Source organism: Strix uralensis, chromosome 21, assembly GCF_047716275.1.
Source record: "Strix uralensis isolate ZFMK-TIS-50842 chromosome 21, bStrUra1, whole genome shotgun sequence".
Taxonomy (NCBI): Eukaryota; Metazoa; Chordata; class Aves; order Strigiformes; family Strigidae; genus Strix; species Strix uralensis.
Genome location: NC_133992.1, coordinates 10,336,075 through 10,470,086, shown reverse-complemented (window position 1 = coordinate 10,470,086; position 134,012 = coordinate 10,336,075). Strand labels below are relative to the sequence as shown.

The 134,012-nt window shown below is 48.9% G+C and overlaps 2 protein-coding genes across 13 annotated transcripts; both read right to left on the bottom strand.

The window, feature by feature from the left end:
* Positions 1-13,142: 13,142 nt before the first annotated feature.
* UBAC1 (UBA domain containing 1) lies at positions 13,143-37,992 on the bottom strand. Of its 8 annotated transcripts, none has more exons than XM_074891648.1 (12): positions 37,591-37,660; positions 36,963-37,072; positions 31,482-31,602; positions 30,870-31,011; positions 28,731-28,804; positions 27,366-27,473; positions 26,234-26,351; positions 25,422-25,530; positions 23,737-23,968; positions 22,550-22,636; positions 21,546-21,684; positions 13,143-19,000 (listed from the first exon to the last, which is right to left on the bottom strand). In XM_074891648.1, the coding sequence occupies exons 3-12, from the start codon at positions 31,518-31,520 to the stop codon at positions 18,885-18,887; spliced, it is 1,164 nt and encodes a 387-aa protein (XP_074747749.1). In that variant the 5' UTR covers positions 31,521-31,602; positions 36,963-37,072; positions 37,591-37,660; the 3' UTR covers positions 13,143-18,884. The 8 variants fall into 8 exon arrangements, with proteins under 8 accessions (XP_074747749.1, XP_074747750.1, XP_074747745.1 ...); XM_074891649.1 differs by lacking the exon at positions 36,963-37,072 and adding an exon at positions 32,039-32,123 and having other exon boundaries at positions 37,591-37,650; XM_074891644.1 differs by lacking the exon at positions 36,963-37,072 and having other exon boundaries at positions 21,633-21,684; positions 28,731-28,821; positions 37,591-37,992.
* A 17,132-nt stretch (positions 37,993-55,124) lies between these two features.
* On the bottom strand, positions 55,125-118,168 carry NACC2 (NACC family member 2). Of its 5 annotated transcripts, none has more exons than XM_074890967.1 (6): positions 117,250-118,168; positions 75,954-76,880; positions 66,595-66,762; positions 63,651-63,756; positions 63,277-63,374; positions 55,125-60,806 (listed from the first exon to the last, which is right to left on the bottom strand). In XM_074890967.1, the coding sequence occupies exons 2-6, from the start codon at positions 76,816-76,818 to the stop codon at positions 60,307-60,309; spliced, it is 1,737 nt and encodes a 578-aa protein (XP_074747068.1). In that variant the 5' UTR covers positions 76,819-76,880; positions 117,250-118,168; the 3' UTR covers positions 55,125-60,306. The 5 variants fall into 5 exon arrangements, with proteins under 5 accessions (XP_074747068.1, XP_074747072.1, XP_074747071.1 ...); XM_074890971.1 differs by lacking the exon at positions 117,250-118,168 and adding an exon at positions 88,667-88,684; XM_074890970.1 differs by lacking the exon at positions 117,250-118,168 and adding an exon at positions 83,932-84,556.
* Between the last annotated feature and the right edge of the window lie 15,844 nt (positions 118,169-134,012).

Below are 134,012 nucleotides of genomic sequence, written 5' to 3'. Positions count from 1 at the left end.
TGGAAAACTTCAGGTACAATAAAGTCCACTGTAGTAAAACCAGATGTTTGCTTAATCACATGAAGGGTTGAGATCTCTGCTGCCAGCCACACTTGACAAAACATTGGTTGATAATCAGCGATACTTTTCTTGAGGTTTTTAGAAGTGATTTCCCCCAAGACTCGATGTGTTAATATCTTCTCACAATCAAAGGATGTCAGTTTTCACGCAGAAGCCTGGTTTATGCATCTTGGGTGTTTCTTAGCAAATAGAGAACAACTTCACCCGGTTTTTGTCACGACCCATAGGTAACAGCAAGAATGTCTGACGGGTATCACGTGTTGACTGTTCTTTGCTGGGTGCAGCTGGACTGTCACAATCACCCCAAGGCCGTTGTGCTGGCTGCAGTCAGACACTGTTGTCCACCAGCCGTTGGCCAGAGGCCAGTGTTCTGCTGCCCTCCCAGAGAGCCTCTCGGGCTCATCCCGCCCCGTGCTGCACTGCCTTTGTGACCAGAACCACATCCTGCAGATTCACTCGCTTGACAAGTGAGTTTTGGGGCTCATCTGAAAAGTGAAGCTACATGATTAAGTGAAGGGAGCTTCGAGCCTTTAATGCCTGTGCTGGATAGATGAATTATCTTAATATCCAGCTACTGAAAACGTGATGATAAGTTTAGCTGCGCAACAGTGATAGCAGACTGACCTTATTCTACCTAATTTTCTTTGTTATGATTCTCATAAATTATCTTTTGCTGCATGTAACTGGTAGATTACATAAATGTTTCAAAATCATTAAAGATTAATTTGGGTCTATCTTAAGATTCAACATTTATTTCCCTATATCTTTTCAAAGTGCAAGCGGAGGGCATTCTGCTTCATGTCATCAGGAAATACGATCTGGCGTTCAAAGGTTATTCCAGCCTCTATCCTTCTTCCATATCGCAAGCTTGTAGGCAATTAAAGTAGATGTCCTTTGCAAACAACTTGCTAATTGTTTTATAATCTCTGTTGGAAGAGTTTGGCTTTCAATACAGTTTTGCCAGGCTGTCGTTTTGTGACGTTATCATTATAACAAGCTGCTCTTGTTTTTAGATTAAACATTAAGGCCCAATCCAAATCCCTTTAAATTCAAGAAGAATGTTTTAATTTATGTGGCAGATCAGGCATTAAATGGACTGCAGAAACAGAATGGCCCTTTGACTCCTAGAGCAGGTGACCTGTATACGAGGATGAAGGTGCAACCGGGAGAAAACTGACCTACTTCTTCCTCTGACACATTTTTGCTAGAGGTAAAGAATCGATGCAGTTGTTAAACTTATCAGAATCATTTAGGAATAAAATATGTTTTAAGAGAGTGGCAGACTACTCTTGCAAACCCAAGCCAGTATTACCTGGACCCCTGAAACTCTCAGACTAAAAAAGTGGAAAAGTTTGGCTCACAAAAATGAGCATTGTGGAGAAAAAGCATAAGGGGAAGTCTCGTGGTCAGGAGACTGTTCTCTTTTTACAGGCTTCTGCCGCACATAGGATCCCAGCCTTAGAATTACCTCGTGTTCTACCCCTTTCCCTCACACAGCGCTGTCCTCCAGAGCTGCGTTTATGCATCACACCCAGTCTGATGTGAACTTCTTCCCTGAAACTCTGCTACCTAGGGCATTTGCGTGTCCTTAAGTGGAAGCTGAAATGGATGTTTGGGGAAACTTTGTAGAGGATGATGAAGTGGTTTGTCAAGAACTCAGCACCATCCCACAGCAGCGTCCTCAAAATTGTCCTGGAGATAAAAAGCTTGCATTTAAAATGGGAGGGTCATCAGTGGATTGCTAAACATGTTTGCTTTTTCCATGAGGAAGCAAATGACTCTCCCATATCCAGTAGCAGCAAATTCATCTTTAATTTGCATACCACTTGTTTCTTTCCTGTACTCCACTGCTAAACAAGCTTCAAGGCTTTTCTTCTGGAAAATGTTAATACATTGCTTTTCATATGTGAAATAATTTTCCTATTAGTCTCCTGGATTCCTTAACCATTCCGAGTGGGTGTACATGTGAACTGACAAACACTGCGCAACTTGTCTTCCAGCAGAACTCTGAGATTAATTACTAGGAGGCAATACCTTTGAGAAATTACCATATTCAAACACGACACCTGTTACATATAACAGAGCTAAACCCACGTGCTTGTTTTCTGCCGCACTGGAAGAATGCCTGGGATTTTGTTTTTTCCCACCATGTTTCGTTGATCAATATGGGAGACTTCACGTAGAATAAGAGTATCAGTCCCTTGTCATTCCAAGGACATCAGATCTAATTTTATATTGTAAGAAAATATATAGCCTGTAGAAATATAAACATGCTGTGCACTGGGATCGTATGGGGTGGAGATACCTCCTGGATATGCAGAGAAAGTGAGAGCTGACCTGTCGGTGGCACCTTCCAGCTGGAAAGGCCAGCAGGGAGTCGGGATTCTCCCTCAGCGTTACAAAAAGCACTGTTAGATGAAGGAAAACATGCCTCTGCCAAAGAAAGCCCATGCTTCACTGTCTCCCTGCAGCAGTTCATGGAGACGGAGGACTCCGTGCGATGTCTCTACCCATCACATAATGCTCTTAGTGTGAAAATCAGCAAAAAAAAGCAGGGCGAGGGTCCTCCGACTTGGGAATTTTGGCGCGCTGGGCAGCCTGATTTCTGCTTCATTTACTTCGCTCCATTAGGACTCACCACACTTTCCAGAGTGGTGATTTCCCGTCTTTCACCTCCTTTCTTCCTCTCCCCAGGAAAAGAACAGCTATTAGCAGGAGAGCGAGCCTTTCCCTCCACCAGCTCCTCAACCACTGCCCACGATCAGGCACGTGTGACCGTACCCCGGTCCCGCAGCATAAACACTGTGACGGTGGGGTTGCGCCAGGTGGCACCACCACGGAGCAAACAAGAAGAAACCACTCTGGTCCGGTGCATACAGCCTTCCTCTTCCCTTTGGCTGGTTTCTAACCCAAATCACAGAATCCGCTCAGTTGGAAAAGCCCTTGAAGATCCTCCAGTCCAACCATGAACCTCACACTGACCGTTCTCAACTCCACCAGATCCCTCAGCGCTGGGTCAACCCGACTCTTCAACCCCTCCAGGGATGGGGACTCCCCCCCTGCCCTGGGCAGCCCATTCCAACGCCCAACAACCCCTTCTGCAAAGAAATACTTCCTAAGAGCCAGTCTAAAATGGGTCGGGGCTGAGCTGCCCCTCATTAGCATTTCTGGGGGAGAGCTTGCTGATCCACCCCTCCTCTTCAGCAGCATATGAAGGTGGGTGGCTCTACCTGAGAAAAGGCTCTTTGCCTTCAGTCTTGCTCAACAGCTCCTGCCTGTGCTTGCGGGAGCAGCAGGAGATGACAGTCAAATGAATCAACAGGAATTTTTTCCTCTTATCCTTGCAAAATTTCTGTGATGGTCAAAAGTGCTGAGGACGGCCCCGGCAGAGCGGCGAGGAGCAGCTTGTGCGCACTCGCAGCCCAGGCTGCCTGCAGCCCTCTCCTTATGGCTCTATTTTCAGCCCTGGACTAATTTTGAATATTGTTGTATCTGCTTCCCTGTGCTTGTAAGTTCTGCAGGGCCTCGTTTGCCCCGGTCTGAGCACTTGATATCCCCAGCTGGTACCGCCGCTGCAGGCTGGCTGTGGTGAGAGCTCTATCTCCTCCATGCCAGCAGGCTTTGGCGTACCCCAGCACATACTACAAAGTTCAAAAGAAGTTGCATCTCACTAGAAATTTACTAAGGAGAAAGAGATGTGGTCAAAAAGACATTTAAAATATCGCCTGAGCAAATGGAGCTGGGGTACCACAACGCGAGGGTGAGGGGGGGGGGCTGGCAGACTCCTCATTCAGTTGAGGCTCTGACAGCTCAAAATGTCTTTTTCTCCCTTGTACAAAATAGTTTCCTATGACAGTTCATCATGCAGCCAGCCTTGAGGAGGAGAGAGCAGGATATTATTCTTAGTAATAGAACAGTCACTTCAGCGCGATTACCAACACCACGGGAACGGTTTCTACGGCATAATGCCGTTGTCAGTAATTACTTATACCCAGTTCTGGAACTCATGAGGAATATGCAGTGGCATGGCCTTGTGCACTGGGGAACCACCTGCAACAGGCAATATTTTTCATGTAAATAAAGAAAACAAATTAAGTCCTACAGATAGGAGGACTATTTCATTCAGGCATTCGTGTTATTTTAAAGGCAACGTGCATGCAATTTGGCTATTATGCTGATGAGTGCAACAAGTTATTCAGATTTCTTTCTCTTCCCCTTGCTTAAAATATTTGATGTGTATCAAGTGATGCCGGGGGAAGTACCGCTTCACACCTCCGCCTGCCTGGGCCTTGCCTGGGCTTCGCCGGCAGCTCATGGGGCTGCTCTGAGGCTGCTCTTGCCCCTCGGAGCCCCGGGATTGCTCCTGCCCCTCCGAGCCCCGGGACCGTGCTGCTGCGGGGGGCAAAGGAGCCGGGGAAGGGACCACTGGCCGCTCTGCTCCTGGCAGAGAGGGGCTTCTCCCCAGCTGGGGCGCACGGTGTGAGGACGATCCCCATCGCATTTGAAATAATACTTCTATTCAGCACTTATCTTCAAAGGGCTGTGCAAACATTAATGAATGACTCGGTTATTGCCAGGGGGAAGAGCTGGCAGAGGGAGGGGTGGCAGCTCGCCCTGCCTGGCTGGTGACTCGCTGGAAGCCAGAGCTTCCCTTGCTGGCTGCGAGGAGCGGGATGGTCCCTCGCTGGGCTTGCGGGTAGCTGCAGCAATTACGGCGCTGGTGGTGGGTTTTAAGTGCCTGCATTAATTATAGGAGGGGTTTTAGTGAGATATTTTTATCTATAAGATTATTTATTTTTAAAATCTCTGGACTATATTTAGGAGGATGACGGGTCAATAGCATTTACAGCCCTCCAGGTTTATCCAGAGAGACTTCCATAAGAAGAGGTTTGGTCCCAGCGTGCCTTCCCTATCCCTCATCCTTCCTTGAGCAACCTCAACCAGGGAGACCCCAGGGACTGGCTGGGCGAGCGCTGAAAGGTTTTTGAGTGTTGCCATGATCTAATTAATTTCTATATTTCCGTGTATCTTTATATTCATTAAACCCTTTTTAGCAGCCATATTTGCGTAGTGTTCAGGCAGAAATCAATTTCATTGGGAACTGCTGATTTGCTTTACCCAGATGATTTCTTTTTAAAATGCACTTTTTTCCTAAGGACACTTTGGAAAGTAAAACTGTATTTACCACAAACGTATAACTATGCAAAGAGAATGTCTTATCTCCAGCTTTTTCACCACTATTTAAACACGATTGGAAAACAATGAATAATTGAAAGGCAGAAGAAATGAAGACGAAAAAGAATCTAATCAAATTCCAAAATGCAACATCTGCCCCTGCTCCTGGCTGCGCTTTGCGAGTTGCAATAGCCGAGAGCAAGGTTGAACATACTCAGCATCTTCATCCCAATAAATGCCGTTGGGTTTGTGGCCGGAGCAGTACAAAGCCCTGGCACTCCGATAACCTGACTTCCAGCAAAACATCACATAACCCTCCTCTCTACCCATGCGCCGAGGTGGGGTTGCGGTGGGTGCCGGGGTCCCCCCAAAGCCGCTCTGTCGCTCCCCACCTCAGCTGGATGGGGGAGAGAAAATGTAACCAAAGGCTTGTGGGTTGAGATAAGGACAGGGAGAGATCACTCAGCAATTACTGTCACGGGCAAAACAGACTTGGCTTGGGGAAAAATTAATTTAATTTGTTACCAATCAAATCAGAGTAGGATAATGAGAAATAAAACTGAATCTTTAAACACCTTCCCTTCACCCTTTCCTTATTCCTGGGCTTGACTTTACTCCTGATTTCTCTCCCTCACAGGCGGCGCAGGGGAATGGGGGTTGTGGTCAGTTCATCACACGCTGTCTCTGCTGCTCCTTCCTCCTCACTCTGTTCCCCAGCTCCAGTGCGGGGTCCCTCCCACGGGAGACAGTTCTGAACGAACTGCTCCAGCGTGGGGCCTTCCCACGAACTGCAGCTCTTCCTGGACTGCTCCAGTGTGGCTCCCCCGCAGGGTCACAGCTCCTGCCAGCAAACCTGCTCCAGCGGGGGCTTCCCACGGGGTCACAGCCTCCCTCGGGCATCCCCCTGCTCCAGTGTGGGGTCCCCCACGGGCTGCAGCTGGGTCTCTGCTCCCCCGTGGACCCCCACGGGCTGCAGGGCACAGCTGCCTCACCATGATCTTCATCACGGGCTGCAGAGGAACCTCTGCTCCAGTGCCTGGAGCACCTCCTCCCCCTCCTTCTTCACCAACCTTGGTAGCTGCAGAGTTGTTCCTCTCACATATTCTCACTCCTCTCTCCAGCTGCAGCTTCTATTGTGGAGCTTGTTTTTCCCTCTTCTTAACAACACTGTCCCAGAGGCACTACCACCATCGCTGATGGCCTTGGCCTTGGCCAGTGGCGGATCCATCTCGGAGCCAGCTGGCATCAGCTGCGTCGGACAGAGGGGAAACTTCTAGCAGCTTCTCACAGAAGCCACCCCAGTAGCCCTGCCGCTACCAAAACTTGGCCACGCAAGCCCAGTACAGGAGTTATGCTCAAAACCAACACCCTGAACCACTTCTCAGCGTTACCTTTGGGAATTAAGAGCAGACTCCAGCCAACCTTCTCCAAAAAACGTGTTACAACATCGCTATATCACGGAAACGTTTTACATTCGTTGCACCGAGGGAGGCGATCGTGTGGGAACAAAACCGGGGCCGCCTTGTTCCAGATCCCCCGGGGGATGCACAAAGGCAAAAGCTGCCTGCCGGGTCCTGGAAAATCACCTCTTCCACCCAGACACAGGAGGGATGTACCTGACCCAGGCGTTTCCCTTTCCCTGTGGCAGGTTTGCGTTATGGTCTCAAGATACAGGGGGTATTTTGAGGAAAGGCCTGTCATTTCTGGATTTTAAGGCTTCCCCCTCCGTAAATATAAACCTCACGGCCCTGGGCTGAGGAAACAGCACCGCAACGCACCCCAGGTGACTCTGATGTGCGAGGCTTCAACCCAGAGAGCTTCTAAAGAGCAGAAACTGCCTCAAAACCAAATTAAAGCTCCTCTAATTCCACCACAGCGGGGTCTGGTGAGAGGCGGGCAGTGGCTTCCCACTGCATTTCGACTCATCCCCAGTCAGTATTTTTAGTTCCCGCTATTCTGGTGGGATGCAGCTCCCGCTTCACCTCGCTGCCGGCTCCGTGCCGCGGCAGAGCCCTTCACCTGGCAGCCCTGTCCCCTCTCGCCCTGCCTCTCGAGAGGTGCCAAAGCAAACACTCCCTTTGGGTCCCTGCCAGTTTGCACATGCTGCGCTCGAACACTCTTAAATCTGTAGCCAAAGAAACATGTTAATGTACAAATTAGAGTAATTGAAACACCTCAGTCCTGCTCGTCCAGGTCCTATTTACAGCAAGAACTTGACGACTGTAAAACTCAGAGCAGAAAACCCAGCCACGCCAGCACCTCCGAGCCACCGGCAGCAAACTCTGGCTGTGAGCAGATGCCTCGGGCGGGCGGGAGCAGGCAGGGGGACGGGCGGGGGCCCAACCTGGTCCCCACGCTCCCTAGCAGGGATGCTAAAGCCCTGGGGTGCTCATCCTGTCCCTCGCTGCTGCAGAGCTTGGCACGCAGGGGCTTCCCAGCGCAGGGTATCACCCGAAATCCCCTCCCAAGGCTTTGGCCCCCAAGGAGGTTGGCAGGGGCAGCGTGTGGTTCTGCACGGGGGGGATGCAGCCCTGCGCCAGGACGGGTCCGAGCCAGGAGATTCGAGCAGCACCTGGGGCTGAAATGCAGCCATGAGGGCCCCATCCTGCTGTGACAGGGGTCACCCCGCTGTCCCGGTCAAGGCGAGCGTGGTGCCAGTGACTCGGGCCATAAGGGTGGAGGATGAGCGGATGCCCCCCACGCGTGTGGGGCTGTATGGCCCCAGTCCCCCACGTGGGGTGCCGGACCACCCTGGTCCCCACGTGTGCCAAGGCTGGTGCCTGCCCCAGGCTCCCCTTGCCCCCCGGGGTTCAGAGCTGGCTGAGAGCAGCCCATAGCCCCCGGCTGGTCCTGGGAATTGGGGTGATGAGAACCCCCCGGCCTCCAGGAGCACAGAGAGAAGGGGACGCTGCAAAGGATGCCCCGTATCGCTGGGGCTGGGGCACTGGGTGCTGCTGCCTGTCCTGCTGGGCGAGACACACGGACACTCGAAGACCCCTGGCTGAAGCCCCCCCCCAGCCGGGTAAATCCCCGACGGCACTGACTTACCGGTGGCAGCCGTCGACATCCTCGCAGCCTCGGGGGTCGCAGGGGGCTGTGGGCAGCAGCTTGTGACATGGGAGCCCATGGCACGTCCCGGGGGCTCAGCGTCGGGGGGCTCGGTCCCCTCCGCTCCCCAGGAAGGGTTGGGGGGAGCGGGGCAGCGCTGCGCTCCCCAGCATCGCTGGCGTCGCCACGGCAACTGCTGAATGACTCACGCTCGTTTCTGAGTGACATCAGAGATGCGGAGGAGGGGGCCGGGGGGGGGGGGACTGAGGACAATGCTGGGAGCAGCTATTCCCAGTTGGGTTCTGCTGGTGAAAGCTGGAAGGCTTTATGCAGGGAAAAACATCCAGATCCAGCCGCCCCAGACAGCGTCTCGCCGGGGTCCTGACTGATTTTACAGAGACCCATGGAGTCAGGAGGGGAGGAGAAGCCAGAGCCCCTCCATGGGTCAGCTCTGAATGCTGCGGGGTGCTGGCAGCTGGGCATGGAGGGGGCTGGGGCAGAGCAGGAGGGACACCGAGGCAGACAAGGTTCCACTCCCCCTTGGGCTTCGATTGTGTCCACAACACAACCAGATTAAGGAAACAGGTTTAGAAATCACTTGCCTTGACTGGCTTCACCCCTGTGCTGGGCGCATGGGCAGAAGGAGGTCGCCTTCAAGGGGCACATCGAGCTCCTTGTCTTTGGTGACGCTGTGCTCGTGCATCATCCCTGGGGGACCCTGCCCACACCCGGGGGCATCGCAGCTCCCCGGCGGCCCTGCACGGTCACACCATGGGAGCTGAGAAGTGGCCTCGCTCGGAAACTAGTCAGGAAAAGGGAGAAGCATGAGCTGGGCACATGCACGGGGCGGGTTTAGGCACCTCCACATGCAAATGCTCCGCATCCGGATGGTTTTCAGAGCATTTTGGTAGCTCCTTTGCTTGTAGCTGTGCAGGGCTCCGTAACGCACCACCCGCTCTGCACAGCCAGCAGCGCTGACGCTCCCTCACAGGCTCCGTTAGCTCCAGCCCGATGAGACAGAATGAAATATTTTTAGTAGGATGAGAGTCCTGCACAAGGCTCTGTACTTAGCAAGAGCAGTGCCAGGTCAGGCAGTGATGCAGCAGCTACACAATCTGCAAGAAATAAACTTTTCTCAGCCCTCCACGGGAGCAGCCCAGGGGCATCACTCACCCCCACACACACCAGACACCTTCTTGGGGGGCTTCTTGGGTGTCCTTCCTTACGTGAAGCGGGGATCAGGGAACCCAACACTTGGGGCTTTTATTTTTAGCACAGCAAGCTATAAATACAGCCCACGGTAACGCATGGAAATCTGAGTGACTTCTTGGCCTGGGAAGTGATGGCACCGGGGAAGCCCGCGGCAGCCAGAGCTGCCAGGCCAGTGCCACACTGCAGGGTCTCCAGCGGGAAAGGACCATCCCACAGCCAGACACCGGGGCTGGATGAAAATCCGAGGCACTTCAAACCGCTTATGGGCTCGGCCCGATGCTCCTGCAAGGAAGGCGGGGGGTTGGCAGGAGCAGCAGGCTGCTGCCATGTCCTGCCTGCGCTGGCACCAGTGGGGAGAGGAGGGATGGGGAAGGATCACTCCGGGCCAGAGCACAAGTTTCAGGGACGATTGTGTATTTTTTCTTTCCTTGGTGAGCATTCACATGTGGGAGCAGGGGAGGAAGGCACCCGTCCGGGAGGAAGCCAGGCGTACGGGGGTAACTGCGGAGAGCACCCCGTGATTCATCGCACGCAGCCTGGCAACGAGCTCCTGTGTAGGGGAAAACACAGATGGAAGAGGGCTGCTGCAACACCGAGCCAGCAGCAGGGAAATAGGCAGCTGGTGTCCTTTTAAGGGTGATTGAGAAGGGTCCCAGCTATTTTCCTTTCCCTGCACACTTCACGGAGGAGCTGTGCGGGGTGTGGGGGTCCAGCAGCCCACACCGCCTGGCTCACCCCAGCTGGGGCTGTGCTGCTGCCCAGGACCACATGGGAACAGAGCAAAAAATCTAATCCCGTGCACCAAAAAAATCCAGAGAGGTGTCCTAAACCCACCACGGCCCTCGCACAACGGGAAGGGATCGAGGCGGCTGCATGGCCAGAGGCCCCAGGGCCACACTGTTCCAAGGGCTGCCCTGCACGAGGAGCAGCTCAATAATTCAACCAAATTCCAGGTGTGTGGGAGCTGCTGCGGGTACAGGACTCCCAGGCACAAATTCCCTGTGGAGCAGCACTTCCTCAGAGGACAAATAGAGGTTCACTTAAACATAAATGTGGTTTATGCCCAAGCTACAGCTCATATAAGCCACGTAACCACATCATGCATAAGCACCACAACTCTTCCATGAATAAATTTTTTTCAGGGTGCACCAGCAGCCGCTCACACCTGCACAGCGCCGAGGCGCTCCAACAGCCCTCGCCAAGAATTAAGCGCAAAGCCTCCGCAGCCGTGGCTTGTGCCGCGCACGCAGAGCGCTGGCGAGGAACCAGCTCCACCAGCTCACAGCTCCACGCACGCCGCTTCCCGGAGTGGGAGAGCTCGTTATGCAACTGCTGATGGCATCGTTAATGAAACCGGTTTGAGAGCTGCAGCTCTTCCCTGTGCCAGCACACAGGGAAGCGCCGGTACCGCATCCTGGGGTGCAGGAGCTGTGCAGGACCCCGAGGCGGGGGGTTTGTGTCCTACCAGCTGCTGCGTTAACCACCCGCAGCCAAACACCCTGCTCGGGGGCAGCGACCGTGCTGCTGGAGCCCAGCGCCACCAGCGACTCCTCTGAGGAGCCCCGGGCACTGGCAGGGTCTGAACTTGGGCCTTTTATTTGGGCTTCTTGGCCAGCCGTTGGATTTACACCCTTGGCTTTGAGAAAGCTGGTCACCTCTCCAGGTTTATTTTGGTCCGGCGTGGTCTGGTCCAGCACATCTCAAGTTACTGATGTCCCTCCCCCAGTGACCGGATTCCTGGTGACACTGGATACAGGGGGCTCGGGCACTGCCGCCCCTTCTCAGGTCACGCTCATGGGCAGTTGTACCACCACTGGCCACACACGTACGCTACAGCCCTGCCCGCTTCCAAGCCATTTTCCAGGACCAAAGCACTGGAGCGACAGTCCAGCTCACAAGTGCGAGTCTCACGTTTGAAGTGAAGGATTTTGAGTAGCAAGAGAAAAGAATTTGCCCCATTAAATCTGCCCCAAACCCACCTCCCCTATAGCAAAGCAGCGCCAGCAGCTTCCAGAGCTGCTGCTTCCTTTGGCCAATTCCTCTCTTATAGTGAAATCACCCTTAAAAATAAAATAACACGATCAAGTATGAAGCAAACGATTGGCTCGTCACAGAGGGGACTGCAGCCTTGCTCCGAGGGCATCGGGCTGCCAGGGCCTTGGAGCTCCCAGGGGCAGCATCTGCTGCTTCCCTCTGTTTCCACCGGACCTCAAACTCCAGGCACACAAGTTGGGTAATTGTACAATATTTGACTCTTTTTTTACTGATGAGCAAAACTAGTGACTGCCGATCCATGGGAGAAGAGCGAGCGCGTCGAAGGAGGAAGCGCGGCCGCGGCGCAGCTGGGAGAGGCCACGGTGAACCACCCATCGAGGGAATGGGAGCGCCTCTTGCCACACCGTTTGTGGCGTTGGGAATGTCTCACCTTGCCAACACCAAGCAGCGTTTTCACAGCCAAGTGCAACCTGTACTTACCTTCCCCACCCTTGGGAGCGTGGACCTCGGGCCGAAGCAGCAGCGAGTCTCTGCTTATTGTCGCCGGAGAACGCCAGCAGCACCTCTCCGCGCTCCTCAGCTCGGGAGCCAACAAACACTACAACAATTACAACCCATTTTGTCACTCAGATAGCAGCACTTTTTAATTTTTAAGGTGTGGATTTCTGCCCAGACCTGCTGTACCAGTTCAGGTTCAGAAGTCCCATTATCTAATGATACACCACAAGCTGCTTTAAGGGTTTATTTTTGGTTTTCATTTTAAATTAGTGGAAAGCTGCACCTTTGAACTGTCCTGCAGCCTCCTGCTAATCTGTGCATTAGAGTTAGGGGCAACCTGGCACCAAGAGAATCCCTGCATTGAACACCACCACATTTCCCAACCCGCACTGAACAACAAACCCTTCAATGTCTCATACACTAATCCTCCATCTTGCACAGGATGCAATGAAAATTACTCAGAACACCTCACCAGTTGCTCTAACGTGCTAAATAAACAGGCTGCTGGCAGGTGCCTCCTCCTTGCCCTGAACATTGTGTGAAAATGCTAATAACCCCACCTCTTCGTTAGAGAAATAACCTCACATATTGACACTGCTCATCAGTTGCCTCCACGGCAACCACACACACACACAGAGCACCGTGGGCCAGGAGGCACTTCCAGCTCCTTGCCAAGGAGCCGGCGGCAGCGCTGGCACCACAGAAGCAAGAAGGGCATTTCGGTTTCATGATGGGCAAGTTGCTGCATCCCACCACAGTGCCGGGGGCTCTTTACTCAAGGTGTTTTCCTTAAGGAGGGTTCCCTTGTTGCAGAGGAAAAGGCTTCCAATTTATCAGTCAACAACCATCAAGAGAAATCCCTCTTCAATGGCATCCGGCCATCCCAGGGGATCACCCAATTTTGGTTCATACAGCCTTTGCAATGGATCTTGCTAACACAACTTTTCCTGGAAAAAAAAAAAAAAAAGAGAAATAACTTCCAGGTGCAAAACCAGCTACTGAACCAGGATTTTCTGCACAAATTTTGTTACAGGTTTCTCAACCAGCTAACAAAACATCTTCTGAGAAAGCATTCCAGCAGCCTGCAGATAGAACACTGAACCATGTGGCCTCATAAACCTTTGCTGCTCCTGGAAATGATGCTTCAGCACACCTTGTAATAAATCAAAAAACTTTATTTTTAAGATATATTATAAATTTACAACACACCACATCAGTGTCTTCAGTGTGTACGTGTGAGCAGGTTTAAAGACTCAGCATTCATTCTTGTCTCGTTCGTGGGTACAACTTCTCCACACGCTAGAGGTACGCAACCGTTTCGGTCTGAAAAGGCCCGACTTTGCCAACAGCCTCGAGAACTTCCAGGAATATATTTCTCAGAGCAGCAAGTGCTGAAAAGGATAACAAATTAGTAGCATTTCTTGCTTTTTGCCTGGAGGGCTCCTGTACGGCAGCAAAGCCTGCCGGCGTTCTCACCAGGGAGAGGTCAGCGACCCACGCGAGCACGTCCAGAATGAACCCTGAATTCCACAGGCTCAGTGGCCTCTGCCCGAGTGAAGCTTCATAAAAGTAATGTTACATCTTAGAAACAGCTGTGCATGCCACACATCAGTGTCAGTGCCGTAGAAAAATTATCATAACGCTGTACCTAATTATTTTATACACAGGTGAAATGAAAAATGTTAAGTCAGTACCTTGCAATATAATTGTACTGGTGCTGCCTTGTGGTTAAGTGCTGGATAGCAAAGCACATTCTTGTACAGTTCATTAAACTATGATAAAAATACGCAAATTAAAAATCTCTACAGGCCTCTGTTACCTGCTGCAACAAAGACACTTTGTTTTGTGGGGCTTAGTTTAAAACATGATCCAATTTCTTCCCTTTCCCCAGAGCATGATATAAAACTATACCCAAATTCAGTAAGAATTTAATACATTTACATTTATTGAAGTTCATGCTGCAAACAGGATCTGCATTGAAGACCTTCAAATCTAGGGCAAGAGGTCCTTAAAAAAACCCCTTTTTGTTATACCCAGATGTCAGGATGCAGGTGAGAACCACCACCATGAGCACACATTCCCACCGCCAGGACAGACACCGCTTGCTGTTTCCTCTGCAGAGCCACCCCGGCCGCGCTCACCCACAGCCAACACCAAACCTTCCGACAAATAATCGGCCCAGAGAGGAAGATCCAGTCGGTGGTTTGATTATGCCTCAAAGCACAAGGACTTCTGATCGGATGGAAATACCCAGCTGCAAGTGCCGCTATTCTGCTAGGTTGATAAAAATGTTATTTATTAAAAGTAGAAAACGGGGCATTTACTTTGGATGAGACACTCGCTATCCTGTGCGCACGACTTTCGGCAAATTGCCACTGAAGTAGAGATCCCTGGTAACCTCCGTATCTCCTCCACAGGCAACATCTGCTGACAGCGTTACTGTACATTCGTTTGGTGCTTATTTAAACAACTTTCAAAAATACATTAAAAGATCCTCAGCCCATGCATCGCAACGCCTAAAAAAAATAATCATAACAGTCCTAACTAAAAATTTCAGTGAGTGTTTCTGGGATATGAAGATCAATCTCCAAAAGACAAGTTTCCAGGAGAATGAGGAAAGAAATGGGGGTCAGGGTTCCACGACACGTCTGCGGGCAGCCAAAAAGCAGCAACTAGCTGGAGGTTTCAGAGCTCTCACAGGAGTGAACCGTGCACCTCCCCAGAAGAGCACTGGTGACTGCTTTAGAAACTGTGCAAGTTAATTTTCCAGCTGCGTGGAGAACAGAAGTGCCCTTGAAATGGGGTAAAGAGCAGCGAACTGTGAAGTGGCTGGGTCATCCTGTGTGACCACTGCCAGAGGGACGCTGCAGTCAAAGGAAGACTCGTGTTACTGCTCACAGGGAGAGACAGAACGGCAGATTCTTTGGACTGGACCAGACACTAGAGGTTTGTTAGGAGAGTTATGCTAGCTCAGGCTCACGGGTCAAGACAATCAAGGTCCAAGTTGTAAAGTAGCCACCGGTATTTTTTTTCCAAATACATCCCTTTAAATGCAGCCCCCTATAAAGAGAGTATAAATATGAAGCCCTGAGAACAAACTTCCATATAGTACATTTCTATTAAAAATATCAGTGTTTTGATGACAAAATTATAAGTTATATATCTTTAAATAAATAGCTAGCTTTCAAGAGTCATGTAATATCAAAAGGCAGAAGATTGTCTGTATCAAATGATGGGGCAAAAAACTGTAAGAAACAGACATTGTATCAGCCACCTGCCACCCCATTTCCCTACTACTTGATTTCACAGGCTTCCAGATATTCCCCTCGACCACGGTACGAGACACCTGAATAGGACATGTCCCTGCTAGTTACAACGTGAACACCAGAGAGACAAGCACAGGACCTGTCCCTGTAAATCCTTACTCCTGTGAGTAGTTCTTCCTCACAAAAAACTTTTTTTTTTTTTTAAAAAAAGCATCTATTCTTATGCTTAAGCTCCTCTCACTGGTGTACAGCCCAGATCCACCACTCCTCGACCCTTCAGCCCTGGAACGGGACAGTTTATCACCAGGCAAAGCTCCTACCACACACACTCCTTGCGCCTGGACATTCTGACTCAATAGCAGTGATCCTTCAGTTTTTTGGAGGTTTTGTAAAAAACTGGGGTAATCAATGCTTTTACAAGCACAGTGGACTTCACTCCCTCCTCATTTACTGTGACAAGCAGCAACACCCCCAGGTGTGATGGGGCCACACAGCTTCCCAGTCTGCTGCTAATTCATACCCCAACACCTCCTCTGATGTCCTGAGATCAATTCTTCCAGTGTTTGTTTAACCTCAAGGGTAGTTTCTGTTTGTTTTAAATCAACTCCTATGCCTTGCTGCAAACATCACACCTCCTAAGTTCTGGCCTCTTTCAGCTACTGGGCACTGGGAACTTCTCAAAAGACGAGCAGGACGATGTTAAAGCCACACTGTTTGCAGATCAGGGAGAACACACTCTCCAAGACTTCAGCTGTGTAAGAGTTGAGCGCTGGAATAACAAAACCCAGAAACAACCACATATTCTCAAGCCTTCAAGCATTCTAGAGGTGCAGTATTTCTTTATCCCTAAAGTCTCAAAATGCTGCTGCAACATCACGTTGTTGAGCCTGGGCATTCTTACCTTCTTCTATTACATAGGCATGATTTGTTTTACTGATTTTTCCTCACTTTATAAAAGGTTTGGTGGCACTGATTCTGTTCTGGCATACCACAGGAGGCAGCTCTGATAACTTTTATCACCCTGATCAGACTGACACCGAGGAACACGCACAGTTCATCAGCAGGCCCTGGCGGCATCACACTCTGATCCTGTTGCTGTGGGGCTGATGCAGAGATACACAAGCAGCAGAACCTTCACCCTTCAAAACGAGCCACTCCGCTCCTCCAAAGCAGGTCAGACACTGCGTTTCAGGAATGCGCCCAGCTTCCACCCCCTGAAAGCTGGGGAGCTGGTTCAAGTTCATCATCCACGTTGCCCTGGCAGCAGGGACAGACAGTCCTGGGGGCAGCTCCTCCCACACCAGTACAGGCAGGACGAGTGGCTCGCTCTTGCCGTACGGCCAGTCCCCTAGGTTCTGCCAGCAAACCAGATGCTAAAGTTGACAGATGATCCTTGCCTGGCCTGTCTGGAAGCTCTACAGTCACTCCAGAGTCTGATCATGTCTTACTGAAATCAAAAGAAGCATTTCAACAAGCCTTTACATTCTATGAAGACCAAGACTGCTACCAAAGTATCTGTTCATTAAGTCTGAACCTGTACTTACTCATTCAGAAGCCAAAACCCCCCAAACTACAGGGTAGTTTTTCCCAGCTTTGTCTTTTAAAAATACTAATTAAAAGGAATATTTACAAGAATCCTGATTGGCAGAGAAGGACATGCGCCTCTAACATTAAGAGCTTCAAGAAATAGTGTCTTCTGGTAGTATTACAGGCAAAAAAGCTTCAGGGAGTAAGAAAAAAAAATGGGCAAAAGAATCAAAACCTTTCATAACACTACACAGTCACAACTGCTCACGAGTAGTTGTGCTGAACTCACTGGGTTGCAGGATCAGGTTCCTAGCTTTTACGACAAGGTTACAATTTAATATCATGCTGTCAGATCTGCTCTCAGCAAGAATCCAGGAAATGGTTTTACTGTCCAATTTGAACAGAAGCAGCATCTCTATAAAGCTTGGAATTTCTAAATGTAGAAGTAAATATTTCAGCAGTCATGAACTGTAAAGCTTAATATGAAATTACAAATAAAAAAATATCCTGGGATAGTAACTCGAGATAAAATCTCATGCCGTTTTGATTTCCCCACCCTTCGTATTAATTATGTGAAATTGGCAAGTTCAGTGCCTTGACTGCATAACAGCATAGATTAGATGCCAAGTTCAGGCCAAAACTTGTTGTAGGGTTTCGAGTTGCACCTTGTTGCATTTTTGTTTAAAAAAAACCCAACTGCACAAAAAAACTCCCCTTAAAAAGATGACTTGCAGAACTGTTCAGGATCTCCCTATCTGGCAGCTCACCTCTCTGCTATTTAAGGACAGGGTCCCCATCTGCATTCTGGAGAGGCAGGTCTTGCCTAGCCTGCCTTTCCAGAAAAAAGGGCTGTGAAGCACAAGATGTGGCAGGGATCGTGACAGATGTCAATCACTAATTTGAAAATAAAAACCACTTTTGTTCAGACTGTTAAAAATTAACACCTGCAGAGCCCAGTCATAAAAACTAGCTGGATATTCACAGTGAGTTCTACTCTTAAAAGTTCACAACTCCCATCTGAAATCTTACATCAGTCTTCTGACAAAATAGGAAAGACACAGCCTGACATTCTCGGTATTTCCAAGGCAAAATAAGTGTCAAGAAAAACCACTTCTATCTCAAAGACAGTGATTTCAAGCGTGCTTTTAGATACATTAAACATAAAAACCTAAGTGGTTCTGCTTCTTTACAGATCACCAGTGAAAAACCCATGCAAATTAGTTGCTTTTTTGTAAACAGTTTGAAACAAAAGTCAAAAACCACAAGTCTCCCTTTCCAAAACCGTGCACATAAAAATGGAAAAACCCCCACTACGTGAATATATCCCTCCTTGCACTAAGATATGGCAGAGTATGGATGTAGGAACCGCAGCCTACTTGAGAATCCAGGCTTTGGTGTAGTGAGTTCTGTCATGAAAGAGATACTGCATCTTTAACACAGCTGACAGAGAATCTCCTATAACCACTGGGGGACTGCAACAACACTAACGCAGAAAATAAATAGGAAAAAGTAATGCTATTTATTAAAAGAATTCCATCTCTGAATTATTCTGTTTAAATTATAATGTAAGATAAACAAGTTTGGATAGAAATGTGCTTGCTCTCCCAATATTTGGACTTTTAAAAAATGTTTCCTAAGAATCAATTTAAAAAAGCATTTTGTAATTTGATATAGCCATAAATTAATACTGCATGGAGATGATTAATATCCTATGCTAGTGGTCAGTGACCTTTTGTAAACACTAGCCAGATGCTAGCGAAACTGGCTAGAAAACTACTGTCACAGGCCTTTTTAACAAGCAATATCATATTTCTTTCCAACAATCAGATTCTTGTTTTCACAAAACCTTTTCCTATTTTTATTTTAAACCTAATAGCTGAAAACATAAACAAGTCTTCAAACCTCTTCCACTAACACTAAATCCACAAGGCAATTAACTTCAGTTGGCCGTAACTACAGCAGCTCTCGTGTGAGAGACCCAGACGGGATCCTCCCGCCTCCCCTTCCATCCGCCCCCCTCCCCGAACAATCCGTGCACCCCGCCGTTGAGCGAAGGTGAGGCGAGGGGCAGTAGGAAGTGGCACAGTGGACTGGCATTCCCCTCTACGTGCGGTTCAGCGTCTGGAAGATTCGAGAGATCTGTAGCATGACGGGCCCAGTTTCTGGATCGTTCATCCACTGAGTGCTGTTCAAGGGGTTTTCAAGCATATCCTCGAAGGCTGCCAAGAAATGGAAATTGCAACACTCGATTAGTCCTTTCGTCAGCAAAGGCTTCAACGTTTGGGATGCCTCAGCAACAGGATGGTTACAAATAGCTACAACCCCAAGGCAGTGGGCAAGCATCACCCAAACCCGGTGGGAACACACATCCTGCATTTGCCATTTGCACTCCTCAGTCTCCACAGCCCGGGACGTTACAGGCTGTTACACTTTACCCATTCCTCAGCATTAAATTCACTGCAGATGGAGGCTGATTAAATACTCAGCCTGGATTACAGTCCATCTCACAAAACCTCAAGGACATGAGCTAAAGCCTCAGGAAATGGCTACACGCAGTAGCAGGGAACACACTGTGCGGTTCATACGTTTATGGAAGCCCATCTCAGCACGGGGTCATTCCTGCCAATATGGCTACAGGGAGACTCCTCAAATCAGAGATTTCCTATATCCTAGCCCACATTCCTTATGGCTAGTTCCTGTGCCAGTACCTTTTTCGTCCCTGGTACTTAACCAGGACAGTTCGTAGGAAGCACTGTCACCCCCTTGCCTCTGTCACCTTTCCTGTGCTGCACTTCGGATGTCCTATGGCTACGCTCTCCTAACATCTCTGAAGAGAAAACTAAGCCAGCGAAATAAGAAGCCGGTATGACAGAGACTACCCAAGAACTTGCAGCAGAGCCAGCAGAAGTGTGGCCTCTTGAGCTCCCAAACCTCGGAGCTGTGTTTTCAGAGAGGCCCCTGGAGCCAGAAGGGGAGCAGCACGGGCTTCCTCCGTCCTGGGGTGTGGAGAGCAGAGGATGTCAGGGGGGCAGCCGGTTCCACCTGCCTGGACACAGGCAGAAGGGGAACAGCTATCCCTGCAGACAGTTACCTCCATTTCTGAACAGTGACAGCAATCCAAATATTTAAGAGCAGTTTCATGTTTCTATCCACAGCTATCTTTACAATAGGCTTTGTTGTTTTGTTTTTTAAAAATGTGCTAGCTTTCACCCTTCTACTTATGCTGAAGGAACCAGACAGCTACTGCAAGAGCTAAGCTGCAAATCTGGCAGAAGAACCATCCAGACAATAATTTATAAGCCTTATGACAGACACTGAGCTGGACTACTGGACATTTGGAGCAGTCATTATGGAATGGGACAAAAAAAGCAGTTGCACATCTGACCTATTCAGAAGTCACCAAAATGTCAGTGTTGTAAGAGTCTGGCAGACCGGCCCAAGGTCAATGTCTTAATTCTCCCAGGAGTGTTAGTGTACAAAGCTCCAACTGACATTAGTGGGAGCTGTAAGTACCCAGCACCTCTGAAAGGTTCATCATTAATACCTTGCTCAAGGTCAGGCAGCATGCCTACAGAAAAGCCCAGAATAAAGCACAGCTCTCACCTTTCACCACTTTCCTATTCTTTTACACACTCAAAAGCTTAAAACTAAAGATTTAACAACATTCTGTAAGTATCCAATTAAATGCAAGCATTCATTATTAAAATCTGTGACATAAGCAACTTGCAGATGTATCATTAGGAATATATTCTCTGATGTTCATCCAAGCTTTACAAGTGCATATAATGGCATTTCATTTTCTATTTATATTCTGAGCTGCAGTGTGGAACCCTCATTGAAATGAGGAGACCATTTGTTCAGAAGTCAGAGTGGGAAGGTTCTGCTCTTGAATTATTTAAAGGCTTGCAAACTCTCCTAATTACATTTAAAGTTGTATTTTTAAAAGCACTCTCGAAAGAGCTGCGTGTGCTCCCTTTATTTAAAAGCACTGCTTCAAATAAATTTTGAAGCCAAAGACTAAAGGCAAAACTTTTTATATACATCACAGAGCCACTGTCATTCTTCTGTATCGTCCTCCAGCAGCAGAGAGACCAATTCATCAGAGATTTGTGTTTCAGTGTCAGGCTCATCAGCTGGGTACTCGCTGTGCTCGCAGCTTTTCTGACCATGAGCACACAGACTTTACCACGGAGCTGAAACCCAAGCAAGGGGAAGTGTATTTTCACATACGTTATCTCAACTTTGCTAGGCAAGGCCTTAGTTCAGACTTCTTGTTTGGATACTCGTTCCACAAGTTATCTTCTGTCTCAGTGATCAGGCCTCAACACACAGTAAACTGGAGACAGCCTTGTTTTTTCTGTGAAATAATCAGAGTTCTAGACAGACATTCCTGATTTTTCCCCTCATGGCCAAAGGGAGCACACAAAAGGTCTCCTAAATCCACAAAAGCATTGCGGCCAACAGCTATTAAAGTTCTGAGTTCAGCAAGTGTAATCCAGTAGCCTGGGGAATTAGTATCATTTCTGGGACGGCCCCAAGTTCTGTTCTGGGTTTAGCTGAGTTGCAGTATGAAGCAAACAAACAATACAGCTGCTGAAAGTGAGGAAAAGGGTACAGAGCTGCACCTAGCCCACAAAGTGTGCTGGCATCATCCAGTCCCTACTCTTATTCGCTAGCAACTATAGAGACAGTGTATATTTATATATATCTATATATCTCTCTCTATATATACCTATATATCTCAGGAACGCAAGCAGGACTTACCTAGCAGAGTTTTAGGGTTGGTTAGCCCTAACTGTACCACTGGGTTTTCTAAGATGGCTTGGAAGAGAGGGCTGTTGGTGTCAATACCTTTATCTAAGTCCTCTGGAGAAGGCTTTCTGTCTCCCAGCAGCCATTCACACTGAAAGAAATCACCAGGCACAACAGATTTCATGATTTGATACACTTTCATTCTGATGGAACCAAAGTTTTGACAATGTGGCATGTTAAAAATAATTTTCCTCTCACAGTTAAAGACTGAGCGATACATTTCTTTCCCCATGAAATTACTATTTGTTTGTGTGTTGCTCCCACAGAAGTCAACTTTTATTTCAGTTATACCAACTTTGGATGTTTCAAAGCTCAGGGAAGATGTGTATTATCCGACAGATGCACTGCCTCAAAGGAACCCCATCAACATAGTTATGATGCAGCAGCCTGAAGTACCACCCAGCCCAACATTCCCCCGCTAACAGTAGCCAGCACTGGATGCTTAAGAAGAGAAGATTCCTTGGCTGTCAGCTGTGTCCACACCATTTTCCTTACGGTATCATCCACTAGCAGGGGACTAATCAATCTTGGAAAACTGTGGAATGCATTGCTGCAGAATGGTAACTCACACACTGCACGGCTTGAATCTCTTGCTTGATCATTTATTCCTGGCCTTTAATCAGTTATTGGGAATACCTCTTCCTTCCTCATGACAGCATAATCTCCTTTGCAGCCTCTGGTGAGGGAGTTTCTCTAAAGCTTTTTGAAAATCCACATATGTTACCCCAACCAGACCAGCCTCAACCTCACCCATGCCGAGTTCCTCTAAGAAGTCTAAAATTAGATACACAACTAAAATAAAGGTTTTAAAGAGGCACAGAATATATATTGCTCATTTGATCTCCAGTAACAGTTGGGCCTTATGATAGATCAAAACATCAACCAATTTAACAATGAAAAGAATCAGCTGAACAGACTATTACAGCAATAAGGAACAGAAATGACATTGTACTCACGGCCGCATTTTGCTGGTTGTTGTTTACTCTGAGTGCATCTACCACTTCTTTTTCATCAAATCCCATCTCCATCAGGGCAATGACAGCCTATATCAGATTTGCACAGCTTAATAAATGTAACATTTAAAACAGAAATGAGAACAATTGTATCCTTTCACCTTCTGTGCAGGAGCTTTTTGTGGGGTAAAAAAACAGTTTCCATTTCTAGACCACTAAGTAATCTTATCTACAAAGTTTCCAAATACCCTGTATCAAAAGTGTCTTTGTTATGGAAAAAGAATAAATCTTAAGAGTGAAGGTGGTTCCTTTCCTCAACACTGAAAGCTGAGTGCAAGGCAATGAGCAAGCATACCTGGGGTAGAAAGGAGAAGGGCAGGACAGAAACATCTTATTTTAGAACTTCTCCCATGTCACAAAGCTTTTGTTCACATCTCGCTGACAGATCAAGCTTCACGTGCACTTGTAGTTCTATGCACTCAATTTAATTTCACTTCCCGGATTTATTATGCTGCTAGTGAGTGTTATGTATTTAGACAAGCGTACCTAGATATTGTTATGAGAATGTTTAATCATTCAGAAACTGTAGCCAGGTCAAATACCTTTGCAGCTTTTAACTGAAATCTCAAGGAACAGCTAGTTGTAAAAACAAAGTGTTAGATTCTAAAGAGCACCTCCTGGTGAGTTTACAGTGTGATAACACCACATTTCCACTTCAGCTAATACCATGTTGTGAAAAAACAGCTAACTTCTGCAGTTGCTGCAAGACTTAAATCTGCTGGTGATACTCTTCCTTGCCCCCTAAATACAATAATGCTCTTCTGTCCTTTTCTACAGCAGAAGGACCTGCTCCTTTCCTACAGCCTTTCCTTCCTAGACAGCAGTCATAAAAAGCAATGCCAGAAGTCTGGCAGTTCATTTCAGTCCCATCAGTTAATTTTCAGGTGCAGAAGTAACAGAAATTTAGATACATCTGAGACAGCAATGCATTAATTAGGTAATAGCCCTTTCAGCAACCTGAATTTAAACAGTCCCTAAAGACTTCCACTAAAATACTGCCAAGCCAGCATAATGTACATCTACCCAGATGTCCCACTTCATTTATTAACTAAACATTTATTTGGATTCCGTGGTGCCCATGCAGTCCCTTCCAACCCTAACAGTTACATAGGGCGATAAACAGCACGTACTCGTGGGTCTGGACGAAACTCTCTTTTCCTCCGGATCTTCTTGAATATTTCCGTCAGCTCATCCTTGGCCTCTTCCCCACCCGCTTCTGAACTAGGACCCGCAGTCGCTTCAGTGGAGGATGCACCAGCTTCAGCTGTGGCTTCTGATGGAGTCTGACCGGGGAGCGGAGCATCCACTGCAGGGTCATCTGCGTGTTCTATCAACCACTCCATGGCCTGTGTCACCGACATGCTGAAAAGCAAATTAAAACACAGGGATGAGAAACACTCCAGATGTCTGTGGAGCAGTACTGTACATCTGCCTTTGCATTTAGTCCTGTGGTATATGGACTTGCAGGTTAATTAGTATCTGAAAAGCCATAAATAATAAAGTTTGAGCAAATCTCAGAGCACCTTCATTCTCTGTGCATTCAGGGCACGGCAATCTTCTCTGAAGCCAGGAAGAGGAATAAAGTCCAACTTGGACAGCTGCAACCCAGATTTTAAGAGGCATTTCTGAGGGAGTCACCGTATTCTCCACATCATCTGCTTTCTTTCACAACAGAGAAACACTGACTGCTTGCAACTGTTGACAAAACTGCAAACAAAGCATGTTCCAAATTTACATGGAACCACATCTCAGAAGCAAGCTGCTTTGTTGCTTCTTAAGGAGATCTCTCAGACATCCACTCAGTGATCAAGGAATGCCATTAACACAAGAAAGAAAGAGTGAAAAACATTATCTGTGTACAATATGCCTTGAGAAATAGCAAAATTCAACACAGGCGATTGCACTTGCACGTGCACCACTCTGTTCTTCCTCCACTCTCACTTCTGAAGAAATCTCTGATCCCTCAAAGGAGAGGCCAGCCCAAAGGAACAGAACATCACGATCATAACATGGTCACTTGCTGCGCAGCGTAAGCGCTCAGGCGAAGGGATCTTGAGAGCGCCCCAACACATCTCTTTCCAATGAATCCAGAGGGAGAAGCAAAGATAACAATAGGGGCACTGAACATGTAATTTCATTTGACACATGGGAATTACTACATGTTCGTAGAAAGGAAAGCCTTTGCCTATTTGGCTTTTCAGTTACAACATGAAAGATGGAGGAAATCAGGGGCAAAAGTCTTTGAGCCACAAGGGAGATACTGGAAGAGAGTGACTGGAATATGTTGTGGATTCTCCATCATTAGAAATTTTCAAGAATGGCCTAACAAACCCCTCTCAGGAGTGAGGCAGTCCAGCTGATTCTTCTTAGGGCATGAGAAGAACTACACTACCTCTTATTTTCCTACAGCTGCTATCTGGACTTCATAATATTCTTGGAATGTTTTTAAAAAGATCAACATGAAGTATTTTTCTACAGTGGACAGACCAATGTGGATGGGCTAGGTTTGCTTTTTTCTCCGCAAAAATCTGAGTTCTAAAGCAGAAGAAAATGTGAGTTTAATGCTTGGAAACAGTGCCAGCCTGGCAGCCTCATGAACCGCAGACCAGCTCTTTCCAGAGCAGGTACAGCACTGATCCCCCTTCTCTGTGCATTCCGCACCTGCGTGCTGCCTGAGGCAGCACTGTTCTTTCAGTTAATGCTTTTTCCAACCTAGTTTTAGGTGACCCACATAAGGAGACTTTAGAAAAAAATGCAGATTTTTTTTTTTTAACCATATCAAGTAATTTACAGGCAGTGTGCTGAGTACACTTACTGATTTAATCGAAGGGCTTTGACAGCTCTGCTTTCTGGAAACCCCATTTCTGTAAGCTGTCGCAGAGCTATCTCATCCACTCTGTCTTCCTCATCCTCATCCAGCATGGCTACACATACACAAACAAAACAATGTTCAGATTGACTTCGAGCTAAAATAAAACCCTTTCTCAATGGAATGGCATGTGTTAAGTTCAAACCCCATTCTTCTCTTCCATCCCTTCTTTTGTTTCTGCCCCGAATTTGCTATCTCATCATTTAATTTGCTGTACTCAGCTTGGTCTGGCTCAGATAGATTCTTCCAGGACAAAGACTTTGTCCAGATGTGTTCAAGATCTCAAAAGACAGCTAACTTTCACACAACCATGGTATTTCCACATAAGTGAATATATAGGAGATTCCCTGAAGGTCTATTTATCATTTATCTAGAAAGTCAGTTGGATCTGGTCATAGCAGATCTCAAGGGCATTTCCCACAAACTGAACCAACAGCTACACTTTCTCCTCATTTTCCTATCTCCTTGTGCATTTTCAACTATTCTTTACCATCCCTAAAGCACAACTCAAAGTTTTCCAATTTTCCACTACTAATGATATTATTTTTAAATGGAACTTCTCATTCATCCCTCAGGGACTTTATAAATTCACAAGTTTTATACAATTTACATCCACAAAATGAAATCTTTGCCACAAAGTTTGTAGTTGCTTTGTTATTACACCAAGATCTGGACTTTACTCTGCAAGTCCACTCTTCTGCTATGGAAGCAAACAAGTTCCCAGGATTGAACTAGTAACTATGAAGATGTGCTCATACCATTTGCCTTCTTAAATAGTTCAACTGCATCTGGGTTCAGTGCTAGCAATTTCTGTGCAACTTCAATGAGAGACACTAAGATCTTCCGGAGCTCTGTCTGGAACTGCAAGAAAGGAAACTGTCAAAACATTTAGACAGGAAGTTACCAGACATCATTGAATCTTAATATATCTATTGTTAGTATCTCAGCAGCAGTCTGGCCCCCTGTGCGGAAGGTTGCTTTATTAGGGCTTTATTTTCATGGCTTAGTCTCTCAAGAAGCACTGGGCCTTTCCTGTGAAGTGCTGCACTTAAGTAAAAGCTACTTGGCTTTTATTTCTACCTCAGCCTGCTGCCCAGTACCACCATAAGATGTGCAATCCTCAAGAAAACTCATCGCTTCACAGAAACACTTTAATTCCCACCTTGTAGAAGTGTTTTAAGACAACAGCCACAGTAGCTCCATATAAGCACTACTTGTAGCCTTCCTGGTTTACTATTTGCCTTCTAGTAATCTAAATTTGAACAACATGGATCAAAGCTACTTTCTAAACTGAAGCATCACAAATTCCTTTCAGTTGGACATTTGTTTTTAAATAGGCTGTGCTCAGTAGGTCATGGTGGCCATTAAAGAGCTTAAACGCCAGCAGTTGTCCCCTCCAGGTCACCAGGGCACACTAACAGCACGCAGTATGTAGGCAGATTCGCTGCTTCATGCCCCTACTAGTACAGAGGGGTGAAGGTCCCCACACTGCTGAAGACACTCAGAAGCATTACAGACTATCAGCATTCAATTACTGAAATCAAAATTTATGCTTAATTTCTCATTTCAAAACCATGGAAGAGAAAAAAAACACCACACTGCAAACACTGAAGAAATAAACCCCCTTAATTTCACATTTGCCAGATCTTGCACATGTTTACTGAGGCTTTCCCATGGACAAATTTAAAATCGTGATTTAGAACAGTGTTTTATTATCACTAAATAGTATGACCTGTGTCTAAATCTTAAGCTATCTACTTTAATATACATCACATACATCTGAATTTCTCTTGTAAAGAGAATCACATTCGTATGTAAGCAAAAAGGTTATACAAGATAAAAGCCTATTTGCATGTTAGTGTGCGAGTTAAAGTCAAGTCTAATACTTACATCCCTCATGTTGTGATGGGCCACAGTGCGATCTACATTGCGAGAGGGCAGATTTGCAGTTGCTTTGAGAATAGCATCCTTATCAGGAGCTTTCTGCTCTTGTTTCCTCTGAAGGATAGGAAACATGATCAGGTTTCATAACCCATTATCCACAGAACAGAGAACACAGCACAGCGGAGAGCAGTTTCACATTCTTCACCAAGGCATCAAGCAGTGCTCTGTAACTTGCAACTAAGAGAAATAGCAGTCTAGCAGTGGATTAATAGCACCAGTATCATTTTGCAATTATAGAGCAAAACCAAACCTGTCGGGTTGTCCCACTTCCATTCCTTATACCTATTTGTTATCTAAACATGCAGGGAAATTCCAGCATAAAGAAGGAAAGTGATTTATCAAACATGGAGAGAACTCTGAGGCCTCAGTGCCTGGGACCATACTCTGCTCACAGCACGCTCTCTTCAAACCCCTGGTTTGGCGAGAGATGCACCAATACTGTGCACAGACTAACACTTAACTGCTTCACGCTGGAAGTGCCTCGCTGCCTGCAAGTATCATGCAGGGATATGGTGCCTTGGCTTTTCAGTACATGCTTATAGTCCAGGAAAAAACATAGCAGGGTACAAACTATAAATATTTCCCAGTCTTATAATTTATGCTCTTAAAGTGACATTCTGCACAGCAAGACCCTGCTGAAGAGAGAGACATACACCAGTGCCTACAGGAAGGGATACAGAGACATACACCAATGCCTACAGGAAGCAAGAAGAAACAAAGCTGTGCAAGGATGAAGTAGAGACCTAAAAATTCACAATGTCAAGCACAAGCATCGCTCAAAGTGTTCATGTGATAACGTCAACTGCTGTACCACTCGTGCATAAGCATCACCCTGGGCATCGCTGACCCTCAGTAACAATTACATTCCAATAAAATAAAAAAGAGTAGTAGAGGGCCAATGTTTCAGCTCTAAAAGACCTGGTTAGAGGGTGACAAGCCACACACAGATAAAGACAGAAGACAGTCTGGCAGCAAATCAACACATTTCTATTGGGTTTTCAAACACAAAGCAAGGCACTTGCTCAACTATGCTTATACAGTTATTAGACGTTTGCTCAAAGATCAAATCTATACCACTTCCACAGGGTGTATCTGCATGCCTTATTTTAAGGCAAATGTTCTCACAATCAAAGTTAAAAATGGAAAATCAGCCTCCTCAAAGTTTGGAAGAAATATGAAATAATTTCCCTAGAATTTAACTGGCAGTATTTGACTCTACAAACAAAAAGAGTACACCACAGTAATCCTTCTGCAGCTCCTCAGTAAAGCAGTTAATCAAAACGGCCAAGTAGAGAAGTCTTTCAAACTCACTTTCTCCTCTGCTGACACGTCTGCCATTTTGGGGAGTGGAGGTGGTGCACGCTTCTTTATTAAAAGCAAGACATCTAGAAAGAGAACAATACTGAAATACATTAGAAAGCAATGTGAGAACAGCTCTTGTAAGATACTTCACAAATCCAATTTTTCCTGGAGATGAATTTTGTATTAATTCCACTGTAGCATCAGATCTTTTTCACACTTTAAAACCTGTATGGCTCTACACACTCCCTTTCAGTGTTTGCAATTCCTTAGCACACAGTGAATTCAAAACATGGACTGTTATTAGTTATGCTCTGACTGTTACTGGCTGCTTCTCCTCACACACCACCATTAAAGAAAGGGTATTACAGGCTCCAGATGTCTTGTACATTAACAGTACATCAATTGGCTCACCGTAGTAAAAAAGCATCAGCACTTTCAGTGCTTTTGCTGAGAAGGAAGCAGTAGAGACAGGCCATGGATGGTTTTTGGTTTAAGCTGAGGCCTTCCAACTGCAGCAAGGCAAGGGCCAAGCTTCAAGAAGAACTTTCAGTGACAGGCTGCAGCTCACCTTTGGGTGTGACTGGCAGCAGAGCGACTGATGGTCTACAGCAGGGCTGCATCACTGGTAGCAAGTCTCGAGGGCAAACAAGTCTTCAGTCTCTGATATCCCATATGACCTGGCACCAGCTTGATTTGGACATTTAAGACTAATACTTTCCCCTTAAAAGGCATCCTTTTTCTAGAGATCACGTGATGTTTTACAAGTTTCTAGCACCTCAGCTACTACCTCATACCTTCTAAGGGTGGAAAGACACAGACACACCGCTCAGCACCCGGAAGGGGCCCGTGCAGCATCTGCAATCCTCCAGCCAGGTACGGCCCAACACGCAGTTTTAAGTCCATTGTATGAAGCAGGTAAAAAACAAACACAGCACGCTTCGCCCAACAAGTTTCTCTGGTCTGGCTCAGCACATAACAGCCAAGAGCAACAGCTGGGGAAGGCTGTTAACCCTCATTTGTCCAGCTGATCAGCGAAAGGACCCACATGCTGACTCTTGGCTGCCCTGTGCAGTCAGCCGGTGGCAATCAGCTGTTGGCTGCGATCTTGTCTGCCCTGACAAGCGAGGCACACGGATGAGAGCACGCTGCAGAGGGAAAAGGAGCGAAGAGGCATTCGCATGACAGCTCGCTATGACTACAGAGTTAATACTGCTTAGCTGCTGCAAGCTGCAATTCAAAACTCTGCAGGAGCCAGCACCTCGCCTCGAAATAATACACCACCAATCAGCAAAAATGCTGTCCCTTGCCTTTGCCTAAGATAGCACTTCTCAGCTCTCCTGTTCAGCTCTAAAGGTGATAGGTGACACTGCCTTGGAAGAGACACCAAAGCGCTTGTGTTCACAGCAGCAGTTCTCCAGCCTGCATGAACTCAGTCAAAAACCCAGGAACTCTACTCCTGCTGAGTTTCTGGTTCAGACGCTATTTCAGTCTACAGCGGTCCTGCTTCTCTCACTTTCTGCACCGGTGCCCTTTTTCTCCAGAAGGGGCCATTAGCTTAAGCTATCTAGTAAAAACCGACTCCAACTCCCAACTTTAGATCTTTTGTTTCACAGTAATCCTTTACACCTTTAAACTTCAGAAGCAAATACATACCTGTCCTGGTTTCGGCTGGGATAGAGCTAATCTTTCTTCTTAGCAGCTAGAACAGTGCTGTGTTTTGGATTCAGTGTGGGATTTGATATGAGAATAATGTTGGTAATACACTGATATTTTTAGTCGATGCTAAGAAATCAAGGACTTTTCAACCTCCCATGTGTGCAGGTACACAAGAAGCTGGGAGACAGCACAGCCAAAGCAACGAACCCAAATCGGCCAATGAGATATTCCATATCATGTAACGTCACGCCCAGTGTATGGAGGAGGGTTGGGTGGGAAGCCCTTGCTCTTCCAGGATTGTGGTTTTAGGATTTTCCCTCCTCCAGGATTGCCAGCTAGGAATGGGCTGGGCATCAGTCAGCAGGTGATGAGCAAGCGCATTGTGCATCACTTGTTTGTGTATTCTATTATTACTATTATAATTATTATTTCCATTTTTATTTCCATTACTAAATTATTTTTATCTCAACCTACGAGTCTCCTTGCCTTTACCTCTCCACTTCTGTCCTCCACCCCCGGGGCAGGGGAGGATGAGCGAGTGGCTGCGTGGTGCCTGGCTGCCGGCCGGGTTTAAACCCCAATACCTCACACACCCCAGCACAGTCGGTGATACTGGAGCCTGATGGATTCTGACCTGCGTTTGCAGAGGACAGAACGAGACCTAAACTATAGATACTCGGATACACTTCAGCAAGCATCCTTCTGCTTGACCTGGAAACCTCAAGAAATCCCCCAAAAGCACTGGAATACTCAGCCATGATAACTATTTTTTGAATCATTTTGAAGGATAAATGATGCCCTGGAGGTTGAAAAAAATTCCTTTAAAGGGAGACAAAAATAATCTGTTTAATTTATTGACTTAATGAACACTCCTGATTCCTTTTCAACTCTTAAAAGGAAGAGGGAAGAAAAGCAAACCGCTCAAAGTGCTTTCTCTAAGGGGGAAAAAAAAGTCTTTTTCCTCTTCCTCTTCTGCCACCTTATTAGCTTCCTATGTCAAAGCAGAGAGTAGATATTAAAAAGATCACTGTTTGGAACTTGCCAAATAGTTAAACACAATCTTAAGTTTCCAGGCTGATAGGATTAAAACCCAGACAATCTTACCTCTATCTTGAATGTTTTCCTCCAACACTGTTTTTGCATCTGTCAGCACCTTCTCAGAAGTAGCATGTATCAACTTATGATGTGTCACGGTTTTTGGATCCTCCAAGCTCCCAGGTACACACTGCAGAACATAATAAATATTGAAGATCAGACAACAGAAATAAGCCTACTGCATGAATCACTGCATTTTGCACTTAAGGTTCTCCACACACAAACTGTGCCATCATTTACTATCTGCTTAATAGCTTAAGTAACAGCACAATATGCTAGAGGCCAGTGCACAGAACGTGTTTTATTAAAAAACTGAGGCTTGATTTGTGCTGTAACAGTGCTGACTGTGGTAGGTTTCTACCTGCATATCCAAGCTCCTGGCTGGGAAGAATAATCAACAAAAGGAAGGATTCTACCCTCCCTTCCTCAATATCTAAAACACTTCTTTAAACATCCATTTTCAAAGACCTAACGTTACAGCCCAACCACCCCAAACGAGCCCTTCAAGGGCACCAGCCTATGCGAGTGGATTTATACTTTTGCAGTACAGTACATCTCTATCATACTTAATTCTGAGTGCTTGGTCCTATACTCAGGCCTGGAGGTCTGGAGCAAAGCAAGGACGCTCTAGGAGCCACAGCGACGTCAATCCTGCAACAGATCACTAAGGTCACTCAGTGAGAAGTCTGGGGGCAGCAATTAGTATCATGAATTAAGAACGCAAATCTACAAAGAGCATCCAGTGTTTTTGCAGAAGGAAAGGCTATAATAATGCAGTATGTTTCTCATTTGTAACTGGTGTCAAAGTAGAGGTGAAACTCTCTGCTTCATCTATTAATTATTATTTACACACACTGTTAGACTAAACAAGAAACTGCCAGCAGTGATTTTGGTATGCTTGACCTTAAACTGGGAAGAAAACTGCAGTTTCTGCACCTTGTTTCAAGCTGAAATCAACAGATTTGGCTGCCGAAGCTCTAACCTGCGTTCCTGCTGAAAGTGCTGAACAAGAGTTACATTCACAACTCTTCTTCGCAGCCAGCATACAGTAAATTTGTTCCTACATAAATATTGGGCTCAATTCCTTATTACAATTTTAAATTCTGTGTCAATTAATTCACTAGGAAATCAAGTTCAAATCCTGAAAAAAATCCCAGTGTGAGCACACACGGGCCGTGGACTGACTCATCTTCACACCAGAGTGGCTCCCAGATGCCCTGTGATAGATTTCAAGAACATTACATCAGTGCATCTAGAGACTTCTAATTTGCTTGAGTGGAAAAAGAAAGCATAGTGGTTGCAATTCCAGAAAGGCAAAATTAAAAATAACAACCTACCAAAACCATGAAATTGATGCTGCTGTTCTCGCCACAAAATAGGACGCTTAATACTGACCTCACCTGCTCTGCTCAGAAGCAGCTTTTAATGACACTTCTTTCAGTACGTTTCTGCCAAGCCGCTGTTACTGTGCCTGCAGAGGAGTGCGTTCACCCTTCACCTAACAGAGCCATTTCCAGAACCCTCACTGTAATCAGTGCTTCACTTTGATGTAGCACTTAGTCCTGTTCATCATACCTATCTCCAGCCCCTTCAAAGGAATCCTTTTAGCCCCTCATCACCTTTTCTGTTGTGACTGCAACTCAGCTACCTGCTCTTTTTCCAAACACAGTGCACTTGTTTTCAACCCAGATCTTCAGCTCCTCATCTGAACTTCTGCACAGCTGTGACGCCTCAGTAAAACTGAGGCTAGAATGTTTGAGTCCTGCTTTGTATAACAGTAGCTTCTTACTAATCCTTCAGCATATTAACTACTGAACAGAAGCCAAAGAACGCATTACAGCCTAGAAGCAGCTGGGAGTACCTCCTGTAATTGATCTGAGAAGTTACCCAAAATGCATGAGAGTACATCAGTGGAACACCTCTTCTCCACACAAGTTCAAAATGTTCCTGTTACAGATCCAGAGAGTCAGACCCCAGAAGGAAGAACTTGAAAATGAGAGATGGGAGGTGCATGTTTGGGGTGGGATGGGACTTATCCATTTTTTTTCCCTTAGCCATATAAAGGGGGGTGTGGGTGTGCAACCATAATACTGGTAAGTGTACTAGCAAGGTGAAAGGTATACTAGTACTATACTACTAAGGTGAAAGTGAAAAAATGAAAGTTGCTGTTTTAAAAGAAAATTCCTATGGACACCTGTTCTTATTTCCTGTTCCTCTAACCACTTTATTAACAACTGCGTAGAATAATAAGGCATATATGGACAGTGCCTGTATCAAAGACACTACTTAGTGAAATACTAATCTTTAACATTTTAACATGCCCTGGAAGTAAGAAGGCCATAACAGGCAATGTCTCTACTAGCTCTCAACAGCCCCCCAGGAACTACCATCACTAATCATCAGATCTCACTGTGGAATCTTGCTTCAGGAGAACCATATCTGCCAAAATACAGTAGTTTTTGGATTAAACACTATGCTTTAAAGCGTAACTGAAAACATTTTCCTGCCCACAGAGAGAACAGCATTGCTAATCCACAGGAAGAGCAGTGAAGAGGAGAGGAATTCCCTGCACAGTGCAGAGGAAGCATCTGTCACACAAGTGAAAGGAAGTCAAGAAATCAGGGTGCACCTTGAAGCAGAGAAATTTGGGTGCGTCTTGCTGCCCCAGGGCCTGGCTGGGGTTAACGAGCACTGTTCCCCCAGCAATGCTGGGGAGGATGAGCCCTCTCATCTTTTTGTACAAAAGGATTGCAAGGAGAGGATCTGCTGGTTCATCGCTCTGCTTCCAGTGTAAATATTTGCATTTCTTTTTAATGCTGGAGTTTACAGCAGGCTGCTTTGCCAGGCAGGTGAGAAATCTTTTTTCACGTGTGCCTGAGCAACTGCTGAAACTGTAAGCCCTGGTGATGCCAAATGCTATTTGCAAAGCTTGGAATCCTGATAAACCACAAGGCTTTGTTTGTTTTTAAAATGAGAAAAAGCATTTTTTGTTTGCTTTTATTAACATTTGAAAATAGTACTGACACTCCCTACTACTAAGCTTGGGTGGTTTAAACCATTTGCATCCCTCACAAAGTATCCCAAACATGCCCAGGGGCATGAACCTACCTTATCTTTGAGAACTAGCACCTTGCATCTCTGCTCTCTTACCACGCTTTAAAATCCAGGCGAGTATCACTGAGGCAGCTTAAGAAAAAGGGGAACAGAAGCACAGAAGCATTAAAAGCTCACCCCGCGCTGCCAGGAAAGTTACAGGTAGAGCTTACGCACACATACAGCCCACAGTTGTGCATCCCGAGTGCGTGACCACAATTTACAGAGGTATTGCAGAAATACTGCTGAGTCTCAGCAAGAAGCAATGGTCTCTTGTGATTCGAGTACCAGAACCAGGACTGTCTACAGCACTGCTGACCACCACTGATGCAGTGCTGTACTTGGGACTGTCAATGCTAGGCACAAGAATTATGGATCATAAAAAAATATTTAAGTTAAGCTTGAGTTTCTGTGGTTAAGCTGACCCTTTTCAATTCTGCTTCCGAAATGAAGAGTTGCTTTTTAAGGAAACCCCAGGAGAGCTCCGGGCCTGCTGCCACTGAGGTGGTGGGGACTTGCGCAGGGACAAGTGACTGTTCCAAGAGAACACTTTGATGGTGGAACTTGAGTTAAAAAATAACTAGGAAGGGAAATGACTTATTATTAGGTATTTGTTCACAGACTACATGGACAGCATTACTAAAGGCAGCAGTTTAACAACAATCATCACTAAACTGTTAGAGGTCAAGAGATAAAACTAGTGGGAGGGGGTTTTTGCCCTTTTTTTTTTTTTCTCCAGAGAATAACAAAAAACACCCCAAAACATAAAATTCGGGGGGGGGGGGGGGGGGGGCGGGGGAGACAGACATCAAGAGTGACACTTCTGAGATCAGTAAGCATTTGAATGTTATGGAGGGAAACTGGTCACCTTCCTAGTCCAAATCTCTTACAAATATCTTCCTCTGCTTCCTGAAAGAATGATTTGAAAGACTTTAGGGAACATAGTAATCAGCATCTTACAAGAGATGGCTGCATAAATTATCTCAAGGTGCTATCAAGATTCATTGCAACATATCCCTGCTCAGGAATCATGATTTTTCCATTTCTATTTTTCCCCCTCCATAAAACTATATATTATCCATAATGGTTATGCAAATTCACACCATTAGCACAAAGCAGCAGAGAGAAAGAAATCAAACATCATGCCAAGTTATCAATTGTCTTCTGCCCTGACTCCCACTGCAATGCAAGCATCTATTCAGTTAAGCTTCCTGATAATTAAAGGCCTTTCAGCTCTGCACATATGCATGTAATCATTACCCCACCCTGTTTTGGCAGTCTTTGCACCACTCTTCTGCTTAATCACTCAGCTGCACTGAAGGGGGACAAGAGGGGAGCACTAAGCTTCTTCCAGGAACTTAACAGTGTGGGGGGCCCTGAACCCCACAGCTTCCAGCAAGGCACCCCTGTTTTCCCTCATGAAGGTTCCCACCTACCTCAGGCAAAGCAAAGCCCAAAGTAGCCCTTCTCATCCCTAAATCAAAAAGCACTTACTAAGACAACAAGACAAGAAAAACAGCATGTGCTGTGACCTGTACTTTCCAGGGGTTCTGGTTGAAAGCAAACAAGTAGCAGGCCCGAGGCAGAGGGCACTTGGGCTGCTGGCCACCTTCACAGCATGCTCATTCACAAAATAAAACCCTTCACCCTTCAAATGGGGGTTAAGGAATTACATATTACAGGTATGTTCTCCTACTGCAAGTGTGTTTTATGAAAAAAAAAAAAGAAGTCTTTGCAAGACTTTGAAGACAAAAAACACTATTAAATGTGGTTTAGTAAATTGTGCTCCCAGAGATGGGAGTAGAGGCTCTTGCTTTTGCCACTCGGAAGTTACACATCTCTCTCAGCAAAGCCCTCAGCAAGAAATTCAGCAGGTTATGACTCAAGCTGCCAGACTACATTGTGTTGGTTCCAGAATGACAGATTTTAGGACAGCCCTAGTCATGGGTCACAACCTTACATGCTGTTGTTGTCAATCATGTTTTTGCTTTAAAGTAAGACACTGTCATGGCAGATGTTCAAAATTCTGTCCAATAGTTTTGTAACCACTGGTTTTAACATATAACACCCATGAACATATCAGTGGTAACTGAACATGTGAGTACAAAGAGCCTGTGTTTTCCAGCCCAACTTCTACAGACAATGTCTGTGTATTTTTACACGTTTTCTCTCACAGACAGTGATTAGTAATTTACCCTTTGGACACACCCATTAAGACCTTACTGCTTAGAGCACAGGGAGAGCATTAGAAGAGCCCATTATCGCCCTATGAAAATCCAACTAGCTACTGTGCCAACACAGGGTAAGGCTGTACGAAGACTTTTTCAGAAAAGGGAAGTTGTCCTCCATAAGTTACTACTTTCCTTATTTGTTCTTAAGTAGAAAAAAGAAACAAACCAGGCTGTAATTTCTGAGGAGAAATCATCAGAAGCCAGTTCACCAGACTCTTGCAACGCATGGCCACTGGTTCATAAAGCACACACAGGAGCTGGTGATCTCTAGCACTACTGCAAAACACACGCCAAATTCTGTAACTAAAGGTTGCAAAGTAACTTCCCCCCAAATCCTCCTCTCCAACACACAAAACTCTTGAAATAGACATTTTATTTCTATATGGCACAGTTTCGCATAATGTCGGGGGGGTGGTATACACGGTAAAGCAGGAAACCAGAACACAAACACCTGTTTACTTGAGCTACTTTTTGGGGTTTTTTTGTTTTGTTTTTTTTTAAAAAAAAAACCGTTTACACAGCGTTGGTAAAATCTGTTTTCTTCACACGGGGACTTGCCTGCCCTTCTCCTCGACCATGATTTTCAGTCCCAGCGCGGACCACGGCGCGTACCAGAGAAAACGCCGAGATTTTGGCGCTATCTCCGCCTCGCACCCGCTCCGGGCTCACCGCTCCCTCCCAGCGCCCTGCACGACCCACCACACCCGAGGGTTTCCCAGGGACACAGGGCAGCCCCGGGAGCTCGCCGGGGGAGCCACCAGCCCCGGGGGACGGGACCGGACACCCCTCCTTACGTGCTTCAGGCACCGCTCCTTCAGCTTCTCCACCGTGGTGTCCTCGGGGACTTCCTCCAGCCACTCGGCGCCCTCCATGGTGCACACATGGAGCCTCAGCACCTTCCCCGCGAAGATCTTCTCCTCCTGCACGAACATCGCCCCGGGCCCCGCCGCCTCCGGCCCCCGACCTGTCCCGGCGACGCCTCACCAGGCCCCGGGCACCGCCGTGCGCCGGGCCCCGCGCTACCGCCCGCCCATGAAGGTGACCCCGCCAGGCCCGAGGGGAGCGGCGAGCCCGGCCGGGCCGTGCTAGGAGAGGGGGAAGCTCGGTGGAGCCCCCGGCGGCGCTGCCCCGCCCGCCGCGCTGCCCCGGCCCCGCCGCCGCTGCCGGCACCGCCTGGGCCCGGCCGTCCCTCCGAGGGGACGGGGGCGCTCCCGCGGCGGCCGGAACCGGAAGGGCGCGGCGGCCGCGGTGCATATTGGGAGATGTGGTTTTCTACAGCGGCGCCATGGCTGCGCCGGAAGTGAAGGCCGCGACGGCTGCGGGCGGGGCGGGGGCACCCCCGGCTGCGCAGGGGAGTTTTTTAAATGTTTATTAGCGGCTCCGCGGCGGGCGGGGCGGCTTTGTCTAACAACAATAACAATATTTTGAAAAAAAAAGTGTTTTCCCAGAGCATTGTGGGAATGGCAGCCTCTCCCTTCGCCCCGGGGCACTGTGGGAAGTGTAGTCTCCCCCGGTGCATGCTGGGAGCTGTAGTCCAGGGCGCTGAGGCCTGGGCCAGGCCGCTGCCGCCGGGCCGGGCCAGCGCTGGGGGAGCGGCTGCCCCGCAGGCCACCCGCCCGGGGGGGCACCGGGAGCCCCGGCCGGAGCCTGCCCTCCGCGCTCGAGCGGCACGGGACGGCCGGGGGACGCGGCGTTCTCCCGTCCGCCGTTAGAGGGGGACCGCGAGCTGCCGGCGGGGCCCGGCTGCCGAGTCGGGGATGCGGCCGGGGCCCGGGGGCGGGCGGGTGGCGGTGCCTGGGGACAGCAAGAGGGTGAAGGGCCCTCGGGATCGTTCCGAGCGGGGAGCGGCAGAGCGGCCGCTGCCAGCCGATGGGTCTGGCCTGTCTGTCCGCAGCCTGTCTGTCTGTCCGGACCTGCCCGGCTGGGCCTGGCCCAGGCTGCCCGCGGGTGCTGCAGGGGGCGGCGGTTCATTTCCCGGGGAACGGGATATTTGAGACTAATCCGCAGTAAAACGCTGGTCGCACGCTTTGTACACTGCTTTGGCAGATTGTCACCTGAAGCCTGACAGGCTATGGGGGATTTTGGTGTTAAACACACTGTTAAAGAGAGCTTGAAGTAAAAAAAGGGCACTGCAGCTATAGCTGCTGGATTTTTATGTATGTATTAAATGGAGCTGTACTTGTCTAGAAAATAGGAGGAATATTTCATCGTTTCATCTCGGAGAGTGAACGCTCTAATATTCATGTTACACACTCGCTCTGGAGTTGGTTGAACGGCAGCTAAAGCTCTCTGGAAGAAATAAATCCAGACAGAATTAGCAGACCCAGAGACAATAAAGGCAATAAAGTGTTATGTGAGAAGGAGCTGAGAGCTCCGGAGAGCCAAAATTCGATCCCATCCAAAAGCAGATCTAATTTTGGGTTATCAAAAGCAGTAGGTACTGCTGAAGCCCCAACCCAGGAGTGCATCTCTGGGGGTCTTTACACTTAGACGGTGCTGGGCCAGCAGCTCCCAGGGGTCAAACGGGAGATTTTCTTTCCTGCTCTCCAAGATATGAAGGAATCCCACCCCTTTCTGCAACAACTGCTGCTGTGCTGGGCTCAGACACCAGCTCCAGAGCCCATGAGAGGGAGCAAATTCCCCCTCAGCGAATTCCCTGCCAGCAGCAGCTCCCCTTGGGGACAGCCTGAAGGAGTTTCCCGCCCCCCCCAAGTGTGACCCTGGAGCTGTGGGGTGTCCGCCGGGGCTGACACGAGGGGAAGGCGCAGGTCCCGAGGGCAGCAGTGGGGTGACCCCAAGTTCTGCCCTTGCAAAGGACCAAGCGGGAAGCCCTGGCTCTGGCCAGCCGCTGCTCCAGGCCAAGCACCAGCTGCTTGACACATCCCGACCACCGAAGCCACCCTGCGTGGGCCCAGGCTCGGTGCTGGGCGCCCTGCCGAGGGAGAACCGCTTTTTTCTTCTGATTACCAAAATTATTTGCTCATACAACTTTTCCTGCTTCACAAGGGTAGCTGGAAGTCTGGACGTCGACTTGGGAAGGCGACGCTCAGTGACCCCAGCAGCCAATCTTTCTGTGGGGGAGAGCGACGATAACGTTTTGCTAGGAGATATTTTAAACCAGCAAAGAAACATCGTGTGATTTCACGGCAGGCTAAATTCAGTTGTGAGCTCTTAGTGTGGGGAGGATGCGTGGATGTTACACAGCCATAAAGGGGGCTCTTAGAAGTCGATACTGCAAGTAGAAGCAATATTTGGAGATGAATCTGGAGCTGAGGTAGAAAAAAAAAGGAGATTTCTGTTTTCTGGCCATATCTTGTGTCGAAACAGTGCTTGCCTAACACAAGTGGAATACTTTATTTTCATGCTTTGAATGCAGCTCCTGTGTGCTTGATAAAATGTACCCATAAAATTGCAAATACAAGGCAATTTGACTACTGATGGCTAATGCATCATAACGGCTAAGGAAATGTGAGCATTTAAAAATACCCCATTTAAACATCGGGCATTACCTCCTTTACTTGCACTATAGCAGAATAAATAAACAATATGTGTGTATTATGTTAATGTTGTCCAAAGCCAAAAGAATGAGTGCACAATGCGTTACTTGCTTTTTATGACTGATCCATTATGCCCAGAGACCAATGTGTGAATGAGAAAAGGGGGAAATCAACAGCTCTTTTCCTTTGAGAAATGGCTCCTTTTGTTTTAAGTCTCCAGGTGAATTATTTTCCGTGATTGCATCTAGCAGCAGGAATCTCCTGCATTACTGAGAGTGATACAAGTCCCAGAGAAGATGGTTGCAAAACTCCATTGACTTGATGACCGCAGGAGTTGGCCTGGGGGCTACCTCGTGTTGGGGGGGGGGAAGCAGACCAGGGAGGGGGGACGGAGCCCACCCACAGTCAAACACCCCGTGTTCAGGCTCTCTGGACTGTACTTACGGAGCAACGTAACATTCATCTTGACTCCTGCAAGAACCAAAGAGGAGAGGTGTGGGAGCAGGCGCTGCTGCCTAGGGTCTCCTTTGGTGCAAATTTGAGCAGTTTTGGGACTGTTCTACTGTTTGCAAGTTGTTTGTGGCCCTCTTAGGGAGGTCCCAGGTTCGAGGACTCCTCGGCACACACGGGGCACTGGCTGTGCCTCCCCTGGGCTGATTTCTTCTGCTGCAAGGACTCCAAGGAGCTCGTTTCAGAGCTCCAGTGCTGGAGGAGCGGGGACATCCAGCTCAGGGAAATCCACACCAGCAAACCCCCAATCTCTTTTAAATTGTCTGAGAGTGGGAGGAATAAAAGAGAGTGAAAATTACACACACCCCCCACAAGCTTTTCCTGGGCAATCTCAGAATTTATTGAGACAACTCCTGTGGGATGCTACATCATGTCATCCAAGAGTGGTGTATCGACTCTCTTTTCCTGCTGCTGCTGAGTGAAGAAATATGATAGCAGGAGGGATAATGAAGCAGACATGTTTTCTTCAAATCAAACCGATTCTCTCTTAAGATGGGATAAAAGGGTAAAGAACTTTCCCTTCGCGATATTTTTCTCAGTAATGTGTTTTGACAATTTAATTTAGAAGTCATAGAGTAGCAAAGACAAAGTCACCCAGTGGGTGGACATCGGAGAGTTCAGTTGCCTTTGTGATGAATTGGTGATAGTACAGAGATGACAAAACAACACAGGGGGACAAGAAGGAGGCTGGCAGCACTGTCGGCAACATGCACAGGATAAATTGAACACTACACTTCATCCAGGAGCTTCAATAGTCCCAGGCATCCCGATATAATTTATGAATTGCAATTAGCATTTTATTATGGCTTGTGCTCGAGCTGCGTACCTATCAGTTGAGTTCAGGTTTTGCAAGAGTTGCAGGGCGAAGTTTTTGTAAGTTTGAAGTACCTATTTATTTAAATTAAAGCAATAAATATGCTCAAGAGGTTGCTTTCCTGTTTTTAGGCTGCAGAGGTTGAGAGTGTGGATTTCTTGTGGAGGTTTCTTGGGAAGTGCTGGCTCACGTGGCTTTCCTCGCCCGGGCTCTGGTAGCACATGCGTGTGTCCTGCTTGTGTTCGACAGCCTGTCCCGGGAGTCCCACGGACCCGGTGCAGGATCGCCAGCAAAGCAGCCAAGGGGAGCCCCAGGATCTGTCTGCACTCAACAAGCTCCAGTACTGCATCTCAGCTGTGTTCATCACGGCCCAGCTGGTGCCTCACGGTACCGTGGAGGAGCCCCCGCGCTCACCCAGTCTCTGAGCTGTCTCCATGTGCAGCTCTGAAGCCCCGTGGGAGCCCTGTCCTGATGCTCTGAAGCCAGTGGGTCCCAGATTTATTTCTCTTTTTCCATGACACATGGAAATTTCTGTCTCTGGCCCATTAGCAATTTCCCCAGTCAGACGGTGGAGGAGCAATCGCTTCTCCTGCTCCCCCCTCCCTCCCAGCTGGGGAAGCAGCGCCCTTCTGCTTCCCCTTCCCTGCAAACAGAGGATCCTCTCAACAATCTTTCTAAAAAAGAGTGTCTTAAATTGGGAGCTGGAAAAACTTGTGGGCAATATCCATCAGGTTGCCATTGCCGGCACTGGTTCAGGACCCGCAGCAGCCCAGGGCTGCGGGCGGGCAGGAGGGTGCCCAGCCAGGGCTGCCTCGCCCCCCCCCCCCCCCCCCCCCCCGCAGCACCCCGGGACCTCCCTGCCCCATCCAGCTTCCCCTGCAGCGACTGCAGCTGATGCCCCAGGCCAGAAACAGACGGATCTGTTGTACAATTTAACTCTGGAATCACTCTGGAAGGCCCCTGACTGTGCTCCAAACGACTCTGTAGGTTGTTATAAATATACAAAGCTTTTTGTGGGGATATTCATGAAATTCTATCACCGCTTACCCTGGCTGGTAATGGCCTTGTTTATGTATGGGCTCTGTACCTGGCTTTGCAGCCTCTCCAAACACAATTCTATTACCGTGTTTAACTGCTCTATCAGTGTAGTACTTAGCGCTCTCTGCTTTCCAGCACAGCTCCTTAATGGCCAGGGAAGGTATTAGGCACTGCAGTTTGTGAGTATTCAAAAGAAAGTTCAAATCTCACGATGTCTTTATTTTAAAATTCATGGAATTTCTAAGTACCAACCTCTAAGCCATGACCAAATAGTTTTTCTTTCTTAAACAGCCTTTTATTTTCCCCTCTTTCCCCCCACCAGTTAACTTGCTCTCACCAGCTTTGTGGGACCCGCAGCTCTCCAGTTGCCAGTCCCTGCCGGTCCCATTGCAGGGGACCCCATCACCCTCCTGGTCCCCACCAGCTCTTTTCTCCCTGAAAGCAGCCACAGCATGGCTCTGCCCACACTGACCAGGGAGGGCATCGCTATGGGGGCACTGTGGGGGGGTCACTTCGGGGCTCTGCAGGTGGTGTGGGGCACGGGACCACCAGTGCCCTGCCCGAGGAGTGCCAGGGTGGGCAGTGGCCAGAGGAGCAGAGACAAGGGGGAAAAGAGAATTAGAAATTGGGGAAGTGTTTAAAAGGATGTGACAGTACCTGTATGGGATGGGCGGCAGAGCCAGGCCACTGGTGCTGCTGGGGGTGGCAGTGGTTTAAATCATCCTTCGTGTCCTTTGTTATAATCAGTATTTTGCTTTTTGGTACCACACGGATCCAGTTCACAGATTTCGTTCCTAAAAGAAGAAGAAAAACCTTTCAACTTCATATTTAAAGTCCCACTTCCCACACATGCTGGCAGAGAATGATGAATACCCACGTCTGCCCGCCCCTCCCTCGTCCATCAGGTGCTGTTTCACCCGCGACCATCACCGCTGCGTCTGGGTGGCAGGAGGCAGCCGGGAGGATTTGCCTCCTCTTTCCAGCTGATCGAGAGCATTTTCTAGTTTCCTTGTACGTTTTGGCAGAATGTCACAATTTAATTGTTGGAAACAAGAACAGGAAATATTAGCAGCACCGGCACAATAGGATTTTAATTTAGCTTCAGGATAGAAATGGGTCTCTAGCAGAGTGCCAGGCTCCAGGATTGCCTGTGAGTACGAGGAGCCTGGAGTTTGCCTAATAGTTTGCACAACTGGGGTAAATTCTGTAGGGATGTGAGGGACTTAATTGGGCTCATGCTTAAACATCCTCGTAATGCGAGGCACACTGCGTGCTCTGAGCATTATTATTAAACAGCCCATTTCACTTTTTAATGATCATCTTGGATCACCGTAACAGTGATCAGCAAATAATCCTGGACAAATAAACATCTGTCTTCAGCATTTCCACAGCTGAGGCTGCCGCCGGGCTCCGAGTCTGGCTGGGGTGGGGGGACAGCCGTGCCCCCAGCCTCATGGGAGCCTCACATGCCCCCCCTCCACCTGGCGCCCTTTATCAGGCCGGGGGTCTCAGAGGTCAGGGTCAGTCCTCAGCACCATGTGCCCCTTGGGACATCAACGTCTGCCCCAAACGCCGCCGGGCTGCACGCGCAGGAGGCGTGTCGCCGCCCGCCTTGACATTGAGGTAAAATATGGGGCATCACTAAATTATTCAGTTGGTGAGAGGGGCTCTCAGGATGGTGTGTTGCTCTTCTGCAGTGTAATTAATAGTCTTTAGATTAAATATGAAATCATTCCTAGTCATTAATAATTTAGCCGCAGCGTGGCGATCTTTAGAGAGCAGCAGCACTTCATATTCTTCTCAAGTATGTTGCCTGAAACGCTTTGGGGGAAGCCGGCCGCCCTTTCATCCATCTCAATTACAATTTGCTGGCTGCTCATTTCCTTCTTGAGCATTGTTTTGTGAAGGTGTAAAACTCTTCCGCTCCTGCTTTTCTGAAGTTGGTGCTTAATAGCATCGGTGTGTCCTGGAAACGAGGGGCCAGTGCTCTACGTTATCAACGATCTGCTGTAGAGCGGGGGTGCAGACCTCCAGCGCTTCCCAAGGCGTCCGTGCTCCAGCCCTGGCAGGTGCCATAAGAATTTCTGGGTTGGATTTAGCTCGAATGCAGCTTCCACCATCCTCACCATGGGACGGACCAGCCACGGGCCCCGAGAGGGGTCTGAGCGTGCTGCTGGTCCTTGCCAATATCACAGAGGGAGGTGGTGGGATGGAGAAGAGCTTCCCGTGACCGAGGTGCCTGCACTGCCACCCTGCCATGGCTTTTGCCGTCATGTCAGTGATCTTGGCCATGGCCAACCCACCAGCACCGGTCCCAGCTCCGCAGCACAATAATCAGGTCCCTATAATTTCCAGTAAACAGGAGCTGACCCACGTCTCCTCCCTCTCTTCCAGCCCCCAGGCCCCACCACTGTGCTTTTAAGGGCAGCACAGAGATGACGGTTTTTGCTAATGCTGACAACTACCATAATTTTGCTTTACGCCAGCACTAAAACTGGAGAAAAAATTCATGTCCTGGGACATCTGTGACACAGTCGCAGCTGATGGCGGATTTATGTGCAGCCCTGGTGGCTCCCAGCAAGAAAAGTTCCCTGGTGCATGTGGGGAGGTGTAACAGCCCAGCTCCTCTGCCCCCGAATCAGCTCCGACCCTGTCAGTGAAACACATGAAACCAGCCGTCCTGCTGCACCTCCCCCTGCAGACCCTTCCCCGTGGGGACAAACCTCTGCTTCACCTTAGCCCAACGCAATCAGGGGGAAAGGGGGGCGAAAAAGCCCCATCCACATCCTTCTGCGACACTGGTGGGCTCCCACTGGTGTGCTGTGCCGGTGCAGGGTGTGAGGATGCCCTGGGGAGAGCAGGGATGCTCAAAAGTCAGAACAAGCAGCGGTGTGGGCAGAAGCACGGCTAAATCCTCCCACAGCCGGGCTCCTGCTCCCCGGCTCTGCTGCAAAAGGCCACCCATAACAGGAGGAACATTTTGGAACGCTGGAGTCCCGGGGTGCCAGGCTGGGGCTGTGCCGGCTGCTGGCAGCAGCCTCGGAGGGTCCCCGCCTTTCTCCGAGCGCCGTAATTCTTGTTTCCAAACAGCAAACAAATGTTAGACAGCTGCTGCAGTAAAATTTGAAATCAAAGCCAAGTCCCCTGGGGGTGCCAGCAGTGGCTGGGGCGAGGAGGGGTGAAGGGGCAGGATGAGGCTGACCCCAGCACAGGGCAGGGAAATGCAGCCTGGGGCTCAGCGGGGTGAAGGCAGCGGCTCCAGGGGTCCCGGCAAGTCCCACGGCCCCCACAAATGTGTGTGGTAAATGTCACATCTCCCAAGGAGCCCTAAATAACTGCGCGGCTGCTGTAACCTTTATGGAGCCCTCCTGATTCACGCGTTAGCTGTTACAATAGGATAAACTTGTTTGCACACCTGGCTGTGTTTTAAATAGGTTTAATTCCTTTGTGCCTCTCCGCAGCTTCCTCTGATGACTAAATGACTTGTCAGCTGTCGAAGGCTGAACGCTGCTGGCTTCAACTTGCCCCCGCACTGGTGTCTCCCCCCCGCCGGCAGCATCCCCTGGGCACTGCCTGGAGCCACCTGGGTGTGGAGGGGCTTGGCCAGAAGTGCGGTGCTGGCCCCAAAGTGTTGCTTTCCGTGGGGTGGGAGGATATAGGGTGATGGGGGCAAAGGGGCAGCAAGAGGCCAGAGATCCCTTAAGGGGTTGGACAGCCTCCAGCAGAGCCCCACAGTATCGGGCACCCTCTTGGGGGGGCTGCCTCCCAAATCTCTCTGTTGAATAACAGGATCCCCACATCCTATGGGGAGAGCGGCCGGGATGATGGATGAAGGCGCCGATCTGGGGCTGGCAAGGAGGGGATGATGCTGGGGCTGGATCCATCCCCAAATCACCCCAAAAAGTGCTGGTGTCCCCCCACTGCCAACTGGGGCGCAGGGAGGGGATGGGGGAGCCGCCGCTGGTGAGATCCTGGGGAACCTCCCCGCCAGGGCTGGTGGGTGGTACCTGAGCAGCGATTCCTACAATTCCTAAATAAATTGGACACAAATCCAGGCAGGGATTACAGAGTGGATTACCAAGACCTGTTTCTTTTTGGGGACCGGTTAGTGCTAGCCCCTCTGCACGGTACAGCGGGATATAAAAATAGGACCGTAAGGGAGCATAGTAATGAATATGGAAACCTTCTTTTCTGGTATTGCGCACTCATAAATGAATCCACTTTATAGAGCCATAGCAGAGAGGAAATGACTATTCGTAGCCTGATTTATCTGCTCAAATGCTTTGTAGTACTTCAGATTAATAAAAATATTTAATAAAGAATCAAGATGGTTTATCTGTAATGCAAAGAGAATCACATCCCCTGTATTTTTATTACTGAAAAATTGGAAGCGGGAAGAAATAATGATATAAGCTACTGTATAAATGACAAAAATACCCATTCTAGTTATATGCATTGCTGTACAATCTTTTTCTATCCTATAAACATAATATATTCTTATGCCTATTTCAACTGATTCAGTAGTCATATGCTGCATTGTGCAGTTTAATACCATCCTGTCCTCAACAGCTCTGGCAAGTGATTAAATAAGAAATAAATTTTGCTGTCATTGCATTTAAAATCAAATCAAGGATCATTTGTTACCCCAAACGAACCAGTTATCCTTCTCTGCTCGTAAGTAGGCTGCTGTTTGCTGAAGCATTTAGAAATGTATATATAGTAAACTCTTTGCATAATGGCTTGTACTGTAATATGATCTTTATGAGCCTGCCGCTCCGGAGACACTCGGAAGAACCAATAAACAGTACATTGCTTTTTTAATTTAAAGTTATAGGTATGAGACATTTCATATTCTCCTTATATTCATCTGAGCCTCGTTGGCCGTGCCACGGAGCTGGGGCCACAACTTCTCATCCCACCAGTGTCCCCCAGACCCAGCACGGCCACAGCACCGTGGGGCACCGCCACGATAACCCTCCCGGTGCTGGCGGGTACCGGCCGTGCCCCCGCAGCTCTGCCCGACCTCTCGAGCATCGGGGGTCCCCAGCACTGCTGCCCCCCGGGGAGAAACACGGCAGCACCACACCCCAACCATCCACCCGGGAATGCACCCAGGAGGGAGAGACAAACTGTCCTATTCACCAAGTACATTAAATTTAATGTCACAGCCTCGATAATAGCCTCTCGCGTTATAATGTGTAATATAAACTTACAAATTAATTGCGATACCTTCTAAAGCTTCTTTAACTGCTGCTGAAATGAAACCTTGCTAATAACCATAATTTTAAAGTCCATTCTTGTTAGAAGAGTGTGTCTGACCAAATTCCTTTAGTTGGCTCATTATTTTAATTTCTCTCTTCCCCCTGAGAGTTGCCATTTTTCGACCACCTACACACCATCATCGGGATTTACCGGAGAGCAGCTGCTATTTCTTATGGGCCTCCTCACCGGTGGATGAGCCTACAAAACTTTGATGAACGATCTGCCTCGTGCTCCAGGTGTGCAAAAAAGCCCGTGATGGGAACCTCTTTTCTTAGAAAGAAAAAAATAGAATTCTTTTCTTTAAATAAATGAACATCATAAGGAAAAGGAGGTTGCCCGGGATGCCCCGCGCAGCATTGGGCATCACCGCCGGGTCCTGGCCCCTTGCCGTCAGCCCTGTGTCTGCCACAGGCCCCGCCAAATCCAGTGGGTAAATTATTTGTTGCAAATTATTTGCTCAGCTTTAATTATCAAGTTTTGGCACCCATTAGTTAAACCGGTTAATTTTATTACAGAGAAAACAACAAATCACAAGGCTGACAATAATGAGGATGAACAGGCATTTAATTATCCCTGTTCTAGACAGAACAATTATTAATTTTAAATTGCAAAAACTCATTTGAAAAGTTTGGAGTCTGGAGAATTATCACGGGCAGCGTAATATTGCTGCGGGAGATCTACGGTCAGCTGTTTCATTAATACCAGTAAATCAAGCAAATCAATTCCTTTACCAGCCTCTTCCTCCCCCTTGTAAAATGCAGGATAAAACTAATAAACATCGGTGCTGGGGTTCTTTGTTAAAAGAGGTCTGGTGGCCCCAGAACAAGGCTGGTCTAGAGTCCCTCTCCCAACGCCTGGAGATGTTTGCAGCCCCTTTCTGCAGAGGCATTTTAACCTAAATCAGGGAAGGGACCCCCCGCCAGGGCAGCCACCGGCTGGCTGGGCGATCTGTCCTCAGCAGGCACCCATGGGTGCTCTGTGGGGTGAGCACCGGCCCTCAGCTTCAGAAATCACTGCTCACCCTGAGCACCATGTCCCCAGGTGAGGATGAGGAAGGTGTGATGTACCCAGACAGGACAGGAGCAGAGGGATGGCACTTGCACTCACCAGGGCACAGCACGGAGCATCCCCACAACTTTGGCACAACGCAGTTCCCTTCTCTCAAGTCCTGCCCTGAGCAGCTCGGCGTTGAGGCAACCTATAGGCAAAAGGGAAAAAAAACCCAAAACAAAACAAAAAAGAAGTTGGGAAAAAGAATCTGAAGCTTGAAGAAACAAATGAAATCTCATCATTTATCCCCAGTGGTCAGTGGCACAGATAACATTTTTCAAAGTGTAATTGCAGTCAATTGTACTTTCCCCCCAGTGCCCGTCAGCTCATCTTAGCTGGCGTGATAAATGTTAGCTTTTAAGCAAGAATGGATTGATTATTAATAGCTTAGATACCAGTTACAGGAACTGCAATAAAACTAGATTTTAATTTCCCTCTCTATTAAGGAATCTCATGTTTCATTCAACGTAGAGAGAAAATAGGGGGTTTTGCAAAGACACGAGATTTACTGCCACTATAAAAGATCATTGATGCACCGAACTCTGGGTTGCATTTGACCCGGTTTTCAACAAAAGGCAGCCTGGGGGGTCGCCGTGTCTCCCCGCGCCCGGCTCGGCCCTCGCCGGCGGAAAGGGGCTGGGAGGGGATGCTCTGACCGGCGTTAAGGCATTACCTTTAAAAAACTCAGTGCTTCAGGCGAGCAGGCCTCTCCCGTGCCGGGGGAGCTCGCTGTTGGGCTGGGGGGATGCAGCACCCCGGGGTGCCCCGTGCCCAACACCTCTCGGTGAGGAACCTCCCCGGCACCAGCGAGCAGACGGTTTCCACAGCTCCGGTGTCTTTGACGGCAGCAGAGCCCAGTGCTGGCTCCTGATCCGCTCTAACCTCCCTCCTGTGCACTCCTGCTCACCATTAAAACAAAAATCCCTGTAGAAAATCACTTAATCAGGGTAGGGATGTTTCGGCTGTGATTTGTGTCTAAATCAGGAGAAAAAGCATAAAAACTGCCTTGACTGAAGAACATAGTTGTGCATTTTTATCTCTTATAACTTACTTTTATGATGTAATTCTGAATTATGTTATTGCATTTGTATTTAGAGAGCACACCAGATGGTGCATGCAGTAACACTTTAAATTAGGGTTTCCCAAATACACATTAAATTTAGATTTAATAAGACAGTTATCACATGGGAATTAAATACCAATTGATTATTTATAAAATATCACAGCTCAGCAAATTGTGCAACTCAGCCGTCCTCTTGCACCGCAGCTGACACGGGGGAAACGCACCTTTAGGGAGCGACTGGGCACTGAGGGCCACTGGCCTCCCTGGCTCCTTGCCACCTTGTTGGCCTCCTTAGCAACTTTTTTGGCAGTGGAGGACAGGCACGGAGGGAGGGACGCTGCCATCCTCCCCCCAGCCAGCCCAGCGCCCCGGCGTGCTGTCTATCCCAAGTGTCACCCAAATCGGAGCAGTGACGCCCAGTCTGGTGGCCAAGGGGGACCACGGCTTGGCCGGTGACCGCCTCAGACCAGCATCACCTCAGAGTACATAAAATCATGTCCCTGAAGGCACATCCAGCCACATAAACCCGTGTTTGTCCCCTTCGGCCGGGCACAGCCTTGCCCATCGCCTGCAGCCCCGCACCTACACCGAGCCGTGCACATGGCTTTTGGGCAGGGAGGTGCCGCTGGCAGACACGAGCGCGCTCGCCCCCTGCAGAGGCTCCAGGGGACAGGGGGTCCCCACGGACATGGGGCAGCTCGGCCCGGGGGTGCCCTGGCACGGGGACCCAGCCCTGTCTCCGCGTTGGGCAGCGATCACAGCTCAGCCACTGCCCGAGCAGCTCTGTTCTGTAAAAACATTTAAGATCCTTTGCTGCCACTGATTTATTTTTTTTTATTATTATTATTATTCAGAACTGCAATATGCTGCTCATATACTCTGGGTGATTTACTTTTCTAATCAAATTGATTTCCATTCAAATGAATTCTCTTGTCCGTCTCTATTCCAGTAATGTTATTTTAAGCATAAGCTGTGTCTTGGTACAAATGTATAATCAAACGGGTAGATGCAGAGGGCATTGTGGTACTTTATGGTGAATCAAATAGAAGTGAAATTATAGAAGCTTTTAGGCGCAATAATTTATGTATTGTAACTTCTGGTTGGGCCCAGAGAGTGAGATTACATACCCCTCCTGGATTTATCTGTCATCTTGGTTTGTGGCTCAGCGTTTCTTTCTTTTTGTTTTTTTCATTCTTTTCATCCTTGCATTGAATTAGACGGATCTAATTCCTCCCCCAGAGGGAGCAGAGCCCCAGGGGCATGAGGACTCGGCAAGAGCTGCCAGTTCCACACAACCCTGCCTGAACCCGGCAAGGACCAGACCCCACTACCGAGGATTTGGGGTGCCACCCTGCTGTCACTGCCCCCAGCCCAGCCCCAGTGCGGACAGCATCAGCTGGGGCCAAAAATCAAGTGCCTGGCTCACTCAGCCACCCTCCTGGCCACACAGTAATTACCTGCACGCCGGTGGCAGCTTTCCTGCAGGAACATGTTAGTCGCCACCACTCCGCTGTCGCTGGCCCTCGCCATCCCAGCACAACCCTGAGGATGTGGCCAGCCACCACGCTCACACCCCACCATCCCTTGGCCAAATCCGGGCCATTATCATTACTATTTTTATTATTACTCTTAAGCAACCCTACAATAACACTCCAAAGACCCTGCCTGAAGCCCTGCTCGCCGGGGCTGATTTATGTGCCGGTGGCAATCTTAATTCAGCGCCGGTGTGCCCAAGTCAGCGCCGCGGAGCAAGGCGGGCACGGCGGCGTGCATCGGGAATGATGCAGTTCCTACCCTTCACCCTTTATTTGTATTTCCTGTCCTGCACGATATATATCAGCCGTCGCCGGTGCTGGAGTGCCCCTCCACAGTCTATTATAAAATGGCTTGGTGCAAAAGATGCATATAAATAAGAGAAGCCGTGAAGTGTTCCTCAGCCGCTGGTGCAGGGAGCGCTCGTGGCCGTGATTTATAGCATCTGCTCGATGGGCCTCTCTGAGATAAATCTCACACTTCATTCACATGTATGGAGTTAGGGAGAGGGAGTGGCGACACCCCCAGTGCCCGCAGGCGCGCACCCTCCCGGCTATCCCCCCCTGCCACCCTCCCGGGCAGCAGTCTTGGGAAAAGGGAGGTGAGTGGGATGGATCCGGCCGTACCTGGTGTGTTGGCTCTGGCCAGGCACAGCTCTTGCTCTCTCCTCTTTCCCCCGGGGCTGAGAGCAGGGACGTGCCGGGCTCACACGGGAGCTTGGTGCTGGTGGAGCAGCGCGGTGCTGGGATACCGCAGGCCCTGGTGTCTGCTGGCTGCCCACCAGCATCCCCCAGCTACAAAGGCAAGGACCAACACCATCTGCAATGGCCAACACCTTCCACAATGACCAACGCTGTCTGCAATGACCAAGGCTGTCTGCAATGGCCAACACCTTCTGCAATGGCCAACACCTTCCACAATGACCAACACTGTCTTCAATGACCAACGCCGCCTGCAATGGCCAACGCCTTCTGCAATGACCAACGCTGTCTGCAATGACCAAGGCTGTCTGCAATGGCCAACACCTTCCACAATGGCCAACAACTTCCACAATGACCAACGCTGCCTGCAATGGCCAACACCTTCCGCAATGGCCAACGCCTTCCACAATGACCAACGCTGTCTGCAATGACCAATGTCTTCTGCAATGGCCAACGCCTTTTGCAATGGCCAACACCTTTTGCACCAGCCAACACGGGTATGTCTGCCTGGTGCCGTGTCGCTCCCTGGCCCTCCTGGATGCCGTCTTGGCCAGCTGCTGACCAGAGCCTCCTGCTTTCACCTATCTACAGCTCACATCTCAGGACTCCTCCAGGCACCCAGGAGCAAGTTTCTGGCCCTTTTGGCTTGGCCATGTCTGGTTTCAGCTGCGCAGCCTCACCTCCTTTGCCATGGTGGGTGACGAGCTCCCCTTCGCCCTCCTGGGGTGGTACGTCATCAGGAGCCGGTGCAGAGCAGTGCTGGAAAAGATAAACTATAAAAAAAATCAAAAAGCAGCCTAAATCTGCAGCCCAGAAGGGACTGCAGCAAGCGGAAGAGCTTTCACTCAATTTGGGTTTTCTTCCCTGGAGGAGGAAGATGCTGGGCACTGTGAGACACCTGGACGTATTTTCTCCCCGGCCATGAAGGGCGGTATGGTGTCCCTGCTGTCCCCGGGCTGGTGGTCCCCAACCCTGGGGGCCCACGGTGGGGACAACCTGCACTCAGGGGGGCCAAAACCCAGCAGTGGTGGAGGTGAAAAGCCAAATTCAGAGAGTTTGAGCAGACACAGTGCTCCAGCGTCTCTCCCTCCAGAGCAGATCCCAAGAAAATGAAGACAGGTCAAGTCTTTAAAACGCAGAGCTGCCTCCCAGAAATCAGCTGTGATCCCATATAGCATCAACAAACAGTCATTTTTTAATGCCCTGGGGAAGAGAGCACCCGTAGGTGCACCCACTGCCCCGCAGCTCAGCCTCCTCCCTCTCACCTGGAGGGTGCTGCCGAAATCACGGCCCCACGCCGGGCAGAGGGAGACTGGCCATTTTATAATAATAGCAATAAAAATAATAACATTAAAGCGAAGAGGAAACCTTTCTCCATCTGCCCCACGTTCACTCCACCGGTTTCCCCGTGTGCCGTGGGGGCCCCTCTCGGCTGCCGCAATGCGAGGCACGTTACAGCGTGTCCTGCCCCCCCCCCCGCACACTTTCCCTCTGCACATTTCTACAGCAACGTCGTTTACTTGGTTAAATAACTCATTTATCTTTTTATACTCTCTGCAGATCATAATACACCCACTCTGACAATACCGCACACCAAAGACCTAATTTTAGAAATGGTGTTTATAAGTAATCAGTTTGAAATATTGGAGCGGTCGTATGATGGTTTTTTTTTTTCTGAAATACTGACGTTTGCAAGAAAGCTGCTCATAAGGAAAATTCTGATTATAACAACTCATTTAGAATAAATCAGTTTGAAATGGTTTATATAACACGGCGGTATGTGCTGTACATGAGCATCCAAGTTTCTGTGTTTTTCCTTTCAGTAAGATGAGATTAAATGAAACCCCAAATGCAAGTGGTTTTGGGCACTTTTTTTTTTTTTTTTTGCTAAGCGGAGGAAATGCAGCTTCTCAGCAATTTTATGGCCAATTGGGTTGGGAGAAAAAAAAAAAAGACAGACAAAAATTACAGAGAGCAGAATTACCACCCTTGCAGCCCACCCTGCTCCTACTCGCTCCGATGCCCCCAGCCTTCCCTTCCAGTTGGGGGGTCCCCGTGCACCCCAGTCCACCCACCCTGCAAGGGCATCTCGGGCTCTTTGGCTTTGCTGGGGGCTTTGCAACCCTCTTCCCCCCCACTCCCCATCCCAAAGACAACGTCAGCCCCTGGAACAACCCCATTCCCGGGCAGAGCCCGAGCCAGGAGCCCCAGGGGAGGGCTCAGACCTCCCACTGCTCTCCTGCAGCCTTGCCCCTGGGGCATCCCCCCCATGCCCGAGGCCTGGCAAACTCGTCACACGTGTCTGTGGGCTGGGTGCCAACTCCCACCCCAGCCAGGGCACGTGGGAGCTGCCCCCCCGCAGCAGCCGTTTACCTGCCTCTATTTTCGGAGCCTGGTTAAGGTCTTCCCTTGAGGGACAGGTAGAAAGCGCTCAGCAGAGCAGGGAGGCGGCGGGTTTTGGCTGATGCTGCATCCTCCGACCTCGGCCCTGCTCTGGCAAAGCGCCCGAGCGTCGATTCGGGGGAGCTGCAAATTCAATTTTAAAAAATAATAATAAATAAAGTGAGCGCGGGAGTGAGGGAGCGTGTGATGTGTCAGGAAAAAAAGCCACAAGATGCCCAAGCCAGCTCAGGTGAGGCGGGGGGGGAGAGGCTAAGGTAGGGCAGGGAACTCCAAAAACCCCAAATTTTGGGCAAAACCATTCCATTGGCCAAGGTTGGGGTTTGTTTCACAGCTCAAAGTGGAACCTGGACCCTCGGAGCAACACGAGGACATGGAGCCCCTTCAGCACCTATTACCAACCACTGCTCATTAACAGCATCCACCACCCAGAAGAAAGAAAACAGAGGAAAGAAAAGCGTTTAATTGTAATTTACTTTATTATTTTGTAAATGTGAATTTTACAAAGCGTTTTACAATTAATGATCACATTGGGGATTTTTTTTAAATGGATTTTTCATCATATGAAAACAGCTATGAGCACAGTTCCAACTCGGGGGTCTTAATCTTTTCTCTTTTTTTTTAGTTACTGATATATCGTGTCAGCCATGGCTACAAAATAACAGTCTTAACTATACAGAGTAAGAGCACATAAATACTAGTGAATAATGCACAATAAAAAAAAAAAAAAAAAAAAAAAAGAAGCTAGCATCGTTCGTGGCTGAGACAGTTGAGGAACATAATTCAGTGGTACTGTGAGATTTCCTTACAGCACAGAAAGTATTTTTAACAGTCATGAATTACAGTACTACTTAATACCCTATGAAGACGCTTTAAAAACAACCTTGTACTTTAAGTCCTTTTTTTCCCAAACATTCTGTCCAAAGGATTAATGTTCTATTTGAATCAAGTGCCATCCAAATGTTCAAGTCAAAAATATTTATACATTTATACTCAGTTGTTTTTTATTTATTTATTTATTATTTCTTTTTTTTTTTTTTTTTTTTCCCGTCTGCTAAAAATAGTATTGCAAGTTTTGGCTTTTACCTTGACATAAAAATCACAATTTTGTGTGCAAAACGCTTTAACAGTGGAAGAAACTCATCGGAGGAGTTGAGGGGTTTCCAATGTGAGTGCGTTAGACGTCAGCCCCCCGAGCGAGCGGGGCCGGGGAGCTCCCCGCTCGCTTCCCCCCCACCCCGCGCGCTCGGGGCTCGCTTGCTCACAGCACGACCGATTCGGACAGCAGAACACTTTGAACAGCAGATGAAGGCCGAGATGGCTGCGGACTGGCAATGTGGTGGTGGGGAGTAACTGCCGGGGCTCGTCCCGGTTTCCTGTTGGCCCTTCTCCACTCGCAGCGAGCTATTTCCAGAAAAACAAGCGATTTGAGCAAAACCCCGGTGGCAAAGGGCTGAGGGGAGGCGGCGGCCCCCTGCGTAACACCACGGCTCGGGTGCTCTGCTCCCTCAAATGCCGGTTAAGCCGTGGGTAATTCCAGTTTTGGGGGGCCAGGTTGGGTTGAGCCCCTCACCTGGCCGGAGGAGGGGAGCCCCCGGGCGTGTCGCCCATGGCCGGGCTCCCCGCCACCAGCCCTGCATCCCCCCCGGTCCCCCCGGGGGAATTTCTACGGTGAAACCACAGTTAGAAGAATTAAACCATCAAGGTGGCAAAAAGGACCCGCTCCCCATCTTCTGCCACCCCTCCTCCCGAGCCCCCTCTGCGGGCAGCTCCCGCCTGCGCCGGCATCACCGCCACCAACCCGGCGTGGGTACGTCACGGGCCCGTGGGACACCGGGGGGGGGTCACCGGGACCCCTGGGCAAATCTGGACCCGCAGGACGCCGAGACGCGGGCCCGGGGTGCGGCAGAAGGTCATGCACCCTTCTGCAAAGCGCAGCTCTCAGGGTGGTGGTGTTAATTGGCGCTAATGAGGAGGAGAGGGGCTGGCTTCTACACTATATGGCAGCTGCAGGTAACTTGTATGCTTACACTCCGTTTTCTTTAAAGGTGCTTGGTATAACTTTAGATATATAATATACATGTAATATTGCTAATAGTCAAGCATAAGAATAAAGGTGCAGACATACCATAAATACTGATGCTTTGATTTTACACTATCAGACCTAGATGAATGCAGTTTCCTATTCACATTATAAAGCAGCCCCAAATTCTATAATTTAAAATAGTGTCGTAAACAAAGAGGAGGAAGGAGTCGGTTATGATCTGATCTTCTTAATCTGTTTTCCTTGGAAAAAATGATCAAAAAATTCTAAGGCACTCAGGAAAGCCGCATACAATCGATGGACTGCTCTGTTCTCACCTTACATTCAGTATTTTAAAGGGGTTACTTTTTTTGTTTGGTTTTTTTTTTTTTTTTTTCGGAAGAATACAATCATTACCATATAACATTTTCAAACATATCATTAATCCTCCACACACAGGAAACATTAGTGCAAAATGCTTGCCCTCATCTACCAGATAAGGAAAAACCCAACGCCCTTCACATTTTAGAAGTTTGCCTTCCTAATAATAATAATTAATAAAACAAACAAACCCAAATCAAAAAAAAAAAAAAAAGGAAAGAAAAAAAAAGAAAGAAAAAACCCCAAAAATATACAGGAAGTTGTGCTAGGTATAAAAATATATATTTTCACTGTGCAACTTGACTCTCTTCAGACTCTCTGTCCTAAGCCATTCAAGTACTTCTGCTGCTGCCCCCCCTGCGGTGGCCCCCCCGGCCAGGGCCGTCTGTCTGGGCACGGGTTTGGTCCAGAATTAATACCTACAGCCAACTGTGAACCCCTTGGCCTGCTCACCAAACCCCAGCGAGTGCCAAAAAGGAGGAGGAATCCTTTGCAATCTCTTTTTTATATATATATATATATGTATATATATACACACGCACACAGACACACACGGAAGGGACGACTTGATCTCCGACACCCGGATCCGCTCCCAGCTTGCCTCAAACTTTTGGCAAACCCAAACTTCTGGGGAGGCGATGGGGGATCAGGAGGGTCTTCAGCCAAACCTGACCCCCCCGATCCCCACCAAGCCACCTGAGCTGCCCAAGAGCTGGCCCCCCAGCAGCTGCTCCCGCGGGGACAGGGGCACCCCCAGGGCCGAGGAACTGGCTCCCTCCATCTCCTGGGGGCTCTCTGGGGAAGAAGCCCCCCCCCAGCTCAGCCCGCTGGTCCCCGTACACCCCCTGCTCACGTCTGTCCTCCGGCTGCGTGTCCCCCCCCGTGCACAGCATGCCCCCGCATGCCCCCCACTTCGGCAAGAGCGCGAGCTTTGCTTGCTGACGTGGGTAAAGTGCAAATAGAACCCCCGGCCGTGCTTGTCCCCGCTCCTCCGAGGCATCACGCGCCTCTGCATCGGCTCATCGTGCTGCCACCCCCACCAGCCCCCCCACACCACCGGCAGCAGGGCACCCAGTCTGGAGCATCGTGGTCCGCCCAAGTCAAGCTGTGCTAAAAACTGAGACCTGTGCAAGACCCTGGCATTGATTTTTTTTTTTTTCCCCCCCCACAGGGCAAGGAGCAGTGGAACAGGCGAAGCGCCGGACAGCTTTGTTATTAGGATGCAAAAAAACTGCTTCAAGTATCAAAGAAAACAAAACAAGTAGCCAAAAGCTGGGTTATCCTCTCCCCCTTCCCCCTTTCCCCATGGAAATACAAAGAAGGAAGAAAACCCTGAGCAAAGCGCTGTCTGGATTCAGGAACCAAAGCAGGAAAGAAAAGAAGAGCACAGCCACAACAGCCTTCAAAAGTGACTCTTGGTGCACTCGTTCATAGTCCCAAACTTGTTAAAGAACAAGCTGCAAATATCATTAAAGCAGGCCGTTTAGTCACAGTAAAAATAATAATTAAAAAGAAAAAAAGCCATACTTGGCTTTCACATCACTGCCCCCAGCCCTTGGGGGCACTTCGACCTCAGCATCCTTGTGGGTGCCCGGCACCCCCCGACCCAGGACAACGCTGCAGCGCGACAGACCGGGCAGCGGCTGCGCCCAGCGCCGTGTGGGAGCCAGCTCTGCGAAAGGATTCTGGTCATTTTGGGGGATTTCTAAGGGCAAATGGGCAGAGTCGAGGCAGCGAGCCGGGGGTGAGCTGGTACCCGCTGCCTGGCCAGGCTCCAGGGGCACCCGCAGGTCCCACCCCAGCGCCCGCATCACAAGCCGAGGCCAGCTGGGGCCACCAAAGCCAACAGAGCCTGGGGACATCAGCTTTCAACAACAAAAAAATAAGACAAATAACTCAACATTGGGCTTTTCCCCAGAAGGGCCTGTCTGGAGGATGAGCAAGAGACGAAACACTTCCTCGTCCCCAAAACCTCTTCACAGAAGGGCACAAAGCTAATTTTTTTTTTTTTTTTAAACTTTTTTGCATCCAATATACTCCAAATTATTAAAGTGAGAGCATGGCTACCTGGGGAGGAGGGGAGGGGGCAGCAGGCAAGCCCCGCACGCCGGCGGCTGCACCGGTGTGGATGCTGCCGGGAGCCGACACCAAGAGCTCCCAGCTCCGTGCCCTTGGGAGGAAGAACAACGTGTTTTCCGTGCTCAGGTTCCTCTCCGAAGCCCCTCGCAGGTGGCTGAGGGGGGCTATGCGCCCCCCCAGAAGGTGGCCCCGGGACTTGGCCCGCCTGCTGCGCGCCCGGGTGCGGTGGGGTGACGCAAGTCCGTTCGCCCAAGAAGCGGGTGGCGTGAAGGCGCAAGCAAGGAGAAGCAAACGAAAAGGAGTCGCTGGGAGGAAGGGAGAGAGAAACGAAACCCAAAACCCAGCCGTATTGGGAAAAAAAAACACCAACAACAACCACAACACCGGCCAGGGTCTCCACCTGCATCCCACACAGTCCTCCCGACACATGCAAGCCTGAACTCCCGCGGAACCATCCCTGCTCCCGGGAACGGGATAAAACTCCCCAAGACAACAGCTCTGAGTCCCCACCAGCCTCCGACAGCAGCTGGGCGCCACAGCACCCTGCCCGCAGCACCCTGCCCCGCAGCGCCCACGGCAAGGGGCTCCCTCCAACACCAGAAGCCTTTAACGATTTCCCCCACCCTGTCCCACTTGGCTAGAGCCCTTCTGCTAGAGACAAACATCGCCAGTCACAGCACCTGTACCCTAACACACCTTGCTTTCCTGTTAAGTGACGGTAAAACTTTCTTTAGAGGACAAGGTTAACGATGGCTTTACTTCTGAGCTGAGTAATGGATGGGGTGGTGATGACAGGGGGTGGTGGTGGTTGGGGGGGGTGGCTAGCTTTTCTCCTCCCCTTCTTAAAATAAAAAAAAAAAAAAGGAAAAAAAAAAGAAAAAGCTACAATCTTATAGACTAACCTCAGGAATATCAAAAAAGGAGCCCAATATTTTTTTTAAGTAGGTCGCCACAGACCTAGTCGTTTACAGTATAACGAATGCGATTATTTCCTTCATAAATTTTAAATACAAGCAGAATAAAAATCACATTTTTTTCAGGCAACAGTAGCAGTTCAGTAGGTAAGTGGCTTGATCACATTTTTTGTTTTGTATTAGTAATGCATGCAAGCAGCTTTAGTATTACAGATCCCTTATAGGTCACGAAATGTTTGCTCTCTTTATAAAGTCCCTCCGTAAGTACCATCTTGTCTTCTCACGGGAGTTTCGGGCCGGCTGGAGGAGCCTGAACCTTGTTCAAAAGGTTGCGGAGTGCTTTGGGTATCCGATGCCATAGCATCTGTGGCAGCTGCCTCCTGTATCACAGAGCCAGCCCCCTCGGCATCCTCGCTCTGTTCGAAGGACTGGTTGGATCCATTGCTTAGCTCTACGTTCACTGTGTTAGTTCTCAAGGCTACTATAGTTCCTGAATCGCTCCTCCTTTCTGCATAGATTCGCTGCTCAAAGACCTGAGCAGTGTTGGGCTGGAATTCAGGATCCAGGGGGACACTGTTTGTGGTGGAGCCCATGACCGTGCGGTACATCTCCATCCCTTCCGGCAGCATGGACTTAATCTTCGGCAGCCAGCGCTTGCGGACCCGGCGGGCGTTGGTGCACATATCGGCTGCTATAACATTCATCTCGCTTTCCTTAAAGCTCGGGGCAAAATTCTGACAATACACTGCAAAGACAGGGATACACAGAGCTGAGGATTCAGAGAAAGCAATAGGAAGGCGGCTGCATGATCACAGCCTCTGCCCCGGCCTAGAGACCTGCCGCAAGGCTTAGCGTGGGCAGATGCCACAGAGCGGAGGTTCACCCAGGGGCCAGAGCTCTCCCAGGGAGAGACGTACAGACCAAGACTCCTCAGCTCGAGATAGAGACAATCAAGAAGGGATAAAACCAGAAGGCATAAAAACCCCAAGTGGCACAGGGAAGGGGGTTGGAGAAGGGGGAACCCAGCGAGCCCCAGAGGTACCAGGCTCCTGCCTGCAGCCTCCAGCTGGAGCCAGAGCACGCTGGGATGGCCCAAAGCAGAGATGGGCACAGAAAAGGCCAACACAAACTCCTCAACAGTAGATCCATTAACTGGCTCTTAAAACCACGGTGGTGTAGGCACAGCTGTGGGGCTGGAAAATGTCAGAGCTGCTCTCGACCAAGCAGAGGAGGTTGCCCAAAGGACTATCCTCTGCCTGTCCCACACCTTGTGCTGGCCACTGCAGGGCCACCAACCTGGCCAGTGCGGCTGCTCCGAGGTCCCAGCAGCAGCACGTCAGCTGGCACGTACCCTGCAGAAGCCCAGCAGTACCTCGGCTGCAGCCCTGCTCCTCCGCGGGGGCCGAGCACCTGCTGTTACGGAGCAACATCCAAGGAACTGCCATGGTGAGTAACTACCACCTAAAGCTTGTGCGTGGGGTAAAACTCAGGCAGTAAGAAGTCACCTTATGCCCTGACACACGACAGCGTGTTGTCGGCACTGTCGCCGGACAGCGATGCCTTTCCAACCTCTGAAGGTATTTGCAAACCTCAGCAAGGAGCAAGGCTGGAAGGTCCAGGCCCAGGACTCTCCAGGGGGAATCTGCTAATAGGGCGGCTGTCTCAGGAGAGCGCCACGCACAAGCTACGGGCAAGCACCAACAGCACAGCTTAGGGATTTTGTCTTTATGTATTGGACATCTGCCGTCTTATCCTTTCTCTTCACGTGCTACAGATCTCAGAGGGTGGCTGGAAGGCCCCTGGAGTTCAGCAGCACAGCAACAGTTAGGGAGAGGAAAGATTTATCTTCCAAATCTTAAAAATAATAATAAAAAAACTGCTTAGAGTTTCATTTTCCAGCGCAATATTTACATAAAGATTTACTATCCAGAATTCAGTGAGGGTGAGAGAACACATTGCTTTCCACTGTATATCAAGTCCACGGTAAGCAGGCTCCGCTGCACTAACCCATCAGGGTTTCCTACATCACCCAGGTCCTCACTCACCAGCAGATCCCTTTTGTCCCACAGCACACTCCTTGTACTCAACAGTGACTGCAAGAGCCAAATATTAAACCATTTGTTTCTGGTGCCTGCCATAAATAATTAAACTACCTTGATGGAAGTAACAAAACTCTCCTTTTCTTGTATAAACACCAGACACTGGGCACAAATACGCACAGTGAAGCAGGTAACCCGGCACATCCCAGCCCTGGCTAAAGTTAGGGCGCTGTGTAATCACGCAAACACAGGGGATCTTACCTGCAGGACAGCAGGAGGGTGTCAAACAGCTGAACCTTTTGTACCCCCGGCTCTGAGACAGAGCCCAACGGGTCGACACTAGGACAGACCGACTAGCCAAGCCACGTGGCACGATGCAGAACTGCTTGCAGTTCAAACGTTAACAACAAAAGCTCCTGTTGCTTTGTGCAATCTTCCGAAAGGCAATTATTTGCAGCAGGGCTCTCATTTTACATATTTTAAGAAGAAAAAAAGTCTACAGAACATATTCAAGGACACAGACTGTAAAACTAACAGAAAGGCTACCAGCGAGGTGGAGAGCAGATCCTCCTGTGCTACCAGGGCTGAAGCAGCCGGTTTTTTGATTCCCAGGAGCCCATTTACTGCTGAAGACCAACACCCCAAAAGGCTGCTCTCAGGCACCGCAGGGCCAGCACCTCCGAGATGCACTGCAGATGCCTCTGGGAGATGGACTGGAGCTGTACGCTCTGCTCCTGTAAACCAGGGGATTTGGCAGAGCCCTGCACTTGGATGAATCCAAATGCGAGCTGGACCCTGGGACATAAAAGCCAATGCACAGAGAGGGCCTGTTTCAGTGGCATCAAGCTCTGAATATTGCCAAAAACATAATTTCAAATTCCTTTTTAAAGCACCTATCTGTAAAATAATTAACTGCAAAATTAGTGCTTTAAAATATAGCAAACTAGTCAAGTAGCAATAATGTTTCATATTAAGATACTGCCAAAACCCACCAAAAATTAACTTCAGCCCCCCAAAATGATGCAAAATAAAGAAAATAAATCAATTTTCCTATCACCTAACTTCACCATCTATAGTTCCCATTATTATGCAACAGAGATGGCCTTCCCTGCTTAGGTTTGGGCTCTGCTCTCAGCGTGCCTTTCCAACCGAGCAGCAGTAAATCTCTCTCCTTACATTTGACTGCATTAAGGACCCTGCTGTCCAGGGGCTTCCTGCTGGGATCGCTCGTGGAGGACCGGATTCCAGTTCCACAGCTGTTGGCAAGCGTGTTCCTGCAAGAAAGGCAAAGGAAGAGCCTTACAGCGGGGACTCCAGGAGACAGCCACTGCCTTGTCCTCTTCCCTGCAGGTTCTTACGGAGGGATCACCACCTTACAGGGTTTTAAGGTAAGGAAGTGGAAAACCTGGTGCTCAGGTTCAAGCATCATTAAGAAAAAGCACAGAAATCAGTGCAGCATGCACAGAGGATGAAACGCTCATGACACATGGCTAAACCACCAGAAAATAATCTGAATCCCTTGGGAAGGCACAAAGAGCAGGAGGACATACCGATCGAAGAAGGTGGCCAGAAGACGTCTCAGAAGGACCTTGTGTTTGACACCGGCACATAAGTGGCAATTCATCAGCTGCCCCCGGGTGATGTAAACACCTGAGCCTGGAAGGGTTGGAGAGGGAGAATTCGAAATTAAGCCCTCGCCTCGCTGACAGCACCGCCTCCGAGCCACCACCAAACCGCTCCTCCTGGAGCTGGTGTGACACGGGAGGGAGCGTGCTCCTCACGAAACAAGGACGGCAGGATTTCTGCAAAAGCCTAGCAGGGACGGTTGTTCCAGTCCCTCAGGGCCTTGGCAAGTCCCAGGTAATAATAATTCATAATTTTATCTGTACAGAAGGGAAGTCTATGGAAATGAAATGAAAGGACTCCTTTTTTTTTTTTTTTTTTGCAAAGATACACAGCGCAAGACTTTATTCTGTGATTTTGTATCTACAGATCAGACTATTTACTCTTTCTGAAGGAAGAAAACCCCAATCCATTTGGCCTTTTCTTTTCTCAACTGAAGGATCGTAGAACATATAGCTGGAAAGAAAAAACCCCAGCTAGCACAGAAAAGGCACTCAGTTACACTACAGATCTAACTGTTTCCAAAAACCCCAGCCCAACACCTCTTGATACTTCTGGTGAGCAGGGAATTTTCCTTCTAATGCACAGGAACTGCTGACTTTGAAATACATTGCCTTTAAGGATGTTCTCTCCAGAAGAAAAAGGAGCCCCTGCCAAAGCAGCTTTACACGTCCAGGGGTTTGGCAGTGCTTTACAGCAGGTTTCTTATCAAACCTTTTTACTTTGCACATAGCTCACACAGACCAAACTGCTCCTGCCTCAGCACTGGCTTGCAGGGGGAGGTTATCCTATTTTTCAAGCGTGCTGTTATATGAGAGGGCTTTGGTATTTGCTTTTAATTAAGATTAAATAATGGGTCGTATCTGGATCCAGAACATGCTTTGTTCTCAAGACATAAAAACATCTACTGGAGAAATAAAATTACCTCCTGGATTTCCAGGAAAGCCTGCAGATGATTGTCCCTGATCTTCCGGATGAAGACAGAGCTGCAGAGCAGCCCACGCCGGCGGGCTGTGCCGGGGCAGGCGCCCAGCACCTCTCCGAGCTCAACCCCCTCCCTGGAGCAGGCAGCTGCCTGCACCTTCCCTGCTGCTGCGGGCAGCCCAGCCCACCAGTCCTGCCCCAGAAAATAGCAAGCATCACTCCAGATCTCTGAGCCATCCCACTTCTCATCAGGTATCTTCCACGTATCCTCTTCCATGCACAGCATCTGTCCTTCAGATGTACTACGACGGCTGCGAGGTTGTTGAAGACCCTCTCGGAGGGAGCTGCTGAAGTCTGGAGATCAATCATGGCATGAAAACCAGAGACAAAAGGAAAATACTCCGAATGCAGAGTGGAGGAAAACTTCTGCTGCGGGATCCTCCTGTGTGCTCCGGGGTCGAGCCACCCCCCAGGTCTCACCAGGTTTCAGACAGGAATCAGCTTTCTTCAGCAGTGGTATTTTAAGAGATAAGCCATCAGAGGGAACACCAGACACTACCGAGGGTAACTTCACTTTAATAAATCAAAAATAACCGAGTCAGCCACTATCGGTTAGTGATATTAATCTACTTTTTTTCCAGATTGAAAAATGTAAATCAAGCAGAGCTGCCTCAAGCCAATTTGCAGCTCTCACTGTGAAAATAACCTGCACCACTTGATGGTTTTAAGAAGTCTCACATAAAATGTAAATGGGTACAAAATGAATATTCCAGATACAAAATAAACGCTTGTGGTTGTACACTGTGCTGCGGCGTGTGCGTTTTACTCCTGCCTTCCATCAGAGACCCATCCTCCATCAGATGGAAACTTTCCTGGGCATCCCCTGAAACGCAGATTCCTTCTACAGACTGAAAATAAAATCACGCTACTCACCAAGAGATAAATAACCAGAAAGAAAGGACAACTGATTTGGATAGATTGCACTGCCACATGTCCTTTTTGTACCAACGGCTTTACAGGTATTAATTAAACCTCCCCCCGTGGGCAGCAGGTAGGGGTGGTCGAGCAAAGATTGCTGCACCTCAACATGGCTACGTCCAAGGGAAAAAACTTCACAACAGCATGGGCTATAAGCTGAGAGGACCACTGCAGCGAAGTGAAGCTGGGGAGAATTCATAAAAGCAGAATATAATTATTTAAACTGGAATTTGACCTGGACACCCCCGTCAAATATCCATCTTCTGTGCCGCACCTGGGGTGCCCGGGCTGCAGGCTGGCACAGCCACTGGATTTCATTCCTCTTTATCCAGCTCTACAACACCAGTATCTTTAAAAGCTAAACAGCACCATCTTCCACCTCAAGTTGGCCACAAATCGTTTATAGAGAAGTAGTGAATTCTCCCAATATTGTAAATTCCCCCCCAAATGAAAATAAAGATAGAAGAAAGAACCAAACCCAATTCCCTCTCTTCCTTCCTACTGCAGCATCTGACCATTTAGTAACACCCCCAATTCTAAAAAACAGGTTTTTCAAAGCTTGTTCGCTGACACAAATTTTATCTCCACTGCTTTGCAAATCTTATAATGCAATAGATTGTTTGCTGGATTTTTTTTTTTTTTTTAGATCTGTGCATCTAAATCAAAACACAATTGCGATGCAGCCCACACCAATCAGGAAGAACACAAGCTGGAGAATTAAATTAAAATGCTAAATTAATTCAATTGAATAAAGCCTGTTAATGACACATTTTTCTATCAGCAAATTAAAGGAAACTTAGAACTTTTTAAAAGATGATTGGTGATGAATAATCCAGAAAGACACAGCAAGGGCACACAAGATGCACAACTCCAGCAACAGTGCAAGCAAGATGAAGACCACATTTCAAGAAGGAAAACATCAGCGATCCCCAGGCATTCTCAAGCAAAGAAAAGTTACCCCACCATTACCTGCAACAAGCTCAAGTTTTTCTCCAGGATCTCCCTCTGAGTAGAGTTTTGGGTGGCAACGGTATCCGATTTGACTGATAAGACTGGCTGGGAGAGCAACTAGATCCCGTCGTATGAGGACACAGGAACGGTTCTCCAGTGGGATCTGCTCTGGCTTCTCTTGAGCAACTTAAAAATTAAAAGGGAAACCCATTAAAACAATTTATTATGCAGGCACCACGTTAGCAGAAAGTCAGATTTTGACTTTTTCACGTAGCTGTTGGAAATATTCCTCCCTCCTGAAGTACACCCATTCACTAGGGCTATCGGCTGCTGGGCAGATGCCACCTGGAAGCATAGACAGATCCCCTGGTCTCCCCCACCACCTACCACCGCAGTCTTGCAGGCGCGTTCGGGTTCTGTGAGAGGGATTCTTAGAATCTGATTATGCTTTAACTTTTCCTAAGTTAATCATTTATGAAAACGGGCAACTCTGCACAGCTGGCATCGTTCTGCAAGTGCAGCATATGGAGCTGGCTTCCCCAAACGCTCCCAGAAGAATGTCAGGTTACTTCACCAGGGGTTTCTAAAACAGGCACTAAATTGCCCGAGTTTGATAAATACCTGCAGCAGTACCATAACTACTTCTCTTGATGTTTTTCCTGATGAAGTTAAAAGCCAGACTCTGCAGATACCCACTGCACCAAGAAAGGTCACCGCAGCCTCCCTCAGCCATCTCCTGCAAGCTCCAACTCGCTCTCTGAAGCGCCTTCCCTTACTCTGCCTTTTGCAGGCTAACGTTTCCTCTCAACAACAAGAGAGACTTCAACCAACGAGTCAAAAAAAATGTTATTAAGCTGTGGCTTCAAAACCAAATTACTGGGTTTTGCCAGGACACAGCTGTGACTTGCCCCAACGTACCATCCCTGGAGCCCACCACTGCCCATTACAACCATTAACATTCAAAAGCTGGAAGTACCGAGCTTCCTACCAGCACGCCGCAGGCCTGGGTCTTGTGGGCATACAGAAGATTCGCTTAAAACACATTTACAGTGTGAGTCCACAGGCTTGCTTAAAATTACAAATTTTGACAGCAAAAGAGGGCTGACACGGGTATAATCAGCTCCAGCTGCACTGGGACATGGTGGGAACAGTTACAGTGCTGAATTGCAGCCCAGCTCTACAATGATCCATTTTTTTCCCTCAAAACTGTTTGATAATGTGACAAGCACCACGCATAAAATCCAACCCAGCTCCGTACTTCAATATCTGTGAATACAGAGAGGAGAAAAAACCCCAGCAATTAGCATTTCTGAACTCAAAATGTCTCCTACTCAAGAGGTGTCTTTTCCCGCAATTATTTTGGTGTTCTGGGGGCCACTTTTCCTCTCTCTAGATAAAATAACAAGTTTTGCAGACTTGTTGCTGCAGTAACCAAAGGGCGATGACTCCCGTACAATGGGAGCAGTGTTCTAACTAGGACATGCCCGCGACGCCGTGCTGTGCCGTGGCATCCTATCGCAGGCACAGGGCTGGAAGCATCCCTCTCGCATCGCTCCCTCCTTCCCTAAAAAGTCAGAACACCAGGAGGATGCCCCTTGCTCGTGGAGCCACGCCGCGGCAGAGCGATGTTTCCTTCAGCGATTGAGGACCAACCAGCGGCAGAACAATTCACGTGATGTTTTTAAACTAACTTCTCTTGCCATCACAGCCCGATTATCTATGCGAAGTGGCAGGGCTTTGTAGTGCTGATGCGCAGTTCCACTGACGTACAGAATTTTCACCAACTGCAATATTTCCCTGTTTAACAGCACTCCCAAGCACCCAGGCACCCTCTCCTTGGAGGTGGGAGTCACCAGCTTACACCAAGAAAGCACCTCAAAGACCTCCTATATTTCTGATGCTTTCAAAGAGTGATAAGTAGAGTATATCCAATTAAATACTAGTATTTTCCAGCTCAAACAAATCAAAAGCAGAGGGGCACTGGGTACAGGGGAACCAACACCCAGCGAGGGCCCACTCTGCTGTCCTTCACAGGCTTTCTGGCTCTGGCAAGGCGTTCCCACCAAGGCAGGCTGCAGCACAAGGGCCACTGCAAAATAAATACAAATCTGGAGGGGAGAGGAAGCAGCAGGAATGGACACCACAGTCAGCTGCTGGTCACACACAGGCTGAACTAAAAGCTAAAATTATATATACACTGCGTATGAGCTATCGTTCTGCCAATAAACCCCAGAAACCAGACTGAGAAGTCCAAGGTCCCCAAAGGCAGCAACAAAAAGGTGAATGAGGCTATTAGGGGTAAAACTGAATTTGGCATCAGTTTTTTGTGCTAAATGTACATCCCTGAGCCGTCAGGCAACAGGACAGGTGAGGATGAGGCCGTGCCCGTGCACGGGGCTGCTGCTAATTGCAGGCAGGTCGTCAGGGCGAGTGCTCCGCAGCGCCGGGCTCTCGACGGAGCCACTGCTTCAGCTGCCCGGCAGGAGCAGGAAAACCATCTCAGCCCCTCACAAGCACAACACTCCATGCAGGTCGTGTAAAACTGCATTTTTAATATTTCATCTTTACTTTTAACTCATGACTCAGGTCAAAAGCACCCACGATATTCATCACCAGCTAAAAACCGGCGGATGTTAAGCTGCTGAAGGGAAGCTGGGCAGACTGATATGGATTCTCAGAAAGTTTCTTAGAGGCCTCCAGTTATATCTTAAGCAATATAAAGGCTGCAGGTCTCCAGGGAAAGTAGTTGCAATCAATACCCTAAATGAGACAGAGTTCAGAGCAGGAGAGGCAGAAGGTCCTCGCAGCCTGTGACCCAATATTGCTCTAATGGGAACAGAAAAGAGCTGACTTGAGCAGCCACCAGCCACACCTTCCCCCTGCCCGCTTCTCCACCAAGACTGCTGTCACTTGAAGAAATTAAACACCTACAACATCCAAGCGGCAAACAGCTACAGCGGACAAGGACAAACCTGCCTGCTCTACCACCTTCCACAGGCAAACATTCAATAAAAACCAATTTTGGGGCCAAAGAGATCCTAAGGTAGCAATAATGAGGCAAGCAAGAGAAAGATCAGCATAAACACTGTGTTCACGCTACCTTCCCGGAGAAATTTTGAAGGATTTGGTGTCAAACCTGTTTCCTGAAAGAAAAGCAGCTTTTCAGGAAGACAACGCTGCCACGCTGGTTGGTGACAATCCTGCCTTGAAGAAATTCTTTGCTTTTGAAGACATTTCACTTCCTACACATGAAGCCATCGAGAAGTTTACATTTCTTCCTGTGAAATCAAATACTTCATAAAACAAACTAAAATTCAGGCTAAAAAGACCAAGCATAACTCAATCCACTATTCTATTTTGGTTACATCTGTCCTGCTGGCTTGCTGTCTATAAATCTCTTATTAAACAAGGGCATGAATAATTTTTTGGACTTTGTTTCCATTAAAGCACTATTCAATGATACTAAACAAAAACGACCAAAGATTTAGGCCTTTCAGTGCCACCTCAATTCAGCAGATAGCAATCGGTTATGTAAAGAAGCAGGATACAAGAGACACTTTGGTCCCATGTTTTCAAAGAAAGCCAGTCTGTTTGGCCTTTATGCTCTGAAGAACAGGATAGTATTTGCTTCTAATTAATTTGTATCTTCAGAGGGCAGCGGCTCCTTCCCTTTGAATGAAAGGGCAAACAATGTGAAGTATTGTTTAATACAGTTTTGTTCTCGACCAAGAAAGGAGCCTACCAGCTAGCGGAGAGGGGTAGGAAATCATTACAGAGGAAGCAATGAGAGCTGCCAGCCCAACGCTGGTGTATTTTATTTATTCAGATATATGCTTTCATCTCAAACTTACATGGACGCTGCAGCTGGCAACAAGTGGTCCAGAATGGGCAATATCCCCGGTTTTCTGGCTGAAGAAGCAGCCCCAAACCAACCCACCAGTCCACACTCAGAGAAAAGCTGGAGTTGTGGGAATTACCAGTGCTCCGCAGCTCCGGGCTTTGCGTGATGCTGGGAGCACGTGTCCTCCTTGTCCCTAAAACATACTGTCCAGCTCAGAGGTCCGTTACCCACCTTCTTGCTGAGCTCACGATGGTTTTGGTGACGCCAGGACGGTTGTGTGTCCTGCCCGGCGTGTCTGGGACCGGAGATGTTGAGCCCACACAGCTCCCGTTGACCCTCATCGGTGATGGGCAACTAGCTGCTCGGGTGAGTGCCTGGGGTCTGGCAGTGCTGGGAACTGCTGGCCACACACCTGGCACCAGTATTCACTTATTTCCTTAGTTCCTGACAATCCAAACACCAGGGCTTTGAAATTACTCATGAACCCCCAATTCCCACCAGTCTGGGTTCTCCTCTTGATCATTTACTGCATATAAACTTCAACATACACCTGTGGGTAAGAAACAACTACTTCTGTTTTAGGAATGGGATTCTGAGATACAGAAAGATCAGAGTGATGGACCCTCAACCAAAAGTTAAGCGCCCCAACACAAAACCACAAGTCACAAGCCCTGGTCCACCACAACGGTTACAAAACCATCTCCACCTGCTCCACCACCAGTCACCACGTATGCAAACACAGGGATAATTCTCCCCTGCTCTCTACACATCAAGCAGTTTCTTTTCAAATAGCAATATTTTTACAAACATTTTTATCCCATTAGCCTATTTTCCACTGGCAGTGGGACTGCCCCAAAAATAGCATCCCTGCCGCAGCCCCGGCATCGCCAGCATCTGCCTGCCTACGTAAACCTGGACCACAGAGGACACACACACGCACAGAGGGACAGATATATGATATAGTCCCAACTGGGATGGTTTACGTTTTACAAATAGTACATTTATATCAACGTACTGGAATGTAGAGATTTGATTTGTGACCTATTTATACAGGGAGGTAATCTGGAATTAGTATAGGAAAAATATTACTGGTTTATAAATACCCCTATCTTGCCTTCGCTTCAGTTCTCAGCCAGGAGTGAAACATCTGCCAGCCTAAAATTAAACATCTGTGTTTTACGGTGAGGAAACCAGGACTGGAAGTTTAACGCCAAAAAAGGGCAGAGGCTGCGCACCCCCAGCGTGGGGCTTTGCCTTCCTCCGGCTGCTCAGCGCCGCGGCCAGCACCGGTCCCCGTGCCGGGATGGTCCCTGATGCCAGCACTGGCTGGCTCCCGTCGGCACTTCCAGCAGCGGGGCTGTTTGAAACCCTCAACAAAAAGCCAAAGGAAAAGTGCTCTGGTGAATCAACAGGGCATCCTCCCTTGACCACTTTATTTCCTAAACACCCACCAGCTCTTTGCTCGCGAGCATCCCTCCGTGCGCAGCACGGTGTCGGACCGGCCACCGCACGGTCCTCGCAGGCTCAGCTCACCACTCCCGCAGTTAGAACCAGCTACTTTATTACGGCTGCAATTATCCGGCGTCGCGAGCCGTGATTTAAACCGTTGCAGCGTGTTGTTCCCAGGCTTGGTTTGGGATGCCGTGCGGGCTCCGCCGGAGCCGCTCATTACGGATTCTGGGTTGTTTCTTGCCCTCTTTCCTTACTGTCAGGAATCAGAGGCCAGGAGAGAAAACTATTCTCTCAGCTAATTACCACAACTATTCTATAATGGCTATTTTAGATGAATTTTTAATGAAGTGTGCTCTTGTCAGTTCGGGATTTCATAACTTTCAAGTCCAGCCTTTACATTCCAGCCATTTGCTGCATAAAGATTTTTCCTCTCCCCTGCAAACTGGCGCAGCAGGAGCAGGGGAGGAGGACGGACCCTCGCACAACTTCGCTTGCGCCTGTCAAAATTAAATTAACTGCATCTGCTAAGCAGCAAGCTGACTGACAAGAACGCGGTTCAGTGCAGAAAAACGCCGAGCATCTGCAAGTCCTGCTGAAACCCACTTCAGATCAGGCCCACGACGCTGTAATTAACAAGGATAAAAATACTTTGCTTTTGTTTAATATTTTCTGGAGTTGTGCATTCCTCAGATCAGATGCTAGAAACCTCATTAAGTCTCACTCGTGTCCTCAAGGCCCACATGTTCTCCCCAAGCAGACCTAGTTACAGAATAAGGAGCCATTTTACTGTGATGCTCCCAGCCTGCCGCAGCAGCAGGCGGACACGGGGATGGTGGCGGTGACGCTGTGGCCACCGAAGGCGGCCAGAGGCTGGTGGGAGCTGAGGCACCTTTTCCTACATCCCTCTGCAAGCTGCCACCCTGTCTATCAACACCTAAACCTAACCCTCCCATCAGTCTGGGTTTAAGACTGGGCTTATCTTTTCATTTAGCTGCTGCTCCTTTTGCAGGTCCAACACTTGTTCCAGTCCACCACACCAGTGTCACCACTGCAGGAGGCACATCACTTAACAAGATCTTCTCCTCACTCCCTCTACCACCATCAAACCCTTGGCCAAGGTGATGATGTGCTCCTTGTCTCTCAGTTTTGAGGATTCGGTGTGGTTCTGACTATAAAAAGGGGTGAACAAAAATAAATTAAAAAAACACAGCCTTGGGGCAAGAAGGAGCTTCGTGACCCCCCTGCCCCACACTGCCCCAGCCTTGGGAGTGGTGGGTGGTGATGCTCCAGGTGGGTGATGCTCAAGGCAAGTGATGCTCAAGGCAAGCAAAGCACTCGGGCCACCAGCATCCCACCACACACTCGCCAGCATTAGCCGAGTCAATGCTTCAGCTGGGGAAGGAAAAAGTGGAGAAAAAGGAGGGGAAAAAAAAAGCCCTCTCTGAAATTCAGGGCTTCATCTGCTGTGCTCTTCTTTGGCTTTGTTTTTGTTTTTACAAACAGGGCTCTTGGAAACCTTGGCAATCACTATTTTAAAGGGCTCCCCCCTCCCCCAGGCCTTTGTAAGGCTGTCGGGATCTACATGCCAGGAGCAGGATTAGCTGGCTTTCTCTCTTCCATCTTATGGTTTTATTATTCTGCACCTTTTGAGGGTACAGTTTATCCCGAGTAATTAAAACACATTTAGCTGTACAAGTCCAAACCATAATGGAATAGCTTAGGTTTTATATTTTTTAATCTCTTTTTTGTGTGTCCTCTTTTCCAGGAAGCCTGATACTACAGCTGGCTTATTTAAAACAGGAAACTCCCTTGAAATGTGCTGGTGTGGAAGAGGTATTTTAGCAGAAACGTGCTATATTAGAGCCTTACGGCGGGACCGGGCAGCGCTGCGCTCCTGACCTGCCTCCTCCCCGAACGGACCCTGCCTCGGCATCACAACATGGTTCGAGTCTTCCCCCTACAGAAACCAAGCAGGAAAACTTCGCTGTGGGATGCCCAGCGCGAGGGCTGGATGGCTGCAGCATCTCCAAAAATGCCCAAGAAAGCTGCTCATTTTTTCACTTTTCCAACCGGGACGACTCCACCACACTACAAGAATTAGGTACAGCCTAATAGCTGCTGCCTGCATGGTCCTGGGGCTGGTCCTGCCCTCGCCTTCTGAATTTATTTTGTTCTGTTACTGCATGAACTGGCCCCATGACGGGGAAGGAAAACACCGTGTCCAAGGGTATAATCCCATTGCTCTGAGGAACGATGCTGCGAGCCCCGGCGCTGAAGGCAAACCCACATTACTCACTGCATGCTCTACAGCAGGGAAGCGCAAAGCAAAATAAAAACAAAACCAGTGTGGGGGAAAACAGCCTGATTTCTCTGCGGTCTGACACTAACAGCAGCTGGGGCACAGGGTCCTGCTCCTGCCAGGTGGGCGGCCCTGGAGGAGACCCCAACCTTGTCCCCATTCCCTGATCCCACTCCCCCTCGCTCACCCAGTACCAACTGCTGGGAGTTGAAGCACGGCAGAGAGAGCAGACAGGCTTTTGAGACTCATTTTCTACAACTGGCTTGTCCGCTTTTCTCAGCAAATATTTCTAATATTAAAATAGTAACATTGCTTTCCCTCTTTTGCACAAGGCTTGGCAAAAATGCTTGGAAAATACTGCTTATCTGCTTGCTACCTGGCAGGGGGACATGCCAAGGGCACACTGGGCTCCTGCTCTTTGGGATGGGATGGGATAGGACAGTGTGTGGGGATGAGACTGTTCTCAGGGAAAGCCTGGCTTTAGGTAACAGAAATGGTCATATTTGTCAAATCTCCTTTACTTAAGAATAAAATCAAACAGCTTTGAGGAAAGCATGCCAACTCTTCAACAAACGAGAGTTAAATATTTGCAAAATTAGTCCAGCAATTTCAGCGCAGAACCGTAGCGGGGAAAGAGGCTCCAGGCAAGAGGATGCTCTGCGCAGCCAGAGCCGGCGGGAAGATGTCCCTCCTCGGGGAGCGCCCGCGGATCAAAGCTGCTGCCACAAACACCTGCAGCTCCGACGGGGAGGCCACGGCGCCGAGGCCGAGCCTCCGACCGGGATGCTGCGAGCTTCATCCGACTGAGATGCAGGCACGCCAGCGACCCTCCCGCTCGGGCTCTGTGCCCCCAGCCTGCCCCTGCTCCTCGGCAGGCTCTGAGCCCTGCAAGGTGCTGGGGGTGCACACCCCAGGAAGCCCTCTCCTGCGCAGGGAGCGAGAGGGAAGGGGCCTCGTGCCCCTGCACCCACCCAGGGGCTCAGCCGGCAGCTCCTGGCTGAGCATCACCAAAATGAAACCACCTCCTCTGTCTAAGGCATGCCCAGGGACTCACCTAACAGAGAACTAAAAGATTATCGAGAGGCCCCCAAACTGCTTTTCCCTTTTTGACAGCGATGCGCTGGGCAAGGCTGGCAAAGGAAAGGGGGGTCACTTCAGGCAGTGGGCATAAAAGTCCTTTTTTCCTTTTTGTGGATATTCCTAATTAACAACATCTATGAAAATGATTTATTTCATGTTTTTCTCCCTTCCTCCAAGTGTCGTATGTTCATCACTTTTTAAAAAATTTTATTCTAAAAAGCCAGGACAGAGGGAACGTACCTTGCACCTCGCTGAAGACTAACTCCCAGACCGACCACCTTGCCCCCGCCGGGCTGGCAAGGGCTGACACTTCCCTCCCCACGGACGACTGTCCCTCTCAGATGACCCTCGCCAAGGGACAGTGTCACCACTGCACAGGTTGTGTAACCACCAGGCTGCAGCTTGGTGGCCTCAGCCAAAAAAAAGGGCTAAGCTGAACGTGGGGGAGGCCGCAGCCTCTCTTACCTAAAGAGCCTCTCAGCTGGGGACACGGCCCATGAGTGATGGCACGAGGGGACCTGCTCACGCCATACCCAGACACCAGCACCGAGCCCACCACGTGCACCGCGCTACATAAATAAACAAACGAAGCCCCTGAAGACAAAAGCCTGATGAACAAGACCAAAACCACCCGTGCTGGCTGGAGAAGGACCAAGCAACCACTGAAGGAGAGCGGAAAACCCAAGGACAGAGACTGTCCGTTACCAGAGTAGCCTCCTGAGGACTTGATGTACATCTGCCCGTACTGCTCCTCCACCATGGTGTCGTACGCCTCGTCGTCCTCCTCATCCTCCTCGTTGTGGTAGGAGGTGGGGCTGTCGGTGGTGGGAATGCTGCTGGCGCCGGGGCTCGTCCGCTCCCCCTGCGAGTACTGGACCTGCTGGACGTTGGGGATGAGGGTGGCCAGGTTGGGCATCCCGTAGTAGGAGACACGGGAGAGCTTCAGGGGACCGGCGTTGGAGCCACCACCGCCGGTCCCCTCCCGGGCACCGGGCTCGAGGGGCCGCTTGCCGGGCAGGCCGGGCAGGGCAGCTGCCTGCAGCTCGAGGTTCTCGTGTTTGACGCGCGTGAGGAGCGGGATGGGCATGGAGGGGGACATGACGTAGGGCGCCGAGGCCGACTGCAGCTGGTTGCAGGGGCTCTGCGGCTCCGAGCTGGGGTCTTCGATCATGGTGGTCTGAGAGTCACAGTGGGGAGAGCTGACCTTGAACATCAAGTCCGTCCCTTTCTCCACGATGTGCTGGATCTGCAGGAAGCCCGCCGTGTACATCACCACCAGCTGCTCGCTCGCCGCCATGGTCAGCTTCCCGGTGTAGCAGAAGGAGAGGATCTGCTGGAAGCAAGCGGGGGGGACGGTACCCGGCAGCTCAAAGGCATTTTTGCTGTTCCCACTGAACAAGTCTCGGAAGTAGAGGCTGCTGGCGGCCAGGACCGCCCGATGTGCCTTGAAGGCTTGGCCCTTCACCACGATGGAGACATCGCAGTACAGCCCCAGCAGCCGCTGCTCGTTCAGGCAGCCCAGAACGGTGTTCCCAAAGTTGGGAATCTCTATGTGCAACATCTGCGACATGGCTCAGGATCGGCTGGAGCTCCTCAGACATTCAATGCAGGAATATCCAAAGTAGGGCACATCTGAAAAAGGGAGAAGGCAGGGAGAGAGGCACAGCATTTTTAGACAGTTCACCAAAGCAGGCAGAAGCAGAGGAACCCACCTCACTCGACATCAAAGGCTCAAAACTAAGCTCTGAGAGCTGATGCACAAAAGCAGTCGCTTATAAAAATTACTTATCAATGTTTTCAAACAACATTCGAAATGCTTTTGGTGGATGGCAAAGGATATTCCAAAAATGCAAGTATTTTCTTCAAGTTGCGGTCTGTTTAAATAAGCACCACTGATCTATTCCCCCAGGGGCTTTACTTTATGCAGGAAAATCTGAACGGTAATGGGAGAGGAGTGAACAGTAAAGCAAACGTGAGATAGAATCATAGAATTGTTTAGGTTGGAAAAAATGTTTAAGATCACTGAGTCCAACCGTTAACCCAGTCAGATAGTCAGACAGATCTCGGGTAGCATTATATAAGAAACACAAAACCCAGCAGCTATGTTGAAACTACAGAAAAGATATTTATAAAACAATGTGCCATTCTGCCTGAAATAAATACAGGATTCTGCCGGAGCAACAGCTCCCAGGAAAAAGCACTTTGAAAAGCAATCTTGCCATTTGCACCAGAAAGAGGGAGCATTTCAACAGTTAAACCCCTTCTCAACAGATTTATCCTCCAACAAAACGAGGCTTATCTCCAAATTAAGCCAGATATTTGAGCCCCAATAAAACAAACCAATGTGCTGCAGCGAGCCGCCTACCAAGTTGTCTCCTTATTTTTCTCCCCTAAATCCAAAGTGGGGCAGGGGGAGCCCCAGCCCAGCCCCTCCTGCAGCCGGAGCCCCCCAGCCCACTGCCCCGGCTGGGGGTACCGTCCCCAGCCGAGCGGCTTCAGGGACCCTTCGAGCAACCTCACATGAAACGGGCTCGAAGCGACGGCTCCGGCTTTGCATCCCACCGCGGCCGCTCTTTAAGGCCAGCTGTACCTTTTGGCCATGGGGATAATTCCTCCTTTCACCGACCAAATAAAGCTTCGCGTTGGAAGGGACCTCGTGCACAAACCCCATGCAACGGCAGAGCAGGTAGCGTTAGTGCAGCCCGGGCACTGAAACTCCAGCAAAGCAAATCACTGCGGATTCACCGGCACAAGCCGGAGCCCAAACCCCCCCGTCCCCCCTCCCCGAGCTCCATGCAAGAGTCCAGCAGATTTAAAATCCTGTTTGCCTTCGATACTACTGAGGAAAAACTACGGTTAAGTAGTACTGAAAGCTTCTAAGAACAATATTTTTTAAAAAAAGGAAAAAAAAGAAGTTTATCTGAGAAAGATTAAAAAAAAAAATCTCTGAAAAGAAAATAATAACCCACAAAGAGCTGCTCTGTTCCCATTGCTGGGAAAAAAAAAAAAAAAAGTCCTATCTGCAAGGCCACGGGGTAACAGGAAGAAAAGGGAACACACTCGGAGCCAATTTAATTGTATCTGCATGGTTAAAAAAAATTCTTCCGAGCGAGGAAGTTGCCGGTCCCCTCGCCTGGCTGGGAGCAAACGTACCTTCAGCAGCGGCCGTCCCCAGCGCGGCCGCTCGCCGCAGGGGTCTGCGTCCCTCCGGATCGCCCCGGCCGCCACGCTATACGCAGCGACGACGATCGCTCAGGGGAGGGAAAAAAAAAATAATATATAGTATCAAACCCTGGGTTTGTATCTGCTGTAGCTCAAGCTTTTACCAAGTCAAATCTCCCCGGCAGCGCACAGCATCTAAATGAATAGGCCGGATGCAGATTAACATTCAGGCTGCTCTCTGCAATGAATAGAGCCCTTTGATTAGGGACCTGAAGTAAATGCCAGTTTCAAACCGAAGCTTTAAAAACAGAGAAATATCAGTGCCAGAGGAATGCTCTCAGTGTTGGTACAAGACAGACTTTTGATGAGTCACTGCAATGCAAACAAAGATGGCAGAAATACTGTACTGTATGCTGATGAAATGCTTAGTGGTGCCACGGCAACTGAGACAGGTTTTAAATTTATAGTGCAGTTTTGCATATGAATTACGCTGTAAACTGCCTCCCCTGCCATCTAGTACATCCAGAGTGTCAAAGCATTTAAACTATTCCAAACAGTCTGCAGAGCTGGCACTGCTGCTGGTTAACTCCTGCAGCCGGAGGAAGGCGCGGCGAGCATCCCCCAGCACCCCCCCGCATCCCGCCTGCCCCGGCATCCCCCAGCATCCCACCACCCCATCCCAGGGGCTCCCCAAAACCACCCACCCAAAAGGACAGCTTTGGGAATGCCCAAATCTGCCCAAAATAACAGTGCTCCTTGGGCAGTCACAGTCCTGATTCTCCCCCCCTCCCCATACAAGAAAGCCTTTCAAATGCAGGAAAAATGTTTACCCCTTGGGGAAAGCTTCTTTCAGTCTGTGGCTGAATCCACTAAAAGCAAATCCATTTGCTTAAGTAATGAAATCCTAGTCACATTGTCTCCTGGATTCAGATTTTAAATTACCTTCGCATTTATTGAGCATGTTTGGTGCTTTTTTCTGGGAAAGAGGGTGGGGCCTCACTTTGCTTACTTCTCTCTTGCCCAGAGCGTTTTTATTTCTGCTATTGCTCTCAGATTTGTTTCAATTGCTGTGCTCGGATGGTCACACGCAGTTAAAATTTAGGAGATTAGAGGTGAAGCCATCCTCAGAGGAGGGATAACTGTAGGGAGTGCAGACGGGGCGGTGATGCTCCGGCGCGACCCTTCCCTGCTGATCATGCTCGTACCTCCGCTTCCACCGTCCAAACAGATGTTTGGTGCATTAAGTTCAACTTGAAAGCAGCAAACTGCTGCTGCTCCCGAGCGCCCAAGGGCTGGCTGCCTTCCCCTGCTCTTTCAGCAAACGGCACTGACACGTCTGTTCTGCATCCCACAGGACCTGCAGCCTCCCAGCGCTCGGCAGAGCCGCGACGCTCCCAGCCAAGGACCTCCAGGACCTCCGTGTGTTGGGAGCACTCAACACTTCATCCAAACCCGGTGTCAGGTCAATGAGATCTCTGCCTGGTGTTGATGAGGAGGCTGAGGCACTGAGAGGGGACCAAGGTGACATCCAAGGAGGGAGGAGGTCAGAGATGACACCACGACAGCCAAGCCCAAGAGCCCAAGACCTCTTCCTACTATGACACCACCAACCTCTGTTGGAGAAGGAAAGGAGTCTGCTCCAGCAAACGCAGATCCACTCTGGATCTGTGAAAATTGCTGAAATTAAATGTGCTTTACAGAAACAAAAATTCTCCACTCAGAGACCTGAAGGAAGTCTTGTCCATGCGGATGGCAGACCGTGGGTGGAGAAGGATCTCCTCCTCTTTTCTTCCAGCAAGAGCTCCCTTAGAGCTGGAGGGACCAGGCAGGTGCCGGGTGGGACCTCCTTGAACCTGCTCACAACCCCCTGCCTCGGAGAAACCCAACAGAGCAGGATGAGTGGGACCAGCCAAGGACAGCTTGGTAGCGCAGGACAAACCAACTTAAAATAGATACCAATTATTATTATTGCTTAGAATCTGCTCTATAAACAAGCCAGGCATGCCAGCAGGAACCCATGTGTCTCTCTAAACACACCAAAACTGATTCAGGATACGTTTAAGCTGGTAAGAAGCACCAGAGTGCCCCAGCCTAGCAAATTATTGACAGATTTCATTTAAAACCTCCCATGAAACATCAGAGTTTGAACCAAGATGTTCCACACAACCCATCCCTCCCAGGGTATGCCTTCCACAGGACTGCAGCCTGGCCTGACCACCCTGAAGGGATCCCACCCCAAAATCGCATCACTCCATGGCCTTTTCTCCAATTTCAGCAGATTTCATAGCTGCTGGGCACAAAGCAGCCGAGCTTGCTGGTGGCACTTGGTAAGAGTCTAAACCTCCAGTTTTCCTGGAGAAAAAAGGCCCTGAAACACCCTCATAGGGAAATGGTAAAAAAAGTGTGTTTGCTCTAGAAGCAGCACCGAGGAACACAGGCAAAGCTGTACCAGCAAGTTGCAAAAGCCCAAACTGCTTCAATAAACCATAGACCAGAACTGCTGGATTTTTGTTTCTTCCTCCCCATTCTGCCCATGCCTTTTTATGACCAGAACACAGAAAAAAGAAACCCCACCAATCCAAAACCACCAACAACCCAAAGCCCCCCTAAAAATCCAAGAAATAAAAGGCAGCAGTCTGGAAAGCCAAGGAGAACCTGCTCACCACCAGACCTCACAACCCCTAAAAAAACCAGACACAAAATATTACTGTGACTAGATAGCAAATGCAGCCACATTTGATAATGTCTAACTTAAAAATCTCCTCTATTAAATATATTTTTTTAAAAATAGAGCAGCAAGTGACTTTTGAATTGTTTGAAATGGCTTCAGTCCATTTGACATGGGAAGAAATGCAGGCAAAATGCAGGAAAAATGACCTTAGCAATTACAGATATAAACTCTATTTTGCAATCTCGTCTCCCAAGCTAAACTGTGCCCCAGGGTGCGGGAGGAGCCCCCACCACCATCGTCACCCAAAAAAATCCAGTCCCCTTTGGGTTGTCATGTCCTACAGGTGACAGATGATAAGGACACCTCCTACCAAATGGGAAAACTTGGACAAAATGGGATTAAAACCAGCCAACCACCCCCGCTACACTGATTATTTAAGATATGTGACCATTCAAGCAAAACATCCTCTTTTTTTTTTTTCTAATGGCAGCTTCTTTTTCCAGCTCTTGGATATAGCAGGACAATTTGTACATGTCTGCGTGATTTTTGTAAAGTCATAGCCTTTATCACAAGATGTTCATAAAAAATGCAGCTGTTATTTGATACAACTTCCATGACAGTTTGAGAATCCCCAGTTTCTGCGTTCATGTGCTTTGGGAAAAAAAAAAGAAAAAGGCAGGTTTGCTCTTTTCTAAGCTATTTTCCTGCTCTGAGGCCTGAAAGGTCGGGGTGAGGCGACAACAACAAAGGAAAAAAGCATCGACTTGGAGTAAGATGCTGGCATCAGAGCTCCCCCAGGAGTAATCAGAAATAATTAGATAATGTATTTAAATTGTCTTTTTCCTTAGCCAACATACAAAGGAGACTTCACCCCCGCCAAAAAAAAAAAAAATAAATCCCCAAAGTCCTAAGTTTCCCGCAGGAAGGTGCGCTGGGCAGCAGCTGGGGCAGGGACAAAGGCAGCAGGACCCTCCGGGGGTGGGAGACAAAGCGGCCAAGGGCTTTCACCCCCACCCAGCCAAAGCCCCTCAAAAGAAAAGAACTGAAAAGTCCTGCCCTTGAAGGCCCCAAAGGGTCAAAGGAAACTTCCCTTTCTTCTGTAAATGAGAAGCGAGGGGGAAAAGCCCACCCTTGGATTTGAGGCTGGCAGGGGGATGTTACCCAGCCGGGCAGGGGCTCCCCAAAGCTGCCCACCACCTTGGAGCTGTCCCCAGTCCCGTGTCCCCCCCCCGGGTACAGGGGTGCCACCCGCCCAGCTCTCGCCACAGGGTTTGGGTTCTTTTTTTTTCCCCCCCTTTCAATGAAAAGGAAACGCACTTTTTACATAAGCCCGAAGGAAAATACGCAACAGCTAACTGCAAAACTCAGCGGCGAAGTACCATTCTCTGAGCACGGAGCTGCTGTAACGCTTTCAATAAAATAAAGAGTTAAATAAAGTCGAATAAAATGCACTTCAGGTCTACGCTGTGCATACCCCGCCACGCACCACAGGTCGCTGTGTCAGAGAGCCGAGAAGCAAAAAGGAAAAGTCTTTGCACCCCCCACCCCAAAACCAAGCCTCCCCTCTGCTCACGTCGGGGTTTGGGGTGAGAAAACCCGGGGAAGGGAAAGGAGAGGGATTGGGGCACCAACACGAAATGCCGTGAATGCCTGCACAGTTTAATGCCCGTCTTTGGCAGGGGAAAGAAAACGAGGTTAAGTTTGGTAATCAAATGACAGTCATAGCGAGACTCCTCTTCTCTTCTGCAGCATTTGTTTCTGCAGCTCCGAAGTATTTATTTTTGAAATGCTGCAAGTGGCAAGCAGCGAGCAGTGCTAACGTACCCTATTTTTAGTGTAGCAGCCAGTGGCGATGGGTGAAAGAAGATTATTTCTTTCTTATTAAGACAGCAGAAACTGAATTTGCAAATATTACCAAGTAACACATAAGCAACACACACGCAGCAGACATGCGGCACGGAGCTACGTTTGCTTTATAATCCTCAAAGTTCGCACAGAAAGTAAAGACCTGGAAGCTGGGGCAGGGAATGGGGGGGGAAAAAGATGGAAAAGTGAATTAAATGAACGGTGATGATGCAGCCCAGCCGGTGCGTGCAGCCCCACGGCCAGGGCAGCCCGGGGATGGGGTGCTGGGGGCTCACCCTGGGGACCCCGGCACAGCCCCGGGAGCAATCCCGGGGGACCCTGGCACAGCCCCGGCACCGGTGGTGGCTCCCCGGGCTCTGTCCTGCTGCAAGGTGAGTCACCGGCAGCCTGGGCACAGCACCGCCGCCCGAGGTCACCCACCCGGCAGGCTGCTGTCTCCAAAAAGTGCAGTCATTCAGCCAAGGCGAAGCGTGTTATTGCCATTATTATTTAATTAGTTGTTTGTTGTTTTTTTTTTTCTTATCTATCACTGATTTTAAGAGCTCTCAAAGCAAGGAGAAGCAAAAATAGAAAATGCAACATTTTAGTGGTTTGGGTTTTTTTTTCGCAGATTGCTGCAAGGAAAAGGGGAAGGGAGAGACATGGATAAAAAATACAATTATTCTGCAGAATTTAATTTTTTGCCATCTAATAAAAACTCAAGACCCCGACTAAGTTACGTCCACCAGAAAGCATACAGCACCCCATCACCATGCCTTCTGCAAAGCATGCATCGCCTGCATCCCATCGCAAACATTAATTCACATCCGTAACACATCAAAAAGACAAGTGCCATGCTGAATTGTATTCTCCTCACTCCTAGTACACAACAGCAGAGCTAGCAATATATAACATGCATGACTCAGTTCTACCATCGTGCCACTACGGAACAGAAAGCCTTAAAATAAAGTAAATATCTTAAAAGGTCAATTAAAAAAAGCTTACAAAACATCAGACGCTGCTTCTTGCTAGAGCTCATTACCTAGTATGGTGGAGCTGCCTGTGTGTTTTTTTTCTTGTGCAAGTTAGTCTGTGAGTCAGCATTAACACACATGAGAACATCAGGAATACTGCCTAGTTCTGATGCAATGGAGGTTGTAAAAAAAAAAAAAAAAAAAAAAAAAAAAGAAGAAATCGCGCTCCGTTTGGACAGAAGCCTGTAATTCAATTGCCTTTACTTTTCAATTACTGCATAGCCTACCCTGACCAACCTGCAGAGGGGAAGGAAACTTTGCTTACATCTCTGTCTTAAAATTAATGACTTTTACTTTTGGCTACAGCCTATTCTCCCTGCTTTAAAAAAAAAAAAAAAAAAAAAAAAGTAGGCACAATATCATTAACCCTTCAAGGGCAGCTAAGCCCTTGCAGCTCCCGGGATCTCCATGTTTTTGTAGAAATTTCAGCACTAGAAAACAACACTGCCAAAAAGTTCTGGCGAAGGAAGACATTTATACATTAAACTTTTAATACTCTATAAAGCAAAGCTACAATTGCATCTGAGCTTGATCCTTAATGGAAATATAAGCTTGCAGAAAAGGAAAGTTATAGACTGCAGAAATTTAACTCTCTACTTCCAGGTTTATAGAAGCAAATACTAGATTGCGCAGGATGTTTTACAAAACTGAGGTTTCTGGCCATTGAACAAAAACTCTGAGAAACCCAAAATTTGTGACATGAGGTGATCACCTCAACCTGATGCCCACTTTCCCCAGGCTGATGGGGCAGAGCAGAAGACCTGCATTTTTCATACACTGCATCTATTGCTCACACTTCAGCAAACAATTCTCTCTCTCCCCCTTTCCCAGGGGGAAACCCCCCCTGCAGACTCATCTCCCACCCGCAGCATCAAGGCAGGAGGGTACAGGAGACCCAACGCCAACTTTTCATTTCTGACTTCTCTGCTCTTGCAACAAACCCTTTCACTGGTCCAACAAATTTTACTCAAAGCTTCAGAATGTGACTATTTCTGTAACGCACCCTAAAACACCCCCAGACAATACTGCAGCCCAGAATATTATATTATATATATGATATTATAATATAGATTATATGTGGTTAGTATATTATCTATATATATTTTTAAAATATATGTTCTACATGGTCAAGTAAGTCTTCAGAGCCAACGCTAACACTTTACAAGTTTTGTGCTGCTGTGCCACAGCTGAACAGCCAATGCCCCAGCAGAGCCCCACTGATGCACAGCTCTAGCTAAAGCTTAAATTTGGGGGTTTTAGGGAGATCCAAGCCTCATGCAGCAGAGGAGGGTCAGAGGTTGGAGGGAAGAAAGTCTCCCCAACATTCACGACATACTGCAGACGTGTGCTGCAAACCCTGAGCTGATCCCTCACCGACGAACACCAATTGACCCATCAAAAAACCTGGTATAGCTAATGCATATGGATTAATACTCCAGTGGATCACAAGCATATTCTAAATTCCAGTTTAGTTTGCTGGTTGTTTTTATGAGCAGAGACAAAGACTATAAAATTATTATTTTTTTAAATACACAAGTATAAATAGCTATTAACGCTCATGAACTGACAAGGAAACCCCCTAATATCAGAGATAACATCACTTCTGCAGTCTCCCTCGCACACAAGGGTCTGTCTCAAACCAGCATGAGCCTGGTGGGTTTTTTTTCTTAAGCATGTGGGATACTTGAATACAGATGAATTGAGTTTTAAAGGAAAAAAACCCAAGCAGCAACTTCTGGGCCAAGTTCTTGTGTGCCAAACTTTTCAACTGCCACAGCACAGCTCGACAGTGTTTCAAAAGAATTTAAGCACTGTTTTGAATACTGCTGACAATCTTCCTCATCAAAATTTGTAATTTAAATACCTCAAATCTGAAAAGCACGCTCCCTGGGGCATGCTTCATTCTCCCTCCCCGCCACCCACCCTCTCCAAACCCCGTTTGGCACAAACTCTGTTTTTTTCTGTATCTGGCTGGTTTTTCCCCCACCTCCCGCAGCCCCGCATCCCCCCGGCATCACCCCGCAGCATCCGCTGCATCCCACAGGGACCCCAGTGCTCGAGCAGAAGTTTGTTCTTCAGATTACCCATGGATGAAATCTTTGTACACATTGCAGTGCCCCAAAACACCATTCCCTTTCTCTTTTATAACTATGATGCCAGTTTAGGGGTAAAACTGTTTACTGGTTTAGAGAGAAAACCGGGCTGCCCGGACTCCTAAGGCAAGAAAGGGTTAATGCGAGGAGCCCCGCTTCCCAAGCCTCTGCTATCCAGTAGATAAGATGTTCCTTCAAATGCCTTCGGATGTGTCAATAAACCTAAAAATAATTCTATGTCAATAAATCTAATTGGCAAGGAACGGCAAAATTAATTTCTTGGGGTCTATGTGATGTTACAGGCAGCAGCTCCATTTTGGCAGGAGCGTGTTTAAGATTCCCTCCCAGTGCTGCAAAGCACCTTGAAAGGTCGACGAGCGCTTTCATATTCTCAGATCCATCTACAACGCTGCAGCAGATGAAACGGATTGACCTAGACGAGAACTGAAACAGTCTCTGTGAAATAATCCATCAACACCCTTCGCCAGCCGCAGCCGCCTTTGTCATGGGCACGCTTGGAAATCGCACCTACCTATTGCAGCCGATCCGGGGCTGGAGAGGGTTTAAATCACAGCCCCGCTCTCCTGGGATGTAACCAAACACGGCATCGATAGCTGCAGAGCCGCCCAGACGGCACACAACATAAAATACCTCCATATTAAAGTGTGTGCAAAGCCTGTGCCCATTACCGAACTCATTAAAGACAGTGATACTTTGTAACATACTCTAATCTTTAATATTCATAGCTTGCTTCATTTGCATATCATGCCATAAATAGTTGAAGCAGAGGTAAAACACAAAGCGCTCTACTTGCATTTCTAATTATGCCTAAAATCAAATGTAAATCACAACACATCCAAGACACAGAAAATATTAAATTTGCTGTCTCTCAGTTAAAAATCTTCATAAAAAAAAAAAAAAAAGCCAACCCACATGCACAAACCCAATTATTTTTAAAAAGAAAAATCAAATAGGCGTGTGTAGCGGGGATGACACTGTTCTCAGAGGGGAGCTCACACGTCCAAGCCCCAGCCCTGGCGATGCCCCCCAGCCCTGGCCGCAACCCCTCGGGCCAGCGCTGGCACCAGCTCATCTCCTCAACCCCTAAAAAACCTGCATTTACCACCCAGCTGCGCTGCAGCGGCTCATTTAACCTTGGTCTTTGAAGACACAACAGGAGCCTTTTGCTCTGGGGCAGCTGGGAAAGCTGATCTCCAGCAAAGGAGGTAAATTTGAAGAATCAGCTTGAATGTGAACTTCTGCCACGGCGTTGGGCTGGCTGGAGGTTGGTGCTTCAGCATCGCCAGCCGGCGCGGGAGGGAAAGTGCTCCCCGAGGCTGGGAGCTGCTAAACCCCGAGGTTTAATGAGAAAAGAGGTGTTTTGGGGTGCTTGTGCTCAGCAGCTCCACATCCAGAGGGAAACAGATGATTTCTGCTCACAATGTACCAAAACTGGTCGCACGGGTCGTTTTTCACTGCTCTGCTTTTTCCTGAAATGTGGAAGAAACACCCCTCAGAGCCGGGTGCTGCCCCGCAGCGTTCCCACACCAGCACCAGCACCCACCAGCATCAGTCCCACGGAAAAGGCTCCAGATGCCGCTGAACTGCCGGCGATGCCATCCGACAGAGAGGCTTGGCGTTACGGCGCCGGGTGCCCTCCAGACACATCCTGGGTGTTATCCCTTATTATAAGAGCTACAGCAAATTCACCTGCCTCCTCCAGAAAGGGTACTGGGGAACTGGGCAGTGTGGTTAATTGCTCATGGGACTGCAGTCCCCAGCCACCACGATCCTGGAAGATTGGTTCCCACGACAACTCTCAGGTTACTGACTTTTAAGGAAAAGCGTGGTCCTGGTGCAGCACAGGAGAGGACCCACAGGACCTGCTGCAACCCCAACCCAGCCCTGGCCCTGCTGCCACACTCCCGCACTGAGATGCTGCTCCTTGCCCACTGCACTGACCCAACACACTGCTGCTGCTTCCAGGAAGCTCAAAACCTTCCTCCTCTTCATCCATCTCCCTGTTCCTCTTCATCCATCTCCCTGTTCCTCCTCTTCATCTCCCAAGAAGCTACTCACAACAGAGAGGTGCAGCATCCACGGTACTCAAAATAAAATGAAGTTTTACAGATTTATGCCCAAAGATTTAATTAAAATCCAATGAACCAAATTGTGCAGAAGTAGGACAAAATTCACACATTTTGGGAAGCCTCAAGGAGCCCTTGTCCAGCAGAGGAACATGGAGCAAGGCGGGCTGGCTGCTGCACGGCACGGCTGGCATCCTTTCCCACTTACCTTCCCTTTACCTCTGGGACTCCAGCTGCATAAACGCACTACATCTTAATGAAAGGCTTTTGTGGGTGGCTGTCCCCAGGGAAAAATGCATTTTTAAGTCACTTGAACCAAGACTGATTTTGAAGAAAGAGCCAGCTAAACATCACCAAAGGGAGCCAGGCACCCAACAGTCGCCCCGGCTGGGAGTGCAGCTCCCAGCCACAGCCTCTCCCTTATTAGATTTTTCCCATTTTACCAAAGGGTTATAGAGACTTCTGAGAATGAAAAGCTGAAAAAAAAAAAAAAAAAAAAAGTATCATCGCCATGTTCTGCTCCTACTTGTACGCCGGGTTTCCAGGGTCCCCAGATCCCATCAGTGAGTGGGTCCAAGGACTCGTGTGAGGGTCCCCCCTGGGTCCCCCCATGCTCTTGTCCTCCCCTGGCACTACAGCTCGTCCTGCTCCCTTTCCAGGCTTGTGTCCAGCTCAACAATATTGCATCGGTTCCATCAAAGAGTTAAAGGATCTTTTCTGCAACAGCAACTTCCAAAGAATTCCAGAGACGTCATTAAACTTAACCCCAAAAGGTGAGCGTTTGCTCCGTCCCCCCAGCCCGCGCTGAGGGAGAAGTGAAAGCGAGCTGCTCGCAGTCTGCAAAGCTTTTTTGCTGTTCGTATGTACCCTGGCATCTTGCCCGGACCTATTTTTAAGCCCATTTACTAGAAATCCCACAAATTAAAGGAAATACGGATAATGTTGTAAGAATCCTTTGGGCCAAATAAAAGCTACACATAATTTTCCTTGTGCATCAGAGTAAGATCCTTAACCACAAAAACCAGATTTCCCCAAAGCTCTTTTGCAACAGTGAGAGAATCTTGTTTTGTAAAAAGTTGCTTTGATTCACTCCTGGATTACAGGGAGCGCGGCAGACACCGCTGCCTCCCGGCCAAACCGGGAGAGGTGATTACTGTTATGAAACAGAAAGGTGTTAGGAGAACACAAATAAATTAAACATTTCTAGCTCTGGAATTGTGACTATTAATGACAGCAAAGCATCAGAAAGGCCTCATGGAGAGAAGCTGTACGGTGGTTATTGGGGTTTTTTTTCTCTGCATAGGAGACTGTTGTGTGTTTTCATTTTCTAGCTGCTTTCAAACCATGTGTGCATGGTGCTCATGAAGGGCCAATGTGCTGGAAAGCCTCCTCCAGTGCACTGCTGTCCTGGGCAAATTCCTGCTCGGTGCACCCCAACCCCACCTTATCCCAGCTCTGAGAAAAACCCCATAATCTTGTTTTGACAGTCCATCAAATAAGGAGACCACCAAACTCATTTCACTTGTCCTCATGCCAAAACCTGCCCTGTTCCAGGCAGGACAGCCACCACAGACCTGCTTCTCCATCTCCGGTGCCCATCCCAGTGCCACGGCGGGGCTGGGGGTGCTGCCCCCCCACTGCCCACCCGCACCCCCAGGATGGGGACAGGATGACGCTGACACAAGCTGTGCATCACGCCAGCCGCTGCAACGGGTCTCCACAGCATCTCCTCGGGGATTTTATGTGAAACAGTGATTTTATGCAAAACAGTGATTTTACGCAAAAATAAATCTGTGCTCTGTATCTCTATATTTATATAGTTGAAGTGGGGTCTCTCATGGCGTGGGCACGAGGGAGGGGCAGTGCAGGAAATAAGTGATGGATCTTTGCAGAAAGCTCACCTGCCTCTCTGGAAATCTCCATCCTGGGCGAGTGGTGCTAGTGGCCAGAGGCAGAAGCCCCCCCGCTGGGTGTCAGCCCCCCGTTTCCCAGGGGCACCCCTCATCTGCCACCGCAGCAAGCGGAAAAGGGGCGAGCAGCACCGACGGCCCTTCCCCTCCACGCACTGCCCTGGCTGGAGGAGGCTGCTCCTGTCCCCTTCCCTTCCACCCCTTGCCCACACCGGGTAAATAAAGGAGCATCCGACGTGCAGCGTCTTCCGCACCGGGGCCATTGGGAAGGAAGGAGAGAGCCTGTGTTTTATACAGCATCTGCAATTTTAACTATGCAAAGACTCCATCGCGTTAAATAAACTCCAGTAACAGCTCTTGTATTTCGGTAGGATTAAAAAGAAACTAGCAACCAGATACATGTTTCAATAAAACTCATAAGACAAGCAGAAACAGCCCCAAAACACAACGGTAAAAGCAGCATTTGTGGCTAGTCTTTGTGGGGAGGGGATGAGGAGAAGGTGCTTCATTTCCAACAGCGATAAAGCAAAGCGAAGCAATCATCATTAAACCTGACTCTCCCTTCACTCTTGTTCATCCCCAGCAGTCGCTTAAAATGTCTTCCTCGCAAACATTTCAGCTTCCTTTTAAAAAGAAAAATAATTATGCAGGGGAATAACCACTTCTATTCTACAAAGGCACAGATCTGAACAGTTAAACACGCAACTTTGGGAACTTTTCCAAGATTTATATGTTTTGCATGGAAAGCAAATGTTTTTTTTCCTGCCTGGGAAAATATTTAAGCGCTAAGTTTATGAAGCCAAGTCCATTTATTCCCAGTTTATGTTGCTGCTCAGATGGAAACTAATTAGTGATTTAACCAGCAGTGTGGGGATGCGGCGCTGGCCGACGCCGCGAGCCCCCGACCCGTGGCTGTGCCAGCACGTGGCCCTGGGGGCTCTGGTGCAAAAATAGGTTTTCTCCGCGGCAGAGGACGGCAGGACTGGCTGCAGGGTGGCACTGTGGCCACCCTTCCCCACAGCACCCCGAGGGCGGGCAGTGCAGAGATGCCCAGGAGAGAGCCCGAGGTTTCCTTCCAGCCCCGCCAGCCGCAGCTCATCACCATCGCACTTTTCGACACAGTAAAAGTCTTTTTCGAGTGATGCTCTTAGAAATAGCAACACTTGATTTGCATTTCCCCGCGCACCTGCCTTTCTTACCGAATTGCTGGCTTCGCTGCGTGCAGATTGAAACTCCTCCTTGTCCTCCCGGCTCAGAGCAGCTTCCACCTCCACCAGCGCTGGGTGGGACCCGCGCCCGCGAGCTGAGGCAGTGGTGGGGAGCATCCTGCTGCCAGCAGCTGGGATGCTGGTGGGCGAGACCGGGGCCAGGCAGCTTTCCCCACCGAGATGGCATCATGACAGCGAGACGCACCACGCGACCGTCCCGGTATGGAGCAGCAGGAATCACACAAATATTATCGAACATAAACCAACCCCGTTTCTCAGTCCAGGCTCTGATGTCACCTGCACCAGTACCTTCCACAGGTGCATTTTGTAAATACATCTCCCCTCCTTTTTTTTATTGCCTGCCAGTGCAGTGCCCCGGCTTCTGAGGAGCCGGCAGAGAGGGAGGTGGAGGCAGCAGGGCTGTGTGCGGGGTGCTGGCGGCAGCCACCTTGCTTGTCCCCAAATTGGGGAACCCAGAGAACAAGCTTTGGTCCTTCGTTACGTAGGAGCAGACGTGGAAAAAAGCCCCAGTGGGGCTGGGGACCATGTGCCCGTCAGAATGGGGTGACCCCAAAGAGTAACCCCGGCTCAGCAGCATCGTCCCTGAAGCGCACCGCTGGCAGAGCGAGACCAGAGCAGCCCCAGGCAGCTCCCACAGCACCCCGACACTCACCTCCCAGAAAAAAAACCAAGGGAATATGGCCCACGAGGCCTTGCCATGCTGAGAAAGAGCTTCCACGTCAGAGCTGGGACCCGCCACCTCCCCAGGTCCCTGCCCTCGCAGCAGAGGGTGGTTGCGCACCCACGCAACAACCCTGCAAAGACATTCCCATGAGCTGGGAAGGAAAACCACCCCAGTTCTCCCAGGGAACTCTTAGCCTGGGAGTTACTTCTTATTTCTAAGAGGGGCTTGTTCTGGCCTGCCCCAGAGCAATATCCATCTTTCATCAATTGAAACATGATAAAACTCTGAGATTTGTTCAGCCCAAACTCTCAATTAGTTGCTCAGACACCTGGAGACTTTTCACCCCAGACTTAAGATCCTTCAGCTTTTTACAGCAACGCGGCAAGTGATTTGCCTCTATTTTTCCATTTATTTGTGTATTTTTCAAAATCTTTCTGGCCAGTTAGACCAGAACCATCACGATTGCGAAATCCAGGAAATTTGCTGCAACGCTCTGTAACACTTGCAAGGCAATTAGCCAAAACCTCACACAAATAAGCTTTTTTGCCACACTGTTCTAACCACCAAGCATTAACCCATTTTCTTAGGAAACAACATCTGCTGAAATAACTTCCTAATCTAGGAGCAGGCGTGGAAGAAAAGAGCTGCTGCAGTATCTAGTCCATGGTAAACAAAATTTTTAGGCGGAGTTGTCCTGCTCAGGGGGTACCGACTCGCCCCAGCTGAGCAAAGGGCTCCTTACGCAGACCCTCTCCCCAGAATATTTATTACCTGGCCAGGAAAACTGATAGGGTCAAAGCTTTCCCTGCAGCACTGATGTGCCTTAGAGACAGTGCTTCCCCCGAGGAGCCCACAGCAGAGGCAATGGTGGAACAGCCTGGGGCTTCAGGGCATGGATTTGCACCCCTGAACCTGACTGTCACGGGGTCTGAAATCCTGGGAGCTCTAGGAGCAGCATCCTATAGCTGTAGGAATAAATCACGGCACAGGCAGGACAGCTCCTGGGTAATCGTTGGTAATAATAAAGAAACCGCTGGGCAATAAAGCAACCGTTTCCATTTCCTACCCCTGCATTTACACAGCTTTTCTTCCTGGGAAGATGTCAACATATAGCAAAAATTAAGCTTCATGATTTGCCCTAGGAAACCGTTATCACACACAGATAAACTGAGGCAGAGCATGATAATGTAACCAACATTACCCAGCGACCCAGCGCTCGCAGGCAGCAAGACAAAAATCACGCTCAATACTTTTCCTTATTTCAGATTAAAATAGCAGCTACGCTTCTGTGCTATTTGTTATAACTCATTCCTTCCCTTATTCTCTGTCCCTGCTTTCTCCCCCATCCTGAAAAACCAATAAAATAAAATAAAAAGCTTCCTTTTGGGAACGCGGCGGTAATAATACTGCTACCATCTGTTGATAAGTCCAAGAACCTGCACAGGGAGGAAAGAGGCTGCAAAGCTGAAAGGGAGTCAAGTGTTTGCATGGTTTTATTGAGAAATGAAATCCAGCTTTAAACACAGTAAATCGGAGACTATTCTGAATCACCTCTTGAATTTTTTAATGCTACTCCTGGGAGCACTGAAGGTAAATATGTTAATTTGACTTCAATCATGGTGCAGGAAAAAAAAAAAAAAGCACGCTGTATTAGTTTAGGGTACCAAGTCTTAAAACTATTCATGCATTTCTGCATATTTTATACTCAGCAAATAAAGTTCCAAGGTTCTATAAGGAGGCTGCGAAATTATTCTGAGTAAGCAATAATGAGGTGTGCATTATATAAGGCTGATACTAATGGTAATCTATTATTAAAATTTAAGAGTTATAGCAGCTACATTTCAAACAGTCCTCCAGCTGTTTTTCTTCTCTAGGAAGGGAAAGCAGCACCTGGAGAAAGGAGGTTGGTGAGACAGAGGGCTTCATATGTGGTGCACGGGGTAATGGTCTCCGACCAAGGTGCACCCCAGGTCCTTGGGGTAATCCTCCCGATATTTCTCTAATTAACTCTCCCACTGTGTACCACCACCGCTGCGGTCAGCAGCCTCGTCCAGCCGCTCAGGCACGGTCACGAGCCACGGCAGGTTCATATTCCCAGCGTGTTTAATTCTTTGCCTGATGTTTCAGTGTAACGGATCTCCCAAAACCCATTAGGCATTAAAAAATTAACAGGGTTTCAAGTTTGTACATCTTAGTGATCCTCGCAGCTATCTTGACCCTCGATTTCTGCCGTGATACCCCTCTTAGGCTGGAAGGAGGGCATGAATGTGACCAGTAAACCTGATGTGCCTTTCCTACCTGTGCCTACGCTCCGACCAAATCACCTCCAGCACCCCGAGAAAAGACATCTTCGTCGGACACACGGGCCGCGTCAAACACACCATGGGATGAGCGCAGAGTCGCAGCCTCGCGATGCTCGTCAAGCTCAAGCCGAGCTTTGCCTGGTGCTGGTGCGAGCTAGGCCTGCTCTGCCCCTCTCCCAGCCCCGCTCCTTCCTTCCCAGGGGCCCAGGCTGGAAGAAGAGCCCCACGGTCAAACCTCGGCATGGGGCTGGGGACTGGCCACTCGCCCCGATGGGGAGTCGCCGGGCGCTGCGGGATATGATAAGGACATATCATCATCTAGTGCAACAGCACCTCTCAGCACTGCCGCGAGAGAAACAAACAGAGAAAAAACCCAGAGTTTGGCTCATTTTCCTCCTTCCTACATCTTTCGGTGAGAATCAAAAGGAGTCTCTGGGGGCTGTAAATCTGTATCTGACAAACCCATACAGAAATAGGCACATCAGCGAGGGACCAGGCACTGCAGCAACGCTGGGCCTCTCCATGTTTAACCTGTTACAGCTCCATCTCGCAGGGCTCACGGACCCCCAACACGCACCGGGAATGCAGTGGTCTCGCTGCATCGCCTGCCCTTCGGAGACAAATCCCCCCTCGGCTTGTATGAAATGCAAATTTAAATTTTAGCTGCATTTCACAGTGTATTGCTAGCGTGCAGCCACGTTCTTTTTTTCCAATGCAATTTTTCAGTAAGTTTAGATCTCAAAGGCAATATTCTGCCCAAATGAAGGGATAACAAAGCATAATAATTTCAGGAGAAACAAACTTTCTGCACTGAAAGGGATCTTAAACAGCGACGAGCTCTTTGCTCTCCAGGCTGGACAGGGTGCTGGGAAGCAAACCAAAGCAGAAAGGATGGAGGGGGCACAGAGCAAGCCGGCGTTTACTGGGTGTTTATGGCACCCAGCTGCTCTGTCTGCCCATTCCCTGTTGTTTCACCACCTACCTGGGCCGAAGGAGTTAACAACTCTTCTGGGACAGCGTAACAGGAGATGGGAGTTAGTCATCTAGGCATGTCCGGATCGGTATGAACCGGGAGCTGGCGTATGAATGAAGTTGCCTTGGAGATGCAGCCAAAACCAATGACCAGATATTAACTTTTCACAACGGGCTGCCAAAGGAGGCAGAACACGCGAAACCAGCAGGACGACAGCTTCCAGCGGAGGCGGGAGTGTCTGGATATGACGGGAGGAACCCCTGAGCCCCCCACGAGAAGTAAAACCCTGCATGCTTTTGCTCAAGAGGCAGGAGAAATATCCCCTTGCAAAGCCAAACAGGCCAAGGGTTAGCAACGAAACCCTGGTCTTGGACCTTACGGGATGGGTAAATGATGCCCAGATGCAAGATGCTATCTTCCCCTGGATTAATTTTAAAGTTGATATTAAAGATACCAGCACCCAGCTCCTTACTTCTTTCTGGAAACAGCTTCATAAGCAGAAAAAACAGCTATGGGCACCTTACACAATGCAGCCGAAATGTCATTAAATAAAAACATTAACAAGTAGTTCAAAGGCTGGGCTGGTGAAGGATTACACGTCAGCAAACATCCCCCTGCCTAATCCCAGTGCTTCACCTCCACTTCCAAGGGCAGTTTTGGAGGCGGGTGAGCAGGAAGGAGCAGCTGCTCTGGCCACCTGCGGGGCGCCTCCGCTGGCACCCAGCACAGTCACTTGGCAGGAGGAAACTCAGCTTCGAGCAGAGGTTTCTTAACCTCAGCTCACAGCAAGGTAGCTTCCTACGAGGCGCTTCTCCCACCCTGATGAAGATGGTCATCCCACTTCCCAAGGGGCCTGTGTGAGGGGGACAGCAGATGAGCAACTTTCTAGTTGGTTGCACCAAGCAGGAAGAGCATCCACCAAAGCCCAGGGGTGAAGCCCATGGGCAAAGCTCAGCTTACCTGGACCTCACCTCCCTCTAATCTAACCGGAACTGCAACCCATGGAAAGAAAACAGCTTTTCAACCACGACAAGGCTTGTACCACACAAGATAAATTGGTGCATCATTCATTCCATCCCGGGCAGGCAAACATCACTTGCTGTTGAAGGACACACGCTGTCAAAGGGCCACACCACAACCCCCTGGTTTCTAACCCAAAGTCTGAAAGAGGAGATGCTTTTCAGGCCCTGCAACATACCTCACTTCAGCTCACACAGGGAATGACTTCAGGGGAGGGCGGGATGCGGGAGAGCCACGATCCCCCCATCACGGCTGTCCTGGGCATGAGACCCAGCCCCAACACCCCCTCCACCGCCCAGCCAGACGAAGAACGGGTTGTAAAACTGCACTCCCGGCTATTTGGGACATCACAGAGCTGAACAGAACTCGCCATCTCTCTCGGTAGAAGAGCGTGAGATGAAACGGACATATTTGTATTAGAGCCTGAAATGCAGAAAGCTCCCGTTCCGATCTGCACGCCAGCCCCTTGATATTTTTTCCCAGAAGGAAAAACAGAAGATGCTTTCCATAAGCAGACGATTTCAGCAGCTAATTTTACCATCACTTATGGTCGACTTTATGACTAAGATTTCATGCTGACTATATTAATCCTGTCAAATTTCAGAGTGAGAGAGAAATGATACTGTATATTTTATGGCTGCAATAACTTCTAAGCCATTAGACATGCATGCTGACATGAAAGTAATCAAATTGATTTTTTCCTATTACAATGAAGAACTTTGTATGAGCAAATAGTCTTTCTGGCACAGGAATGAAACCCCAAAAAGCCAGCACTCACTCAGGAAATTAGGAAATTGTCACGAGCCACTGTTCAGAAATTTGGATATTCTGCTTACTCACACGTTATTGTCACCAAAGCTGAAAGGAACATGTTAGTCAACCAAACGATTGGCAAAAGCCAACACGAGGGATAACTGGAGGTTTCTGAAACAAAGCTAAATATTGTAGAAATTGCAGTTAATTGCTTTCCCAGAATAAAAAGCTCCACTGTGCCTTTTTTAACCTCATCAGACACACCGAGCCCCTGACACGGGACAGCAGCTTGCTGGCCACTTCTCCAGGTGTTGGGTATACAAGCCAGAAGAGGTCAGAAGTTGCTGTTTAGAGGGCTTCTCAGCAAGTCCTGAAGACCTGGAAGTATTAACAGATATACTACAGGTGCCAAGATGAAGGGCTTAAGCCCTGTGTGTGTGCGTGTAGATGCCGAGGCAGCAGTAAATGAGAAAGCCCGTGTGCCTGAAGGTCAGCTGAGAAAGCCAGCTTCGTTTTCAGCTCGGCCTCTGCTCCATCCCTCTGCAGAAAGCAGAGACAAAGACGGATCATTTAAAATAATTCTTTAAATGTAAATAGGCCTTTAGTTATAGATTCCACTTGCTTAGTGTTTTGTTGGTTTTTTTAAACCCAACTCATATCTACACTCAAAACTAGGAAACCCTTCTTTGACTCACAGCAGCTACCTAAAATTCTAATTTAAAAACCTTTAATCTGACACGTTGGTAAAGTTCTAGAGAAAGGTGGGTCGAAATGGACCCTGTGATGGGCAGACAAGTCACAGGGCAGAGCTGACAGATCGGGGTGTCCCCTGCCATGTGCAGGTCCCCCATGCCAGGGCACCCCAGGGCTCTGCAAGCCAGGCCTTGCACGGGAAGGGGGAACCGGTCTGCACACCTGTGAGGTGCAAAAACCCGTGAAAACTTGTTTTCTTCCTCTGATGCATGAGTGCACGTTGGGTGTGAGAGGACAAGACTGGCTAGGTTCAAAGTCTTGAAAGATGCAGTAACCAGAAACAATTAAGTGTAGATAACACGTATAACGTACTAGACTTACATGGCACCCTGAGAGGTGTAGTCACGTTTCTTCTACAGCCAATAAAATTAAAGATTTTCTTTTAATTTTAAATACGGATCCCATACTTTTTGTAGAATATTGCTATCGATCATTAAATAACGTCAGATCTTTCAAACCAAGTAACCTGCATGTAAAAAATTTGCATACGTATGTGCTAAACCTGTCTAAGGCTCAAGATGGGGGTTGTATATATAACTTCTTTGGGCTTGCAAAAGAATTGCAGATTTAACACGCATTTAGTTGCAAATCAAAATGCTTTAATGGCTCTCTAGCAATAAGACTTAATTTGGGGTTTGTTTTGTCTGTTTTGTTTGGGGTTTTTTAAAAACAAAAAGAACTTAGAAATACAAAACCATAAACCCACAACTACACGGATCACCCAAACCAAGATTTGCTAAATGCCAATTTTAGTGACTTCATTTGTCCTACTACACAAGATGTTTGTTAAAGTCATCGGTGCTGCTGCTGTAATCCAAACAAGCAAAAGGTTTCCATACATGTTATTAAACAAAATGAACTAACCTTTTGGATTGCTTTTACACTTTTTTTTTTTTCATTTAGCTTTAACTCTAATTTAAGACTTAGCACCTTTCACAAATAGCAGTTCACAAAAGTTCAGAGACTCACACTTGCATCTATAAAGCCTCTTGCTGCGCACCCACGTAGATGCGCTTTGTTACCAAGTTCTTACCTTGCAGAACCCGAATAAAACCATCCTGTGACTCTGCCATGATCTCTTTTAGGAGAGGAGAGCTCTGCCCAAGCAGGGCTGAGCAAACATCCCCTTGGTGCCTTTGCCACTTCTCCCGGTGTTTACTGTTCACATATTTCCTACATGAATCCCCCCCGCCCGATGCGTGGGTACGCTCGATCCGGGGAGTTGCAGCCCAGCGCTGCCTGCATTTCACTGCCTGCATTTCACTGCCTGCATTTCACTGCCTGCACTTCACTGCCCACATTCCTTTGCAGTGGCTGCAGCGCTCAGCACCATCAGCACTCCCTGCGCGGCTACAGACGGGCAGGGAAGGGACGGACTGGGGGTGACACCCCCCAGCAGCGCTGGGGACGGGGGCAGCTTTGAGGGGTTCCTATTGCTACCGCTCCAGCTAGCAGCGCCTCCTGAAATTAAGAAAGCAAGAGTTGGTCTAGGGGGTTTTTTGGGTTTTGGATTTTTTGGGAGGGTTTTGTTTGGTTTTTTGTTGTTTTGTTTTTTTTTTTTAAATTGCATACAAGCAAACCCTTTCCCAACAAAACCCAAGCCAGAGCCCGTCCCACTGAGCACCCTTAACCAGCGCCCACCAAATGGGTCCCTTCCGCTGCCCCTGTGGTTTTTAAGGATCCACCTTCCCAAGCCAGCCGGGCCCACGTACGGCTCGGGCTCTGCAGCTCCCCGAGGAAGACGACTAGTCGGCACATGAGCCACGAGCCACAGCCCGCAATGGGCTTCACCTGAACCGCGGTGCCTTCAGTGACCCGGCAGGAAACAGCGAATCCTTTTAGCCAAATCGTTACAAAATTGTGCTTTAAAGTTATTACCCAAACCCCCCAAATCCATAGTTTTGCAAAGGTAGGAGAGGTCTCCCGGGAGAGGCGGCGAACAATATCCATGAGTTTCTCATGACCTTACGGAGATTGCCATGACAACACCGCTTCGATCCTCCAAACATGGATATATTCATTTGCACTAGTGTGATTGAGAATAATTAGAGCGAGATTCCCCGAGCCGGGGAGTCACAACCGTACGGCGGTTCATGGCAGCAGAGCCCAAGTTTCGAGGGAAGCAGCCTCAAATTTAAATGTAAAAAAGAAAACCCACAACACTCTTTAGAGCCGCGTGACCTAATTCATTATAAAGAATGTCAGTTAGCAAACCTTTTAAATAAAACATTAAGCTAGAGGTAATTTGAAGCCTTGTGGATTTTGTTTTACTCAATTATTTTCTAATGCTTCAACTTCAAGAATAAATATGCAGAAATAAAAAAAATACTAAGGGTTTCATTTAATTCTTTTTCAAAAGAAATGAAGACATTCATACTAAACCAAAATACCCTCAACCAAGCCAGATTTTTAATTAAAACTTTTATGTCCTACAAGATTCTTCAAGGTTGTATGTAATACCTGCTTCCACATCCGTGAGCTAGCATCACACTTGCAGAAGGGCGAGCCCATAATGCACGTTAGAATAACCCGTGCTATGCATTACTATAACTTATTTCTGAGACATATACTCACAAATTAAACCTGGTTTGAATTTTTTTTTTTTTCCTTGCCCGTAATTTACATAACCACTTGCAATTTTCACTCTGTCAGTTGGGCAGTTTCCCTCCAGCAGATGATTATGCTGGCCTCTGCTTTGGTTTTATTAATGCATGATGGCAGGAACGTGGTTGTAGTGAGGCAGGTAGAAATATAAAACCTGGCAAAGAGCAGTAGAGGATAAAAGCCACTGTTGAATGCACTGTCTAATATGAGGTTAATTGGGAAAGGGGGGAAAACAAAGGGAAGAAGTTTAATGATTAGTACTGCAAATGCTCTTCTAAGAAGTACTATAAAACCCACAGAAATTCTATTTCTTCACGCTGCAGCCCTTCGTAGAGGTTGGGCTTACCTGCAGAAAGAATAATTTAGGGTCTAGAAAATTTCACTCTATTTTAAAAGACTCTGAGGTCTTCATTCAACTTGGACAAGCTCTTCTGAGCCTTCTGTCCCATCACTGGACGGGTTCCCAAAGGGAAGTACGTGACTCACGTGGAGGGAGCAGGGTGCCCTGAACGGGTGCCCAGACTCTCCCGTGGGTGCCGGTGCTGCTCTCGATGTGACCCAGCACCACGCCGGTCACACTGCAGCCCGCTGCCATAGAGCACTCCTGATCTTTGCATTTACAGTCTTTTTCAAAAGAAAAAGAAAAGAACAGCTATTTATATGCAGGCATATTTGGTTGTTTTTTAATTTCCTAAGTGCTGCAGCAGTTCAAGGGAACAAAATTCACCATACCCCATCAATACGAAATATTCCTGGATATATTTCCGACTGGAAATACAGAGGGAACACGGGAAAAGAGGAATCAGTTGTCCAGCGTGAGAGATAACCCTGCTGTCCCGGTTAAACCCAGCCCTGGGCACGCACACAGCGAGCCAGGCAGAGCCCGGCAGTGCAGCCACCTCTGAGGACGGAGCCCAGCCAGGACAACCCCAGGAGCTGTGACAGAGGCTCTCAGTGGGACGGCTGCTGGTCACTGCTCAGCCCGTATTCTGGGATAAGCTAATACAGTCAAAAGGAGGAGTCCTTGGGGAGAAAAAGAGAAAGTTTACAGCTAAATATTTGCTTTTCATTTGGCAGCATCACCATTTTCAAGAGGATACCAGAAAGAGATTTGCAGAAACGTGCTTAACATCTCTCCTCTAGCAAGTCTGCACTACGAAACACCCAGGAAACAAAGAAATGCAGAAGATAAAGATTCCCTTCTGCCACCACATCTAAAACACCTCACTACTTTGATTCATCCTTCCATGCAATCTCTAAAAAAGTACAAAGTTGTCCTTCCCCAGTAATTCATTCCGTGGGTCCCAGCGTGTATCTCCACACTCAACCAGCGGCTCATTCCAGGGGGGAGCAGGATACCAGGGGATGCCCAGAGCAGAGCCAACTCTTGTAATCGCTCACTGCTGTAATTATCACATCGCAACCACACCCTGGGGCCACTTTCGGGCTATTAGAAGTTCCCTGTGCCACGGAAATATGGTATTTTGTGTTGGCACAAGATACAAACAGTGGTACCCAGCTGAGCACTGTCGTGCACATCGCACAGATACGTCCACCCGCCCAGGGTGCTCCAACCCCACTCGCACCAAGGGCTTCTTTTCAAGATCGAAAACTACTGATGAATCCGTTTCTCTGCAGCAGAGAATAAACAAGGATTAGTATTCACCCGTTCATAACAGGGAAACCCTGCAGCTAGAGGTGGAGTCAGTCAATGCCTGAACATCCAGCCTAAGTTGCTTGACGAATGCTAACTACGACTTCCAGCTTATTTATCTAATTTGGTTTGATTTTAAAATATTGAGTTATCTAACCAGACACAAAAAGAAGTCTGAAAATTTCCCATGCCAGTGAAAACTCTCTCTGCCATTTTCTGATGCTATAATTCAATATATATCTCTGAATATTACTGACTTTTCTCAATCACATTTGTATCGAGAAATGCCTAAAAAAAATTTGGGACAAAGGCTACAGTTCTTCAAAATGATCTTAAGTGCCTGAAAAATGGGGTTCTACAGTGAATGAGCCTTTCCAACTCTGACTGCGATCCACAGCCTCTAAATATTTTAGTCATTTAAGCCGATTACAATACTTATTAGGGTCTAGTTTTGTCAATCAATCCATAATAAGAGCATAACAGCTGATACATATAAAACAATCCTCTTGATTTTAGCAGAGTCTGGTTTCTGTATTAGAAGGGGGCAGCTCTGAACTGATACAACCAGTTTCTAACCAAAAAAAAAAAAAAAAAAAAAGGAGGAGGGATGAAGTCAGTGGCAAAATCCACAATGACTTCAGCCAGGGCCAGGATCTCCTCCAGGAACGTGCTGATGCTCAGAGAAATGCAAAAAAGATGCCAAGGCTGGACCCCCTCGGGGCAGGACCACCCGTCCCACCATGGGTGTCCGTGGTCCAGCCTCCCATCACCCAGGCAGTGCCCCTCATTCAGGATGGTCTTACTGGTACCAGCAATACAGAGCCTTAACAGTGCAATGAATGTGTAATATTGGACATCTGGGGAGCCTGACACTGTGAAGCGTATTTCAGTGAAGTACCTACACGCCGCTGCTCATGGTGAAGGCGATGCCGTGCACCCCTGCCCGCTGGAAATACGAGACACACCACCAAATAATTTCAGAGAGCGACGAATAGCTGAAAACTAACAGAGCCTGTAATGACTATCAGTACGGATTTGAAACAATGATCTAAACACGAAAAGCCTCCCTGTCTATTCCTGAACCCATGAGGTACAGTACTCTCCCCCCCAACCCCAGACCTCATTTTAAAATTCATCCTTTATCAGCCTTGAGTTGAGAAAATCCAGTAGAAAGGCACAAATGGATTGTGCTAGTAAGCAGAAAAACTGTTACATCTTCTGAATGTAATTTTGCCAAAAGCCTCTGCACAATTTTTTTTTGTCACGCTTTGCATTATGAAGGAAATTTCTTTTTAGAAGAACAGGAGAATGATTTGCATAATATTCTTTGCAAGTTAATATCAGCCTCTGATAATGATCTCTGCATAATGCAAAAACGTTTGAGAAGACTGTTACAACACTAAGTAATCATATTTTAAATTATGTTTCCCTTTATAGAAAGGTGTTGCAAAAACACACAGACATGAAATCTGTCTGTTGAAGTCCCAAGAACCACCTGACCATCTTCCCACTATTCTACTGTTACAGATTGCAACACTGCCTTTCAAAATCTTACAAAACAAATTACGCTGCAACAGTCTGGCTTCACAGAAGGCAGAGCTTTTTCCTGTGCTGATGCTCCAGCACATTACATTTCACAAGAGCTTCTGATGTACTGCACAAGTTAAGCAAGGACCTGGAAATTAAGATGTGATACAATTAGATGTACTGCAGCAATTAAGGCGAATTCTCCCGTCCGTACTCGCACCGAGCCGTGCCACGCTGCCGAGCCGCAAGGTACCCCCGAACGGAGGTGGCAGCACCGGGGCATGCCCTAACTGCCACCAGGTACTGGGAACACTGGTTTATCTGGGTTATTCACTTGGCCTGGTTGGCTGCAGAGCCCTGTAAAGAGCACTGGGGATTCATTAAGACCGTGCCACCACTGTCATGTCCCCACCACACAAGAAGGTGTCCCCTCCTGCAGCCAGTAATCTTCCTGACATATCTCCAAGGGATTAGGTGTTGTCTGGTGCAGTCACAAGATCTCTGCTAACTCCATCACTCATGCCTAATTAGGTCAGGAACTACACATAAAAAGAAGAGGTCCAGGAGGAAGCCATTTACACCAGCATGCCGAGCAGCATCCTATTAGGTGTGGGCACCGAGTATTTCCCTCAACCCATCTCCAACAGGGGATGTGGGTGGGAAGCTAATGCACTTGGATATTAAATGCTTAATATGTCACTAAGACTTAACAACCACAACCAAGTGGTTTAAACCTGAGCTAACCTTCCCTGAACTAAAACAACACTGCGAAAGGAATTCAGATAGGTTCTTGGGACAGCCCTTGCACAAGACAATAAAATACAGGAGCCACACACTTCAACGAAGCAGAGAAAGACAACACGCTCAGACCAATCTATTTCTGATCATACAAATGATGTAACAGTCTCAGATTTGGAGGAAAGCACGAGGCGGGATCCACGGCGTAGGCTGTGCTCCCGAGAGCATTGCCATGCAGTGCCAACGCTGGTAAGTGCCCCAGAAAACAAGTGTCTCCAGCCTCTGCCCATAGCATCCTCAGGACCACAGAGGAAAGTACATATAGTCCAGCCAGCACTACCCACGTCTCTAACATATACAACAGGGCATCATTCAGCCTTGAGGGTGGGTGGTTTTTTTCCCACCTACAAAACCAAGTCTCAAATTCAAATACCAGATCTGTGCAGTCAAGGCACGGAGAAAACAGCCTCTTGCACGTCAGAGTGAGCTCGGCAAGGCAGTTGGCTCTGCTCAACCGCTGCGCTTGGTATAGAAATCCTAACAGAGACCTGTGGCCGTTCCTCCCCCCTACAAGTTCTGATAACTTACAGAGTTTGTCCAACCGTGTTCAGAGACAGGCAGGAGAAGAACAACCAAGGCAAGTTCTCAGACCACAGAACTGACAGTTTTTAGGGGAGATTTTTGCAGACTCTCATGTTGGCTGTCGCAGTGTCATTAGCCTGTGTACACGCTCAGATGATTTTGCTGGGTCTTGAGTCTTCACACAGCAGGCTGTACCTACAGATGCTCTGACATTGTGGATACAACCCCCCACCTCCACCCCTGTTGTTCAGGATGCTGCAGGGCCAGACACTTTTCCAGGGTATTTTCAGGTCCCAGGACACCCAGTCTGGAAGCAGCCCAGGCTAATAATCCTCCACTCCATCCCATCCTCTCCTTTGCAGACCTTTTAATGAGTTTCAAGCAATCCCTTGCTACACCTCATCAAGGCTTCCTCAAATGGCTTTGCAAACTCCTGGCCCTCTCACTGCCAGAAACATCGATGCGGAACCCACCAGCAGCATCCTCATCTGTGCTGGAGATGGGGCACCAGGCTCCCCTGCAGCTCCAAAACTCATGTAATGGTGACCAAAATGAAAACCAGCGATGGATGCAACACTGGAAGAAGAGAAAAATCAGCGGCTGCCCCAGGGTCTTGTGTTCCAGGGCAGAGCGTGCCCGTGGCCACGGCACACACCGAACGGCAGTACAGGGTCAGGGCGCAGAGCGGCTGCTGGATGCCACAGATCTGGTGCTGGGCACAGAACTTGTTACAACTCTAATGAGCAGATTTAAGATCACCGGCTTGGCTTGTGGAGATGCGAGCTGTGACCGTGGTGAGGAAGCCTGGCCACCAGCTCGTGGGGGGATGCAGTCACACAGAAAGCCCACAAAGAGGTGGCCACCCCGTGCACAAAGCCTCCAACACCTCTGGGTCACACCCAGCTGTGCCTCCAGCAAACCTGCAGAAAGGTCTTGGCGAACAGCAGCGTGGGCATGAATTTGCCCACCTCTGCGAGTACCAGATCAAAACCCATCCCTCTCCATGATGCTGCAGCTTGGTGAGTCCCAGGGTGAAGCCCCTAACGCCCGGACCGCTCAGGGACACTGAGCAACGCAAGCAGCATTGGGAACTTTTTTTTTTTTCAAAAATCACAAGCAAATCTCTCCCTTCCTTCCCCAAACTGACATATCCATCCATAACGGTGGGTGGCACCACCCAACGCAATTCATACACACCCTACCCACCTCCTGCGTGCCCAACGCAGCCATCACCTGGACCCCAAGAGGAAAAGCTTCTCCAAAGTCCCAGCAAACACCACAGCCATCGGCACGTGCGCTCGGGAGATCACAAGGGTGTGGGAACCGCCTCAAGAACTGCCTGAACCAAATATTTCTATTGCTAATGCTGCACGTTGCATTTTACATAACATTTCTGAGACACAGAGGAGGAGGTCAGGAGCAGGCTGGAGGGTGGGGAGCGGACACAGCCAGCTTACCGACGGTCTGTGAGACATCCAAACGATTTCCACAGCACGTAACTGTGCTGCACCGTCAAGGGAGGCTGCAAGAGCACAGCTCCTGTAGGGCTGGCACTCGGCATCGCCTTGTGTTGCCTTATAAATATATTGCAATTGAACTGCAGATAAACTGCTTTAAGAATCTGGGGGGGAAATACCAGTTTGGAGGTGTGAGGGCTGCATTTGTTTTTTCAGGTGGTATAAACAAATCATGACTTTCACTACATAAAACCTTACAAAACAGTAGTAAAGGCTAATGGAATATTTTTGTTGTTTAAAATCCCTTAAAAAGCAACATGATGCACTGTGGACCTCACCAGTGGACCATCGAGCCCTTCTTCAGGGGCTGGCCAGCCCAGCAGCGCTTGGGCAAGCATAGACTGGATCTTCTCAACAGTATCCACTGGACTTTGGTAAAAAAAAAAAAAGATAATTAGTGGTGTTGGTAAGATGGCGAGCCTCAGTAAAAACCAAACAGCTCCGGTCTATCTGCAGAAAACAACCTACCCGTGCAGTGTGACCACTGCCAGGACTGCTCAGCCCCAAGCCCTGCTGCCTCCGAGGACATGCAGTGATTTCATCACTTGGCTCCTCCACGCCCACCAAGCTGCACTGCCCTCCTGTCCCACCGCCCCAGCCTCAGCTCCCTTCCAAGAAGCAAAAAGTTAAGTCCTCCCTTCTGTGTCGTTTCTTGTGCCGAATCCAGATCAGTCAGCAAATACTGCAGGATACACCTCCCCGAGGGCCACTCATGAACAAGACAACAGCTAGTTCGGGATCTTAAGGGGAAGATAAATGAGGAAACTTCCTAAATTTGATTGTAAAAATATTCATGAAGATACCAAGTGGCTCAGGTACCTGCACTGCTCTCTGCAGAAGCGCCCACCAACTTCCAAGCAAACGCAGAGGCACTTGTCCGAGCCTGTGAAGGGTCTTGAGTGGGGACCATCGGGCAGCCCGCAGAAGCCCAGGGAGAGGGACAGACACTAACACAGGCACTACTGACAGCAGGGTGTCAACCCACATTACTTAAAACCGTGATGGGCTCTGAGCAGGCAACGGCTTGACCTACGCCCAGCTCCCAAGCTGCTCTCCAGGCTGTGGGAGAGGTGTGTTACGGGCTCTTCCCCAGACTGGTTCATGAATCTTCAAGGATACAGGACCAGAAACCTTAATGACGCTGTGCAAGGATAAAAAAGCTGCTTTGTGCTGAAATCAGCATTGCAATCTGGAAGCAGAAGTGTTGCCACCATTAGTGGGTCTGAAAGCCACCCAGAGCTGAGCCACCCCCATCACGGGGTCTCCAGCCCTCGCTGGCCGACTCCAGAGCGAACCAGCCCCGGGCTCGACACTTACACTGCAAAACCAAAGCACTACATCGGGCTCAATCTACATTTTTACAGTTGCACACTGAAAAACACCAGCAAAAAAAAAAAAAAAACAAAAAAACCAAAAGACAAACACCCAACAGTCATCTGAAAGACCAGTTATTAGATTGCTTGAAATGACTTGAAATGAAATTCCCACCGATTTTATTGGACTACTCGGATATTGATTCTGGTGTGCTTCTTGCTCGGTCTGCAGCACAGAAATTCACCTTGCTAGAAATCCCCCTACGTGCTGGGCCAGAAACACACACTGAGAATGTTTGGGGTTGCTTTGTTTTGCTCCCTCTTCCTTGCCCTACAACTGCCAGTGCACATCAATAAAATAAAGCCAGGAATTTCAAACAGTAATTTCTTTGTTCCCTGCCTGCATGTCTGCCACCATGCTGAGAGATGGAAGAGCACGGGAAGCCTGGATGCCCACGCAGGAAAAGGAGCATGCAGCACAGATGCCACAGCTCCCATCCCCTTCCTGGGTGGTCGTCCCTGTGGTGGTCATCTCCTGGCTGTATCTCTGGGGGCTTCTGGACCAGACTGGCAGGTTCCCCTCGGGAGCCTCCCAGCCCTCCTGCCCTCGGGAATTCCCTCCTCGTAGGACGGGAGGGCAGAGAGAGAGGTTGAACACGCCAGGATATTCTGCCAGTCTCTGTCACTCCGGTGGGGCGATTCCCCTTTCCATCCCCTAAGGCAGTCTAACTTGACTGGCCGCGGGTTTCACCCACGGGCACAAACCGGCACCCTGGGGTACGCCTGTGCCAGCACTGCACCCCCAGTTCATCCGACCAGCAGAGCTGGGACACAGACGGGTCACACTCCAGCGAGGTCTCCCCTGTTTCTAACAAACAAGATGATTTTGGATCCTCGTCCCAAATCCTCTCAGGTTATAAATTCAGGCGATGCCTGTACACTTGACACAAAACAACAACAGTATAAATGATTTTTTTACCCACATAAAAAGGGGAATAAAACAATTAAACCCCAGTCTGCTGTGTGTGAATAGCTAATTCAGAGCTCTAAGAAAGCGCCTCCATCGCCCCGGCCGTCCAACATCCGAGTCCCTGTGATGAGGTGCCAGCAGCACGCTCTGTGCTTCACAGCTCGCTTCACAAGGCATGAACCCAGCCCCAAGAAACTGCCACCATTTTCTCCCAAGCCCTGCAGATGTTTCAGCTCAAGCGGGCCTCCTGGCCAGCACGCCAGCATCCACTCCCTCGCTCGCATGCCTGCGCAGTAAAGCACCGTGCGATGGCACAGCGAGCTCGGAGGAGAGCGGAGCAGCTGGAAGATGACAGCTCTGCAACTTCCAAATTTCTATTTAGCTTTTTTTTAAAATTCACGCTGGCAGCATAAACGCAAGCTGGGCTGGTACTCCACTCCAGCTTCCTCGTCGGGATGTGCTCATCCTTCGCCTTCACAGCTCATCCGCTCACCAGGAGCATCGCTGCCTCCTCAGCAGCACACCCACCCTGTTAACAAGTCAATGCCCTGTCCCAATGCTGGGAAGGGCAGTTGTGTTCTTCCCTGAAGGACCTGCCCTCCCCAGCTTCTCCAGCATCCCACAGGAGGTGCAGGAGATGTCAAGCCCTTGGACAGCACAGGGCAAAGCTCTGAAGAAGGTGTCCAGAAGCCAAGCGAGCCTCAGCCTCAGGCTGACCGGCACAGAGTGTTCTGGATGGGCTGGAGGCTTGGCGAGGCTGGAGCAGCCAGCAGAGCCCGTGGCCCTGACGGAGCCGTGGCACGGATCCTGGGAGCTGTCTGATGAGTCAAGAAGTCCCGTTGTTCGATTCACTACACAGCCTGTGAATTAGTCAATCCTCCTCTTTCGCCTACCCTGTGGGCTGGAGGGGGGGGGGGGGGGGTTGCTGGCCCCCATCCAAATATTGTGTAAGCTGCAAAAAAATTATTTTAAAAAAACCCAAAACAGTTAATCTGTAGAAACACTATTTTGGAGGAATGGGGGAAAGCTGAAGCTGTAACGACAAATGATTACTTGCCGTTCTCCCATTCCCTTCTTCCAAGAGCCTTAAAAAGGCTTCCCACCATCCCGCTACGGCCCTTCTCACATTACACTCGGATAAACCCAAGAGGAGCGTGGTGCTCGTGTCCTGGCCAAGGTCACGGTGACAGCAAAGCGCCGAGGAGGAGCCCAGCTCGGCGGCTCCCCGCGCTCGGCCCCCGCCACCGACCCCGGCGTTCCCGGGCTGCGGAGCAGCAGTTCGCTGGCCAGACCAGCCCGGGTGGGCAGAGCGCGGGCAGGATCCGGGCAGGGGAGCGATGGAGCTATGAGGCTCTTTTCTGTCGGCTTCATTTCCATGGGCACCCACGCAGAAAGCTAACGCAACCTTCCCAACTTCTTTTTTTTTTTTAAAGGCTTTTCTCTCTCCCTCTTTTTCTTCCCCCCAGTTTTTAAAATCCAATTATAGCACGACTCTCTCAGCAGGGGTCAGTGTAGAATAAGAATCGCCAGAGTTAATGGACATAAGACCAAGAAAGATTAATGCCTAAATGGTTTCAAAAGTTGTATGATGCCGATTTCATTAACATTTTAATTGTAATGTATCTTTTTAATCTTCTTTCACACTAACGGTTTTATATGCTTCAAAAAAGAAAAAACTGCTGACAACAAAAATATCAACATACCAAAATTAACAGACAGAACTGAGTGCTGTAATGGGAACTGAATGAAATGCAGAAAACCGTGTTAATGATGCATTAAGAGCAGGAATTGTAGTCAGACAAAAGTAAAAAATTCAGCGCTACAGTTGCATGCCCTGTCTTTGCCTTCCCCAGATATTCAGCACGACCCCAGACATGTGTCTTTCAGCGGGGCTGTGCTGAAGCAGTAACCCAGACAGCGTTACCAAATGCATGCATAGATTTATCAAAAAAAAAAAAAAAAAAAAAAGAGTGCTTTAAATCTGGCAATTAATCTAATTTAAGCAGGGTGATATACCCGAGCAGCGGACTCAGAGGAGGCTTCTGCTGCTGCTGTTGCTGCCCATTACCCTCTCTATCGAACGGCACCGACGCTGCTGTCACCGCTCTGCAGGCTCAGGCCCCATGGCCACAGATGTGAAAGATGCAGTTACAACCACCGTGCAAAATTTTGTTTTACTTAATTAGAAGACAATTAAACCTAAGCAGTAATGTTCCATTAAGCATGGGCATGTATTGATGATGTTAGCATGTATAAATGGAGGGAGGAACAAAAGAAGATAATTGCAGAGCAGACAGATGAAGTTTCAAACAACTTTTCGTTGTAGAAATGAGTGCCTGAGCGACACAGATGCTTTCCCCTGCCTGTGAGGCTGCAGCTATAGGAGCGATGCAAAAACCACAGCATTTTACTTCGCAGTCCACTAGAACTTGTCAGAAGGGAGATCATCAAGTCAGGGCGATATAAACCCTCCACAGAATCATTAGCAGATCAAAAAACCCTAAGTTTGCAACGAAAGTGTGACTCCAACCATAGCTATGACAGAACAGAACCAAAAAGCACATTATCCTACTCAGATCTAGTCCTATGAAGGTCGCTACAGCCGGTGCAGCAGTGAGGCAGGTTTCCAGTGAAGGGGCACCTACGAAGAGGGGTTACCCCTGTGTCGGGGAATTTCACGACAGCAGGGTCTCAACCACAAGCTTTGCACCCAAGAGAAGAGCGAGCTTCTCCCCAGGAGGGGTCTGTGGGGCACCAGGACAGCCAGGCACGTCCCATCCCGCTGCAGGTCTCCCACCCAACGCTGGCCAGGCCCAGCTGCCTCTTTCCCTTGGAAATCAAGTCATTTTAACCACCTTCAAATGTATAAAACCTCACTCCCTGGGTGTTTTGGGCACCCGGTCATTGCCTTCTGCACGGCACGCCTTGAAAGGCCAACCCTTTATTTATACACCTGCACGTTACACCTTTATGTAGCATAATCCCTTCAAAGCTTAGCGCCCTGGAAAGCACTGAGCACCAAAACATCATCGCTCCTTTGCCGTGTCATCACTAAACAGTATCTTCTACAACATCTCTGCAAGGAATTACTTTATTTCCAAGCCTAACCCTTGTTTTCCTAATGCTTCATCTAATCAGAGCGTAAATGTTTGTCCTATGACAGAGAGAACTGGCATGTAAAACATGTACCCCCACACAATATATATATATAACCGAAGCTGCCATATGCTTCCCCAGTGGATACCATGACAGGAACGCGCGCGTGGAGCCGAGCCAGCGCTGGCACCCGAACACAGGACCCTTTCCACACAACTGCTCTGCCACCGAGCCCATGAGCCTGAGTAAGCACAAGCTCGGTCATATTTAACTTGCAATTCTTCGCACACGTTATTCTTCGTCATGCTGCCGAAATTTGGTCTCCAGACACCCAGGGATGAAAAACATCTGGCTCCTCTCCCCAGATCGATAGATCCAGAAGAGCCCTGATTGCTACAAATGAGATGCTGCAAAGAAAAGAGGATTTTTCTTCTCCTGTTTTTCCAAATGATTAATAGATCCTGATATTGGCTTTATTGCTGTGGGGATGACACCGGGAGGTGAAGTATTTAATCTCATCCCAGTGACTATATATGGTCACTCTGATGGAGTCACCTCCCTCCCCTCACGCTCCGCTGCCCTTCGCTCCTGGCACTGGCCTCCGCAGCAAACTGGCAGAGCTTGGGCACAGCGCCGGCGAGCCAGAAGTCAGCAGACTCCCCACGTTACTGTGCTCTCTCTCCCCCTTTCCCAATTGTTTTTTGCCTTATAATTTTAAAAATCTTAAATTGGGAGAAAAAAAGTGAGAATACACAAATACTCAGGAAAAAAAAAACGTATTTTAAGAATATAGAGAATTGTTACACAGGGAAAACACCACAAAACTGTCAAGTTACATATGTTTAAATGTACTGTTCATAATCACTTAGAAGTTTAATAAAAATAAAATCAATCCTTTTGTGAAAAGTATATCAATTTATTCAGCCCACGCACACTGGTTTGTTATTGGAGGGTAGTTTGTGGCTGCTGAAGCAGTAGCAGTGATTTCTGCCCCCCCATCCACCCACCTAGGGGAAAAAATGCACTGAAATATTTGTCTTCATAGGAAATGAAACACAAAAATGTACTTGACATGCAATTTTTTTTAAGAAGTCTGATGTGAGGACCTCTAAAAAGACTGAAGCCAGACTGCAATGTCTGTGAACAGCCCCAGGAACACATACAGCACAAAATGTGTGCCAAGTGCTATTTATCTTCATTTTATCCCACCGAGCCGCGAGCTTTCGGGGGGTCTTGGTCACCGCACCAAATAATTGTTCTTGTCGCCACCGGCCCCATCGCCTCCTCCAGCGAGGAGCTCAGAGGATGAGCCGGTGTCGCACACGGGCTGCAAATACCAGCAGCCCCCCGTCCCTCCTGCCCTCCCTGTCCGTCAGTCCATCCACAGGGCAGCCTCCGCCCCAGTCGAATCTGGGGATGAGGAAGAGTGTGGTACCTCCAGCGGGCTGAAACCTCCCGCCAGGGAAAAGGAGGAGGCAGCTCCGCACGCTCCTTCCATCATCCAGGGCTCTACATGGCAGGCTCCGTCCCAGCAGTCCGATTTTTATTACCTCCGTCCCCGTTTAGGAGTAACCACATGACAAAACCGAGCGCAATCCTGCACAGCGGAGCTCGCCCAGGGATTGCCTCTCCCTCCCTGGGATCACGGCATTTGCGCAAGTTTTCCCTTAACAGCAGCATTTGTGGATACAAAGACTGTAAGGTTTAATATTTTTTTACATTTCTGTTCTGCTTCCAAACATTTGCTTAAAAACAAGTTGAACTTAAAAAAAAAAATAAACCACTAATGAATCACAGTTCCTAGCAAATGAGCAATTGCAGTTGACACAATGAATTATGCCTGAAGCAAGCTGGGAAACATATTTTGCAAATGATCTCATCCACAGGCAAACCTGGCATGACACTTGATTTGCTAAAAAAGACACAAAGCCTGTCAAAATTCCTGTCACTTCGCAAATAAAGTCAGGTAGAGAAAACCAACAGCCTCACCCTCTTTTAAGCATGCTTCACCTATTTCTCAATTGCTCTACAGGCTTGATTTAAAAAAAAACCCCACACCAACCCCACACACCATCTCCTTTAGGTGTGCCCATCCCAGCTGGGTGCCGAAGGCAATCGGATCCGCTTCCACTTCCCCAGACGAAGAATAGATGGGCTGGGAGGCTGCTCTTCGGATGGCAAACACGGGCTGGGGCTCCATTTGAAGGCTAATTGCAGCAAGACACAATGCTCTCTCTGGCCATTAGGTATGGCAGGGAACTTGCAACTCACTTTAATTTCCTCCAGTTGAATGCCTGTATTTTATTTCTTTCATTGCATTCAACTAAACTCAAAGAAATGCAGGGAAACAAAAAAAAAAGGCAATTAAAGCACAGCCCCCCCAGCTCCTCAGCATCCCCCGAGCTCTCCAGGGCCGGTTCCTTTCGGCCCAGCACAACCCACCTGATTTCTCTCCCTAAAAAGCTGGCTGGCTCAGAAAACCTGGGAAAATTCAAACCCATGGCTGAAGCCTCCTTCTAACCCCATTTTGTCAGGCCTGGGTATTTTTAAGCACAGCCATTGTACAGAGCAAAGCAAGAGCAGAGTCACATCACCCTGTCGCAGGTTGTTTCGCTGCGTTTATCCCCAATCCACATCATCCTTCAGGTACCAGCTGAGGTACGAGGATGTCAATAAAGGAGCTCTCAGGCACAGCACATCCCCGCAGAGCTCCCCGGCCCGGCACCAGCCCTCCAGAAGGCCTGGCAGGGAAATCGGACGGTCTAAAATAAGTATTTCCACTCTGAGGTGAGAGGGTTTGCGGCCCGGTCGGGTAAACACACACCAGTCTGGAGGTTTGTCTGAAGCAAACCCAGAGCTCACCGAGACAAACAGGCTCTGGCAGAGGATTTTTTGGCTCTTCCTCCCCCAAGCACCGACCAGCAACACCGCAAAGCGGCCTCGCACCTCCCGACACCTCGGCTTGAGACTTGAACCGAAACCTAGTCTGGAAAGGACGCACCTAGGCTTTACAGGCAGGCTCCTACAAGTTCAAGGACAGGGGATTTTTCTTTTCTGGACTTAGGAACAGTAACGATGCTCTATGTCCCCCGGACTGGCAGCACAACCACCCCGCAGGGATGGTGACCGGTCACTGGCACCCGCTGAGAGGAACCAAAATCTGTCCCCCTGCCCCAAATCCAAGGAGATTCCCTCAGGAAAGCACAGACTTATGGCTGGGGGAGAGAAAAGGCTTTTCTATTGCAAGAGGGCACCAAAAACTTCACTTCCAAAGCGATACAGCACCAACGCACGCATCTCATCTGAAGGCGTCCATCTTCTAGGAACAAAGGAGGGCTCTGGGGAAAAGCTCGAGGAGACCTGAACAACCCAAACCCGCCGGCGGCGAGGACGGCGAGCGCTCCCGGCTCGGGCCGGACGGGCGGGAAGGGAAAAGAACTGCCCCCAGGGAAGTGGGGTCTGGGCTAAGGGGTGAACCCCTGGGCCAGGGGGTCTGAGACTGGGAACCGAAGGCGTTTTGGGGAACGCTGCCCTGCGCAAGCGCAGAGCCCGGCCAAACCCAAACCGCCCGTTTCACCGGAGCAGGCCCCTTCAAACGATGGGGAGACCTCCTGCTTCTGCACTTCCTGACGTCTGACTCTCACCCCACTACTTGTATCATTCCGCAAGCCTTGCAAGTGGCATTTGAGAAATTTTAAGCTCTAGAAACGCATCCCCACCCTTTAGTGTTCAAATAGTACACTTTTCTCCCATGAAGCCTTAATTAAAAGGCCTCTACAGGAGGAAAAACCCCAAACTCACAGCAGTTACACCTACAGAAGGATATTTATTCTCAGGAGGAGAAGACCCCTCATTATTTTGTATTTGCTGCTTACTTCAGATCAAACTATTACCACCTCCATTATCCACACCTGGAGGTCACAGACTTACTGTCCTAGGCTGGGCAAACAACATCAATTCAGCTAATAAGGAAAAGCTCGGCTTTCTTCTTTTTAGTTGAGGGGTTTTATTTAATAGCAGGCTATGAATAAGGCAGGTAATTTGGGTTTAGCTGTGCTTAGGCACCGTGCTTTTGAACAGGACCGTTCTCTCGGCCTCCCCCAGCACGTGGCGGGCACCGGGGCTTGCACGGCCGCTGCCAGAGTCGCGCCGGCCCCGCCGTGGCTACCACCGTCCAGAAGCCAACGTGCCACCGAGCGAGCAGCAATCATTCCGGTTTGTTTACCGATTTCAACTTCTCCTACTGTTTAATATTTCAGCTGGAGAAGGTAAACCGGCACGCCAGCCCCTCAATTACGCAGGGCGCGAGGCAAACATTTGGCAGGCACGAAGCGCATCAAGCTGCCCGCAACCTCGCAAATGCCTCCTGAAAGGAGGAAAAAAAAGTGAATATTCAAATTAATGACCCAGCGGGTAATGGAGACTTGGCTGGAAGTGATCCTGCACTTTGCTGTTGGTCGGAAGGGGTGAGCCCGGCGGAGCGCAGCACGCGATGTACTGCTGTCGTTTTATTTTCCTACAGCAGGGAAGATGTTTGGAGAAGTCCTTGAGCACAGCAAACGCACTTTAACTACAGCAGCCTGCAGACTGCAGCAGGCAGGGGAACGCGCCGGCGCTCGGCAAGGCGCTCACCCAATAAAAAACCCAACCACCTACCCCAATTTTCCCCCGCTCAGACACCCAACGAGCGGGTTAACACCCTGCCCCTCGCCGCCTGACGGGCCCCCCGGGCCGGGATGGGGGGCACGGCCGCCCGTCCCGCAGCAAAGCCCCGGCTGGGGGAGGAGGGCACCGGGCACCCCAACGACCTCGGGATCGCTCCTGAGCTCCCAACGTAGGCGTTCGGCCGGGTTTTGGGGTGTTTTCTGTTTTTTTTTTTTTTTTTTTTAAAACGTCTCCCCTTTCACAGCATTTTTCTCCCCTGGGAGAGAAAGTACGAGCCTGCGTCTGCGTTTAGCCATTAAAAAATAAAATATCCAGCCAGCACCGCAGCCTCCTCGGAAAGGTATTTCTAATAATAACCCGATTTTCCACATTCGTACAAGACTTGAAAACACAGCAGGAACTAACGCAATTCATCCCCAAACCCCACTTCCCACGGGCGGGGGGGGGGACCCGGCACCCCTGGGTCACCCCTTCCTCCTCCTAACGTCCCCCCACCCCCCCGCCCTCAACGTACCCCCTCGCACCCCGGTTTGGCTGAGCCAAACCCTCCCCCTGGGGAGCCGCAGCGTGATAATGAAAGGAAAGCGGATTAAAGGCGCGATGTGCGTCCCCCACCCCCCTAAATAAAAAAAAAAAAAAAAAAAAAAAGGGAGGGGGGGTGGCGAGGCGTGTTGGCGTGTTGCACAGCTTTCCCCGAGTTTTGGTACGGGGGGGGGGATAGTTATTAAAATATACAAAAGGGGGGGATGCTGGGTGCGCTGGCCCGCGGGTCACGGCACCGGAGCCCCCTCCCTCGCCCCCCCCCGCCCGCGCGGGGCCCCGGTGGCCGCGGTCTCACCTGCGGGGCGCCGGCCCGCGGACGCTGCCCTGGGCCTAGCGGCGGCGGGAGCCGCGGTCCCGGCGGCAGCAGGAAGTGATTCCAGCCGCTCCTCACATGGACTTTCCCTGACCTCGCCCAGCAGCGCCGGCAGCCGCGGCCGCCGCGCAGGGCCGGCCCCGACGGCACCGGGCCGCCCGCTGCGGGGGGGTGGGACCGCGGAGGGGAGGGGAGGGGAGGGGACGGGAGGGGAGGGGGGGCACCTCCCGCCGCCGCCGCCGCCCCTCTCGTCCGCCTTCCCCCCCCCTTCTCACGCCCCCCCGGGGATGCCCCCGCTCAGGGAGGAGGGACCGCGGGGGGGCGGGACCCGGGCACGGACCCCCCCACCCCCCCGGGGCATCGCCGTGGAGGGGCGCGGGCGGGGCACGGGGGCGGAAAGCTCTATTTTTTATTTTATCTTCTTTTATCTTATTTTGTTTTATTGTTTTATTTTTTCATTTCATTTCATTTTATTTATTTTATTTTTTTAATCTCTATTTTATATTTTTATTTTATATTTTTATTTTATTTCATTTTACCTTATTTTTATTTTATTTCATTACATTTTTTATTTTTATTTTCATTTCATTGTTTTATGGTTTATTTCATTTTATTATTTAAATTTTTACTTTTTAATTTTACTATTTTTTTACTTTATTTTCATTTTTATTTTAATTTTATTTCCTTTTATTATTTTCCATTTAATTTTATTACTTTTATTTACCTTTATTACTTTATTTTTTTCATTTTATTATTTCTTTTTTGTTTCACTTTTAAATTTTTTGTTTCATTTTATTATTTTATTTTTTTATTTCATTCTTTTTTTTAATAGAATAGAATAGCTCAGATGGGAGGAACCTACAACGATCACCTAGTCCAACTTCCAACTGCCTTACTATTTTATTATTTCATTTTTTATTCTCATTTTTTTAAAAAATTATCTATTTCCTTTAGGGTGTCAGCTGGAGCAAGCGGAGCCCCCCAGGTGCCCACCCCACCCCCCTGCTCGCACCGTGCCGTGTGGGGACCCTGCCCGGCTCACACCGCCTCAGTGCCCCTTCCTGACCCCGACCCCGACCCGCGGTGGGACACGGTGGTTACCCAGGTGCTGCGGCGTCGCTGCACCGTGTGCGATGCTGAACGTGTCTGCGCGTTCTCAGAGGGTCCCAGCCCAAGCTCTAAATTTAAATAATTTCAGAATCTTGCCTGAAATGGTGAATGGCGTTACCTGGCAGCTGTGTCACGGCGCTTTTCAAATGCTCCATTACCCATTTCAATAAAAGACATTTTTACCCTTCATTCAGAATATTAATTTAAAGAAAGAAATAGAAGGGAAATGGAAGGGAGATGGAGATGTCCATGTTCCAAACCAACCTCCCTTGGGTACGAATCCTGCTGCGATGGTGCGAACGCGCGGGCTGGGCGAGCGGCATGTCCCGGGGGGCTGCGGCGGGGCCCAGGCCCCTTCTGGGCTCCCCTCACCCCTTGCTCCCGGTCCCGGCCCCCTCCCAACCTGCATCGAAGCCTCGGGGCGTGGGATCTCGGGATGGTGAAGGATGTTGGGACCATGACGGATCTTGGGATGGTGAAGGATCTGCCCCCGAGTCGGCCCAAACGCCGTGCACTCAGCCCCGCCCGGTGACAGGGCCGGCCCGTGGGCAACCCCACGAGCTTGGGCACTTCCACTTGGAGAGGAAATCCTGCAGGATTCGCTGGATGATCGCACCGGGGAAATGTCCATGTGTCCCCCCGTGTTCCCAGCCCGCCCCGCTGAGCTGCCTCCCGCGCCTGCAGCTCCCCCCGTTTGTTAAAGCCAACCGAGTGGTTTTTCAGTCCCTTATCTGCTTTATTTCTGTCATTAATGAGATCTTGCCACCTACACCTTCTCGTTTCCGATTGCTGCCGCCTGTGCCATCGCAGCAGTCGGTCCTGCAAACGTTTACTCATTTGGACCCTGATTTTATAAATATTGGTGCGTATGTTGAACTTGGACGTTGGCAAGGGAACGGCTCCGTAGGCTCGGGGCATCACTGAGCCCCACTGGCTGCATCCCAAAGGATTCTGCATCCCAAAGGATTCCGCATCCCAAAGGACATGCTTGGGGTCACCCAAGTGTGCGGGAGCTGCTCCGCTCAGGGAAGGACCGAGCGAGCTGCAGGGCGCCCCGGGGGGACAGATGCTGTTTAGGAGGTTTAACCCCCCTCGAAGTTGATCAGAAGATGGTTGTGGTGTAGCCGTGGTGGTGCGGGCAGCACCAGGGCTCTGGCAGCCTCCGCAGCCCAGGGGAAGCCCTGAGGGAAGCCCTCGGGGGCACAGAGCTCCCCCCCCCCCCCCCCCCCCCCATTAAAACCCAGGGCAGGTTTGGGTTTTGATGGCCTCACAGCCCAGATTTTAACATCAGAGGAAGACGTCCCCAGCAAACCGAGACCTGTGCTGACCCACAGCTCTGCAGACCCGGGCTGGAGCTGAGCCCAGGCACCGCACGCGGGACCTGCCACGCTCCCGCGCTGCCCCCAGCTCTGCTCTCCTCTTCCGTACCCTTCACCTGCGGTAAAAAGCCTTTTAAGCCCTACACACAAAAGCAGAGTTCTCTGAGGTGGGACTGCTTGAGACTTGCGGGCAAATTTCCATTCCAAATTTCATCCTATAGCCTACAAAAAAAGTCAGTTTGCTTTGTTGCTTCTCTAAGCCCAAAATATTAAAACCAGAAAACCTATTTGCATGATTAAAGTGTGCAGTGTTAGCCCCACGTCTTCTAAATAAATTTCAAAGGAATAACAAAAACCTCTTTAAAGCATGAGCCTCTTTCTGTCTGTTTTGCATGCAAGATTGTGTCAGAACTTCTTTGAATCTGGAAGTTTCTTTTCTCCCACACTCTCAAACATTTATCATTTCGAGGCTGCCTTAAAAATCTGCAGCAAAATATCCCCATATTTTAAAAATCAGCATCGGATGCCTAGAACTGCTCAAGGCTGAGGAATTTCATTAGCACTTGACACTTTAAAAAACAGTGTCAGGTCAGGACAAACACATTTTCTTTGCTGCACAAGATAAAATAGGGGGTTTTTTTAGAAATGATGCATGAGAAATATGTCCCAAAACTGCATTCTGAGATCGAGCAATTGTACTACCCTTAAAGTGCGACGTTCCCTGCTCCCCTACCTTGTTTTTCATTGAAGCATCTCAACCTGATGCTTCAGCACCTGCATGGACACCCACTCGCCATTTCACAGAGAAGGGAATTGGGCAATAGTGGCCCATTTGGCCACCTTCTGGACAGAGCGGAGCCGCTGAGTTTCATTCCAGTACAAATACGTGAAATACCTCCTGTAAGAGCTCCCCTGGGACTGCGGCGCTGCTCTGCCGGGGCAAACATCCCTGGGGGGACGGCCAGCACCGTCCCATGTCCCTCCTTGAGGGACCAGAGCTCACGTCAGAGCATCCCCGTGTTGCGGAGGACGCGGGGATGTGACTCGAGGAATTCGTATTGCCCCGAGACGCTTCATTTACTGGCTGCGTTTTCCAGCAGAGCTCAGGCTCAGCGCAGGGATGGGAGTGGGTGGTGCGGATTTCGGAAGCCCCCTGCACCTCTCTGAGCTTGGTGGGAAATCCAGCCACGTCCACGGGAGCTGCGAGGCGCTGCAGTAGTTGGAAAACTCCTGTTCTCCCCCAAGTGCTTAAGCAAGACAGAAAATCCGAGTGCTGTGACTTGCCCAGGGCCTCCCCCAGCTTTGAGAGAGCAGAAAGCCTGCTAATGCTTCAGCCAAGAGAGCATCTTCCCTCCCTTCAGCCATGGACATTATAAAAATGTTCTGTGATGGAGAAAGAAACATTTCTTAAGTACCATTTGATGTCTCAGAATGGCTCCAGGGCTAGAGAAAACATGTTTATTTACTACTATGCCGATTTTAATGCAAAAGATTGGTTCAGCGACTGGAGGAAACAAAATAGGCAACATTTTCCATAATGTCTGCAAAGTGTTCTTGGGCTGACGAAAATATTTTCTTTCTTTCTCTCTCTTCCCTGTGTTTTTTTTTCAATCTCGCATTTCAAATTGAAGAATGGCTTGAGGGCTTAAGAAATCACTTGATAAAATACCCAGCATTTACATTCTTGTAGGAGAAAAGCTAACTTTTTTTTTTTTTCCCCCCCCATCTGAACAGTAGTTTAGTGAAGCAGAAGAAACAATCCTGCAGTATCCCACGTCCGTTTAACCCTTCCTGGCTGCAGCTCTTAGGTTAAACATTAGCTGTTCACTGCAAAGCTTTAGAGATTTTGTTCCTTCTCCCAATTCCTCTAAGGACACTGAAGATGGTTAAAACACACTTTTATTCTTGCTTTCCAGTTCTATCTCTGAACAGCTGTGTGAGGGAGCCGGCCTGGCTGGGTACCAGACTCACGGCTGTCAGGGAGCCCACGGCAGAGCACCGCTGCACCAATCTCTGACGAAACCCCTGAGCAGAGGACAAATTTATTTTGTGTGGAGACATGACTTTCCAGCAAACTCGGTAACGAGCAAGACCTGCAAGATCTTTCTAATCTTCCTAGCTCCTGCCACGCTGCCACGTGGATGGCCATCGGCGTGGCCGAGGCTGTGGGAATCACCACGTGCCGCCAGCGGAGCAGCTGTGGTCTGGAAGAGGATGCTGCAAGAAATGCAAAAATTAAGAAGTCTGCCTGAGAGCGACTCCTTTTCCTGAAGCAATCCTTCAGAGGCCTTTGCAAAGCCGATCAATTGTCATATTAGGACGAATTTTTGTAACTGGGACAGAAGTTTTCTTTGTAGATAGAAGCAGTATTCTCTCCCCAGTCCAACACGTGCAACAAATATTTGCATTGCGCTGTGAACTACACGGCAATCTGGTAGGGAGAGAAAATTACCTGCTACCAGAAACCTTTACTTTGATGGTACATCTAGCTACACTTCAGCGTAATTGGTATTCATAGGAGAGACGAGAGGACACAGCAGTTACATTACAGCCGTATAAAGTTCATTGGGATTAACATACCGTCATGAATAGCAGCAAATGACAAAACAAAATGTATCAGAAACCCTCATTTCCATACTTTATTTATTTATGGCAGAGAGATTTGCCTCTTTCTCTCCCCATCATACCAGCCAAGTTGCCAGATGATGATCTCTGCTTGTTGTGCTTCAGCCTGCAAGAATGGAGACAATCTTTAACGTCCTTGTACAAAATTAAAGCAGCGTAATGAGGAAAGAGTTGGTTCCTGGGGGATTTGTAGCAGTCGGTGTAGTAGAGCTGAGTGGTGTGAGAGGATACAGACGTTCTGGCCATATAGAGCAGTAACTCGGTACGCACCTCTCAGCCACAAAGCTTGAAACAGGTCTGAAGGTAGGCCTTACACCTGCCTTTCCCATTGGAAAATGGAGATAAAGTGGTTAAATGACAACCTGTGACCATCCCGGGAATTTATCTGCTGGCTCTGCCTCGTTAGTCTCTTGCTCCTCTGCTCCTTGACCGCTTTGTGGTGTCTTCATTTCACTTCCCACTCCGGAATTACACTCTGCTCCCATTAGGGAGCCTTGCTGGCATGTATTTCACTGGGAAAGCTTTAACCCTGCTGCAGTAAATCTCTCCTGGGTCACAGGGGGTCTCATTCCAGCCCAGCAATGTTTTCATGTCAGCCCCGCAGAGATCTCCCGGGAGGCCCAGGGCTCAGAATTGGCATTTTGACGGTGTCTGAGCTCTCTGAACCAGACCATGACCCTGGGAGATAACTGCCATCACAGCCCACTTGTAACATTAGTAATTGCGACTGCCAGGCACGATCAGCTGTGATGGGACGATGAACGGCGTATCCCCCACACCTTGCTGTTACCCATCGTGCTGGGGAGGGATGGGGCGCAACCACTGCATTTTGGGACAAGCCCCCGAAATCTGTGCTCAGCCAAAGCTGCAGCACCCAGGGAGACAATTTCTTACCCCAGAAAGCCTTTCGTTTGTTGTCTTTGGTGGCTGTTCAGCTCAGTTATTTTCTCTCCCCTGGGTATTCTCCTTTCCAGCTTTGACCGTGGTGTGACGGCCCCAGCTATCCCAACCCCCCGGCGGCTCCAGCTCACGTAATGCCGACCAGAAAATGGGAAACACCACTGGCAGGCTCTGCCACCTCACTCCTCTGGGCAGGGCTTGCCCTCATCAGCATCCCCAGTAACACGATGGAGTCACTCATGGGATGAGACACTGCTCAGAGTGAGCCCACGGGATGGAATCAGATGTTAGAGTTATTTTTTATAAATAAAGTGAATTAAGTTCTGAGTTCTTTACATTAAGCATCTACACAAGGCTTGGGCATCACCCTATGCCACACAGTTGACATGGTGAAAACGGTGGGTGTTTCAACTGCAGCCAGGCTTATTTGGTTTACATGAAAATGATTAGGAATGAGTTAAAAAAAACACAAATGAGAGCATCTCCAAGATGGCCACATTGTCCTAACCGGACTGGTACAAGCTTGCATGTAAAAAGGTTTTACTTGTTTGTAAATAGAGAAATCCTTCAGATCCTGCCGTGAGAATCGCTCCAGAAGCGCAAGGCACTGCTTGTTTCCAGCTGGGCCTCCCACGAGGTGAGAGTAGGACAATAACAAAAATAATGTATCCTTGGCCTGTTTAAACAGTTATTTATTACATAACGGTATGGTGACTGTGCAAACAGGAGAAGCAAAACCCAGTCCCAGGGGGCATTTTCCCTCTGGCTGTTATTTCACGTGCAGGGACTAAATGCCCTGGCTTAGCTGAAGCTGCCGGGCTCTGATGCTGGAAGGTCCCTGACATCCCTAGGCACAGACTGCAGACTGTTTTCCCAGGAGTATCATTAAAATAAACTTTTCAGAAAAATATGTACTTTCAACTTAAAGACTCCACATGTTGGGGGATAGATACCTCTTCTTGTAAATAAGCCTGATATTTAATTGCCTTTACCACTCAGAAATGCTATTTAACTTGAACTGGCACGATTCAGAGGATTTTACAAGCCCTTCTCTGGCTGACTGCTTTCTCTTTAAGGTCTGACCATGATTTCTGCTCCCAGATGCATCATCTTTCACTTGGCTGTGTGAGAACACGACTCGTTAGCGCAGGAACTACTGTACCAAGCAACTTGGGTGACTGCGACAACTCTCGTTAGAACCTGCTCCTGCTGCAGCGTGTTGTGTTTGAGGTCACCTGTTTGCTTTAAAGAGTTTTGAAACTCGGAGCATTCCTTTGTGCGTTAGCAGAGAGGGTGAAGCTGGGCTCTGTGTGCCCCTAGTAAATGCAGGGGTGTCTGCAGCCAGCCTGGAGGTTTTGCAGACACCGAGCAACACACTGTGATGTCTTTCAAACCAGAACTCGCTGCAGACTGATCTCAGGCTTGTCCCATAGTATGTCTCATTTTTTTGACACAACCATCACTTTTTCAAAGTCTTTCTTGGATAATAATTTTAATTACTTTAAAGTTGACCGCTCAGTTGACCGCTGAGCAAATAAATGGTGTTCAGCCTCTCCCTACAGATTCTCTTCCATCCCTCACCGTTTTCTGATTTAGATGCACAAAACCACAAGCAAGGTGCCTTGAATCAAGCAGCTGAGGTCACCCTTGGAGGGGTAAATAACTCTGGCCAGGGGGAGAGGGGCCCAGGTGGCCACGTGTCTGCTCTGCGGGAGACAATGACGCCCCCAATGAGAGCACAAAACTGGCTGAGACGAAGTCAGGCATTTAATTTTTCTAAACTAAAGCATGTAAATGAGACTGGCATAATAGGTCTGTGTTTCCCCTTTCTTTCTGTAGAAGAACATGTTGGGTTGAAGTGTCTGTGCTGTGACTGATACAGCAAGTCACTGTTGGCAGAGACACGATTCATGAGTTGGTGCTGCAGTGCTGGAGGTGGAAGCGGGTGACCTCGGCTCCCCGCTCCGCCCGGGGAAGGTGAGCCCCACTCCTCCTCTCCTGGGAGCCCAGGATCTGCTGTCACCAGCATGTGGTGCTGGGGAGTAGCTCTTTCACCTCTGGAAATGGGGTAATACTAGTACTGACACCCACTGAGGCTTTTTTCTGTTAACGATAGCATGTGGGCAGCTGAACCAGCTGACCTGGGCTCCCGTCTTCTCCAGAGATGACGGGCTGGGTAGAGGGGATGGAGCAGCTCTGCCTCCCTGCAGCTCTGGGCTCGGCTCAGATGTCTCCTGAAATACTGCTCCTGGACGTGAGATAGTCTGGGGTTTTATTTTCACAGAATCACAGAATCATCTAGGTTGGAAAAGACCTTGAAGCTCCTCCAGTCCAACCATGAACCTCACCCTGACCGTTCCCAACTCCACCAGATCCCTCAGCACTGGGTCAACCCGACTGTTCAACCCCTCCAGGGATGGGGACTCCCCCTCTGCCCTGGGCAGCCCATTCCAACGCCCAACAACCCCTTCTGCAAAGAAATCCTTCCTAAGAGCCAGTCTGACCCTGCCCTGGCGCAGCTTGAGGCCATTCCCTCTTGTCCTGGCGCTGGTTCCTTGGCTCAAGAGACTCATCCCCCCTCTCTGCACTGTCCTTTCAGGGAGTTGTAGAGGGCCATGAGGTCTCCCCTCAGCCTCCTCTTCTCCAGTTCCCTCAGCCACTCCCCATCAGACCTGTGCTCCAGACCCTTTTTTTTTAAGTGATCGAGCTGATCTTCTGAATGATCAAGCAATACCTTAATTCACATTAAGAATTTTAACGTCTTATGACTGTGAAATTTCCTAAATATTTATCTCCAACATACTGTGAGAATGTCCTGAGAAAACAGCACCTGACTGTCAGCACCTCTTCCACCTCCTCTGCCCGCTCAGCCCAGCCTCTCTCGGGAGAGGAGAAGATGGGAACTGGGAAGTGCTCAGCAAATTACAGGATCAAACATCTGCCTTTCAGCAGCGAGACACAGAGGGCAGGGAAACGATGAGTGGGAAAAACACCCTACATCGTGGGGCGCCTTCACACTTGTATATTGATACAGGTAGAGGATGCTCTGCAGGGGCTGGCTGGGTGTAAATAACAATAAAATGTGGCACAACCCCCCAGATACTCAGGAAAATGAGAGGAGCCAGGTATTTGCCCGCTGGACTCATCCAGTGGCTGTTCCCCAGCCCACTGCCAGGCTCCAGAGCCGCCGGTGGCACCGCAGCCGCGCTGTCGTTCCTCCCGGGCAGTCGCACCGTACCTGACCTCTGCACCGTCAAATCAGGAGCATTCAACGTACCACAGAAGAGATTTTGAGGAGAGAATTGTGTCCAGATTTTCCTCTGTTTGGAAAAGTGGCATCCCCTCACCCAGCACGAACGGCTCCAGCACCCCTGAGTCCCATCAGAAAACACTGAATAGACGCAGCAGCCCCTGAAGCACCGTGGATGTGGCCAGGAGCTCGTGCTGCTCTCGGCAGAACAAAACTGGTGACTGACTGTCAGTGCCAAGCAAGGTTTTGCTCCTTTTTCAAACTCAGGCTATTTTAGTATCTCTTTTGGCAGAAATCAGAAGGGGAAAAAAGTAAAAGAAAAAAAAATTATTGCACTTCGATGCCTCCCTCTCCTACCTCAGTGAAATACAAAGGGAAAATGTAAATTTCTTTGGGTGACAATCTCGCCTGTTAAAGTTACCCTTGAAAATATGTTTCGTTACAATCAAACCAACTTCTCCCCAGGACAAACGCTCCATGTAATTTGTCCTGCAGACCTGATGGAGGATTTTAATGTGGCAGCTACAGCAAAAAGCAGATCCTTAAGATGACCTCTCTTATAAGGTTGGTGCATTGCACACAAAAGATTTCCAAAGCAACTCTTGCTGCTGAAGTCAAGCCAAAACTTTTAATATTTCCCACACAACCCGAGTGTGATCTTATCACGGGAGCTGCAGTCAAAGCCCGTGCATTGGCACAGCTTCTTTGCTATTGTTGAGAAAGTCTTGATTCGAGAAAATTTAGAGTAATAATGATCCCTCCCAAAGTGTATTGTTACTCTTTATTCTGTATTTGCTCTGGTAGCTCTGACATTAAAACCGGAGAGGACAGCCCAAGAAAAGCCATCACTTCAACTCCCTCAGGACAATGCTCTAAGTGATGAGAAAGAGCTTCGCCAGCCAAAGATCTATTGGAAAGAAGACTTCAGCCTATTAATTTTCCAGGTTTCCCACAACAGTTTTGAGAGCTTTTGTTTCCCATTGTTGTCAGACAAATTTCTAATCCACTCCTCATTAGGGGATGTGACGTCCCGCCCGGCCCCCAGCCTCATCCATCGTTGCGGGATGTCTCGTACCTGCTCCGAGATGCTCCCTGCTCCTGGCCGGGCTGGGCTGGGCTCACTGGCGCCAGGCAGAAGGAGGAACTGGAGCACCAGTTAATGCACACAAAAGCATGGAAAAAAACCTACTGTGATTTACCCACACGGAGTTCAATAAACATTAGATCTGATGGCATTCATCGTTTTTTCATAGCATGCTCGATTACTGCTTCAGTTATTGCTCAAATGACATCATTCCTGGCACAGGAATTGATTGATTTTTTAATGAATATTCATATGGCATTTCAGCCAGGAGTAGGCATTAATATTCTAAGAAAGAAGAATGAAACGTACATCCTAATTTAATGAATGATTGTAAATATGTATCTGATGGATAATGCGACGACGAACATTTAAAAAGGCATCCATAGGCACCTCGGATGCTTTTCTTCGGAACAAAGGGGCAACCAGGATGCAGGCAGGGCAAACGGGGCGAGGGAAAGGGTGGGACTGGGCCACCCTGTCAGGGTGCTTCTGCCCAGCTTGTCACAACCCAGAGCTCCTGTCACTCGGGTCGGGATTCTGCACCCAGCCCAGCCTGCACCTTAAATGCCCCGAGATAAATGATTTAATTATTACGATTAAATTGATAACGCTTACTGACCCCAGTATCACTGCGATGTGGTAAGCACTGGAAAATGCCAATGAGAGCGAGCTGTGAAGCTCTCCACGAAGGGCCAGGAGATGAACAAGGAAGACGGGAGAGAGCACCCATCCCCTCCATGCCCGCTGGGTGCTGGGCACCCATCCTGCTCCCTCGCCAGCGGCTGCTGTCCCACCCCGGAGATCCCAGGGGTTGTTGGAGCCGGTGCTGCTGAGGCAGGCAGGTAGAGCGCAGCTCTATCCTCCGTGGAGCTCTGTCATGTTCAATACCCTTCACCGTATTACGAATTCAAGGCTCGCGGTCCCCGAATGTACATATATTTGTCAGACACTCTTAAGATGTCTCCCTGTTCTGAGCACTGATCCTTTGTGAAGGCAACAGTTGTAGCACTTAAACAGTGACAACGGGCTCAGTTCTCCCAGCCTTGTGCCAGTCCCAGCTCTGGAAAGTGTTAAAACACGGGCTTAGTGCTTGGCTGCTTGAAGCCTCTTAAACAGGCGTTTAATTTAAATGCCTGCTCAGTCCCGTGGGGAGAGCACACACCTGAAGCATCTTCTGGAAGCAGGGCTTAAATCAGGGCATCGCCATTAAAGTCACCGAGGTGACAGGCATGAAAGGCTATTTATACCCAGCGGCTTTCTATTGTGCAAGGGAGAGAACAGGCCCTTCTGCTGACAAAGCAGAAACGTGCCTCATCCCCACACGAAATGCAAAAAGTAATACCCTAAATTCACCGCAACCTTTGCAGAATTGCAGCCAGGACCGCACTGAAATCTCCCCTGCATTGAGACCAAGGGGCAGGGACCCCAGCGGGTGCAGAACTTGTTTTTCTTTCCCTCTCCAATCAAATCAACCACTTGCTATTCCTCTTAGCAGCTGGCAGAGAAAAAAGATACCTTTGCAGGCCAGCTCCTGCAACTCTGACTTAAAGAAAACAGCCAAGGAAAAGGCTCCGTTCCCTCCAGTGCCCTGGAAGAGCAGCCCTGCAGCCAGGGCTCTTGTTTGTGCATCAAGATGCGTGGGACCGAGTTTGCCGATAAAAATATATACAAAGTTATGCTTGGTATGGAACAAGCAGGCAGTAGCTGCTGAAGACTTCCCAACATCCTGCTTTTGGCTTGCCTCCAAAATACCAAAACAAAACAAAATTCAGTTGGCATCTCTGCAGATTGAAGCAAGTTTTCTTTTTGCAGCAATTGCTGAACAAACGTTTCGATACTGTGCCACCGCCCCCGCCCCTGCGTTCTCCCCCGAATCATGCGCTGGAAGGATGTAAAAGATGTTCAAGGTCACAGGCAGGCTGTGAACAGACCTGGCCACTGCCCATCTCTGTCCTCTGTGGTTTCACTGCACCGTGTCAACCAACGTGGAGCACAAGCTGAGGGCGATGGGCGCGTTTGCCCAGCGGGACCCGCAGCAGTGGGGTGGCTCCTCCGAAGGGGCTGAGCCACAGGGGTTGGCCCCGCTTGCTTTTTATTATGCTGGGGGGTTTCAGACCCCCCCAGGGAGGTGCAGTTGGGACACCTGGGCTGAATTCAACCCCTTGCCCTTCCCATTCCCATAGGAAAAGCAAAACCATCTTCCTCCTGATGGTCCCATCCCCGTGCTGCTCTCAAAGGCAGCGGGGTGTTTCTGTGCGAGCTGGGAAGCGCGGCAGCAACGTGAGAGCTACAACGGCAGCAAAGTCAGCCCGGGAAAAAACCCACAGCACTGGCTTGAAATCAGGGGCTTTGGGATTTGGCCTCATATTTCTTGTGCTACACACCGCCACAAAGCAACGTACATCTTCTGTACGTATGCACATTGCAACTTGACCTTATGAGCATCGCTTTCAAATGTTTTATTTATTTCCCCAAGAACAGGCAGTTTTTGAGAAGAACACAAGGTGAAATCCTGACCTCGCTGAAAGCACGGAGAGTTTGCCATTGACTCCAGCAGAACTAGATGTTTATCCAGAGCTGTAACCAGGTTTCAGGTCTCGGTTCTTGCTTCAGTCCTTTGTTGGTGCTTGATGCTTTAAAGGAAGAGACCAAAAATCCTATAGCCCTTTTATGCATGCCCAACATTCCCAAAGAACAGAAAAAGCAGCATCAGTACCCTCCTGCCCTCTCTGGTAAGCAGTTACAGTCCTTGAAGCGTGAAATTTGCTTGCCCTTATTGTAGCACATTGCTATCATGTCGTTACTGATCATAAAAATTATCCTGTGTTTTCTCAAAGCCAGGCACCGCGCTCATCCCTTTCTGAAGGCGTTCACAATGTGTGAATATAGGCATAATTTAAACAAACAATCTCTGTGGAAACCACCCCCCTGCTATTGCAAAGAGAAGCGCACTCCCCTGGCTTTGGCCTGCCAGATTTCAGAAATACATGTGCTTCTGTGATTCTGACCTGGCTAGCACTGCAAAACCCTAACAGCAGCCCCCGTCAGCTCAGCAATAGCTACTTTGCAAAAAAGCCTTTCCGTGTACCCAGAGGAGCTCTCTTTGTATAGTGTCTTAATCAGTACATAAAATGCTTTCAGTGAAATGCTGCCTTCTTCTGTTTATTTGTCACAACTGATGCTCTGGTGAACAGTAAATAGGAAATTTGTTGGCAAATCAGCACTACCAGCTTGGTTCATTAGGAAAGGCTGGAGTACAAGAGAACTGTGTGCAAGTCCCTGTTGTGACTCGCGCTGGACCGTCAGTCCTTGAAGCTCAGCAAGTTGTACAAATCCTGAACGCACATAAATCCCTCCTAAACCAAACCTGGCAAAACCGAGACTGCGTGTGTTTGTGTAATTCTTAGCAATAAGGGCTGGGTTATTAAAAGGATGTGGGCTGATTAACTCAATGTATGCACAAGAAGAATTCACCATTCGTTTTGCTAAAAAAAAGTCACGTTTAAAATTCAGTCCGTTTCAGCCGCGCACGCCGCTCCCCCCTCGCCTGCCTCGCCCCCAGCCCCGCTGCATTGCACAACGCCAGGTTTCATGTTTGCCACCAGACAGTTTGCAGTCAGCCTCACATGGAAAAGAAGGAAGTAACAGTGCCTACATTGCACGTAACTGCAAGCAAACGCGTTTCCAAGAAACTATTAAGCAGTGTTCATTTGAAGTTTAAATGGAAAAAAAAAATAAAAAGACTTGGAAGAATTTTTCTTGGCTTGGAGCTTTTTATGAAATTCAGATTTTAAGTGAAATGTGTCCAGGCAACATCAGTAATGCAGCAAAGCCAGGCTGCACACAGCGATGCGGTGTCTCAGGCTCCGAGAGATGAAGCAGGGATCCAAGCCCTCCCCAGTGCCAGACACCCACCCGGTGCCCCCCTCCCCGGACATTGTCCCCTTCCAGCAGGGCTGGCAGGAAGGAGCAGCAGCCCGCAGCCCCCCGGGCACAGCCTGGCACCCCAACGCGCTCCCGGCGATGGCGAAGGGGCTGGCGGGCGCGTGGGCACACACGTTCCCTTCTGCTGAGCCTGCATCCCAGGGACGTGCAGGCAGCTCCTGCCTGGGACCGCTGCCGGGCTCTGCCAACGCCAGCCCAAATGCCTTTCCCCAGCCAAAGCTGCCCCATCGCCCCCCCAAACCCCCTCCCCTGCCTGCGGTTGGCTTTGGCCCCAAATCACAGAGGGCGTTAGGGTCAGCGCTGCGCTCACCCAGCTAGGCTGGCCGGGGACCAGGGTCCGGGGGTTGTGTGGGTCCCTGTGGGTCCCCGCGTGTCCCCGTGCCCAGGGATGGTGGCAGGAGACTGGCCAGGACACGGCGGCTCGGTATGAAACGGCTCCTTTGTGCCGGGCGGGTACACAAAGCCGGGCGTAGCACACAGCAGCAATTGTTCCTTTGGAGGTTTGCATGGACGAGGCCACTGTCCCCCGGTGGCTTCAGACACCCTTGATGTCAGAATAAATGAACAGGCATCATTAAAGTAAACGTATTAGGCTTTTAAAATATACATCACTCTAATTTATTTTTTAAATCATTGTTCATTTTTAGAGGCAGGGAGATAAGACTCCTCTGAAAAAACAGCTCTTTGCCCATCTAAATTCTCCCCATTACTGAGCAAATGGTTTGCAACAACAAATTTATTCCGCAGCGTCTCCTGTGCTCTTTTTTGTTTGAAAAAGCCACAAACAGATTGTGATTTTCTCTAACAGATTCACCATCTGGGAAATTTTTCATGCAACTCCTTTCCTCACTGGGAGCAAGTTACTCAGAGGGGAATTCCCAGCAGAGAGCAGACTCTGAAGGGATGGGTGGTTCATTTAATTAGCATGCATAATCTTGATGTCCTTACTCAGGCAAAACTCTCACCAGGGCCAATGGGAGATTTTAAAATTTTTTTTAAAAGAACCAGCTAAGGACTTTGGTATTTGTCTCTTGGTGTTACATACAGTATTTTCCATGCAGGGGAAAGTTGGCTTTTGGATGTATTAGCAACTCTGATTTACTACAGGCATGTGCATCCAAGGTCAGGATGCGGCCCTTCCAGGCTCTGTCACAAGGCCGAGCGCTGGCAGGAGCCGAGCGTGCAGTGGAGAACAGCTCCCTTTCGCACACTTACCCAGCTGGGGGAACATCTCACATTTTTGAAGCACATGCTCTGCAGAGAGTGGGGTGGAGGTCAGCAGGGGAAGAGGCTCTCCAAAACCCGACATGCATCAGCTCAGAGAATGGTCATGTTTATACAGCCCTTGTGCAAGTTACATGAGCTCTTTTTTTTTCCCCCCCAGTAGATGAATTTATTGCTTGAGAAAGATGTGGGAGATGCAGGGATGCTCCTTTCATCTATGTTAACTTAAAGCTACTCCTATGGTAAATCAGCACGCAGACATGCCCTGAAGCACGGCACACACGCAGTCTTGATTTCAAGCCACCCGAGCAGAGAGCTCAGAGCAGACCCCGACAGTCCAGCTCTGCTCTCACCTAAGCACAGTTTTGATAGCTGCACAAGAAGATCTTACATTAAACAATTTTCACTGGCTCATTACTGGACAAAACTTCGCTTTGAACTGACATTTTCTGGGCACGATGACTGCTTTGAAGCAGGAAGACAAAATTAGTGCAGAGAGTTGGCAGGTGAAGAAATGAGAGGTTTTGTTTTTTTTTTCCCCCAGAAGCAGAGCTGTCCAGGAGCTATGGAAACCTTGTTTGGCTAAATAAAAATGCAGAAAGATAACAAGGCTTCATATTTTCCAGCAACGTCTTCACTGGAACAACATGCTATCTGTGTGTGCTAGAGGCTCCAGAATAGTCAAAGCCGCTCCTGAAAGTAAATGTGCTGTGCTATTTTCCACAACTGGTAGTAAACGCTGTCTCCTACCTCCCCAGGAGGGAAAGAAACAAAATCAGCGACTTAGGAGAACCCTGGGAAGAATTACAATGAGCTTTCAGCCAGGTAAGGCCCTTTAGGGGAAGGGGCTGGTCCCTTCTTCAGTCTGCTCCCAGTGCCTTTTTGGGACTTACACCTGAAAATTGGGTCAGAACCTGCCCCCAGCTTACTTTTACAGAAAATGGCAATCCTGACCCCATACAAAGCCATGGAGGCAGGAACAAAAGGCTCAGCTTTTGGAGCACACTCTGGGGGTAAGCTGAGTTTGGTGGCATGGCACGGCAGCAGCCTTTGAGGAACACCAAAGCCGTTCCCCAGACAGGGGCACTGGGTCATTCGGCTTCCCAGCCTGGGCCAGGTACGCTGGCACGGCGAGGTGCCCGGGGTAGAAGCTCGCTCTAGGAACTGGGCAAACAAGTTCTTCCCTAGGAGATGGCAAAGGCTCAGGAGATGTATTTAAAAATAACATTAACAACAGAAAATGCACATTTATATAGTACATTCCTGAGCCTTTTACTGTCATTGAGTC

What these genes read in the sequence shown, in the direction of transcription:
- UBAC1 (XM_074891642.1), bottom strand. Translation starts at nt 37,728, where the DNA reads ATGTTCGTGCAGGAGGAGAAGATCTTCGCGGGGAAGGTGCTGAGGCTC. An exon ending in ACGTGTCAGCAGAGGAGAAA is followed by an intron (nt 27,474 to 28,730) that starts GTGAGTTTGAAA and finishes CCTATCCTTCAG; the next exon opens with AGGAAACAAGAGCAGAAAGC. An exon ending in ACTATTTAAGAAGGCAAATG is followed by an intron (nt 25,531 to 26,233) that starts GTATGAGCACAT and finishes GTGTATGTGTAG; the next exon opens with CCATGCTGGATGAGGATGAG.
- NACC2 (XM_074890967.1), bottom strand. Translation starts at nt 76,818, where the DNA reads ATGTCGCAGATGTTGCACATAGAGATTCCCAACTTTGGGAACACCGTT. An exon ending in GTCCTCAGGAGGCTACTCTG is followed by an intron (nt 66,763 to 75,953) that starts GTAACGGACAGT and finishes TTAATTTTTAAG; the next exon opens with TTGCTCAAGAGAAGCCAGAG. An exon ending in GGTCCTTAATGCAGTCAAAT is followed by an intron (nt 60,807 to 63,276) that starts GTAAGGAGAGAG and finishes CTGTCTTTGCAG; the next exon opens with TGTATTGTCAGAATTTTGCC.